Source organism: Actinia tenebrosa, unplaced genomic scaffold (genome assembly GCF_029948245.1).
Source record: "Actinia tenebrosa isolate PJP-AT-01 unplaced genomic scaffold, QUT_ActTen_1.0 PGA_scaffold0__85_contigs__length_37466705, whole genome shotgun sequence".
Classification (NCBI taxonomy): Eukaryota; Metazoa; Cnidaria; class Anthozoa; order Actiniaria; family Actiniidae; genus Actinia; species Actinia tenebrosa.
In genome coordinates this window covers 18,899,784-19,024,280 of record NW_028292569.1, presented here as the reverse complement: position 1 = coordinate 19,024,280, position 124,497 = coordinate 18,899,784, and the positions used below count along the sequence as shown (strand labels likewise).

General features: G+C 37.2%; 7 protein-coding genes, 5 long non-coding RNA genes and 1 pseudogene across 16 annotated transcripts; 6 read left to right on the top strand and 7 right to left on the bottom strand.

The window, feature by feature from the left end:
- Nucleotides 1–20,002: 20,002 nt before the first annotated feature.
- Nucleotides 20,003–20,296, bottom strand: LOC148913645 (chromodomain Y-like protein 2; the record flags this gene model as incomplete). Its single annotated transcript, XM_089037164.1, is given in 2 exon segments — nucleotides 20,003–20,155; nucleotides 20,228–20,296. Coding segments are annotated over 2 exon segments (222 nt in total), but the record flags the coding sequence as incomplete, so codon positions are not given.
- A 231-nt stretch (nucleotides 20,297–20,527) lies between these two features.
- Nucleotides 20,528–21,247, top strand: LOC148913644 (uncharacterized). The gene has a single exon (XM_089037125.1). The coding sequence runs from the start codon at nucleotides 20,528–20,530 to the stop codon at nucleotides 21,245–21,247; it is 720 nt and encodes a 239-aa protein (XP_088893251.1).
- Nucleotides 21,248–21,350: 103 nt separating this feature from the next.
- LOC148913643 (uncharacterized) lies at nucleotides 21,351–22,161 on the bottom strand. The gene is made up of 3 exons (XR_016120203.1): nucleotides 22,110–22,161; nucleotides 21,960–21,989; nucleotides 21,351–21,765 (listed from the first exon to the last, which is right to left on the bottom strand). It is a non-coding gene; the product is annotated as an uncharacterized LOC148913643 (long non-coding RNA).
- Nucleotides 22,162–26,845: 4,684 nt separating this feature from the next.
- Nucleotides 26,846–30,506, bottom strand: LOC148913642 (uncharacterized; annotated as a pseudogene).
- Nucleotides 30,507–37,236: 6,730 nt separating this feature from the next.
- On the top strand, nucleotides 37,237–53,655 carry LOC116299697 (uncharacterized). Of its 3 annotated transcripts, XR_016120552.1 has the most exons (5): nucleotides 37,237–37,312; nucleotides 37,400–37,450; nucleotides 46,243–46,494; nucleotides 49,100–49,287; nucleotides 51,800–53,655. It is a non-coding gene; the product is annotated as an uncharacterized LOC116299697 (long non-coding RNA). The 3 variants fall into 3 exon arrangements; XR_016120551.1 differs by lacking the exon at nucleotides 37,237–37,312 and having other exon boundaries at nucleotides 37,340–37,450; XR_004197498.2 differs by lacking the exons at nucleotides 37,237–37,312; nucleotides 37,400–37,450 and adding an exon at nucleotides 45,812–46,071.
- Nucleotides 53,656–56,397: 2,742 nt separating this feature from the next.
- On the top strand, nucleotides 56,398–80,232 carry LOC116299691 (uncharacterized). Its single transcript, XM_031708405.2, is given in 10 exon segments — nucleotides 56,398–56,493; nucleotides 56,707–56,809; nucleotides 57,761–59,820; nucleotides 69,725–69,898; nucleotides 71,631–71,742; nucleotides 72,993–73,039; nucleotides 73,490–73,639; nucleotides 74,389–76,055; nucleotides 76,869–77,124; nucleotides 77,126–80,232. Coding segments are annotated over 8 exon segments (4,716 nt in total). The 5' UTR covers nucleotides 56,398–56,493; nucleotides 56,707–56,809; nucleotides 57,761–57,774; the 3' UTR covers nucleotides 77,390–80,232.
- Nucleotides 80,233–80,361: 129 nt separating this feature from the next.
- Nucleotides 80,362–86,631, top strand: LOC148913641 (uncharacterized). The gene is made up of 2 exons (XM_089034530.1): nucleotides 80,362–80,625; nucleotides 80,921–86,631. Exons 1-2 carry the CDS (start codon nucleotides 80,459–80,461, stop codon nucleotides 82,698–82,700), a joined length of 1,947 nt encoding a protein of 648 aa, XP_088890656.1. The 5' UTR covers nucleotides 80,362–80,458; the 3' UTR covers nucleotides 82,701–86,631.
- On the bottom strand, nucleotides 83,509–85,146 carry LOC116305599 (uncharacterized). Its single transcript, XM_089034537.1, has one exon. It carries the CDS (start codon nucleotides 85,144–85,146, stop codon nucleotides 83,509–83,511), a length of 1,638 nt encoding a protein of 545 aa, XP_088890663.1.
- A 1,083-nt stretch (nucleotides 86,632–87,714) lies between the features above and the next one.
- LOC116299700 (uncharacterized) lies at nucleotides 87,715–92,673 on the top strand. The gene is made up of 3 exons (XR_004197503.1): nucleotides 87,715–87,775; nucleotides 91,643–91,717; nucleotides 92,574–92,673. It is a non-coding gene; the product is annotated as an uncharacterized LOC116299700 (long non-coding RNA).
- Nucleotides 92,674–92,861: 188 nt separating this feature from the next.
- Nucleotides 92,862–94,944, bottom strand: LOC116299699 (uncharacterized). 2 transcript variants are annotated; one of them, XR_004197501.2, is made up of 2 exons: nucleotides 94,281–94,944; nucleotides 92,862–93,937 (listed from the first exon to the last, which is right to left on the bottom strand). It is a non-coding gene; the product is annotated as an uncharacterized LOC116299699 (long non-coding RNA). The 2 variants fall into 2 exon arrangements; XR_004197502.2 differs by having other exon boundaries at nucleotides 94,757–94,944.
- A 52-nt stretch (nucleotides 94,945–94,996) lies between these two features.
- Nucleotides 94,997–98,600, bottom strand: LOC116299698 (uncharacterized). 2 transcript variants are annotated; one of them, XR_004197499.2, is made up of 3 exons: nucleotides 98,231–98,600; nucleotides 96,556–96,585; nucleotides 94,997–95,993 (listed from the first exon to the last, which is right to left on the bottom strand). It is a non-coding gene; the product is annotated as an uncharacterized LOC116299698 (long non-coding RNA). The 2 variants fall into 2 exon arrangements; XR_004197500.2 differs by lacking the exon at nucleotides 98,231–98,600 and adding an exon at nucleotides 98,134–98,205.
- Nucleotides 98,601–105,696: 7,096 nt separating this feature from the next.
- Nucleotides 105,697–116,026, bottom strand: LOC116299694 (cyclic AMP receptor-like protein A). Its single transcript, XM_031708412.2, has 14 exons — nucleotides 115,898–116,026; nucleotides 115,768–115,820; nucleotides 115,110–115,164; nucleotides 114,559–114,615; nucleotides 113,867–113,930; nucleotides 112,901–112,988; nucleotides 111,822–111,911; nucleotides 111,351–111,398; nucleotides 111,155–111,233; nucleotides 110,294–110,341; nucleotides 109,881–109,963; nucleotides 108,217–108,290; nucleotides 107,994–108,064; nucleotides 105,697–107,488 (listed from the first exon to the last, which is right to left on the bottom strand). The coding sequence occupies exons 1-14, from the start codon at nucleotides 115,940–115,942 to the stop codon at nucleotides 107,258–107,260; spliced, it is 1,086 nt and encodes a 361-aa protein (XP_031564272.2). The 5' UTR covers nucleotides 115,943–116,026; the 3' UTR covers nucleotides 105,697–107,257.
- A 210-nt stretch (nucleotides 116,027–116,236) lies between these two features.
- On the top strand, nucleotides 116,237–119,576 carry LOC116299693 (thiamine transporter 2). The gene is made up of 3 exons (XM_031708411.2): nucleotides 116,237–117,488; nucleotides 117,750–117,891; nucleotides 118,738–119,576. Exons 1-3 carry the CDS (start codon nucleotides 116,380–116,382, stop codon nucleotides 118,969–118,971), a joined length of 1,485 nt encoding a protein of 494 aa, XP_031564271.1. The 5' UTR covers nucleotides 116,237–116,379; the 3' UTR covers nucleotides 118,972–119,576.
- The last annotated feature ends 4,921 nt before the right edge of the window (nucleotides 119,577–124,497 follow it).

The window sequence follows — 124,497 nt, the reverse complement described above, 5'->3', positions numbered from 1 at the left end:
AGGAAAGATGAAATTTTCGAATGAGCATGTTTTTACTGAAATCGGAATTAATATACGATTGCTGTTAAGCGTTGGTACGTTTACTTCATTGCCTATTTTCTCCAATTTTTGACCTAGGTTCTTAAATTGCTTTTGAGATATTGGAGGATAAGTAATTTGCTCAAGGTACAGAAAATTTGAAGAAAATCTGTATGAGCATTTTCGAGAAATTTTATATTGAAGTTTTAAAGTATCAAATTAAAGTAATTTACCCAACTTCTAAACTCCAATTTGATGGTGAAATGAGGGCGACAGATTTTTTAGACACTGGATAAACAAGGATGATTTTTTAAACTTCTAGACGCTCAATATGGAAGTGATTGAAATCCATATTATATCTCAGTCGAAAGTGTCATGCAATATTTTGAATCTCTCTAGCTGTGACTGCATTACATTTTCACCTCCTGCACTTTTTACAAAATTAGCGAAAATGAAAAGAGAAATATTTTCATTGGTATACTATTATTAATTACTTATAGTATGGATCATGTTTTCTTCTGGTTTGACTTCGATTTCATATGAACTACGATGTAAGTTTTGGTGATTCAGTTTATTTTCCAAAATACGCTGTGTCCTTGCGTGACATAAAAATATAGATTTATATGCAATTGTTTTGAGCATCTTTAAGGAGGCTCTGGGTAGTTTTGGCCTGGCACACCTAGCCGCATTGAAATGGCCACAACTTCGTCTTGAATAACTCGATCTGCAAGCACTTTTCACACAATGTCAGGAAAGGATTGAAGGTTTCAAAAATGATAAATTAGTTTAAAGCGGCCTTTTCATTATGACGTAATGATGACATCATAGAAATCGTTTACCACTTCTGTATTTACTAGACCTAAACTTTCATAGCGACTTGCACCAGTCGATAGTATTCATCAAGGCACCCACGATATTGCAATATAAGAAAAATGCATGAGAGCGTTTTCCAAATATTACGCGATGAATATTTTCATGGGCTTTTACTAATTTTTCCAGCGTGTCAACTTTATACCCTTATAATGGGGACTTTGGTTTAGAAGAAACTAATTAGAAAACAAGTTCTAATTAAGTTTATCTATGAATGATTGCAATAATTGCGTCTTATACAATTCTTGGTATTTACATATATTTCATAATTAGGTCTATATATATTTTATAAGATTTTACAGGTTTTACATTTATTTATCCTTAATTTTTTATTTTTTTATTTTAACAAAAAGTAAGTAAAAGTAGATAGCTAGTTATTTAGTGGGCAACAGCTCTTTACTGACGCAGAAATAAAGTTATTATTATTGTTATTATTATGATGATGGTGATGATGATGATGATGATGGTGATGATGATGATGAAAGCGACGGATACTTAGTTACGATTGTTATCACTCAGTATACATTCCACAAAATACGCTTTTTTCGATAAGACATCTTTCTAAATCTTATGAGATTACTCAGCTCATAGTGTTTGAGAAAACCTATTTTCTCTTAATACTGGCATGGAATAATATACAGAATATAGTAAGACCAGTCATATGTCCCGTCACTTGATTTCTCCAATCCAGCTTAATTTATTTTCACCTAGTTACATGACACGCTATCAAATTCAACAAGTCATGATCATTGGAATATGTTCTTTATAAATAGCCTGGGGATTAAATGTCATGTACTGACATCTTTAGGGGAATCCCCTATCAGGAAACGATCCTATTGGTTAACACCCTGTCACATTATGGCACTTACCAGACTGTACACGAACGATATGCAAATCTGATCAACATTTACACATGAAGGAACAACAATCCTGTGAAGGTTGAGTAACAAGCTCAAAATGATAGATTTTAAGGTTACGTTTTCCAACTGGACACCGTGGAATCAAGCGAGATTATATACTCGGTTTAACTACTTGAAAGACTTTCAATCCACCTCGTAGCAATGGTACTCTATTTTCTGAGTCCTCGCGATCCATGTTTTGAATTGAAGAATGAAAATGTATGCGACTAGGTTTTGGAGGCAAGTCAACTTACTTATTCCAGAGAAACGGTTTGAAGGTAATATTTTGATAGTTAAATTATTCCTTGGCCGGCTTTAGTTGATTTATGCATTCTATTTTGTATGTCTTGCGGAATCGAGATGGAAGTGCGACTTGTGGGCAGAAATAGAGATAGATCAGAATATGCTCGCTTCTTGCACAAAAAATCCACTTTGTTGTCCTAACTGCTGTTCGTTCTGTACTTCCAAAAATATTTTCATTGGGATATTATTATTAATTAGTAATATCAATAGGTGTGTAGTGACCAGACTGAAATGAATCCTGCATGGATGTTGTTTTCTTCCGATTTGACTTCGACTTCATAAACTACAATGTGGGAGTTTTAATCATTCAGTTTAGATAATAGCTTAGCAGTAAAATTCTACATATACAATTTATGAAAGTACTAACTGCTTTGCATTAAAATTACAATCTGTCAAAATACAAATCCTTCAGACTAAAACTATTAAGATGTACGCCAACTGTTAAATCTACCAAACACATCTTATATGCATCGCTCGATCTCAATAGGTGACTTGAAAGAAGTGCATGCACAACCATGAATAGGTTTGTGAGCCAACAGAATAACTTCAAAAATAATATGCAGGTCCTATTTAGTAATGGTTAACTAGTGGAGTTGTTGAAGTACTCAGTGGTGTTATGTGCAAACATTTCATAGTTTTGAAGACCAATCTAGAAGTAGTGTTCTGAAGTCTTTGAATTTTGAGTAGTTCATAGTTGGGCAAGCATCGTCAGGAGTACGAATATAATCCCCTCTACACCTATAATACTTTGTTACTTCTACAGCTAGTTGTTGCTCTAATTTCTAATAGCCGTCTTCAGTCTGTAAATAAAACAAAAGTTCAAATATCAAAGTCAGAAAGTAGTATATAATTTAACAATAATAATAATGATGATGATAATGATGATGATGATGATAAAAAATTAATAATAATAAATTAATAAGAAAATTGATATAAACAATTTATATAGTTCAATGGCGCTTAGTACAGTATTCATGAAATATATTATTATATTAATATGTGTAAAGAATGTGAATATAGATACTTATTAGCATAAATTAAAAATAAAATATTATAAAGTGTTCAAAATAAATGAGTCTTAAGGTTCTTTTTAAAATGTTCCAAATTACTTTCCTTTCGCAGTAGTTTAGATTGTTCCACAACATATAACGACGTACTGAAAAGGCCCTATCGCCATACTATTTGGTGCCTGATAATAAAACTGTCCAATGGAAGAATGCTGCCTATATAACTATATCCGCAATATTCTGTTGAGCTAGTACTAAGAGAATATTCTCTTGACTAGTATATATACATAAAACGTTGAAATAAACGAATAAAAATGATGATAACAACTCGTTGTTAGAGCGCATTATAATGGATCTGAAGGAAATGTGTCGATGAAAGTTCTTTTAAAAAGTCCATGCGTGGATTAATCAAAGTTCAACCTTAATTTTAGGTCACGGTGCGGGCAAGCCTGACCGGGGAAAGGTACTGTCTATGTTTTTCTATCCAAAGAAAATCAAATAATATGTTGAACAATTCTAAGAATTCGACATTAAATATGAAACAAAACTGAATTAAAAGATTTGATGGCCGAAAACATATTTTTCTAAAAACTTTAAGGTTCCAAAAGAAAGTTAATAAAAATTATAAGCGGGACCCCTACCCGTTACAATCAAATTGGTTGACATCGTTGTGTGTTTAACTGATTGAACTATTATTACAGCGTATGGTAAAAAGATTGGTAACGGACTTCTCAATAAATAAATTCTTCATAATTTTTTTTTAAAGGAAACATTGAAGAATAAAACAATCGAGATATTGTGCTGTTATCATACACTGTTGTTTGGAGTTTCTTGTACCTTTTTATCAGTTTTTCCCCTCATCGTTTTCCACGGGTTCTTTTCTACGTGCAGGCCTCTCGTCTCTCATGTCAGTCTCTAAACGGTTTACGTGAATCAAGTATAAAATGCGGGCGATCATCTCAATTATCTCGTATATTCCTTCAATTAACTCCATGATTTAGGGAGAAGAATCTGGTTTTGAAACAAAAGCAAAGTGGACTTGGTGCTCGATCCTTATAGCTTGTGTCACAAGAATGAGCAACGAAATGGCAGGAATAGAAAGATACAGAGTTCTCTATTGTTATTGGGCCAATCGAAATGAAGAGAAAGACGCAACGTCAATTCCGGCTGTATAATTAAAGTACGAAATAACTGTTATTTCTAGATTGACACGGTTTTCTTTGTTATTCACAAGGCTTTATTTTTGTTATAACCCTCATTATAAATGCGAGGTCAATATATAGCTAGTTATTAACCCGGTTAATAACTAAATATAGACCTCGCATTTATAATGAGCAACATTTGATAGAAAACCTTTTCAATTGAGAAATAAAATACTTAATTACCGAGAACGTCGGCAATAAGCCTATACATCCCTCGGGTCTGCGGCCCTCGGGATGTATATGGCTTATTACCTCCGTTCTCGGTAATTAACTCTTACTTGCCATGAAATATAAGGATTTCCGGCTATTTTTGCCTATTTGTATATCGATGTAACGCAAACTCCATCAGCGTTAAATCTAATATTGCCTTTTATGGTCATCAATTAATAATAATAATAATAATAATAATAATAATAATATCTTTATTTACCCTGATTTAAAAAACCGATCAGCTGGACACGATAGAACAGCTGGTATGAACCTGTGATCAGCAATATAAAATCTATAAAAATCTAAATAAGATCTATACTAAAATCTGCGATTGAGAATCTAAAAGTATAAATATAAGAATAGAGAAAATTAAGTATAATATATAAACAGAAACACAAAAATCCCGCGTCCACAAAACATATATATCCATTGTATATACGAGGGCTCGAAAGAAAAAGAAAAAGAAAACAGAAACATTAGGCTACAAAAGATATATCGAAAAACGCGTGATTTTCGTGCCTCAGTGTAGACTATTGGTTAATAATTAAATAACGAAATAAATATATGAAGAAGAAGGAAAAAATCTATCGTACAGTACACTTATGCATGCTCTTTTTTAATCAAAATCAAAAAAAAAACTTAAAAAGCTTGTTTTTTAAATTGGAAAATAACTAAGTTCTCTCAAATCCTTAGGCACATCATTCCAATCCTTAGCCGCAGCAAACTTAAATGATAGTTGCCCCATTTTAGAAAATGTTTTTGGTATGTTCAGTAATGTCATATCTCTCAGCGATCTGTTATGCAAGTCCGATCTTTACACTAAACTAAACTAAAGAGAGAATCGCTGAACCAACTAGTTATGAACCAATCAGAGCTGTCGTAATTAATGAGGCGGGAAGTTTGAATTTCCGAAAGTTGAGTTCGGCTTGTTGTCGTATGACTAAGATTGGCACTGTGGGGAGGGGAGAGGATTGTTGTCAGACGACATAAATTACTCGTGGGTGGGAGGAACCTTACCTCATGATTTGAGTGATTCATAGATATAGTAAGAGTAAACTCATACTCGAATACGGCATCTTATAGTTTATTCTTTGCCAAGAAACTATCAACAATGCGAATGACACTCATGGTTCGAGTGATTCATAGATCTAGTAACAGTAAACTCATATTCAAATACGGCATCTTATAGTTTATTTGTGCCAAGAAGCTGTAAACAATTCAAACAACACTCATGGCTCTTCTGATTCATAGATCTAGTAAGAGTAGACTCATACTCGAATACGGCATCTTATAGTTTATTCGTTGCCAAGAAACTATAAACAATCCAAACAACACTCATGATTCCTCTGAATTATTGACTCATACTCAAAAAGAATATTAATAAGTCTAACTTGTTTCTCCGAACAAGTAATTATTGAAAGCCATTCAGTAAGGGAGAAGGACTGAAATGTTCCTTTCGAATATTCCAGGGTACTCCCCCTAGGTCTGGCTGAGATTGACTTAGTACGAAAGGCTTAGTAAGCTTTTGTATTCGCAGTTAAATTGACTTAGTACGGGTGGGTTAGTACGCTTTTGTAATCGCCGAATGAAATCCGAAACCCTAGCGATAATAATACGTAATCTTTCCGCAAACTGACGATCAGTGAAACCATGATCCGCATGTTTCCAACTATGCCACCGAACAATAGGCATATCACTAATACGGTGCGTGATTACTTCGAGGAATTACAGAGAACAATGTTAAATTCGTACTTTCAACTCTAAAAATGTAACATCGAAAAATAAAAGTAATACTGAACGATATTTTAGTTTTGACTTATTCTCACCTTTTAGCTGTCGATCTTATTAGGGTTTTTGCTTGAATGAATACAGTCCCGAAATAGTTTCCTCTTGTATGGAAAGTATGACATTGAATGATGCTAGAAACGTCATGGTGTGTCCTAGTAATGCCTTTAATAACAAATGTAACATCGGAAATTTGATGTACATTCACTGCCTTAAATGATTTTGCAATGGTTGGAAATGACGTTTATTCTTAAAGATAAGTGAACACTATTTAGTATCCATTTAGAAAGAAATGTATATCAATTCAATTAGAATAACTGAAACATATCACATATATTTAAACCCCAATCCGTCTGTCCTGGTGCCCGAGTCTCATTCCACTTCACTGGTTAAAGATATAAAAAAGCGGTACATTTTAATAAAAAAAACCCACACATTTAAAAGGTGTACGCGTTTGAATAAATTTGTTGTGAGATAAAATAGTGTTGGAAAGTTCTGAAAGAAAAATACACCTAAAATTTTCCAAAGTACCCCCTCCTCCCAAATAGCGGTACACAACAAAGATTAAGTGCTAAACAAGCTCCAGCATACTCGCACATTGGGTAGCCCAGTGCACGCTCCAAGAGCGTCTTGCTTAATAGTCTAAAACGAGTGTCTTTTCATTTTATCAGGATTGCAAACATTAACAAGTTGTTCGATTAATCGATGAACTTGTTAATGTGTGCAGCCCTAATGAAACTCAAATTATTCTCTTTACTTCTCGTTTCGTCAGAAATCCCATATTGCAATCTTTTTCAATCTCCAAATCTACTAGTCAACTTTCTGATTGCGTTTGTAATCTTGGTGTTACATTGGATAAGTATCCTGTCTTTTTCTCAGCACACTGGTAATATCTGTAGAAGGCTACCTCACATTTGCTAATATCTTTCTTCAAATAACCTCATTCAAACGTCTTGGGAATGCTTTGGTTATATCTGATCTGGATAATAGTAATGAACTTGTCTATACTCGTATGTAGTGGCTAGACTGAAATAAATCCTGCATACATGGATCTTGTTTTCATTTAAGTTGACTTCGACTTATACAATGTTATTTTTAATCGTTCAGTTTAAACAAAATCTTAGCACTAAAAATTCTACAGTTACAATATTTTGTACTAAAATTACAATCTGTCAAACTACAAATCCTTCAGACTAAAACTATCAAGATGTACGCCAACTGTTAAATCTACCAAACACATCTTATATACATCGATATCCATAGGTGACTTGAATAAAGTGCATAATAATTATTATTATTACTATTATTATCATTTTTACTATTACTATTATTATATATATTATCATCGTTATTGTCATCATTATTGTTATTACTATTATTACTATTATAACTATTATAACTATTATTACTATTAGTATTATTGTTATTACTATTATTACTATTATAACTATTATTACTATTATAACTATTATTACTATTATAACTATTATTACTATTATAACTATTATTAGTATTATTACTATTATTATTTTTTTTATTATTGTTATTATTATTATCATCATTGTTATACTGTCCAAGTTAAGAATTTTGTCTAGATAACTATATCAGCAATATTCTGTTGAACAAGTGTCAAGAGAATATTCTCTTGACTAGTATATATACATTAAACGTTGAAATAAACGAATAAAAATGATGATAACGACTTGTTGTTAGAGCGCATTATAATTGATCTGAAGGAAAAGATATGAAAGATTATACAGAATACAAGATTTCCTTGAAAGTTTTTGAAAAATATTTAGGTTACTGCGTGACATATATTGGAGTGTCGCAGCCCGTTTGGTAAAAAAAAACGAAACTCGGCCTTACATTCATTATTTGTTTTCTCTTCTAGATCAAATCTTTCGTAGTTCCAATAAGGAAATTCCTGATTTTTGGACTTGTTTAAATCGTATAAAAGCACAAACTCCCGGACATTGATAAGATTTTTTTGATAAGCGTATGCAATATAAGCTCTTGTTTCTCGGAAATTTGGCATTTTTTGTTTAATTGTTATGTTTTGTAACAAACAAACAAAACAATAAAATGGCGGGAAAATGAGACGCGTGCGCTCACAACGGCGTCGTGTCTCAAATGTGTATATTCTATTCGACGTCGTCGACGTCGACGTCGTCGACGTCGTCCCATCAGGTCACAATACATAACGTTGTCGTCACGGAAAACGTCTTCGATTCGTACGCTCTCTATTGTAAACGGACACAAATCTTGTGCTTACAAAAATTTATGGAACGAAAAATAAAAGAAATTCAATAGGTAAAAAACTGAACATACTTTGCTCCTGGCTTGTTGTAATTGGTATTCTAAGTGGTGTTTAGCCGTTTTAGAGCAGTGTTTTTCCCTTCGTGAATACCACAAATAAACAGTAATAATAAGCTCACCGGTCTTGAAATCAAAGGCGCATTATTATTTAAGTTTACTTGATCTTATTTAATATATTCCGATTCTTCTTTGCGGTGAGGTTCTTTATTTTTCCAGCACTTCTTCGAACTATCTCTAACTTCAGTCGCGGATCAGAAATTCTCATCCCAAACAGAAAAATCCCAGTTTTAGCTTCAAGTTTCTTGTACCTTTTTATTAGTCTTCCTCTTCATCATGTTCCACTGGTTCTTTTCCCCTTGTAGGCCTCTCTTCTCTCCAGTCAGTCTCCAAACGGTTCACGTGAATCAAGTATAAAATGCAGACGATCATCTCCATCATTTCGTGTATTCCTTCTAGTAAGTCCATGATGTAGGGAAAATGAAATTGTCCTGACACAAAGTTTAGAAACAAGGGGCATCTTCGCTACTACATTACCCGCGCTTCTCAACCAATGACTGATCGTCCTACCACCTACGTCACATAACGCAGTTTGGACTGACTAAAACTAGGCTATCAGCACACAACGTTTCCGGTACCCGGCGTAAACTCTAGTTATTTTGCTTTAAGATGACATAAACAGAATGTAATATTATTCAACGTGACGCTCTAATGTTTTTTTGTTGTATAATTTACTAATCTTATTCCGTAAAAATTCACCTGCGAGTTTAGAGTTGTGTGACAATGTTCTAATGTCGTAAGGAGAGTATATGGAGGTTAATTTTTTTTCTACCAAGGGGACCCCCGTGAAGCTCAAATGTAACATTACAGCGCTTCTCAATCACACGCGTAAAATCGTATAATTTGCCTTTGTCACGAAGTAGGTTTTGTTGGTAGACGTTCTATAGGCACGTGCCCTTAAAAGGTTTGGGCTTTCCAACAATGTTTACGAAACACTTTTATTGGTGTCCAAGAAAACTCCATTTTGTCTCGACAGAAAGTTTACGATTTCGCGCGTGATTGAGAAGCGCTATATTAAAAATGCTATTCATAAAACCTTATTCGATTATATTAGGCTGCAATTATTGAGAGAACCGCTTTTCTGTCGTTTTCGGATGGAAGAATAATATACGGGAATATAGCAAGCGATCAGAGCTTCACACCACGACACTTGTTTTCTCCAATAGGCCATTTGCATTATGGCGTCATTTTACTACCACTACCAAAATGCTTCGTGAATTTTCTTTCTTATTCAAATTTGTAGTTCCTCATGGGAATAGTGAGACAATTGGTGCTAATTAACATAACAAAAGACAGTGTGCAATGGAGTCTGGTAGTAGTAGTAAATGACGCCATAATGCAAATGGCCAATTCAGTTGAATTTGCATTCACATAGCCTGGGGCTAATTATCATATACTGACATCTTAGGGAAAACCCCTAATCAGGAAACGACTCTATTGGTTAACATCCTGTCACATCATCGCACTTGTCAGGCAGAGTACACAAACGATATGCAAATCTGATCAACGTTTACACAAGGAACAAACATTGGTTTATGATAGTCGAATAACAACCTCAAAATGATGGATTTTCGGGTTAAGTTTCTAAACTGAACACCTTGGAATCAAGCGAGTCGGTTAACTACTTGACAGACTTTCAATCCACCTAGACTGCGAACTAAGTGCCTCTTTTCCCCTTGTCACTGTCAACGGATACTAAGCTGAGCTAGTATCAAGCTCTCCTCAGGCCCCTAACCTCTCCCCAGGAACTCTGTATGCCTCTCCCTGTAAGCCGGTTGAGATACAGAACATTTGACCACAATAAAAAGAGCGAAGAGCACTAAGGTGACAATGTTCATCGATCATTAAATCTCACAAGAACTATGCTTTTCCCGACGAGACATCTTTCTAACCGACTTTATGAGTTTCCTCAGCTTATAGTGTTTGAGAGAACCGCTTTTCTGTTATCCTGGCATATAATATACAGAATATAGCAAGATCACATTCACAATACGCTATCATATTCAACAAGTCATGATCATGGTCTATGTTCTTTGTAAAGAGCCTGGGGCTAATATCATTAATACAGACATATTTAGGGGATTCCCCTAATCAGGAAACGACCCTATTGGTTATCATCCTGTCACGTTCCACTTGTCACGCAGTGCATGTATGATATGCAAATCTGATCATTTAAACAGGGGAATATAAGTTGTTGTCTGCGATGGTTGAATAACATGATCAAAATGATGGAATTTTGTCCGTGCTAAGTTTCCTAACTGAACACCATGGAATCAAACGAAATGATATAGTCGGCTAACTACTTGACAACCTTTCAATCCACCTGAGTCCTCGCGATCCATCTTGTGTATCTTGTGAGGAAATGAAAATTTATGCGACTACGTTTTTGATGCAAGGCATTGCTTCCAAACAAACCCTCTGAAGGTAATATTTTGATCTAAGTCATTCCCTGGCTTTACTCGATTTATGAATTCTTGATCTTGTATATCGTGCGAAATCGAGATGAAAGTGTAACTTGTGGACAGAAATCGAGACTGAAAAGATTTGCTCGCTTCCTGCACAAAAACTTACATTCTTAACCCATATAATATTGCTATATAATACTGTTCGTTCTGTTCTTGCAGGGCTTTCTCTGGGTACTCAGGTTTTCCTCCCTCCATACAACACAACTTCTAAACTCCAGTCGGATGGTGAAATGTAGACCTCAGATTTGTTAGACACTCGTAAAACAGGACGAGTTTTGGAATCGTTTCGAATTTAGAACTAAACGGAATCATAGTTGCCAAAGGTGCCATCCAATATCTTGAATCTCTTTTTTGAGGGTTATTTTCATCCAGATATCATAGCAGTTTGTGTACTTTTCTTGTTTTTATTACACGAACATCCTGTATTTCTGGCAAAATTTGCAAAAACGTAACTACACACAAATAATCTCTTTCATTATGGGATATGTTTTCTTCTTCTCATGAATTCGACTTCGAACTACAATGTTAATTAAAGTGATTAATTTGATTTTTTTTAAATATGCTGTGTCCTTATGTGACAAAAAGAGACAATTTCAATCATACGAGAAAACAGCGTTTAACGCTATTAAAATATTAATAGCTATTAAAATAGATAAGCACTGAAAGCTCTAAAATTACAATGTAAAAATACTACAGGTTTGCGTTACTAAACATACAATATATCAAAATACAAATCCTGAAGGATAAATCTATCAAGAGTAACGCCAACCGTTACATCTAATACTTTATTCAACGTTTTCACACTTCTAGTGTATTTCCAACGGATGTCAGGCCCATATATACTTGTTTCTATATGCTGTGTACATCGTCTGGTTATTGCTCTAATATCTAGCGGTGGCTTGCTGTTCTCGGTCTGCAAAGAAATCAAAAGTTCAAAAATAGAATAGTAGTAAGAAGGGACCGGTCACTAATTTGGCCAATTAGAATTGACTTTTTTGACCGGCTTTGTAGGGTGATATCAAACTGACGGTCGCGAAAACGTGCATTTGTTTCAATATTCATCCAAAGGTTTTACGATTTCACTTCCTAAAGTAAAATCCTAATAAACAAAGAACAATACATTACATTCACGACAAATATTAGCGAGCGAACAATGAAAAGCTTACCAATAGATGAACGCACATAAACACGTCGTACCCATCAAACACAATAACATACACGTGCACACAGGAGACATCGATATTAGCAGGTTAGCGGACTCGCACGACACGGCGGGAAAACACATAAAAAACTAGCTTGTTGAGGCCTGTTTCCTATCTGTTATATTTACACAGAACAATACGTGGTTAGTCTACCACACAGCCGCTATAAGTTTCGTTCCGCAATGCTTACTACCCTTTCTACTCAGGTGAGAAAGTGTTGCGTGACGACTCTGGAAGGGGCTGTGTGGAAGACTATATCATCGTTGGTTAATTTCTTATAGCGCAGTTGTGATATCAATATAACCAATAAGAAATCTAAAATTTTAAAGAAATTAAAAAGTTTACTTATGAAATATGTCGTAATTCACTACTATATAAAAACGCGTTCTTTTAATTTTGAATTATTTTTCATTTCTCGGGCATTTATCTTAATCGTTTATGGGTTTTCCCTTCACTTTATATCTTCAGTGTGGCGAGCAGTTCATCACAAGTTGCGCACTGAAAGCTGTATAGTAGCAGGTTCAGTTGAATAAAATATTATTTACTGGAATTATTGATGGGTGTATATAATGTTATTTTCCTTACCCGTATCTTAAATGTTTTCTTCATTTTCTTCAGGTACTTTCTCATTACCCTCGTCTCTTTCCTGTACTTGGTTCCACAGCAGCAGTTGTATGATGTCGTACACCATTCTAAACAACTCGTACAAGGCTCTCAGTAGGTTCATTGTACAATAACAGCTTCGTTTGGATCACTCATCGTGTCCAGTGCTGCAATGTAGTACTTGAATACTGTATGTACGTTGAAAATCTTGAAATGAGAAAATCTCAAAGCTCTCTGCTGTGTTTCCCCCCCAGACTATTTAAATACCGCATATAAGTGGTGCTCCTATTGGTTTATATCAAAGTCAACTATGTGTTTTTTCCAAGTTTATCCGATTTAAAAGCTAAAGACCACGTTGAAGTTGGACAACTTACAAAGTGGTCTCCCTCCGAGTTCCTCGAATGATATAAACCATTCATACTTTTACAAGGACTTTTATACAGGTGGGCGTCTCTACGAAGCAATGGATCTTACTGATTTCCGATTCGTTTTCCAGTACCGAGTATGGTGAATCACTGCTATTCTGGGAAAGTCCCGAAGACCGCTTCGCTATTCGATATCTCTTCGGGATAATTTATTCTGATATCATTATTTGGATCTGTAATGATTGACGTCATAGGTTTTTTTTGAACCAATCGGATGCTTTGTGATTTGTTATGTTGACAGATGTTGCGAGGTTTTAACCGTTCGTGTTTGATGAACTTGATCGGACCTTACGCTTAAACAAGAACATGATATTTGTTGCTGTGTCACTCTTCAAAGGAAGTTGATCAAGTCGCGTGGAGCATTGTGGGTTAAAAGTTTCATTATACCAGTCGTCTCTTCGAGATTATTAGCCATCACTTACCGCAAGTACGCTGCTATGCAGACGACACTCAAATCTACCTTGCATTTAAATTAGATAATAACACCTCTCAAGATCTGGATGTAACGTGACACGCTCACGCTTCACAACGGCCGTTTGAACACTGACCATCGATCACACACTTTAGAAGAAATCAAATATTCGCTGTGGATATATAAATAAAATAAATCGAGTCCCTTGAGGTAAAGTTTGAAAACAACTAAGGTAATGTGTTCAAAGTCGTCGTGCGCAAAGAAGTCGATCAGCTACCAAAAGATACCGTTGAGGAAACAAAAGCCCATCGTTGGAAAAGGATAACGATGCAAATATTTCCTCGTATTTGAATGTGGACGACTTGCCAAAGGATGTCAAATTTTCAATTATTTTGCCAAAGAACGTTTAAATTTTCAAGTAAAAGTTGTTGTGCGAAACACTAGTAAATATGGCAATGTTGTCGTTAGAATTCCTCGAGATAAAGAGAGTAAAACTCTCGTAAAGCACATTGCCTACACGAATTGGAATGCGGCTTCCGAAGGTATTCTTCGACACTCTGGAATGCAAGACGATTCGAATACTTTGAAACGAAAACCGCCATTGGATTTAAATAAATCTAAATTTGAACTCTTCAGTGTCGTCCGTCTTATCGCGGGACAGAACTGATGGCAAGTCCAAACCATCGATATATGATTGATTGCTGTCCATCAAAGATATTTAAGCAGAGCCAATTAGCAGCCTTCATTCTCCCTCGAACGATAACAAGGGATGCTGGCAGGCGCTCCCTTATCGAATCATAATATAAGACATCAGAGAAAAAAAATAACGCCAAATTTATTTCAATGAGGTCAGCCATGTAGAAGTGTAGCGTTTAAAATTCTTTGAAGCATTTTCCTTAATGCTTTTCCTGTCGAGTTAGAACAGTCTTGGTGCTGAAATGTCATTATTAGCATGAATATCACTTTGAGTATCAATGACTGCCTACTTTTGGAAATTGATTTAAACTTTTTTTTAAACTTCGATTTTCCCAATTGAAACTGATTTAATGCTGATTCTAAATCTGGAAAGAAAAATAGGGTGTCCCGAGCTCGTTTTCGAGATAATCAGCATTTAATAAAAGCCTATGCACGAGCTTTTGGAGTAAAAATTACACAACCGGAAGTGATTAGAAAAAAATTAAGATCCATAAGATAATAGTCATTTGCAGACTATATGATTGCACGAATGAAGGCTAGTCAATCATTCTACAATAATACATGGATATTTTCGATAAAAATACAAAGAGACACTGATTTATCATATTTTGTAGTTTCGGTGCTCTTAGAAAATCTCATAAAGTCGAGCAAAAATCCCTACAAAAGTCAATTTTTTCATGTGTTACGGATTTAAACTTTTTCTAAAATGTTGATATAACCTAGAATTTTAGGAGTTTTTTGGAATGTGCTATTAAAAAATATAGAGTCCCGTACAAAATTTGAGGGTTTTGCCCTGTTGAAGCCAGAAACGCGTATGGTTCTTCAATAAAATCTTGTGATTTTTCAGCGGTTTTTGAGCGCGCGCTCATTGTGGGCTCAATTCGAACGTTCAAAAGTAGGCAGCCACCTTAACCACATGTTTATGTTAGTTATGCATAGTTTATGCTGCATTCTTTTCTCAGAAAAAAAACCTAGAAATAATTTGAATCCATTTTTCTCGCCTTTCTCTTTGTGGGCTTCCTTTGTGCTGTGATATATTATGATTCGATTGTAGTCCCTGTGCATTCAAAATGGCGCCAAAATAACACGAGTTGAACTGACCTTTTTTTCAAAAGCAAACATAAATTTGCTGATTGGTCTTCCTTTGGTACATAATTAAATTAATTGGTCTTCCTGTGGTATGGACGATTATGCGGTTACTTATGATATTCTTAATAAATTAGAATGGGAAAACCTAGAAGAAAGACGGTTTAAGCACAAATCATGTTTGGTGTATAATATTCTAAAAGATGGAGCTCCGTCGTATTTAAGAGCTGATTATAATGTATTGGGAGATTCTGTCAGTTATAATTTGAGAAGAGGTAATTTCATATTAACTCTTCCTAAACCGAAGACAAATTCCCTTAAAAGAAGATTTAGTTCCAAAGTGCTACGATTTGGAACAGCTTGCCGCTATCTGCTAAATCTGCAAAGTCTTTCAAATAATTTAAAGGAAAATTGTAATTACTTTTCATATTATACTTTTCTGGTTTATAATTTTTTAGAGTAATTCAATGATGTAATATATTTCTAATTTATATATATATATCACGGTTTCCATGGAAAGCAATTTTATTTATAAGTTGATGGAATTACCGTGGCTAAATAAAGGTGATTCATTCATTCATTCATTCATTTTTAACTAGGTTTATTCTAAACTCGTTCCCAGTCCTCACCTCGTTTCTAAAGTGGGCAATATAATCTTGATATGTAAATTGTCAATCAGAATTCTATTGGACAATCAAATATTACGGCCACCTTAAGGCAATCCAAACCTTTTATATGGTTAGTTTTCCTTTTTCAGCTGAAGCAAAGACGTGCACAAGTTCAAGCTGCTCCTTCAACAATGTTATCCTTCGAGAACTTTACTACGACTCTAGTTCTAGTTACTCATTTGGTGTCACTGGCGATGCCATGCCAAGACGTTTGCTTTAAATCTCTAGCTTTAATTCATTCCTGCATCAGATCTTTCTATCTTTCCAATGTCAAAAAATGTCGCACTACGAAATGTCGATAGGGGTAAGATGAAAACTTGGATTCGCCTTTGTTTTTGGTCTGATAATGGGATTTTATGCACTGGGAATGGGATTCACATACATTCCAAAAAATATAGAGAGAGACAGAGAGTGAGACAGACAGAGAGACAGAGAGACAGAGAGAGACAGAGATAGAGAGAGAGAGAGAGAGAGAGAGAGAAACAATCAGAAATTGGTATTGAGATTTGAGCAAAACATAGCTGGGACTATGGGATCAGTGGTCAAAATGGGGGCGCTGGTAAATGGGATTAGTAACCCTCTTCAGGACCCTCGTTAGGCTTACGTGCCTTAACGACCATAACCGCAACCCGTTTGGCTCAGTTGGTTAAGCACCAGACTGTTATGCAGGAGGGGTCGTGGGTTTAAGCCTTGTGTGACGCTTTAGGATATCCATACCGTTATCCTCCGCGAGTATCCTACCTTCCTTCCGAGAAAAACTATGCACAACAACGAATAACAATACACTAATGACAACATTTATTTAGAAACTTAATTAAGGATAAATTCGTAAAGTTATAGATTATATATAAACTGCAACTAGACTCAATAAAGGAATTACTATGATATAAATGTTTATGCTGAAAGTTCAGTGTTCAAATATCTTTCAACCAACCTTACTTGCTTGCACCTTTCTTGACTTGCTCTAAGAAGCTTTCGTCCAATCCCTTCCCACGTAGCGCTACAGATTAACCCACTCGCTCCTTCTTTGAATAGTTGGAGAGGTTCTCAGGTTTCCTACTTCGGTAATGATTCATCTCGTTGCTTCTTTCGATGACTTACTGAACTAACTACTTTGTCGACTTACAATGTGATAGCGTCCTATACTTTCCTATACTGCAGTATAATCTTAGGACGTTCATGTGTATTGTTCGCGCGCATCCTTTCTACGCAGGAATTTAGTGAGCGCGTTCATCGTGATGACGTCATTCAAAATCTCATAAAAACGTCATTTGATCTCTTTAAGCTCTAAAACTAAGTTTTTTGTTGAAAGTACTCGGTAATACCTAACTTTAGAGGAAAAACTTGAAAAATCTGACGATGGGTTCAAATTAAAATTACAGTTCTGTGTTTAATTGGAAAAGAATTTCACATAACGCGAATGCTTCGAGTCCATAATTGTAGCACAACAACATTTTATATTTCTACCTTTTTACACACATTTCAAATGCTAGTTAAATGTTAGTTCAAACTAGTTATTTGGTTATTTTCTAGTCTTCTGTGAAAAATGGGGACTACAAATATATTTTTTCAGTAAAATATCACATATTTTTGACAGCTTTCCATGTTTACGTTGTTCGCGTTTTTTTACCATAAAAAAGGGTGAGCTTCCATGAATTCTGACGACTAAACGAAGTCTGGGACCCCGATTTTTTATTTGCTTATTTTACTTTTGGTAGGATGTTCTTTCATCATACTTTTAAAAAAATCTGATGATTGGTAATTTTGATAATGAACGTCCTTAACAATAGATCAACACAATCCCTCTAGGGGCAACAATAGCACTGTAATTAGTTTTTGCTCGAGGGAATTTAATTATTTCGTCATATATTGGCAGCCGGAACAACACTCGGGGTCTTAATGAACTGAAAAGAAATTGCTGCCTAGTCTCCTCCGCAGGCGTCTCTTTGCTCTTTGCTCTTTTCTCTCTTCCCTCTCTCTTTTGCTATACTGGGCTTCCTGTGTTGGCTGATAGTTGACCGACCTCGCTTTCACCACAGGATACCCAACCCTCTCGAACAGCAACAAAACCCATACCAACAAAAACCTTTGCGAGTAGCCTGCGGAGGAGGCTAAGTGCTGCCTTTGTACTTAAGTAATTACATCTACGAATGGCTAGATTTTCAGTTGGCTCGGCGATAACCACTTAATGGCGTTTTGATTGGAATAGGCGCTACTAAGCCATAAGTTATTTCCTACTAGTATCGAAAAGTGCTGGCTCGGAAAACCAAAACATTAGATTTAACTCTAATAGACCTATCCTGAATTCGCTTGACTGACCCCGAAACAATGATTTGAAGTCGAGATTGAACTTGATATGATGATTTTTAATCTTTTATTCATAAAGTTCAACCTCGAATTAAAACCATTGCCTCTTGACCAGTCAAGCGAATTCGGGATAGGTCTATTCAAAACGTATTTGCATTTATCATATTTTTTGACCGACTAGTTGGATTTGACTAACAATTAGTCCACTTGCCCTCATGTCCTATGAGTCAATAGCCCATTTGGGTTGTATGTATACATATATTACTGAAATATATATGATATATTACATATATTACTGAAGATGGGATTAGAGAACTCCTAACCAAGCTTAACCCATACAAGGCTCCTGGACCAGATAATTTACATCCCCGAGCACTAAAAGAGCTGCGTTCATCGATTGCTTCAATTTTACACAGAATCTTCAAGGTCTCAATAGAATCTGGTGTTATCCCATTGGATTGGAAGTACATTAATTTTTTTAAAAGGGTCAAAACAGATGGCTGAGAATTACAGGCCTGTATCGTTAACCTGTATTTGCTGTAAAATCATGGAACATATAATAGTATCTAACATAAGAAAACACTTTGAACAACAACGGATAATATCTAATTTACAACACGGATTCCGTGAGGGGCACTCATGTGAAACTCAGTTGATTGCATTTATTGATGATTTGTTCAAGGAAATGCAAAATGGTGGACAAACTGATGTAATAGTAATGGATTTCTCAAAGGCATTCGATAAAGTGCCACATTAGGAACTGCTCTATAATCTTTTAAATTATGGAGTCGACAATGTTACTCTAATGTGGATAAAACTAAGGCTTTTTTGTTAGACAGAAAGCAACGTGTGGTTATTGAAGGCACCATGTCAACTCAAGTTCCAGTAGAGTCGGGAGTCCCACAGAGCTCTGTGCTCGGTCCTACCTTATTTTTGGCCTTTATTAATGGCCTTCGAAAAACTTATTGAAAATGTATGGCGATTATACTTTGTGCTTATAATAACTGCTGGCAAAATAGAATTCGCAAGGCACCTTGCCTTCAGTCTAAATAACATCTTAGTAAGCTTCGTTTTAGTGACGATATTGGTTCGCTAGAGCAAAAAATCGGTTCGGTTTTCGAAAATCTAGCTAGAGAACTCTTTATGCTGTTTATGACAGGAAGGATATAGCAGAATGTCGACATTGGCTACATTAACATAAGATTTTATAGCACATAATAGCATTGCCAAACTTTACCTTGCCTCTATCTCCAAAGAGGAAGACTTGCTTCGTAAATTCACCCCATTTTTTGCTTATTTGAAATTGTTTTTGGCTCGGTTTTGAACTTCCACTTCCATGTTAAATGAGGTTTCATTGTGAGGCCAATGGAGCGTACGCGGGCTATAGAAAGCTGATAAGAAAACCGATTTCTTCGTATATTTTTGCTCTGAGCAGCCATTTCTTCTACAATGTTTAACCAGGCGTTAAAAACTAGTTGAAAGAGACTAAAAACGAGTACCAGGGTACATGTTTTAAAATTTCCGCGCGAAATTCACGTATACACTCGAAAGTTATTTCTTCCTACTCTTGCCACGTTGCTTCATATGGGGAGAAACCTTTCCACAGGACAAGATACTCGGTTTTCTGTAGAAAATATTTAAACAAATTGAAATATAGCGCTCGATTCTAGGCATTGTCAAAGTTAACAAAACTTACCCCGTCTTTAGTCCTACGCGAGGAGATCAGTCTTTTCACCTCCCACATACGACTTCCTTTAACCCTGCTTTAAGGATTTTTTGGGGGGACCAAAAAGTCCGCCGTGGAAATAGAATTAAGTAATTTATAATATCCTTTTTCTCTTCCTCGCTTCGCAGACGCCATATTTGTTTTTTGCATACTAATAAGTTCACCAATTGGTAGTGACCAATTAGAAAAGCAATAGCACAATTGATATGATTGACAGCATAATACTTTGCATTAATAAGCTCCTCCCATTTTTATTCGGAATTTCTCGCAATGGAATCAGATTGGAAAAGGGAGTTTAATACCTCAAGGTGTAACGTTATAAGAGTTACGAGAAGGCTGAATCCAGACGTATTTGATTATAAATTTAGAGGGAAAGCCTTGGATTCTGTAAGTTTTACTAAGTATCTTGGTGTTCATCTGGCTGAGGATCTTCGTTGGAACGAACACACCAGAAATATCTCAAAAAAAGCCAATAAAACACTTGGCTTTCTTAAGCGTAACTTAAGACATTGTCCATCCAGTACCAAGGAAACAGCATACAAGGCTTTAGAACGTCCTATTTTGGAATATTGCTCATCTGTCTGGGACCCTTATACAGTAAAAAATATTCGCATGGTTGAAATGGTTCCGAGGAGAGCTGCACGCTGGGTCCTGAAACACTTTGATCGTAAGGACAGTGTAACTGAAATGCTTTCAGTACTGAAGTGGAAGACGCTAGAAAACAGACCAAGGATAGCACAAATATCTATGATTTACAAGATACGAAATAAGCTGGTTTGTCAAGACGATGTTAGAATTAAGCCACTTGGTCATTCCTATTCTACCCGTTTCAACAAGAAGTACGTGTATACTCAGCCTATGGCCACAAAGGATTATTACAAGTACTCATTCTACCCAAGAATACTTTCAGAATGGAACCAACTCCCAAAGAAAGCAACACTAGCAACCTCACTTGCAGCATTTAAGAATGCAGTTGCAGATGTTTATTAACTTTTTGGACAATTACTATTTATTATTATTTATTCTATTTATAAAATTATAATTAATAAAATTAATTATTTGATCCTTTTAACAATTATTTAGCGTGGTCTAAAATACTCAGTATTGAACGAATGACCTAACTGGTAAATGTAAATGTAAAATATTTGACTAGTTGGATTTGACTAACAATTAGTCCTCTTGCTCTAATGCCCTATGAGTCAATATTAGTCAATAACCAATCCTCGAGCCTTCTGCCTCATGAGATATTAACTCATAGCCCATTAGGGCTCAATGACATATATTGCTAAATAGACGGGGAAAAGACAAACGGGTTTTAAGACCCGTCCGAATACTAAACTGAGTCTCTTTTTGACTCGTTTTTAACCTTACCTAATCTAAGCTACTTTAAATTATCACTGAAAAAATGTTGCGGCCCTGTGATTAAATTGAAGGCAGTATCATCAGAAGCGCAAAGCACACCATGAAAAATACTACAATCTTCTGGCACTCTAATTTCGTTGCAGCGCCTGATATTGAAAAAAAAAAAGGTAAACAAATCTATGTAAGTAAATTATGGAAATTATGTTGAGTGAAACAGGTGTAGTCCCTGAAAAGCAGCCCGTTCCCTAGAGGCGAACTGAGCTGTTCTCTTGATTAAGGTCTGCTTAAGAAAGAAATGTATAATTTGATTTCTATTATTATAAGAAGAGAGCATACTTACTGTTGGGTTTTGTAGTGACCGTCGTTGGTCCTGTAATGAAGATTACAAGTTTGTTAGTCAGCTTTGTCTATGGTCATAACACTTACTTATCGGTGCAGAAAGCAACACGACACGACACAGTCTGTTATTATAAGTGAATAGTATACTTACTGTTGGTTTTTGAGGTGACCGTCGTTGATTTTGGTGTGTTTACCGTCACTTGCCCTGATAATACGATGTAAGTTAGTTAGTCACTTACTTAGCCTCTCATTATAAGCAGCACAGCACAGCACAGCACAGCACAGCACAGCACAGCACAGCACAGCACAGCACAGCACAGCACAGCACAGCACAGCACAGCACAGCACAGCACAGCACAGCACAGCACAGCACAGCACAGCACAGCACAGCACAGCACAGCCATACTTACTTGGCAATACTATGAGCTCTTGTATTACACGATCCTCATTTTCGTACTTTCCTTCAAGACAAACAGCAGTGTAGTAGATCTTTTTGTCATTCAAGGATATGTTTCGCAAAACCGTGGCCGATTTTCCTTGCTCTAGGTTTTCTTTTGTTGGGAATTTCAGACGAGAAAGGAAAGGTTTGCATATAGCGCTTTCATCATACGGCTTATGCAGTACTTCTGTATCGTTAATAGCTATGACAACGCATGGAATCCAATTGCTACTATTCAACCAAACACCGAATACAAAACGACGTATCCTCTCGTTTACGTTGTTGAGCTTACTGAATATAGCGTTGTCGCCTTCGGTATAAGTAAGTGAACTTGGAACTGCGTAGCCTGCAAAAATAGATAAAAGAAATCCAAATTTTGAATAACTTGGGCAGGTACACAACATACAAAGACAGCACCATAGTTAACGGATTAACTATGACAGCACAAATTCAAACTGGGATCCAACCTAGAAGGGATAACATCAAAGGAAAATGAAAGCCCACCAGAATAGTCTAAAGAACAAAGGAAAAGCCTTAACAGATAATCTGCAAGTAGAACTACGAACAAGATTTAAACTTAAACCTCTGCATGGCCAATATAAAAGACAAACAAGTAAATCGGATGTCGATAAACAAACAAACAAACAAAAACACACACAAGTGGCTGCGCGGAACAGATCTAAAGTCTGAATCGGAGGGACTCATAATTGCCGCACAACACCGAGTGCCTCCTGCGAGATACTATGAAAAACACATCCTTAGTAAATATGATGATACTATGTATGTAGAATGTGTAACGAGTATGACAAAACCATTCATCATATTGTTGCTGGGTGCCCAGTACCGAAGTGAATTCATAGAAAAGGACACGGCAGACGTGGCAACTTCATCCACTGAAAACTCTGTAAGCACTATGAATTTCAAGTTTCGAACAGTTAGTATGAACACCAACCAGAGCCGGAAAGTAATGGACAGTGGTAATCTTATGGGATCTGCAAGACGACAACGGCAAACAGACCAGTATATAATTGTTAAGGAGAAGATCATAGACAAATTTTCTTTCTTTGTTAATATGTCAATTTCATCAGAAAAGAATGTGAGCTTCAAACAAATTGGAAAACTGTTTAAGTATATAAGGATCTTGAGATCGAAGTTGGTGAGAAAAATGTGGGGAATGGAAACGAATGCTATACCGGGCATCGTTATTGGGGCACTAGGCCTCACAAATCAGTGCTTAGGTAGGAATGTCAAACAACTACCAGGAAACATAGAAATCGCCAAACTGTGAAACTTCGCACTACATGAAACTGCGCATATCATTTGAAAAATCTTAAAGAATCCTAGTCAACTACGATGCTGACTGCGCTCCTGTGTTATTGTTTACATCGTTCTCCTGCAACGTTCTCAAAGCTCGATCTTCCATACACCGTTGGATTAAACTTCTGCACTAGTGTCCTCAATTTCCCAAAGTTTCCTTCCTTGTTCATTCCACAGCAAGTAGGTTGAATTTTTCAGAATGACTCTCTTTGTGAAATTATGATTTTTTGGTCGTCCAACAGTTAGACAACCCTCTTTTGAAATCTACCTTAGATTCGTTGCCAAAATTTCTTAATCTTTAAGTGACTATGTATCATCATATTGTGACGTACGGTCAAAACACGTCTAGCATCTATCTAATCAGCTTTTAATAGAAGCCTACGCACTAGCTTTTAGAGTAAAAATTGCGCCACCGGAAGTGATTAGAAAAACATTAAGATACATAAGATAATAGTTATTTGCAGACTATATGATTGCACGAACGAAGGCTAGTTAATCCTTCTACAATAATACATGGAAATGTTTGACAAAAAGACAAAAAAATACATTGATTTGTCGTATTTTGTAGTTTCGGTGCTCTTAAAAAATCTCATAAAGTCGAACAAAAATCCCTACAAAAATCTATTTTTTCATGTGTTCCTGATTTCAACTTTTCCTAAAATGTTAATATCACCTAGATTTTTAAGAGTTTTTTCGAATGAGCTATAAAAAATATAGAGTCCCGTACAAAATTTGAGGGTTTTGCCCCGTTGAAGCTCAAAACGCGTATAGTTCTTCAATAAAATCTTGTAGATTTTTCAGCGGTTTTTGAGCGCGTGCACATCGTGGGCTCAAATCTCAAGATTGTTTAGTTATGTTTCAATAGTAATGTCTTATAAGTTATATCGTAAGTTGCCAGATAGCCGAAGTCGCTATGTTTGTAAATAGGTAATTTAGGATGGTCAAACACCAGTCTAAGCTAATCCTAGTTGTAGTGTCGGGATCCCTGTGTATAGCGAAATATTATGGTCTAGATAGACACGTGGCGTGACCATGTTGGATTTTTAGGACTTTACATTTATACGATCAAGTTCCCAGTCAATTATGTCCTAAATAAACCAAGAAATGATTAAGTCAGAACTTTACGATTGGCGACGAGGATGATAAACATTCAATTGGGATTTTTAAAAAAAAAAGGCATCTTCAAGTCTAGAAATTGGTGGATTAAAACCGTTTGTGTACACAGTGACCCGAATAGTTTGGCGCTGGAATGGAAGCGATGGCTTCGAAGTTTTCAACTTTATGCAGATGGAAAAGGGCTGATTATCGCTCCAGATAAAGATGACAACAAGATACAACGTAGGGCTTTACTTCTTCATTCAGCAGGACCGGCTGTCAAGATATTTTTTACGTTTTACCAGATACCGGAAGACCGAAGGATTACGCGAAGGCAGAGAAAGCCCTGAGCGACTACTTTGTGACTCAGGTAAATATTCCTTACGAGCGACACCAGTTTCGGGAAATGACCCAGAAAGAAGAAGAAACCATCGACCAGTATGTAGTACGATTAAAGCGTAAGGCAGAAGCATGTAACTACGCCGACCAGACCAATGACCAGATCAGAGATCAAATAATTTCAACTTGCCGTTCGAACGAGCTTCGACGCAAACTTCTTGAGAAGGGACAGGCCTTCACTCTGAAGGAATTACAAGATACAGCAAGAACATTTGAGGCCGTAAAACGACAGGCAAGGAATATGTGCAACCCTTCAGACCAAGGCCCAAGCCATGTAAATTGGATTGGTAAGAAACCATTCAAAGGAAGGGGAACAGGACAACAACCACCCAGGTCAAAAGAGAAGAAAGAGGAAGAGAAACCGAGTAAAGGTTCGTGCTACAGATGTGGAAAACAAGGTATGCAATAAATGTAAGCAAACGGGACATTTTGCAAACTGTTGCAAGACCAAGTCAAAGGAAGGTACTTCCAATCAAGGAGGTAAAGGAGTTCGTCAAGTAACTGAGCAGCCAGATTATCCATTTGCAGTCACTACAGCAGACAAGGAGATACCAAATTAAAGATTGACATTGTCATTGGGGGAATTCAACTTGAAGCAGTATTATTGGATTCTGGATCTACATGTAATGTTATTGACAGACAAACATGGGAGAAACTCAAGAGTGAAGGAATTGTTTGCAAGGCAAAGAAGCCTGATAGAAAGCTGTTTTCTTATGGTTCAGAAAAACCCCTCAGTACTGTTGGTGAGTTTGAAGCTGAACTTTGTTACAAGGATAAGACAATAACTGTTTGTTTTGTTGTAGTTAAAGAGAGAGCAATTCCAATATTGAGTAGAGAAACCTGTGAAAAGCTGGAAGTCCTAAAGATTGTTATAAATAGTGTTGATGAGCAGTCCTCTATATTTACTGAGTTCAAGGAGTGCTTTGAGGGAGTTGGAAAACTCAGAGATTTCAAGGCCAAACTCCACATAGATGATAGTGTTAAACCAGTAGCCCAGCGGCAGAGACCAGTACCTTTTGGTGTAAGACTGAAAGTGGAAAAGAAACTCAAGGAACTTGTGGATGCTGATATTATTGAACCAGTTACAGGTCCAACACCATGGGTAAATCCAGTTGTAGAAGTGCCAAAGAAAGGGGATGACATTTGACTTTGTGTAGACATGAGAAAGGCGAACGAGGCTATTGTAAGGGAACGTCACCCTATACCTTCAGTAGATGAAATTCTATACAACCTAAATGGCAGTAAAGTGTTTAGCAAGCTAGACCTGAAGTGGGGCTTCCAGGGATATCACCCCCTTCGTTACACACAAGGGACTGTACCGCTATAAGATGTCGTGACAGATCACACACAATATTTTGTTGTTTTCTCGATTTATTTGATACACATACTCTCCTCTCTCCGCGTTGCATCCGACTCTCCTCACAACACTCACACACCCCTCAAATCTCCTCTCAAGTTTCGATACTCTCAGATCACATAATGATTACATAACTCGCTACTGACACTCACGACACTCTCCCCCTATTTGATCCTGAAAGGAACAAATATAACGTTAATTAACAATATCTTGTAAAATTAATATAAATGGTCAAATGCTAAATGTTCAAGAGAATTATAAGTTCAATGTCCAAGTTCGATTATAAGTTTTGTTCTTCTGCTTGCACGATTTCCTTGACTCGTTGTCTTGCGGCTTGAGCTGCCATTCTTGGGCGAAACTCTCTAGCTATAGGGTTCAACCGCAATGGAGTGCTTGGTTGTCTATCACAAGACAACTCCATGGGGCACAGCTGCTGAGGCGCTCGCTCGAGGTACGATTTTCCCGCTCTCAGCCTCACCGCTCTTACTACTCCATCTCTACCCTTGATCAGCTTCTCAACGATACCTATGCTCCACCTGCCCCGATTCCGCTCGTCCCCTTGGATGAACACCACGTCTCCGATCTTTAGTCGTAGCTCCTTGGAATTGTGCTTGAGATTATGTCGTTCCCTTAAACATCGTACGTACTCCTTGGTCCAGCGTGACCACAGAACATCCTTGCATCGGCGTAGGTACTTTGCTCGTTTTCTTAAATCTATGCTTTCGACTGACTCAGCTTCCACCTCTGGGATGAAGTTAGGCTGCCCACATATCATCAAGTTTGGTGTTAATACAGGCAGCTGCACGTCATCTTCGACGTACGCAAGGGGCCGGTTGTTGATCGCTATCTCTACATCTAACATCACTTCTTCCATCTCTTTCCACTTAAGGACTGCTCTTCCCACTGCCTTATACGATGCTTGTTTAACGATGCCCACTAACCTCTCAAACTGCCCACCCCACCATGGGGCTCTACTTAGGTTGAACTGCCACACTATGGATTGATGTGCTAGGTAGTTTTGGGCCTTCTCATCTTCCATGATCTTTCGCAGCCACCGCTCCGCTCCGACAAAACTCCTCCCATTATCTGAGTATATCTTGCAGGGTCTTCCTCGACGAGCTATGAACCGCTTCAAAGCTGTGATGAATCCCTCTGTACTCTGGTCGGACAGCAACTCGATATGTACGGCTCTTGTTAGACTGCAGGTGAAAAGAAGGATATACGCCTTACCCTCCCTCTTAGTTGTCATCTTGTACATTATGGGTCCAGCGTAGTCCACGCCCACCGTTTGGAATGGAACTGATCCCTCTGTTCGGTCTGTTGGTAGGTTTCCAGGTGGGGGCCTCTGGAATGCTGTTGTGTGGAACCTTTTACAACCATAGCACTTGGTTACTACTCCTTTTGTCAGGTACCTCAGCTGTGGAATCCAGTAAGTTTGTCTAACAAATGACATAGTTAGACCCACTCCCCCGTGCAGGGTCAGGAGATGGGCATCTTGGACCATCCTTTCTGCCAACAATGTCCTTGGGGGAATGTATATTGGATAGCTTCCCTGGATTCTTCCTCGGCATACGTAGACCCCGTCCGGGTTCTTTTGTAGGTTGAGCCGAAATTGGTCTTCCTTGAACCTTTCCGTTTGGCTGTACCTTTCTTGTTCTCTCCTTATCCACCATTTGACTTGAAACTGTGTTTCTTTAGCTTTCAGAGGCCCAGACACTCGCTCGGTTCTTCTCAGACGACTGTTCTTCGCGAACCGCCGAATCCAAGTGGTTATACGGACAGCCTTCCAATAGGAATGTTTCTTTAACAGTTCGTCCATCTCGTCCTCGGTGACGACAGCTGCTCCAAACACTTCTCTCGTCTGCTTTGACTCAGTCTCAGTCTCCTCGCTTGGTTCTAGAGTTTTGTCCTCAGGCCACTGATCTTTCTGAGTTAACCAGTCTGGTCCCTTCTTCCACGTTGGGTCAAGTCTTTCAGGACTGCATCCACGGCTTCCAATATCGGCTGGGTTGTCTTCGGTACCAACATGTCTCCAAGTGATGTAGCACTTAGCGCTTATCTTGTTGACTCTGTTAGTGACAAACTGCTTGTAGGAACCTTTGCCCTTGATCCAGTATAGAGCGACTACTGTCAAGCCATCCGTAAACTGACTTTACTGGAAGATCTTCTAGAGCTGTTCTCACATTGTCCACCAGGTTGGCTGCCATGTGTGCGGAAACAAGTTCCAACCTCGGGATTGTAAGACTCTTCTTTGCTAGACGGGCTTTCCCGCATACCATTCCACTGAAGGTACCAGAGTTCTGAGAAACAACTGCATACACCACCGCTGATGTACCTTGTCCACTTGTGTCTCCAAAAACGTGGAGGTCAATCGACTGGATAGGCTCTTGAAAGACTGCTAAGCTGCGAGGTGTCTCAGCTCTCTCTGGCAGGTTGCTAGCGAATTTGAGCCATCGCTTCACCATTTCACTGGATAGTTTCTCGTCCCATGCCTTCCGTTGATCACACACCTCTCGGTAGATAAGTTTGCCCACAAGGGTTACTGGTGCTACCACACCCAAGGGGTCATAGATCGAGGCAAGGAACCTCAACATCTCTCTTTTAGTCGTGTCTTGAGGTCTCTCTGGGAACGTCACTGCGATGATGTCCCTTTCCTTGTTCCAATCCAATCCTAAGACCTTGGTCTCTCCTTGTTTTACTCCCAGCTGCTGCTTTGCAAAGCTCTGACTTTCGCCTTTCTGATGGCCATCTTCCTCTTCCAGCATTGGATCGTTAGAGTGCCACTTGTGCAGCTCAAAACCCGCTTCGCCCAAGATGGATTTCGTGGTCTCTTTCAACTCTGCGACTTCGTGCGAGGTTTCTCCCCCTGTAATTATGTCGTCTACATAAAGACTTCTCTTGATTTCTTGTACTTCCCTGGGATACTTGTCTTCGAGGCTATCAAGATGCCGCTGTAGTGTACCTGCAAGAAGAAAGGGAGACTGCACAAGACCAAACATTGCTCTCGTAAATCTCAGAACGGTGACGGCGTCAGGATTTCCGTCTTTGATCCAGTGGAATCGCAGAACGTCTCTGTCTTCGTGGCGTATGCGAACTTGCAGAAAGGCTTGCTTGATGTCCCCGGCTAATGCAACGGGCTTGAACCGACTTCTCACGAGGACGTTCCACAGTAAATTCTGGAGAGGGGGACCGGTCTCTAAGCACTCGTTTAACGAGGGACTGCTTTCGGTTTCTTTGGCTGATGCGTCATAGACTACCCTCACTTTCGTAGTCTCGGCTGTTTCTCTCACTACCGGCTTATGTGGAATATAGAATTCCTTTGCCGCTGGAGTTTCAGGAACCGCTTCTACAATTCCTTGACGTAGCTGATCTTGGATCACGTCATCATACTTCTCCATCAGATCTGGATTCTTCTGAAGTTTCTTTAGCAGGTTTTGAAGACGCTTTATGCTTCCTTTCTCGTTGCTTGGAAGGGTGTCGTGGTTCTGTTTCCATAGCAACCCTGTTTCATACCACCCTTCTTGGTTGCGGCTCAGTTGCTCCTTGAACTCTTCGTAAACTAAGCTCTGATCACCTTCTGGTCTGTCTTCAAGTCCCAAGACGTCGATATTACAAAGCTGCTCGTAGTCTGCTAGAGATGTACGTGCAAAAAGCATGTTTCCGAGGGCCATTTCTTTACCCGGTGACATAATTGTCCATCCTAGAGCGGTACGCTCAGCAACTGGCTCTCCGGAACGTCCCAGCCTTGGCTTTTCTTCGGTTTTAATGCGTGAGTACTCGCTTGCACCAAGAATCAGGTGTACAGGCAACTCGCTCTTTGTGTCGTCATCCTCCATGATGACCCCTTTCAGGTGGCTGTAGCTTTTGATAATCTCAGCGTACCTTGGGTTTGGTAGCATAAGAAGGGCTCCCTTGTCAACTTTACTCACAAGTGTTGACATCTCGAACTTTCCATCGATGCTTTGCACCTTCGCGTTGTAAACATCTATACGTTGAGTTGTTGAGTGCATCATCATATCAATTCTCTTGTATTCACTACGCAAAGGCCGTTTGTTAAGGCGCTCGAGCAGTGCAGCTGACGCGTACGAGCTGCCTGCCCCAGTGTCTAGTAGCGCTCTGCATTTTATGCCATCTACAAGGACCACGACTACAGGATAAGTCACGCTACCCTCCCCAGCCGCTATCATCATGTTCGATCCGGGCTGTTTGTCGCAGATAGACGTGTGATGCTTGCCCTCACACCTTTGGCACTTGTGCTTGCTGCGACAATCTGCCGCTCTATGCTTTGCGCCAGTACAATTGAAGCACAGCTTCTTTGCAGCTAAGGATTTCTTTCTCTCTTGGACACCTTTCACCTGATCACAATCTACAGACTTGTGTTGACCCGACTCACAATAGACACATGCGATAATCTTGCTCGTTTCTTCCTTAGTTTGAAATACCCTTTCTCGCTTTTGAGGTGACTTCCGTAAACCGTGCTCAGGTGTAGGGATAGGCGCCTTACGGTCGAGGGTTATAGGGTTGCGCTCACACCACTTGTGCAAGGATTCTACTAGTTGAGGAAAACCCCACTCTTGCCAGTTATCATCTAATCTTACTAAATCTGCTCTAATGCCTGGAAGTTTATCCAGTGTACGCCTCACATATCCGTTTATCTCCTTAAGTTTACCCATAGTCTCCAGTACTTGAACATGAGCAACCAAATTCTCATAGAACTCATGGATTTTGGAGGGCCCATTCCCTGGAATAACCGGCAATGAAATGATACACTGCATGTGCGCATTTGATACCTCACTTGGTTTCCCATATTTGGATTTCAGCACGCTCTTGGCCCGTTCATACCCCTCTGTTGTGTAAGGGAGACCGTCTATCAAGCCCCTGACCTTGGGAATAATTAACTCTTTGAGATATGAAAACTTAGTGACTTGGCTAACCTCTGACTTGTCGATTTCTGTTTCAAATTGACTCCAAAACCGCATCCAGTCGAGATGAGTTCCCTGGAAAGGCGTTATGACCAGCTTAGGTAGCTTGGCACGGCTAAAACTCCCTGGCTTAGACGAGGAATCTGTAGCCTCTTTGTATTGTTTCTCCATCTCGAACTGACGCTGTAATTTGACCTCCTGTAGCTTCAATTCATCTTCGAAAACACGCTGGCGTTTTTCTTGCTCAATTTTCTCCTTTTCTTTGCTCTCTACTTCGGTCACTTCGTTCTTGATAGTTTTAAATTCCTTCTCATACTTACTAAGCTTAGCTTCGAGCTCCTCCGACCACTTTCTAACCTCGTTTGGCTCCCAATCACCTTCGATCTTTATCTCTTGTATTTGGAGTTTAATTTCGTGAATTTTGTCTATGCTCCTCTCCAATGCTTTCGCTTGCCTATCCATCGCTTTCACATCCCCTTCTTGAACAATTCTTGCTGTTTCTTCGGAGGTGAAAGCTAACAGCTTCAATTTGCCTTCTATGAATTTATCCAACTTCGCCAATGTCTCCATGTTTGTTTACTCCCGGGATTTACTTGATTAATCCTTGGCTTGATTCGGCTCAAAACTCACGATCTCTGACATCCGTTGGCTTGCTTAACTCGCAGTCACCTAAGTCCGGGTCCTGGCAGGGTCGCCACTTTGTGTCGTGACAGATCACACACAATATTTTGTTGTTTTCTCGATTTATTTGATACACATACTCTCCTCTCTCCGCGTTGCATCCGACTCTCCTCACAACATTCACACACCCCTCAAATCTCCTCTCAAGTTTCGATACTCTCAGATTACATAATGATTACATAACTCGCTACTGACACTCACGACAAAGAGACTTATGTTCGGTATCAGCTCTGCACCAGAATTATGCAATCACATAATTAGACAAGTCCTAGCTGGCTCTGAAGGTGCTGATAACATTTATGATGATATAATTGTGTATGGGAGCTCAGTTGAAGAACATCACAAAAGGCTACGAGAGACACTGAACTGCATCAGGGACAAGGGGCTGACCCTTAACAGAGAAAAGTGCGAATTCAGGATGTCAGAACTTACCTTTATGGGGTATTTGCTTTCTGGAAAAGGAATTGGCCCAACAGAGTCCAGGAATGAAGCAATAGTTAATGCTCGAGAGCCACAAGATGCTAAAGAAGTACGCAGCTTCCTAGGATTAGTGAACTTTAGTGCTAGATTTATCCCAGACCTTGCAACGGTTGCTGAGCCACTCCGGAGTCTAACAAAGAAAGGAGTAACCTTCAAGTGGGGTAAAGCTCAACAAGTGGCATTCAATGCTCTTAAAGAGGCTTTAGCTGGCTCAAACACACTAGCATATTTTGATAGAGATGCAGAAGAAACCAAGCTGATCACAGATGCCAGCCCAGTAGGACTTGGGGCTGTACTCACCCAAGTTAAGAGTGGAACAGAGCGTGTTGTAGCTTATGCCAGCCGCAGCCTAACAGATGTAGAACAAAGATACTTGCAAACGGAAAAGGAGGCTCTTGGCATTGTTTGGGGCTGTGAGAGATTCCACATGTATCTCTATGGAGTTGAGTTTACACTCTTGACAGACCACAAACCCCTGGAGATAATCTACTCAGCCAGGACAACAGCAGCACCAGCAAGGATTGAAAGATGGGTTCTTAGGCTCCAGCCTTATAAGTTCACAGTAAGGTATATTCCAGGGAAGCAAAACATTGCTGACACTCAGTTGAGATTGACAAACATTAAGGGACACTGCATTGATAAAGATGCAGAGGAATACATTCGTCACGTTGTTACTATGGCAACACCAGTTGCTATGAGCCTCAAAGAAATCGAGGAAGAGTGTGCATCAGACCCTGAGATGTCACAGTTGAGAAGATTTGTACTCACAGGTGAGTGGGATGACGTCCCCTCTCAATACAAAGCAGTAAGATATGAACTGTCTACCTTGGGTAAGCTTATACTAAGGGGGACGAGGTTAGTAATACCAAAGGATTTGAGAAAGAGAGTCCTCAGTCTTGCACATGAAGGACACCAGGGTGTAGTAAAGACAAAGCAAAGACTCCGTACCAAGGTGTGGTGGGCAGGAATGGACAAGGAGGTTGAAGACAAGTGTAAAGTATGTCAAGGATGCCAACTAGTTGCTCAACCATCCCCACCAGAACCCTTGAAGTCAACACCCTTTCCAAACGAACCTTGGCAGGACCTGGCAGCAGACTTGATGGGTCCTCTCCCTGCAGGTGAATATGTTTTTGTCGTTGTTGACTACTTCAGCAGATATTTTGAAGTGGACATATTGAAGTCTACTACAGCAACGAAGATCATCGAAAGTCTAGATAAAATTTTCTGTACTCATGGTCTACCCATGACCTTAAGGACAGACAATGGTTCACAATTCGTGTCGGAACAGTTTACATCATATCTAGCTGAGAATGTGGTAGTCCACAAAACATCAACACCTTTGTGGCCCCAAGCCAACGGTGAGGTAGAGAGACAGAATAGAAGTCTACTTAAAGTACTTAAGATTGCACATGCAGAAGGGAAGAACATGCATTCTGAGCTAAGAAAGTTTCTCATGGCCTACAGGATAACACTTCACAGCAGTACGGGTAGTACACCAGCCAAGCTACTCTTTAATAGGGAAATGAGATCAAAGTTACCAGAGTTAAAAGAAACACTACCAGCCTACAGTGAAGCAAGAGACAAGGACACAGAAAACAAGCAAAAGAGAGCTGATTATGCTGATACCAGAAGAGGAGCTCAAGAAAGCAACATTGTACCAGGTGATACAGTTTTGTTAAAACAAAGAAAAGAGAACAAACTGTCTACAACTTTTGGAAAGATTCCATATGAAGTTACCAGCAAGAGCGGCAGTGAGGTGGTAGTAACCAATCCTGAAAGAGGAAGTTACAGGAGGAATGTCACAGAGATAAAGAGGTTCTTCAAAGATGGTGATAGTGAAGACCCAGTCCACGTTCAGCCTAGTTTTGGGAGCATCGGGACCCAACAGGAGAACTATGGTACAGGGACTAGTGCGGAGATTGTTTTACAGCCGCAAGGCACGAAACAGGAGGTTCCTAGTACTCCAGCAAGACCCAAGAGAGAGAGAAGGTCACCAGAATATTTGAAAGACTACCATTTATATAAGTGACACTTTTCAACTAAAGTCTAGTAGTTCAATCAGACATTTCACATTTTGTTGTTTATTGATATAGTTTAATCTTTTCTAAGGAAGGAGGGATTGTAGTGTCGGGATCCCTGTGTATAGTGAAATATTATGGTCTAGATAGACACGTGGCGTGACCGTGTTGGATTTTTAGGACTTTACATTTATACGATCAAGTTCCCAGTTAATTATGTCCTAAATAAACCAAGAAATTATTAAGTCAGAACTTTACACTAGTTGCAGTGTATTTAGTGTAAGATTACAGAAATACTTATAGTCAATTGAAAAACAACATTGTATAATTACACATGTGTAATTAATAAATATTTCTATTGATTACTTATCGTAGTTCTCGCCGTTTCGTTGTGGTAATAAACTGAGTTACAGAAAAGACGAAACTCGTACGTGTTGTTTACTTGGTCATAAAAGTAATAATTATGGACTTAATATAGACTTTCTCGAGCTGTGATTGGTTGAGCGAACAGTGATTCTTAAACGATAGTCACCGCTGGAGCGGCGATTATGCGGTTTTCCAAGTTTTCCAGATCACAAGTTATACTAAAATAATAGTCAAATAAAACTATGAAAATAATAGTAATCAGTATAATTTTGGACTTGAATATAGCGTTTCTCGAGTTGTGACTGGTCGAGCGACCAGTGACTCGGAGACCATAATCACCGCTTCTATGGTGATCATGCGGTTTTCCAGATTCCAAGTTTACCAAATCAGAAGTAATACTAAAAGTTTTTTTTCCTGAATAATTTTTTTCATTAAATCCTCTCAATGTGTAGCAAGCCAATTGGAACCATTATATCCAAATCCAGCTTTTACTAGATTTTATACACCTTATTGAAAAAAACGTTGTCGGGTTTAAACATAGTTAATTGACTATGGTTTAAAACAAGGTTATATCACTAAAGCTAAGACCGAAGGGGAGCATGGGAAGACAAACAATTATGCTAATTTCACGCTTGCAGTTTTCCTTTTCTGTGCACATTTTATACACCATGGCTTTGGCATGTTGTTAATCTAGGTCGGCCGACTTTGCTCTACTGTGCATGTTTACATGTCTATATGCAAATATAATACACATTTAGGAGTACCCAAAATCCTTTTCGGTCTTAGCTTCGATGATATGACCTTCTCAAACCCAACTTCGTTTTTTCAATTAGGTGTAGACCCCTTTCATAATTTACGAGGCCTTCAGGTAAAAAAGCGTTACATCTTTTGTGGTATTTTCCAAACAGCCTCGCACCTAGCATAATGCTGAAATTGCATATTATATTTACTCACAAGGAGGATGAACTGACACTCAATCTATCCCTTCCCTGAATCCCCCCTTGCGAGTTTCAAACAAAGATTTGACGGAAATGTTTAGTTCTTGAGGTTACTTCCCATTGCGCGTATGTCAACTTATGCAAATGAATATGCTTGTTTAAATATAGGAACCGAAGTGTGACGGCACGAATACCAAAATTTTGCTTTTAACGATTTTTGATCCTCAATTTCGATAGAACATCAAGAAAGACGTTAACAAGCCAATTTCAAGAATATCGGTTAAAAACGAACACGGAGATATGGCCGTTTGGATATATAATATCCTCATACAAATCACTGTATTTTCGCCCTAAACAAAAATACATAGATTTGTATGTGGAAATTACATATAGCTATTCAACCATTTCTCCTAAAATTTGTCGTGTTATAGCGTCTTTCTTGATTTCCTGCATCGAAATCGAGGATCGAAATTATGATACAGTGAAAATAATATTTCGTGACGTCATCACTTCGGTACTCTATTAAAGTCGTTGCATGGTACTATTATTCTTTCCAAAAATGGAAGTGATTGGTTCCACAGAACTACCCAACAGGAACTAATCATTGTACCCAATGAAGTGAGACCATTTTAGAAATATTATTATTTTCGCAAATAATAATAATGAATAATATATAATTTATAAAGCGCTCAAGTTATTAAAATATTCTAAAGCGCTTTACATCCATGGCTAGAAAATAAAGAAAACAAAATCCTGTTATGGAAATGATATAGAATGAAAAAAGCTATTAATGCAGTAAGAAAGAAAAAAATTACTCGAAATCAATTAGAAAAATTTACATAAATGTAACCATGATTTTTAGTATCATTGCTTCACTGAGTGCGGCTTTATTAGGACTTTGAAATTTTTAGAATATTTTTAGTTGGCAATATTCTGATGATCGACTCGTGCCATATGAAGTTATATAATGCTTATAATGCATATAATGCTTATAGCCTTTATTAAGAGTTTCAGAATTGGTGCTCAAGATAAGTTACGTGCAGTACTTTGGTTCACTCATACTAAAACCCAGCTATTATGAAATAATAATGTTTTTAAATTTTCTAAAACAATACTGTGACAATGAGCTTTTGAATTCGCGTTTGATTGAAAGAAATCAGTGGATTTTCCTCAGCCACCTGCTATCCAATCCGCAAACACTAGCATAAAAAATCATTCCTAGATGTTTTTTCTCCCAATGCGGTTCTTGCGCTAAACAAGGGAAAAAAACGTTTGTTTTTGGAAAGAAGTTTCTGGGACTTATACACAAATTCGTTCCGTATCATTAAATTTATAACGTCAAGTAAGTCTAGCATATAATTTTTTTTTGATAAAAACTACTGAACATGAAAACTTAGTTCTCCATATCATCTGCTTCTTGAAAGAACAGAAAGAACTTGGGAGTAGCGAAGACCTCTGGTCCCGAAGAGACGACAGGCAGGTGAAATACAGCTTTTAGCTCAAATTTTTCGTTGTAATCATAAAAGCTCGAAAGAAACATATGTAGCCTTGCCATGGATTGCTTACTGATTCAAGAAAATTCTCTCGTCAATTGAATCGAAGCGACAATGCGAGGAGTTTGCTTAGTAAAAATCCTTGTCGTGAATTAAAACTTAAGTTCTCAACGTAACATCAATGTAAGTGATAGCTAACGCTGTACGCCATCAGGTTCAAAATTTATCAAAGTTAAGAAAAATTAATTTTGGGAAAAATCTTGCTTCCCCCTCTTTTGTAGTTATTTGTAATAATATTGTTTGACTGTCAGCTAGAAATATTTGTAGATATGGTAATCGATGAGTGATTTGAAAAGAAAGACTTGAAAAACTGAATACTTCAAAAGAAGTTTGAAGAAAGTTTATAAGACCTATTTTTCAAAATGGCTGTTTTCCGTGGATGGCATAAATGGTATTGATTAAAAAAGCACGGTTACATAAGAAGATATTTTACAATAACTTAGAAATTTCTCGCGCGCTGATTGGCTATTTTTTATCATCAATAAGAGGACAGACAGATAAAGCTGACGTCAACGAGCGCGCGCTCTTTCCGTTGGTTGTTTTAATTGCTAAAAATGAGAAGTTTTGATCGTTTTTGTTATTGTAAAAAACAAATTGACATCAGATTTTTATGTGTCTGTCCTCTTATTGACAATAAATTGCGTCATCACATTGTCAAAGTAGTATGCGGATCCACTCGGCTACGCCTCGTGAATCCACACTACTTTGACAATGTGATGACGCAATTTATTATCAATAAGAGGACAGACACATAAAAATCTGATGTCAATTTGTTAATTAGACATTTTCTTTAAATTTGGTGTCTTCTGAAACTCATAATTCATCGGAAAGCCGAAATGGAATATATTGACGCTTTATTTAAACTAGGTCAGTCATGCATTTAAGTTTGAATTAAAAACAAGAGTTATGAAACCTATTGTTATATGTCAAAACAAAGACAGATAACAATAGGTTTCCTAACCATTCCCCTCTTTTAACTACGATATAAAGCAGTACATATCAATACTTCTGGCTTGATACGATTTATAATAGAAAATGTATAGATTGAACAACATCTTCATCCTTTTTTACTTATAACTGATGGAATCGAGCTCGTTATTATTTCTGATCCTCAGTTTTACTCTCTTGTTTTTAAATCAAACTTAAATGCATGACTGACCTAGTTTAAATAAAGCGTCAATATATTCCATTTCGGCTTTCCGATGAAATATGAGTTTCAGAATATGTTTATATGCGTTACATATTTCTGCAGGTTTTTAGTGGAGTGCTCCAAAATTCAATTTCTGATTACAAAGATTGCAACTTACCGGCAAGTAACAACACGTAATATTTACGTCCAATCGAATTACGTTCAAAACAGCCACTTATTTTACACTTTTCTGGTTATTTTCCAGCACAAAAATGTGACCTTGGATTTAATATTTACTTTGAAGTACTGTTTTTAAGATACCGCTGAAGTTTATTTGATGATCATGAAATAAGACCCATGCCAGTACGCATCCAAAAGCTATATAGTGTTTGACCATAGTTAGGAAGACTACAAAATACTTTGTATTTCAAAGATATCCATCAAAATGTAGTGATCTCTCGAATATTTGTAGTAAGTTTCTTAGCAAATTATCCGAAGCTTGACCCGAGAGTCTCGTTATGATGCTACGTTCATCACGATACCGCTGGTTTGTTGGGGGTCGCGTGCTCAACTCAGTTATGAAACGTCACTCAAAACCGGTCTTTGCCCATGGTGAACATGGGGAATCAAACTACCGATTATTGGTCGTTTCTCACCATCACGTAGGGAGACCAACAGACTAGAAGTTTTTGAAACTACAAAAACAAAATGACGGACGGCCTTCGAGAAAGAATCGGTGTTTAAGTTTAGGCGAGTTCGCCACCATAAAAATTCCCCACTACTTCTAAACTTATAGCAGAGTTTCATTGGCTTGTTGTCTCCCCAATATGGCGAAAATTCGAATACGTACCGTCAAGGAACCGCGTGCAATGAAGAGTTTCAAGACGGACTAGCAAAAAAAAACCGTAAAGGAGACTTTGCTAGCAGTGACAGGTTTCCTAAAATTATCCATTTCATTTTTTATTTATTGTAGCTATCTTTGAGCGCTAGTATGCTTCAAATAAAAGTTTATAAGATTTTAAACCTTACTACTAGTATTGCAGTTGCATAAATTTATACACCTTAACCTCACCTATAAGTAATTCTATTTATTAAATCGATCGTCGTCTATTTGAAGTAGAAATATCAAAGGTAAATTATATCTGGATACGGGTCTAACCTAAATTCCGGTTATATTTTTTTGTGGTATTTTTATAATTTCAACTTCAGCTAAACGATCTACAAATGTAAGCTTATATGCAAAACAGATTATTTCACTGTTCTGAAGGTAAACATTGACATTCACGTGATAAGTGACATTTAGAGTGCTTCGTAGAACTAATTTACATTCCTGCAAAACAGATTATCGCACATACTGTTTTAAAGTTTGATATATTGACATTATTTCTGGGAGTAGCTTCACAATAACCCGCTTTGAAATGCATCCTATCGTTCCTCTAATTCCTGAGAGGCTTCATTGCTATGTGGCTACAATACGATCCATGTACCCTCTACTCATACCCTATAGACTCGATGCAAAGGCTAAAATAATAAACAACCCCTACTCCAACCCACCCCTTGTGGTAGTCGACAGTGGAGAAAACGAATTATTAGTGTAACCATTAGCTGGTATTTTAAAGTAATACCCATTTTTGTCTTTATTTACTTAAACAGATCTTTCCATGTGATTTAGTGACATTCTCTTGTTCATCCTCTGATATTACAGTCAACTGAAGTCAGCATTGTTACGCTTTACATCATACTCAGATCACCCTTGACAATTCCTAGACACTCCTTCCTGGTCAAACGAGCAAGGTCGGATAGGACTCAAAACAGGTGTACATGCACCATCTCACTTCCACCCACAAATTCAAAATCATTTTGCAATCCTGGTCAACTAAAGTCAACACTAAACTCACTTCATCATACTCGGATCAGTTATGACATTTTCCTAGACACTCCTTTCTGGTCAACCCATCGTGGTGGGATAAGACTCAAAACAGGTGCACATGCACCATCTCACTTCCACCCATCAATTCAAATTCATTTTGAAATGCTGATCAACTGAAGTCAACACTATACCCAATGCATCATACTCAGATCGGTATTAACAATTCATAGACACACCTTCCTGGTCAACTGAGCATGGTGGGATAGGACCCAAAACAGGTGCACATGCACCATCTCACTTCCACCCACAAACTCAAAATCATTTCAAAATACTGGTCAACTGAAGTCAAAACTATACCCAATGCATCATACTCAGATCAGTATTGACAATTCCTAGACACTTCTTCCTGGTCAACTGAGAATGTTGGGATAGGACTCAAAACAGGTGCACATGCACCAGCTCACTTTATCCCATCAATTCAAAATCATTTCCAAATACTGGTCAACTGAAGTCAACACTATACCACAGGCATCATACTCAGATCAGCAATGAAAATTCCTAGACACTCCTTCCTTGTCAACCGAGCATGTTGGGATAGGACTCAAAACAGGTGCACGTGCACCATCTCACTTCCACCCACAAATGCAAATTAATTTCGAAATCCAGGTCAACTGAAGTCAACACTATACCCATTGCATCATACTCAGATAAGCACTGACTATTCCTAGACACACCTTCCTGGTCAACTGAGCAAAACAGGTGCACATGCACCATAAATGTAAAACATCTTTCTATCATTCACTTCTCTCAAGTGCATGGCAGCCAATAAATTTCTCTTTCCTGGAAGGTATAGCAAACCATAATCTTAGATATACCATACTCCTGACAAAACGAAAAACAAGGATGATTTTATTTGGTGCATGGTTGGTTGTGCAAAAAGCAATGGGTGTAGTTTGACTTCAGTTGAAATGATTTTGAATTTATGGGTGGAGTTTGAGATGGTGCATGTGCACCTGTTTTGAGTCCTATCCCACCATGCTCGATTGACCAGGAAGGAGTGTCTATGAATTGTTAATACCGATCTGAGTATGATGCATTGGGTATAGTGTTGACTTCAGTTGATCAGTATTTCAAAATGGATTTGAATTTGTGGGTGAAAGTGAGATGGTGCATGTGCACCTGTCTTGAGTCCCATCCCACCGTGCTCAGTTGACCAGGAAGGAGTGTCTAGGAATAGTCAGTACCGATCTGAGTATGATGCCTGTGGTATAGTGTTGACTTCAGCTGACCAGTATTTTGAAATGATTTTGAATTTATGGGTGGGAGTGAGATGGTGCATGTGCACCTGTTTTGAGTCCTATCCCACCATGCTCGGCTGACCAGGAAGGTGTGTCTAGGAATAGTCATAACTGATCCGAGTATGATGCAGTGAATTTAGTGATGACTTTAGTTGACCAGGATTGCAAAATGATTTTGCGTTTGTGGGTGGAAGTAAGATGGTGCATGTGCACGTGTCTTGTGTCCTGTCCCACCAGGCTCGGTTGACCAGGAAGGAGTGTCTATGAATTGTTAATACCAATCTGAGTATGATGCATTGGGTATAGTTTTGACTTCAGTTGACGAGTATTTTGAAATGATTTTGAATTTATGGGTGGAAGTGAGATAATGGTGCACGTGCACCTGTTTTGAGTCTTATCCCAACATGCTCGGCTGACCAGGAAGGTGTGTCTAGGAATAGTCATAACTGATCCGAGTATGATGCAGTGAATTTAGTGTTGACTTTAGTTGACCAGGATTGCAAAATGATTTTGCGTTTGTGGGTGGAAGTGAGATGGTGCATGTACACCTGTTTTGAGTCCTATCCGACCTTGCTCGTTTGACCAGGAAGGAGTGTCTAGGAATTGTCAAGGGTGATCTGAGTATGATGCAAAGCGTAACAATGATGACTTCAGTCGACTGTAATATCAGAGGATGAGCAAGAGAATGTCACTAAATCACATGGAAAGATCTGTTTAAGTAAATAAAGACAAAAATGGGTATTACTTTAAAATACCAGCTAATGGTTACACTAATAATTCGTTTTCTCCACTGTCGACTACCACAAGGGGTGGGTTGGAGTAGGGGTTGTTTATTATTTTAGCCTTTGCATCGAGTCTATAGGGTATGAGTAGAGGGTACATGGATTGTATTGTAGCCACATAGCAATGAAGCCTCTCAGGAATTAGAGGAACGATAGGATGCATTTCAAAGCGGGTTATTGTGAAGCTACTCCCAGAAATAATGTCAATATATCAAACTTTAAAACAGTATGTGCGATAATCTGTTTTGCAGGAATGTAAATTAGTTCTACGAAGCACTCTAAATGTCACTTATCACGTGAAAATAAATGGTTTTGAAAATTAAAAGAAGGTAGTCACAGAAATAATGTCAATGTTTACCTTCAGAACAGTGAAATAATCTGTTTTGCATATAAGCTTACATTTGTAGATCGTTTAGCTGAAGTTGAAATTATAAAAATACCACAAAAAAATATAACCGGAATTTAGGTTAGACCCGTATCCAGATATAATTTACCTTTGATATTTCTACTTCAAATAGACGACGATCGATTTAATAAATAGAATTACTTATAGGTGAGGTTAAGGTGTATAAATTTATGCAACTACAATACTAGTAGTAAGGTTTAAAATCTTATAAACTTTTATTTGAAGCATACTAGCGCTCAAAGATAGCTACAATAAATAAAAAATGAAATGGATAATTTTAGGAAACCTGTCACTGCTAGCAAAGTTTCCTTTTCGTTTTTTTTTTTTTTTTTTTTTGCTAGTCCGTCTTGAATAATAATAATAATAATAATAATAATAATAATTACATGTTTTACCAGGGTAAGCTCGTCAGCAAACAGCTGTTATCAAGGAGCGCCCTGGGGGCAACAAAAATTAGCAACAAAATGATAAGATAATTAAATATATATATACTGTCAAATACTAAAATGTTAAGTTATATGAAACTCTTCCTTGCCCGAGGTTCCTTGACGGTACGTATTCGAATTTTCGCCATATTGGGGAGCCAACAAGCCAATGAAACTCTGCTATAAGTTTAGAAGTAGTGGGGAATTTTTATGGTGGCGAACTCGCCTAAACTCAAACACCGATTCTTCCTCGAAGGCCGTCCGTCATTTTGTTTTTGTAGTTTCAAAAACTAGTCTGTTGGTCTTACTGTGTGATGGTGAGAAACGACCAATAATCGGTAGTTTGATTCCCCATGTTCACCATGGGCAAAGACCGGTTTTGAGTGACGTTCTCAACTACGATAAGAGCTAGTCGAAGATATAGAAGTAAGTTATAGTGCTTGGGAACGAGGTTATTCCGGGCGAAAGCCCTTGGAATTAAATTCGGAAAAATTAATTTCCGACCTCGCTGGGATAAGAGCTGATTGGCGATGGGTAATCAAGATGGCCGCCGAAAAAAGCGAGCGCCGAAAGCGAGGGAGATGACGGAGGCGCTGAGAACGTAACCCGACCAAAATTGCACAACCAAATGTTCTACATTCTTAAAATTTGACCAAATTATATTTAGTTTTGACTAATTCAAGATTTCGAAACTTTAATTTGACTGTATAATGCGAATTTACTGTTTTGAAATACGGGATGATGTCACCGTTGAATCAGTTCATAGTTAATTGATAACTATGATCAGTTGTGGCGTCCATTAGACGTAATACTACAAACATTACTACTGATTGGAATTAAGAATTAAAAATACTTTTATCCTTGATTTTCTCCTTTGACTTATGCCCACGGAAATCAGTACACATGCTCGTAAAGTTTCAGCGACTGATTTTCGTCGTCCCAAGGAGCGCTTGAAACACGAGGTAAATTCGTGTCTAATCATGATAAGTTAGAGTGGCAAGAATATATAAAAGAATATAGACCAAGCTGTGCTTGATAAGTACTTGTAATATACTTACATCCACTGTTAATCCAGAGGAAGATATTCAGAAAAACCATTGTATGCTCCATCATCTTGAGTCTCGGAAGTGAATGGAGTGTCTTTACTAATACTAAGATGTGCATGCGGATGCATCAGCCAATAAAATGCCGTCTTGCGTAGTCATGTGACTTTGAACAATTTTAGGAAATTTGACATACTTCGGCTCACGTGACTAACATAATTTTGCAAGTAAAACTCAGTCTTAAGTTAGTCTATTTTTATATCCTAAAATGTGGTATTTGGCATACTTCACAGGTTGCCTGAATCAAAAGACTTGCATGAAACATTACGTATTTTTAACAAGGAACATCACTATAGTAGCTAGAATTACCAAATTTGTAGTAAGCTCGTTGTTTTATCATGGTAATTAACTTGTTTCTTCAGTTGACTCATGTGTAGGTGTTACAAAGAGCAACAAATAAGGAGCCGGTCATTAAGAATTAGAGATCATGAGATATAGTTCAAATTTGGAGGGAGTTACCGATTAGTCATTATTGTCATTATTTCATTACTGTCATGCAAACTCAAAGGAGAGTCACAAAAATGTGTACAAGCTTTAGAAGGAGTTACTATTTTTTGTGCAATGTCTGAATATTTAATATCGAAACAGAAAAAAACATTGAAAAGTCAGTGTCAGCATGCAGGGCCACACCATACTTCTAGCATATATGGCATAATCGATTATTTTGATCGTGATTTTCTTATTATTTTCTCTCTCAATTTGAAACAGCATCAGTGTCAGTATGACATAGTTAATGTACTGTCTCCTTCGCTTCCATTATCACTGCTTAGCACTTTTTTTCACTGTGGAGTTCATCCTTGAACAATTTATACACTAATATGGCCTGCAAACCTTCCAAAATTATAGGAATTCATTTCCTTTATAGCAGACTGTGCTGCCTTAGTTTGTTTGACAGTTAAATTAAATTGGCATTTCTTTGGAGGGATGCCGACATGTTAGACCTAGTCTAGTTTTGTCTTCAAGTTTATTCTACAAATCGTTATTTATTAGCACTCGTAACTTTCTATGCCTTTTCCGTTGCTGCATGTGTTGAACATTGCTATTGTTTTTTATTATTATTGCTTTATAAAGGTAGCGATTTCATTCTCAGAAATGGTTGTCATATATAGCTTTTAGTATAAGTACTAATTCTTCAGTCCGATAAATGTTGTTGTTATACATTTCTGTCCAGAACTGTGCTTACTGTAAGACCTCAGCTCACCCTAAACATAGTTAGTCTTTTTTTAAATGTTATTGCTGTCTATCTTAAGACTCTTTTAATGCTTTCATACTTTTCTATTAAAGTAAAATCTCTAAGTTTTTCGGTGTTTTTATTAAGATACATGTTTATCCAATAAGAAAATTCTAAAGTTTTAAAAGAAAGAACAAATTATCCCCTCACCTCCCTAGTGAGTGATGAGCACGCAAAGGCTCAAGGGATTTCCCGCCATAGTCCAGTCTGAGCAATCTAGGATTTTAAGACACTGAGGTCCATAAAAACCTTCATCTTTCATCCAAATATATCCACTAAAAGTCCTCAATTCACTCCAAGATAGGTCAATAAGATATATACTTAACTCTAGCAGCTTGAAAAATGGGATTTAATTCCAAGAAGTTTGTGAATTCATGTGATGAAAATATATAATATATGCGAGCAAATCGAGAATAGAGTTGAATATCTCGTCTCAAAAATCACTAAATGTACTCTATTTTTACTATATTCCTAGCCATGGTGTCTTCCAAGACCCTGCGAGTTTGAAAAATGGGCATACTGACAGTCTGCAGTTATAAGCTAGTGTATTGAACTGTGGCTGAAGACGAGCAAGAATTTTCCTTTGGATAAAACTCTGATCACTGACAGCTTGGTTCGTAACTTGACTGTTTATAACATCGTGAATAATCTTTACGTCTACTGTTTGCTCAAGATGAGAAGAATGAGGATAATGGTGAATCAAAAGCAAAGAAAAGAAAAAAAACTTGTAAGTAAGTCTTTCTTTTTCAGTTTGTTTTAAGAGGATTCAATCTAATTCTTAACTGCTAGGTTTGGGGAGGGGGGGGGGGGGGGGGGGTATTTGTATTGTGATTCAATCTAATGGTCTAAAGTGCAGATAATCCCTGATTTAATATTCCCAGTATCAATTCTACATAGAGTGAATAGTTCAATGATAAAAAATTTCTTAAGTTAAGTGCTTGAGCTAGTGTAGTTAATACTAAATGAATAATACTAAATGCTGGACATTAATAGAAACAAAATTGCGACAACCTTCATGTAAACCGTGATTAAAATATTTTTAAAATGCTGTTTGCATTAACCAGTTAAATCTTGGTATGTTTTAATAAGCCTCAAATGAGGTCACCTCTGGGTTTTAGGAGTTCATGTTTACACTTTTGACCTTGATAGAATTTGAATTTGAATTTTGCAAGTTGAAAATATTTAGGTAGGTAACAATAGAACCATGAAAAAACCCTCCAAGCACAGGAGAGAACTTCTCATAGGATGGACAGTCCAGGAATCAAACCCCCCTAATTGGCCTCACATTTATTTATATTTACCAAAATACAAGCATCCCTCTCTTCGAGGCATAAGTGCTTGGGTAGGCCAATCTCAAAGTCATGGTTTTAATTTACAGACCCCACTTTTAAATGCATTAACATTTTGGGCTGTGACTAACTCAGATTGTTCCATTGCTTTGTCCATGGTAGAAAGCTGTATTGTATGTGATGTTTTTTTTCTTGAGAGGAATTTTAAAGGATCTGTTGTGATTATTTCTGGAGTTTCTTGTCAGGGGTATAAGTTCATTACAGACATGTATCTAAGTATATATTTTAAGTATAAATTGTAGTACAAGGGGAAATAGCCCCTGCCTTCTAGGTGAGGTGTAGCTTATTGGTATCATAAGACAGTACTGATAGAGAGAACTACATGTACAGTACTGTTTCCATGGCTACTATTCTTGTAACTGACAGGAAACTGTCTCAGTTTTGATTCCTGGTCTCGGCATCACATGTGTGTTGAAGTGGTTACATACAGTATGCCCCTTTACTCAAGGATTTTTCTGCATGTTCTTCTGACTTGAGGTTTCCGGGTTCCATCTGTAAGTGGTAGCATACATGTATGCATGCCCTGACTTTGATCAGCCCAGAAGTTGTTTCATTGCTCAACACTAATGCTGGTCCACTAGTCTGGGACTATATATGGGTGGCATGGTTGGTGTAGTGGTTTACCGCTCGCCTCTCACCACTGTGGTCCGGGTTCGAGCCCCAGCTCAGACTGGATCATATGTGAGTTGAGTTTGTTTGTTGTGTTGTTCTCTCCCTAATTGCCACGAGGGTTTTCTCCAGAATCTCCGGTTTCCTCCCTCCATAAAAAGCAACATGTGAGTTGAGTGTTGTATGTTGTAAATATAGAATGTAGTGGTAGTGCGTGTAGAGGGAACCTCACGGAAGAGCCCCGCATGGGGAGTGGTGGTTGTAAAACATAAGTTTATTATTATTATTTTTTATAGCAAATCTTTCCTCTGGGCTAGTGAAAATTGTTACTAGAGTTTTTGGATTACTAATTATCTGGACAAATCAGATTATTCTGCTGGACTCCTGGATTCCTAGGCTTAATAGCCCATTGCCAAGCGAAACAGCACACAGGATTTCTTGTGCTGACCCCCAGCGTCATTGTATGCTTATATATAATAGACTGTGATTGGCTGTATGCTAATTAATTCTTACAGCACACTTGTTGTTATTGGTCTGTGAGCTCGCATCTGGCTTGAATCACCTTTTGTCTTTTTGCCAAGGTTTGAATGCACTACTCTTGTATACACTGTATAGTCACTCTGTCAACTGTAAAAAAATAGACAACAATTTATTATTCAAATCGATTTCATGATAAACTTGGACTTTCCTTCAACAAGATACCGATTATGATACTTTGATATATCATGAAAGCACTGAATACTTAATTATTATCATGATTATAGTAGTAATAGAACAAGAAATAAGGTCAAGAAATAAATCTGAGTACCTGACATAATAATATACATAGATCAGCCCAGAGGTTGTTTCAGGGTTCCATCTGTGAGTTAGCTGTGCCCTGACGTAGATCATCCCTGAGGTGTTTCAGGGTTCCATCTCTGAGTTAGCTGTGCCCTGACTTAGATCAGCCCAGAGGTTGTTTCAGGATTCAATCTGTGATTTAGCCCTGCCCTGATTTAGATCAGCCCAGAGGTTGTTTCAAGGTTCCATCAGTGAGTTAGCAATGCCCTGACTTAGATCAGCCCAGAGGTTGTTTCTGGGTTCAATCTGTGAGTTAGCCGTGCCCTGACTTAGATCAGCCCAGAGGTTGTTTCAGGATTCAATCTGTGAGTTAGCCCTGTCCTGACTTAGATCAGCACAGAGGTTGTTTCAGGGTTCAATCTGTCAGTTAGCCGTGCCCTGACTAAGAGGCCCAGAGGTTGTTTTAGAAATTGAACACTGGGGTTTGGTTCACATGTAGCTAAACAGAATAACAGAATAACAATATATTGATGTTTATAGCTGTAGTTACATTTCTTTTATTCACATTATTATTCTTATTTATGATTTGTATAGATGAGGGAGTCACAAAAGATGTATGTGATGACTTGAACCACAAGCTGCAATAGCTTAAAAAATGCTAAGAGGTTTGTGCTTTCTACCAAGTACGATGTTCTCATGCAAACTGTATAGGCATGATGCAGAGAAGACATTACATGGCCTAATAGGATTTATACAAATCATGAAACAAGCAAGTTACAAAGGTACAGTATTATGAGAAATTTGTTCAATTCCAATTTTTTTATTTTTGTACAATTATTATTACAATTACTGTAATTATATTTATAAAAAATGAACTATTATTACATTAATCATATCCTTTTTGTAATCACTACCAAATCCTGCAATCGAATTTTTTTTAAACAATAAAATAAAACAAAATAAAACAAAAAATCAACCAAAAAATTTTTTTAGATGTTTTTTGCATTTAGTTCTTGTACTAAATTAAATTGATTATTCTGCACTCTTTCTTGTGTCTTTTTCTTTTGTATGATCACAAAAAGGATATGATTAAGTGCATGGTAACTGAACTTTGTTGGGTGCAATTTTGGTCTGAAATCAAACTTGCAATAATTCCAAATCGCACGACAGCTACGCGGTTGTGCCATTTTGTAATCAGGTGTTTGATTTCAGTCCAAATTGCACTCCACTCAATTACCATCATAAATTACATAAAATTTTAAAGTTTAATAAATTTTACGATGCATGTAAATTATGCCTAGAACCTAAATAAACTGGGAAGTTATCTAGTTAGGCTCTAGCCATTTGAAGATACTTTTTGGTAATCAGGCCACGACAAAGTAATTCAGTAGGTATATAATTGCATAGAAAATATAAGGATGGGATTGTAACAAACAATGAAAACAAAGAAAAGATGAAAATGAAATTAGTATAGGAAATCGCATGATCTTCTCGTACAATTTGGAAATTAATAGACACGAGTAATGTTTTGAAAGTTCTTGTAATTGCGCGAGCCTTTAGGGGAGTGCAATTAAAGAACTTTCAAAACATTATGAGTGTCTATTAATTCCAAATTGTACGAGAAGATCGTGCAATTTTTTGCTTATAGTTCACTCAACAAAATTTCAGTAAAAAATGCGAAGCGATGCTTTTCATCTTTGTCAATTTGGCAACTGTTTTTCAGTCCATCACGCAATTGAAATGCCTAAAAAAGATTAATTCTTACGGCTTTAAAATTTTATTCAAAATGATAGAAAATAATTGCTTTGACGTTGTTTTGGCTGTGTTGTCATAGTGACTTAATTTGGTACTCCTACGAAGTACAATTAACTCTATAATTGTACTCCCCTTGACCAATCAGAGTCGAGTAATTTTGTTGAGTGTACTATAAGGACATAAATAGATAAGTTAAGGAAATACATATTACAGTGTTAAGAAAAGAAGGAAAAAATAAATACTTTTATGAGGAATTAAAATTCATGTTCATTGGTCTCTCAAAAGATGGTTTTTAACTTTTTTTAAAAAATAAAGGTTTTTTAAGTGGTTAGGAATATCTTTCCTTAATTCTGTTGCTATATAACAAACTGTTTTCTTTCCAGTATTTATTTTAACTTTTGGTTTATGTGAATATTGTTTTGATGCATATCTAGTGTTATAGGGAGGTACATCGATAAAAAAAAAAAAAATAGAAACAAAGTTTTCAAAGTTTTTTTATTTCCCAGAATAAGAATTTTATACTTTACATCACTATTAAGAAATTTAACTGGGAGGAGCAGAAGAAAACAAACCAAAAGGGTTAAGAGAATAATTCTGCATCTTAAAACTATATAATACTTTCAAATAAGAACTTATGAGGGGGAAAGTAGCAAACTAAAATAGATTCAATACACATAAAAAGTTATAATAAAGTGAAGTTTGAAGTAAATTAAAGCAGGAAATAAAGATTTTCCCAAGCCAGTCATGAGTGAATGTAAGAATATGGAGTTTATAGATATTTTGAAGGATAAGAATGTCTAATAGATTTTAATACTTTTTAATAGATTTTAATAGATTTTACTCTTACACGTAAAGGTCTGCACATCCACCCCTCCTTTTTTGTTTCTGCTATCTTTTGGTTACCTTTATTATTATTATTTGTTTTGGTTCTGCTTTCTTAAAAGAAACAATCAATGGTCCGATTATATTCAATGTGCACCCTCCCTGTAAAAGTTCTGGTTACAGCCCTGTTAATCTGTGGTCGTTTTCTTTCTCACTGTGTTTGCAGTGCAGACACTCTAACTAGGACCACTTTTACAAAGTTAACCAATCACTTCATAGAGTGATAAATGTAGCCAATCAGGCAGGAGATCCTAAGTTGACCTCAGCCATTCACAATCTTTCATTCCCTAATTTTTTCAAGTATTTTCTAAGATATAGAATTCAAATCTCGGCATTTTTGCTTGTTCATATTTTGTAAAATGAATCACAGTTCGTCTGTCCTTAAATGAAATTAATTTCTGAATTGTTTTGATAAGTATATAAATATAGAAATAAATCCCCCTTTTCTTTTGAAATTTCTTTTTAAAACATGCATTGTACTCAGTAAGTTGCCTCTGACTGGCTAAGATCAAATAGTCAATCATCAATAGCGTGTGAACTTGACATAATAAATGTATTATCTGTAGATTTTTTATCAATCTGAATTACTAATAATATTTTAAAGTTAAAACTTATTTTATTCATTTTTGACGATTATTGTTCATCGTTGTTTCTCAGAAAACTTTTAAAGATCAACTTGGCAGTGCCAATAGTTACACATGGACAATTCCTGACTACCCTTCTTCATGCAAGAAGTATACCTATGCCTCAAGCTTCCAAAGCCCTTTTTTCTGGTTATGTGGTTACAGACTTAGATTATCAGTATCCCCTAATGAAGATAAGAGAGAAACAAGTCGTTCATTCCTCTCTTTATACCTAAAATTATATGAAGACCATCTACTGACATCTGGTGGTGTTCATGCGGTATCCAGCAGTGGAGCCACTATAAGTTTCAGGTAGTGCCACACACCCACCAGTATCCAAACCTGCCTTTTAATGTGGGGCATGAGATATACCAGCTTCTCAGCAGACAATGTCTGTCCAACATTGGTCAAATGCCTCTTTTAGACTGGACACACCAATGAGTCAGATGTGGCCACTCATTATGCATGGCCTAGTCAAAGGTCGAACCCTGAAAAAACCTCTGGACAAATCTAAGTCAGGGCACAGCCAACTCAAAGATTCAACCATAAAACAACCTCTGGGCTGATCAAAGTCAGGGCATGGCTAATAAACTCACAAATTGAACCCTGAAACAATCTCTGTGCTGATCTAAGTCATGGCACAGTCAACTCATTGAATTTGAATTTTCATGTCTAGGTTTATAAAGAGGTAGTAAAAAACTGAGAATCCAGAGGAAACCCAATCAACCTGCATTAGTTATATTGTCTATAAATATCAAAAGCTAAAAAAATATACACCAGCTTCTCAGCAGACAATGTCTGTCTGTCCAACATTGGCACTTATCTGGCCAAATGCCTCTTTTAGACTTGACACACCAATGAGTGACATGTGGACATTCTTATGGATGGCTTAGTCAAAGGTTGAAGCCTGAAACAGACGTCACTGGGTGGATCCAAGCGGGCATAGCCAACTGACAGATGGAACACTGAAACAATCTCTGGGTTGATGTGAGTCAGGGCATGGCTAACTCCCAGATAAAACCCTGAAACAACCTTTTGGCTAATGTCTTTAGGTGCAATAATTATACAATGATACATAAAGTTAAAGATATTTACCTAGTTAAAAACGCAAGCTAACTACACCTCGATGCCACAGGAAGACCAATCAACAAATTTATTTCTGCCGTGCTCCCTTGAGTTAGCGACGTACATTTATTTTTATCGGTTGGTACTTCATTTAAGACTTAATGAAGAGTGGCACCATTCGATTATTAATTATTGATCATCGCTAATACGTCGTCTCATCCGCCATATATATTTACAGTATACGTGTCTATACCACAGGAAGACCAATAAATAATTTATTGCGCCGTGCCCCCTTGTCCCAGCTATCTTCCTCAAATTCGTACCGAGCCCACGTTCCTCTTGGTCAGCACCAAGAAATGTTCGTTCTCTTGTTTTTCGGTACTGACCAAAGGAAGGTGGGCTCTGGGTACGAGATTGCTATCTCACTCTGACATGAGTTAAAAACGTCTGCGCGTATTATCTAAATCAGTATGCAAATTAGTCAAAACGCTCATGTAAAAATATGTTGTAAAACTTTGATTTTCAGGAATACAAAAAATACCAAAACTTAGTGTGATACTTGAAACTTAATAAGGCCAATTCTTTCATAATGTGTCTGTTAAGACAGTATCTTATATTAGTGTTTGGTCTCACAAAAGTAACACTCGTTAAATTTTTTGTACACTTGGAGAAAACAAACATTTCTTTTGTCTCACTGAAAACAAACATTTTAGCCAATCAGAGTTATCAAGAAAATTCCCAATTTGCAAAGCCGGCTGAGGTGTCGTGTAACCCACGTGAATAAAAACATTCCCGCCTTTGAAATAAAAATATAAAACTCATGAATTCACGCGGCGAGTAACTTTGCTAATACGTGTTTAATTGAGTATTCAGTGACACGATATGTATTTTTTCATTTGGTGGCCTGGAACATGGCCAAAAATCGAGGACAGTATGGCCGCCGAGCATGCGTCGTAATCGAATCTCTACAAGATTCAATATGGCGGCGCTATAAAGAAATTTGTGGGCTAAATAACAAAATTTACTTTAATTTAACAAAGGTTACTTGGATCTGAATAAGTTTTCCCTTGGTCTGCACGTCTAGATGTGCGTATCAACATGATTTCTACATCGTGATGTAAAGTTTATGTTGCTGGAAGCGATAACCATTCTGCAAAACTCCTCCAAAAAAGACAACTTTGAAGTCTTATAATGCTCTGTTAATGCTCATGAATATTGAAGGTCATCTAATATATTTTCCAAAAGTTATATTTTCTGTTAAAAGAAGGTCAGCGTCTGCACGTCCAGCTTCAGAGTTCGATAGATCACCAATAATTCCATACATTTTAGATAGAAAAAAGCATTAAACTCGGTCTGCAAAACCTTATTAAAGTTCATGTACTTTAAGCAAGTATCACTTGATATTTTGGCCATGTTTGGGTTCTAAATGTGCCCCAAAAGTCGTCCATTTCCCTTGATTTCTTTCCATGTTTTTCAGCTTGCCTTGTCCGCCATCTTGCTTTGTGTTACCGTGAAAGACTGGCTCTAGCATAGATTATTTTATTGAATATACGTGGCTATTGGCTCTACTCTTAGACCAATTTGAGGAATTTTAATTTTCCAAAAATACTTCCTTCCATTCCTACTCTTCAAACAGTTCTACTCGCATCATCTTAATCAAAAGAAGAGTTTTTTTGGTCTAAAAAAGTGACATTTAATATATGAATAGGTGAAATTCTTCAACCATTTGCATGGGTTCCCTTTGCCAATTTGTCTTGTAATTTTGGGCTACCTGTGGTTGTGAGTAAAATTCCCTGACAATATTTAACTTCAATAAATTCTGCAATTATGTCGGATGTAACAATGTTTTCTTCGAAATTGAAAGATAAGTTAAGTATTGAATCTCCATCATTGAGCTATGCTGCCAAAGCAGTTACAAGGAGTATTATTAGACTAGAAGTTATGCGCCCGCGTATACATCCGCTGAACTGTCCTCGATTCTTGGCCATGCTCATACCATTTCGAGAGCAAAAGTGACACCTCAAATCCTCACCCCAAAACCAACCTTCCTCGACCAATCGACACGGACAGACAGACGGACAGCGAACAAGGGAAATAGAGGAACTTAGCTCGCAGTCTAGATTCTGATTGGCCAACTATTTTTTTCAGATCAGCTATTACAAGTAGATTAGCTGGTGACGCGTAATAGCCGGAAAGAAATGAGGCTACCTGGTATGTAATGCCCATGCCTCGAAATCCTGGCTTTTCAAATTCTAACCAATCATAGACTGCGTTGAATTCGGAAATTTTGTGTCAGATTGACGATTTCGGATGCCACGCAGATTAACCAATCACAGCTCTTGAAACTGGATTTCTCGTTGAATGACATGGTATGTGAATGCTACCGTTTAGGGTAAACAAAACATAGAAAAACTTGCCCGGAACCAAATACAGTAAAACAAATAGCTAATAGAAAACTCAAAGCGCAATCAAGGCCTTGTTCGACTTTATTGAATAATTCCTTAGAAGATTAAAAATACGCAAATACACAAACACAGAGCTTGGGTTACCTGTGGTAAAAGAATATATTACGCTTGATCATCAGCATCATTCATCTACGTCATCATCTTTGCAGTATTTTGAATATTACTATTCTTCCGTGACTAGCTGTGTATATAATTTTGTCGGAAAATAATTATTAGCTTTGATCACACGCTTTGTAGTAAGCGAACATCTCTAAGCGAATGAAAATACTTGAATATTTGAGTTAATCCTATAAGTAGTTATATTCATTTTTGGTGGTGTAGCCGAATTTAAATGAAATCCATTACTAGATATATGTTTCAAAATATGGTTACTATGAATTACAATCAGCCTGGAAAATTTTTTTACGATATCATCTGCTTCGCTTTAATTTATTAATAACAATTTACGAGAAAATTAATGAGTCTGAGTAGTTTATATTAAAAAAAATTCTCACTTAAAAATTAAGAATTATTTACTGCTTTACCACATATAAGACTCCAATAGATAATGCTTGAAGAACGCTGAATAAATTATTCTTATTATAAATACGTTAAATTGCCATATTCAAAATCCTCTAACATAGTTTTGAATCAGCTAAAAAAAATGAAAATTTTTGTGCTCCGATATTCCAAAATTTTTAAATATATACATTTTCAAATTACAAATAAACAGTGTATATTAAAAGCTCGGCAGCTGTTTTCGAATAATTTTAAAGTTAGGGTCATAATTTATGCTATTACAATACTTTCGGCACCTCTATCTTCAATGAAAGCGAAACGAAACGACAAACAAACCTCCCAAGGCCCAACCGGTAGTACACGCAATTTTGAATAAGAACAAATCAGTGAAAAATATTTTATTTTGGGATAGAATTGACCAAAAAAAGATAACGCGTTGTGGATATGTGTTTTTAAATCTTAATTATAGTGTAAATTTGACGGGATATTTCCTTGTAAGCTGAATTCTGATTGGTTGAGGACAGTTCAGTAAACAGGGGTCCACAGTGGTGACTCTATTGAATCTCTCGACCAATCACAACCTTCGATCTGTTTTGCTCACATATGCAACTCGTACTCATTCAGTCTATAAAATTTATTGTCGCTGTAGGATTACCGTAGGGTTTACAACTCCACTATAAAAAAACTACCGATCTCTACGGTAAGGATATTTAAGACTAGTTTTGATGTTTGGGATATGAAACGGCTGGTTAAAATGTGGTAAATTGTGCGGTTTTGATGTCGTCGGACGGCGTTGTCTTTTATAGTTTCGGCGTTTGGATTTCGTTTCGTCTTGAATACGTTCAAACTTGTTTATCGCCTTTAACCTCAACACAAAACACGCTTTTTAGCTCTTTATCTATTCCGCTTCTAGGGATGGGACTGAACAAGAACTACGAAGGATAATTCAGTGATCGGAGCTGCTGGCGAGCGACAATTTCTTCTCAAAGTTTCCTTCACTATCAACAAGACCACGGGCAAGTCTAGACCTATTTTTACTATTGTTTTGTAAGCCAAAAGAAAATTTTTCTTTCTGAACCATTCGTCCGTAGAATTTTCAAGCATATGACTTTTCATGAATCCAGTCAACACTTTTTCATCAATCGGTGGAATTTCTTCAAGTTGGTAGTAAAATCGGGGATATTTTCAGTTCAAAATCCGTAGGAAATTTTCATTCCTGAGTTATTTACAATCATGTCAGCTGGCAATGGCTTGGCTTTACGGATTTTAGCCATCGATTTATCGAGCTAAATCGTCCCAACAAGGTTAGATCTTCCTCGATCTGAATATTGATTGTTTGTTGGTATGTTTAGGGCGATTTTATAGGTTGTTTCGAGGTGGGTTGTTGTTCCCGATTGACTCCATATTGCTGATGCTATCCTGTACGACCGATTTTCGTTTTGCTAAGAGTTTATCGTTTTGAGTTCATGTATTATGCATTCTACTCGGACCCATCTCGATCATTATTTAGAATTTATACGGCTAAATCTTCATCTATTCTAGAAACAGATCTAAATCTGTCCTTCCCCTACAAAGCGAAAAAATATTCTCGTTCATCGATCGCTTCGCTTTCAGGTGTATTTTTGGCGAACAAGAAAAATTCTCACCGCTGTTGTCAACATTCTGGGTCACCGGACATAAATTTCTTTTCTTGTTCGTAATTAGAAGTGACTCAATTCTTAATACTAGAAAATCTAGGTATTCAATTACGTTCATGTCGACGGACAGAATTCTAGTTTTCTGGGTTTAAATCCTACAAAAATTCCCATCGTCTTGAGTTTTAGAGATGTGGAATTCATAGCTTGATGGCAACCATTTCAAATACTACTACCATTTGTAAATATATATTTGTGGAGTTTTTCGTTTTCTTTTTCGGAATTTTTTTTTTTGCTCAGATTTTTAAAAGCTGTCTTTGTTTTGGATTTTAGGACTAAATTTAAGCATGAATAGACGAACTGGATCAAGAATTAGACGGGTTACGAGTAAAGCTGTTGATTTAAAAACCACTTCAAGTCAACAACAACAACAACAGAAAGACAACGAACTTGAAGAAGAAGAGAAGAAAAGTTCTAACGACCGAGCCATACCAGTCAACCACCTTCAAAGAAACTCAGTTCAAAAAACTACGAACGATCGACCTGAAGAAAACACAAAAACACACTCTCGAAGTAGTGATAATAAATGTTCAAGTAAGGAGCTATTTTTGCCTCCTTTGTCTACAACTGGTTCCGCACACACTAATAACGACTTGAAATCTTCGCCAAGAAATGATGGAGGGAGAAGAAAAGTTGGGCTCAGCAATACAGGATCCATGGCTAAAAAGACTGGAGTAAATACAGATGTAAATAAATCTTTGAATAACAGGAGTCTACTTTCGCCAACACTGGCTAAAAGGCAGGGAGTTGCTAGGCAGTTAGCTTTTCAAGAATCCTTCGATGGCAAGACAAAATTCAATGAGGATGAAAATACAGATAGCGCAATATCAGATGAGGAGATTGAAGGAGCAAGTGAGTTGTATTCTCAGAATAGAACTGGTATGAACAATAGTCAGCGGTCTTGGAGAGCTTCTCCTTCAAAAGCATCTCACACTGAATTAGTTTCTCGGACCCCAACTCCTACCCAACAGAAGTATAAGAAAGGGGACATAGTCCAAATGCCGAATGGCATCCGAAAGAAGTTCAATGGAAAACAATGGAGACGGCTGTGTTCTCGGGACAATTGCAACAAGGAGTCACAACGAAGAGGATACTGCTCTCGGCACCTGTCTTTGAAGGGAAAATCAATAAAAAGTTTAAGTTCTATTCCTGGTCGCAAGAAAGGAACGATGCATGGGAGAGAACTGGACTGGGAGTCAGGAGACAGCGAAGGCAGTGTTGAGGGAGAGGTTAATGCAACAAATGACGAGCGGAATCTAGATGACAAAGAGCAAGAAGCAGCAGCCATGTTAGTTTCGTTAAGTAACTCAAGATGCGCAACACCCTTTTCAAACCCAGCAACACCATTACCAGTTTCACCAGCTTTTGGAGGGTCATTTTCACCATCGTTTAACTTTCAAGTCACACCTGGCACACATAAACCCAACATGAAGGCAAGCAAGTCTGGTCGATCATCAAGCACTGAATTATTATCTCCCTTCTTCAATGGCTCTGGATCTACCAATACTATTAGTCCAGATTCTGGCATCCATTGTCGAGAGGATGTACATAGTGCTACACCTTCTATTACTTCTCCATCACCATTATTTTCACCAAACACTCCTACAAAGAGAACATTTTCACCCATCTCACCACCTGCAGGGGGAGGAACTTCACCAGTTCCACCAACCCCACCAGCTATATCTTCAAAGAGGACCTTCTCTGTGTCACCGATTCCTGCTCCGTCTGCCATCACTCCACCAAAAGCTAAAGTCGCACGAGTCATGTATTCACCCATACCTCCTCAGTCGCTCCCTGTAACATCTAGTAGTACATTTGTTCCTGTCACTCAAACGCAACCAAGACATGAGACTTGTAACTTAGATAAAGGACCTCTTCCGCCTGAAGTAAAGCCGACAGATTCTGAAAATTCTATTAAGGAATCATTTTTAACTTCAAAAACAATTTTAAAAACACAAGAGGCAGCTAAAGTGGTTGAACATGTCCCTACAGTGCAGATTCCAAGTACTCAAGTTAATATCATCCAAGTTGCAATCCACCCATGGGTTACTTTAATTCCTCATCTGTCATATACCGTATCAAATGAAAAACAGGACCAAGCTTGTTTAGCTGGAACTATGTCTTCAGAAAATGAAAGTGAAACTGTGAAGCTACAAACTGGTATCATCAACTCTTTGCTTGTTCATGATGACTCCCAAGGTGAAGATGAAGAAATGCGGACTTCAGTATTACCTGATGAAAGCGGTATGCAACGGGATAATGATGCTGTTGGGACAGGACCTTCAAGGAAGCGTACTCGATCAGAAGGCAAAGACGAGGGCAAGGACTCCAAGGTAAGTTACAGTATAATGAAAATAATAATTGACATGAGAAACAATTGTCAGACTAGTAATACAAGATCCTTGCAAAATATAATGTAAGATAATACTTTTTAATCAAATTAGGAATTAAACCTAAACGAATTATTATATTTTATTGCATTAACCTTTTAGAAATAGATCCAGATGAACTGGATCTTTGTAATAAATAGTATGTACAAACTAGCTGCTTATTGACCTATATGACATCAAGTAGCTGCAGCTTAACTCAAACATATTAGCTTAATGCTGTTTCTAAGCCAGGTTGTAAAGTACTCCTAGTCCTCCAATTATCTATTTTTATCTATTTATTAACAAATATATAGCAATTTCCTTTTCTATCATAATTGATGTTTAGTTATTAATAGATATACAGCTAATATACTACTATGGTAGTGGTTAGTTATAGCTATCTATACAAATATGCAATAACATGGATAAATGATATGCAGAAACCTCTTAGAAATCATTCCATAGATTCATATCCCTGGCATAACACTTTACTTGAAATATGCAATGCCTAGTTTATTTGATAATCCCATTAAGCAATCATCTTAATTCTCGTCAAAATTTATGTAAAATTAATAGTAATTACATTTGGCTCAAGAAATTGGAAATACGCACACATAAAATGAAAAATGTCAAGATTTAAAAAAATATATAATGATACATAAATGAATAAATATATAATACAATGCTCTTGGCAGCATCTTATGTGGTAAAGAGAATTAATATATAAGCATAGGTGGCAGAGGTGAGAACGTTTGCCTCAAACCATTTTGACCAGGGTTTGCTTCCCAAAATCAATGTCATATAGGTGAGTAGTTTGTTCTGCTTTTATGAAAGGTTTTCTCCGATTTTCCTAGCTCAGCAAAAATCAACATTCCTAAATTCCAATTTGTGAGCAGATATTCTCAATAGCGTAAACCTCTTATATCTCCTTTGTTGCTTCGTGGATCCGCACTACTTTATTGACAATGTGAATTTGTACTATAATGTGAATACATTATATTTGGTATAGCCCAAAGCATTATATTATTCAAATATATGTGCCAAAGAGATCTGTCAATTATACTCTTGGATTTTAGCTCAACTGGGTATCAATATGTCGCCAGAAACAGTAATCTATATAATAGCCCAAGGTGGAATGAATATTTAAAAGATTCATTAAAAAAACACTTGTCAGAACAAATACAGGAAATTGTTTTTTTCAAAGTTATAGATTTTATGCATTGATTTGTTTCTTGAATAAAATTTTTAGAGTGTACATATATCATACATATATTTATATTATATGTACATTATATATCTATCCATATTACAGCCCAAGGTGGAATGAATACTTAAAAGATTCATAAAGCACTTGTCAGAACAAATGCAGGAAATTGGTTTTCTCGACATTATATATTTTATGCATTGATTTGCTTCTTGAAAAAAATGTTTAGAGTGTACATATATCATACATATATTTATATATATACACCTATTTAATAAAACATTGTCGGTCGGAGATCTGAAATCTGAGACCGAAAGGAATTGTGGGCTGTAAGCTGTAAATTGTTTGTGGTTTTAATTAGTAGTTAGCAAAAAGTTAATATCTTGATAAACTAACTTTGGGCAATGTCAGACCTGCACTGGCAAACTATCTGGGTAAGTGTATATGGAATTTTGAATGAGAGAACACTCAGTCCCCCATAATTCCAATTGCTCTCAGATTTCTGATTTAAGTTATCCAACCAACAATGTTTTTTGAAATAGGTGTATACAATATATATCTATCTATAAATAACAGCCCAAGGTGGAATGAATACTTAAAATATTCATGAAGTACTTGTCAGAACAAATGCAGGAAATTGGTTTTTTCAAAGTTATAGATTTAATGCATTGATTTGTTTCTTGAATAAAATTTCCATAGTGTACATACGTCATACATATATTTATATGCATGATATGGAGTATAAATATACGAAATATGTGTGTGTATGAATTAAAGATATATTAATTACTAAGATATATAAAGGAAATTGGTAAGCAACGATTAAGTAGGTAAAATTTCACTTGCCATTTTATTTTCTATTTCATGGTACTCTAATTTTAATTTTCCCTGCTATTTGTAATACTAATGCTTGTCCTGCATATATTATAGTCATTGGCATCAAGCTATTTTGGACCCTGGTAGAATATTCTGGTTGTTTGAACAACTGATTTACAGAAATAATATATATATTTTAAATATGATCTTATGTATTTTATAATGTACGTGTAATATTATATTTCATATGGTAGTTAAACGAACTCGACTCATTCTGACTGATGAAGTATACCAGTCTATGATATCAGTGTCTCAAACAATGACACGAAATTACAAATGAAAATGCTCAATGCATGTGGATATTGTAGCTTTAGAGTTAATAAAACTAGCTTACTTAACTTAACTTGCAAAATTTAGTTAGTATTGAGTTAAGCAGTGCTTTGACTTTGATCAGCCCAGAGGTTGTTTCAGGGTTTGATCTAGGAGTAGTCATGCCCTGACTGTAATTGTGAGACACAAAACTAGTACGGCATTTCGTGACTAAGTCTTTATGTAAATATTAGAGTGTGTGACGAAATGTTCATGTAACCAGATAGTAGTTTTGTAACCAGAGATATATATAGGGATATATTCTTACACACATGTACTGAGCATAGATCTCAAAGAAAGAAGCAGTAAATATAAGTTCCAGCAAAAACGTGTCAACTATTGGTTCGAACGGGATCAAAAGTACCGTGTGTAACATTTTGGCGACCCTGCCAGGACCGCTAATCGAGGAATTTCTCGTAAAAAGGCGGTTCTCTAGACCTGGAAGACGATTGACCTCGTGGTCAAAGAAGTTGATGTTGTGTTGGACGCACATGGATACGAAATTAGCGTTCCTTTGAATGCTTTCATCGCAAATAAGTCAAGCATTCCCTTCGTATGGTACTGAAGACTTGATGTACGTGGCCTAAGAGGAATTAATGTCCGTTTGGACGCCAGAAAACTTTAGAGAACGTGGTTTTGCAAGATTTGGGGGTGTGGTGTAATAACAGACCAAGCCGGCTACGATGGATTTTGATTTAGAGGCTCAGCAGTTGAGATTGGAGCAAGAAATTTTAAATTTGTCGCTAGAACGCTTGCAGGAGTTAGCAGAGCACCTCAAGGTGCCTTGTGAAGATGAAGGAAAACTAAAGTTATCGAGGAAAATACGGAGGACAGTCGAAGAAGTAATAGAGAGCGCAGAGGACAAACAGTTAGTCATTGAAGACATCGGCAAATTCACCAAGAAGAGCAACACAGCGCAGAAGGATGCTGAATACGACAAAGCGAAGAAAGAACTAGAGAAGATGCAAGAGAACTTCAAGAAGATGATGGAGGATTACCAGAAGCAAATCAACGAAGCAAACGAAAAGTTGGTATCTCTACAACCAGGTAACAAATCATCAAAACAGGAAGCAATCGAACCGGTATGTACTCTTAGTGACGTAGGCGTCGTAGATGTACGAAATGCACTCAGGCGCGATTTTCGTATCATTGGTATGATTGGAGGAGATACGCACAAAGACCGCTTGTCTCTCGTAAGTCTCTTGAGGCAAATCGAGGTTGGTCTTAAGAACAAATACAGCGAGACAGAAGTAATCGAAGGCGTGATCAGAGCGATTAGTCCATCACTTAAATTAAGATCTTATTTAGAAATGATGCCAGCGCTAACGATAGGAAAACTTGAGCAGATTCTAAAAGCACATTATAAACAGAAATCTAGTACAGAGCTTTACCAAGAATTGACAACGGCATGTCAGGCTGCGAAGGAGTCTCCGCAAGATTTTCTAATTAGAGTCATGGATTTGCGCCAACAAGTTCTCTTTGCATCGCAAACGAACGAAGGAACTGTTAAGTATGACTCTGCGTTAGTAAATGGTTTATTTCGCCACGTGATCGAGACCGGCCTGCAGTCGGAATCCATACGCACAAAGCTTCGGCCACATCTGTTAAACGCTGACGCTAGTGACGAAGAGCTAATGGAGAAATTAAATGCTGCGGCGTCGGAAGAGTCTGAGCGCATGAGTAAACTGAGTCCTGGGTCACGCAAAGCGCTCGTTAATCAAATTCACGCTCCTGTCGAACAAAACGATAGAAAAATACCAGCGCCAAAGAACCATGGCAGTGGGAAAGCACAGAGTGAAGATAGCTACATGGCAACGCTCAAGGCTCTTCAGGCTGAAGTGGCTGCAATTCGATCGGATTTAAATAAACCGCGCGAAAGAAGGAAGGAAGAGAGGAATGTTCGCCGTTGCACTAAATGTGAAGAAAACAACGCTGAAAGTTGTAGTCATTGTTTTAAATGTGGATCGGGTGAACACTTCGCGCGGGGTTGCAAAACAAAGTCGGGAAACTCCCGACGGCTACGCCCGGGGGACAGGGAGTAGTCCGGGAAAACAAAGAGTCCCATGTGTGCGTGTCGTGCGGAGTACAAGGGAAACAAGAAACAGTCATACTTTGTTCGGGATGCGAAAGTGTTAATTACTGTTCAAGTGCGTGTAAGTTTGCACATTGGAATGAGCACAAAACACTTTGCAATGCAATAGGCTATCTCACCCAGCAAGAGAATGAAGAGATGAGAGAACAAGGATTTTACCGCACACACCTCACGCCAGGACAACTCACCAAAGTTGTTAATTTGGTGGGGAAGAAATGCATGATAACTTGTTTGTTAAATGGTCGCAAAACTGATGCATTATGGGATACTGGGGCTCAGGTTTCTATCCTCCCCAAAGACTGGATTGACAAACAAATGGATGGGACTACCGTGCGTAAAATAGGGGAACTTTTAGATGGGCAAAATCTAAACCTGACAGCGGCCAACGGTACCCCTTTCCCATTTGAGGGTTGGGTCGAAATAGACTTTGAGCTTTTGTCAGGAGGAGAGGGAGCTAAAGTCAAAGTTCCTTTCTTGGTTTCACGAGACCAATTAGACACACCTATTATTGGGTACAATGTTATCGCAGAACTTGTTAAACGTGAAGGGGAAACAAAGGACGAAATAGTAGACAGTATGGCGGCGACAATGACTCATCTGAAAAGAAGCGACGTAGAAGGGCTAGTGAGTACGCTGCGCGCGGTTGATCCATACTGCGAACTTGCCGAAATTAAAACTTGCAAGCGAGACATTGTAATACCCAAAAAGCAAGCAACAATTATAAAGTGCTCAGCAAAGGTTGGTCCGACTGAGGGTAAGATTCCAGTTTTGTTTGAACCAGACCCCCAAGCCTCGTGGCCGAGTGAAATAAATGTACCAGAATTAGAAGCAGTTCCTCCTACAGAACCGGAAGGCAGACCAGTCCGCGAGAGACGCCGTCCACAGACGCTAACCTACAACACTCTTGGGACACCAATGACTAACTGGTACCATGCAAATGGTATCGCAGCTTACCCTTATTACGGAGGGACGTATCACTACCCCGCTCCTGCACACGGAGGGACCTTCATCAACCCACCAGTCTTGTCTAGACAGGGACAAGTTCAACAACCTTACAACCAACCTGTATACCCATGGACAGTGTATCGCCAACAGTTTAATGGCTACAACACTTACAACCCGCAGTACTAACAGATATATTTTTAGCATATTATTCTTATAGTTTATCAAAAAAAAAAAAAAAACTGGAACGGGACTGTGTCAAATACACAATGATTAGTCAGGGACTACACACGTCCTACTACACGAAACATTAGAGAGACGACGTGCCCAGCGCCGGCGGACAAGAGAAGTCATATGGACTATAGAAAACGAGACAGCAATGAACTGATTGGGCCTGATCAACCCAATTCACTTGAACTCTATAATCTGTAGATAGTCTTTGAATAGTGTACACGTCTGATTTATGTTTAGTGTTTTGTCATGTCCAGGAGGACATCATTTTAAGTGGGGGAGTATGTGAGACACAAAACTAGTACGGCATTTCGTGACTAAGTCTTTATGTAAATATTAGAGTGTGTGACGAAATGTTCATGTAACCAGATAGTAGTTTTGTAACCAGAGATATAGATAGGGATATATTCTTACACACATGTACTGAGCATAGATCTCAAAGAAAGAAGCAGTAAATATAAGTTCCAGCAAAAACGTGTCAACTATTGGTTCGAACGGGATCAAAAGTACCGTGTGTAACATGATCAGTCCAGAAATTGTTTCAGGGTTGGATCTATAAGTTAGCCTTGCCCTAGGGTTTGATCTGTGAGTTAGTCATGCCTTGACAAGATCAGCCTAGATGTGATTTTAGAATTACTGTGGGTAATAAATACAATATGTTGTTTAGATACAGTGCAGCTACTAAGCTATAGAATATAAATTTAAACTAGATGCTTTGAATTTACAGTCATATGAATGCGGAATATTTTAGTTTATTGAAATGTTGAAATAAAACAAGCATTGCCCTTTTTAATAACAGGTGCATATTTAGGAGCGCTAAACAAAAACTTGGAAAAAATGAGATTCGATGAGTGTTGATATATTGTACAGGAAACAATTTTTTTTTGTGTGATTTTATTTTAGTTGTTTTTTTAATAACTGTTTATAAGACTATCCAAAATTTGGAATTTGTGATTTATTTTCTTAAGAATAGGATAAATTTGATACTGTATATATTTTCCAAAATTTATCTTCAGAATAAAAATCTTGAATCTTTAGTGTAAATCAATTCAGGTTGGCTGACGTATTACATGCTAACCTACAGTGTATATATAGCTAATTTGTTGGTAGAGATTTACTATTACATTGTACATATATACTGCATATTAAAAGAATTTCGACTACCATAATTCTCAAATTAAATCTCATTTCTGAAGAACATATAATTATTTCATAATTAAAAAGGAATGACTATATACTATCTTATTATTCCATTATTCTCAAAATTATTCTTTAATTTATTTATTAATTTGTAATTTTGAATTTATTATGGTGGTTTTATATTACAGATGTTATTTCCCTTATTTAAGACTGCACAAGTTGTAGAAAAATATTGTTTGGAGTTTATAGTTGATTGATTTCACTATGACATCATTCGGCCTCAAGAGAGACAAAATAATGCTCAAATGCTCAGCATTAAATTAAAAATGTCAAACGTACATACTTTAACTTGCTTTAATCACTCGTCTTGTACATTCAAGCACATCATTGATAATTAAGTTCTTGTACATTCTTTACTCTAAAGTTGGTTAATAATTTGTTTTGTTTTGTTTTGTTTTTGATGCAGAAATGACGAGTAACACAGAGTCAATGAGTCTGTTATCAAGGAATGCAACAGTATTTTATTTAAAGAAAAGATCTATTTGTTATTCCTTTGGTGCCACTGTTCCTAGTTTCAAAAGGGTTTTAGATCTACTTTTTAAACATTGTAATAAGCTACGGTAGCTACAATGACAAATAACTGAGGCTGACTATGTCAATGAAATTATCCTTTTTCTTCTTGAAATTACATTTTAGATTCTTATAAACTTATCATAAACTTATTTAGTTAATAATTATAAATTGTCTAGGATTACTAATGAAGTCTTAATGTTAAGGTCACTGTAATATCATGTTTATTCTTGCATAATCATGTATATTAACTCGGAAGATATCAACACATGATATAAATTTTGCATAATGTGTTAAACTTTGTAAGGTTGATAAGATTCTGACAAAAATTGGATTATTGATATTCTAGTTTTTTTTTCTTTTTATATACAAGAGCTGTGATATATTTAAAAAATAAATTAAATATTAATTTTATAATTCAATAATAATAATCCTAAGATGTCATATATAATAGCTAGCTTGTAGCTCTTTCCTCTAAAATCTCTTTCTCTCTCTTTCTTTAATTATTGCTTAATATCACTTTCTGAATTAATGACATTCTTAGACTGGAAATTCAAAGTAATTGAATTCGATTTTTTATCTCAAAGTTTGAATTCAATTAACCGTTTTAATTTATTTTCCAATTTCATTTTTAAAATTCAGGCTTGACATTTTGAGCTTATTTTTTTGTTTCCATTTTATGTTCCCTTTATATATACATGTATATTAATGTTTACCCTAGAGATTTCTTGCTTAGAAAGTAGAACACCTTAATTTAATCAATTAGAAAATGTGTAAAGAGTACAGTGCTTTCAGAAATTATGTTGTGAAGTGCGTGGTCATCATAAGTCTGAAGAAGCTGCATGGCTGTGATCCAATAGATTAATGATATATTCTTTTTATGGAAAGAAAAACTTTATAGCTGGCATTAAACTAAAGCAACTGCCCAAACTCTAACAGCCTCTGGCCTATTGTAAAAGCCGTGAATTTGCACCATTCTTTATATCTTTAGTGTCTCTGAAATTTTTTCCTGCAGTTACAGCATTTTATTCTGAAATAAAAAAATCAGGCGTGAAATGGCATTCTTAATAACATTTCGTACGGAGTTTTAAATCTTTCTGATTTTTTCTTTGCAATTCTTTTCTGAGCTTAAAAACGAGTGAAATGATATTGTTCATTTTACAGTATAAGTAATTTTGTATGTTCTGTTTTTGTCTTTGTTTTGTATTTCCTTTCTGAATTAAAATTTGAAATGTCTGAAAGTTGATGCTAATCTTCATTTCTTTATTAATTTTACAAATAAAGTTTCCATAATTTCATATTTGTATTTTTCAAGGTATCAGACATCCTACAATTTCAAGTTTGACATATTTGCCTCTTTCGTTTATACTTCTATTGTTATGACGGCCTCAAAAGTAGCAAAGCACTACAATTCGTATAGCTATGTACAACACTGCTTAGACTAATGTTCCTTTTAAAAACACGTTTCTGCAATTCTGATTTCACTTTCCATTGCATTCTCTACTCTTGCACATCTGCACAACACCTAAACTACATTAAAAAGATTGAAATTTGTGGCTTCGTTTGTCAACTAAAAGTGTGACATTAACAATTAGAATAATAATTTTCCCGAAGTGTTAGGCAGATAAATAGCTTGTCATCGACAGATAAGATGTCAGCAATGTGTTTTTGGGATTATCTTATCACTGTATATATTTTTTGCTTTTTAATAATGAATGAAATAGAAAAAGATAGGCAATTTCTTTTTTTAATCTTTTCAAATGAATTGAACATTTTATAAAAATCTATGCATAATAAATATCGTTTCCGAACAGTTTGATTGTAGATAATGAAAACATGCAATGTTGGATAAGTTTTTTTTAAATTTGAGACAAATGTTTTTGGTGATGCATAATTAATTCGCCGACAACCTTCGTTTAAAACAAGGTCATTTTTGTTTGCTCAATATAATATTATTTGTAGTTTGTTGTAGAGACTGATTTTATTGCGTTATGTATATGATTTTATTTATTTAGCATTTACCTCACATCAAATCATAGTTAAAAAAAAAAAAAAGAAAAAGAAAAATATAAACAAATTACAAGCAGATGAGAGGTAAGGGATACCGTCACAGGTTTCCCCAATTACGACGGTCCCTTGAATAAAATGACATTTTGCTAATGAGCTTCATTTGATGCAGACAGTCTATTGCAGTCATCAGTGTTGTAGGTTTCTTGTAGAGCCGTATACAAACACAGCGTTCAAGTAGATTTGTCTTTTACATTTTATAATTTATTCGTGAAATGAACTAATTCACCTATTACTCCCATCCATCTTTCTATTCATCAGACCTGTGTATCCATCCCGTTTGTCATCACCAATTCATACTTCCCATCCATCCATCCATCCATCCTATTCATACTTCCCATCCATCCATCCATCCTATTCATACTTTCCGTCCATCCATCTCCTCCATCGGTTCCTTCTATCCCATCTCACCATTCATATATTTCATTATATTGTAGGACTACGTCAGACGTCCCATGAACGCTTTCATGATCTTCAGTAAGCGTCACCGTGGTTTGGTCCACCAGCAGAACCCGCATCAGGACAACAGGACAGTTAGCAAGATACTGGGCGAATGGTGGTATGCCCTTGGACCGGACAAAAAACAGGAGTACAACCATCTTGCTGCGCAGGTTTGTGTGACCAAAATCCTCTTTGAATACGGGTAGCATGGGTCGCGTATGCTGCTAATGCGTCGTCTTTCACCGCCAGTATGAGCCCAACGGGTCTGGTTGCTTCTTCGAGCCCTAGGGTATCCACACGTGAATCGAGTTTTTGTTCCTGTGCCTCGAGGGTTTTCTCTGGGTTCCAGATGCGGGTTTCCTCCCTCCGTAAAAATCAACATGTGAGTCGAGTGTTGTGTGCATAAATAATAAATGTAGTGGTAGCGAGCGTGATGGAAAGCAGACCCACGTCAGCGTAAGCTGCCAAAATAATCAGTCTGCTCTAACGAATAAAAGATTGATACCTTTAGTTATGCAAATGGTGTTTGGGAATCAAGCGTGGTGTAGCAGAAGTATACTCATCTCTCACATCTGGGGTCTCGGGGGTTTTATTCCTGGAGTCGGCATTTGTTGTCGGAGTCGGTTTCATCTGTGTGTTAATTAGCCGTGCCCTGACTTTGATCACCCAAAAAGTTATTTCAGGGTTCGATCTATGAGTTTGCCGTGCCCAAACTTACGGAGGTTGTTTCAGGGTTCGATCTGTGAGTTAGCCGTGCCCTGACTTATATATCAGCCTAGAGGTTGTTTCAGGGTTCAATCTCATCAATGAGAAGACAACCGTCATCGTTAGAACCAACATCATCGACATCACCATCAGCAGCTATACCACTACCACTTTAATTCTTTTCTAATATGTATGAAGCATAATTTTAGACTTGAATAAAGAGTTTCTCGCGCTGTGATTGGTTGAGCGGCCAGTGATTTTGAGACAATAATCACTGCTCTTGAGGTGAATATGAGGTTTTCCAAAGATTTCCAAAGCGGAAGTAATACTACAAGGTCTTTTTATCCTGAATTTCGACTTTTCTCTTATATTCAAGTCTAAGCTTATACTAAAACAATTATTCCCCTCGGGCTCAGTGACTATGGAGAATAGTTACATCGTCGCGCGAAGACTCGCCGCTCGGTAAACATTCCACCGATAATGACTTCGCCTTGGAAAATAATCGTTAAATATCGTATTTACTCGTTTGAGCACCGCCCCCGATTAAACGCCGCCTCAACAAAGCGCCGCATTTCAAAATTATTACGAATAAGCGCCGCCTTCGAATAAGCGCTGCCCCCGAATTAACGCCGCATATGAAACCGAAAAAATAGACAAGCGCCGTGGCGCTTTAAGTGGTTTTCAAAAGCTATTTTCATAAACATACGAACTCGCTAGTTGCGAGCTGCACGCTGAAATTTGGTTTTTCGTTGCCGTCAATCAAAACAAATCAGTCGGTACCTTTTTATTTGTATATCTTAAACAATTGTATTCAATTGTATTAAATCGTTGATTACATATTGCGTATATAATAAACACATTTTGTTAATAAAAGCGCCGCCCTCTAATAAACGCCGTCCCCGAATTAACGCCGCGTATGAAACCCCAAAAATTTAATAAGCGTCGCCCTGCTTAATCGAGTAAATACGGTATAGAGGGTTTGAACCGTCAAGTGCCCAAGCCCATAATACAGCTTGGGCTGCCTGTGGTTAGATGGCAGTAAAATCCCTTTGCTCTTGGGAATTGAGTTCTTTCTTATGTAAAACAATTTTATTGTTTCTGCCATCTAACATGGCTGCCGTCACGTGGTGGTGCAAAACCTTTATTCAACCATGAGTGTATGTATCTGAACCAGGCTACCTCATTCTTGGTCAACAGGTCAAAGAAGCCCATTACAAAGCGCATCCTGACTGGAAATGGTGTTCCAAGGACAGAAAGAAGTCTCCCAGGAAGACATCAGAACGAGCGGACTCGATAGACTCGGCTTCAGGTAACGACAACAGACACTTAAAGTGTATATGACACGAAAACATTTCATCGTTTAAAATGTATAGTTTGTTAGTAATAATAAATATATCGTAATAAAATTTGTTTCAAAAGCTTATTTCTTGAGATATGTGAGAAAATTAAGCCCAATTTGTGACGTCATTTTGTTGACACGTACTCTAGATTGGGTAGTAATGTACTAAATATAAATTGTAATTCGTATAAAATAACAACAAAAGGCATATTCTATTCAGCTTCATTTGATAGCTTACGTAGCACTCTCCAAATGTTGGGAAACTGAAAAGTGTACTACCTGAAATTAAGATTCTACATTCAAACATATTTCGTGTATTTGCAACTAAATCTGGAGACTTGTAAACAAAATGACGTCACAACTTGTGCTAAATTTTCTTGAATTTCTAGAGAAATACGTTCTTGAAACAAATTTAACCGTGATATTCTTATTAATGCCAATAAAATACACATTTTTAACATCAAACGTTTTTCGTGTCATATGCACTTTAATGATTTATATATAACCAGGGAAAAAAGGGCTTTGATTTTGCAAACCTCTGCTATCTTGATTTTGCGTGTTCCCGCTCAAAATGATAACACATTAAATTTAAAATTTTTATTTTTATTCCGGCCATTGTTCCCCTTCCTCGGTTACATCTGTTTCAAATTCTCTATAGCGAGCTAAATTACTGCTCATCCAATCGAAATGCTTAGAGCAGTTCTCGCGTGACTGAAAAGCTCTGCCGTAAGCGTGCCGTGCCGTGACCGTGATACTTTCTAGAATTTTAATTGACTGATTTTTTTCCTCGCGGAATGTGATTGGTGTGACAGCGCCGTTACACTGGCGTGACCTTGTCTGCGCCGTGTTTATGCCGTGTTCAGAGTATTTTATACTTTGATTGGCTTGGTGTACTTAGAAAGTCCTACGACCTTGGTGTGACCCAGTCCGCATGTGTTTCAAGTATTATTTTGATTGGATAGAGAGTAAATTCTCGTGCAGTGTGATTCGTCTGGCTTATCCCTTGCCGTGTGACGAGTGTGTGTCATGCCGTGAGCTTTTCACAGTCACGAAAATTATGGTTACGGCTCGACATGTATGTACGTACCGATAGTTCTCTTTCACTATCTATACGAAATTGTTTATCTCACAATCCACCCTCATTTTGCTCTTTTATGATTTTTAACATTTCAACAAGATCTTTATAACCGGTTGAACAAGTTTTGGTGTTTTGTTTTTAGGTTCGGGTTTACCGAGTGGTTCTTTGGATTATGTTGAAGACGTGAAGGTAAATATCTCACTCGCTTGTTATAAACATGACGTGCATGCGCTGATACGGCGCTGTCTCTCACCGCTGTATAGTTCACGCCTGAGGTCGTGGGCTCAATCTCGACTTAAACGTGTTGGGTTTCGATGTGTTGTGCTTTGCTACGAGGGTTTTTCTCCAGGTTCTCTGGTTTTCCTCCCTCAGCAAAATAAGAAAAATGTGAGTTGAGCATTTTGTGTCGTACATAATAGTGAGTGTAGTGTTAGTACGTGTGGAGCAAACGTCTAAAATATAAGTTTTTTCCTGTCGGTCGTCTTTCCTTCCCTACTCTTATTTCCATCATTTAATTGTCTTTTTTTTTTCAATTTTTCCACCTCCCCCTCCTTTCCTTTCCCTTCTCTTCACTTCTATTAACATTTATCATTTCCCATCCTTTTACTATTCTAAATAAATTAAACCCTATGTTAGCAGAGCATGGACGATATCAAACCAAAGATGCGGTGTAAGCGTTCACAGAGCACGCCTATCTACCAGGGGGAGTCCCATGAGTCTGTCCAAAGATCCTTCACCCCACAACCCAGGGGACTAGATTCGCCTCAGGCGCTAGTAGAACTGGCACAGGTAAAGTGTGTTTCTTCCAAGTCACGTGAATAAACCATGTAACTTTTTCTCTTCGCCACGAGATGGCCAAGCTCACTTCACGAAATTTGATTTTACAATAACTTACAAATTTCTCGCGCGCTGATTGGTTATTTTTTATCATCAATAAGAGGACAGACAGATGAAGCTGACGTCAACGAGCGCGCGCTCTTTCCGTTGGTTGTTTTGATCGCTAAAAATAAGGAGGAACTACGTGGAGGAAAATCTATTCTTCCAGTCAACATGACTGCCGTGTGAGAAAGGACCATTGCTTGAGAATCGTTCGGGGTGAAATAAGGGCTTTGCGCTATCACTTGACGGCAGCCATATTAGATGGCAGGAACATTACAATCGTTTTAAATGAGAAAGAATTCAATTCCCGAATGCAAAAGGATTTTATTGTTCTGCCATCGCGGAAAAAGAAACGAAAATGCCTTGAGGTGGACGGCGTAGCCACCTAACTTATTTTCTTTTTACTAATTAGCAAATCAGACCGGGAGAATAGTTTTGCATTTACACGTTAACTCAATCAGCATGACCGCAAAATATAAAATTATTTCGTACTTTCGTACACTGGACACTTTCGTAAAAAGTCGCTTGATTGATGGAAACACTTGGCGGAAGGATTTAACGTTATTAGTAAAAAAATAAGTTGGGTGGCCACGATTAGGCGCGTCCCACTGTAGTGAGCGAGATGATTATCTTCATGTTAATTTTTTTTCCATTTACAGATGTGTTCCACACGATTAGCTGAACGAGAACAAAAACTTGATATAAATAAGCAAGAAACTCGGTCAGAAGTGCCTTGTTCTTCGTCCACGAATCCTGACGAGCATGCGCAGGACAGCGACGATGAAGGATCCGTCGAGTTGGAATGTCGCGAGAATCTGGACGCAAACGAAGGAGCCTTTGACTCGTCCGACGATGAGGACATTGAAAGTCGAGTGTTTCCACAACAACGATTTTCTCCAGCTGTTACTGCGGGGTTTAACCAACGTAGTTTGACCCCTGACGTTAGTAAAGCTAAGTATTCTCCGATACCTTTCACGAGACGAGCAAGAACACCTGACGTATTGTCCAAAGCTGGTTCAAACGGCACCACTGTCCGATCCAAAACACCATCACGAGAGCATGACTCCAGGAAGCAAACCCATAGAGTTGTCGAGCCAACGTTCAGAAGACAGCTTTCGGGGGATTCCGAGAAAAGTGCAGACTGTGACACCTTTGTACGACCAACGACTGCGCCGTCAACGAAGTCATCTTCCCCTGGATTGACAATCAGCGGGAATTTTAAACCCAAGGGATCGGTATTTAGGCCCAAGTCATCACGCCACCAGATCTTAGCAAGAGGACCTGGTGTTCTCTCGAATGGTGGTTTCAGTAAAGCGGGGTCTAGTGGAGTCTTGAATTCTTCCGCGGTCCATTCTACTGCCCAGCCTCGAGGGGTTCCAGACAACGACCAAGGTTCTGTTAGCAACGCCGGCAGTTCTATGTTACCCATCCGGCCAAATGTACAGTCCGATAAGACACACTCGCAGTCCTTCAGCAATAATCTTCAACATCAAGCCACAAACAAAAGCCCTCTGTCCTCCCCCACTAGAAAAACCCAGCTCAAACCCATTGCTCCTCTCCCTGGTGGAGTTTCAAGTACATCCACTGCAATAACAAACTTCTTGAAAACTGCAAAGCCAAAAGGGACATCAAGGATTATTCCTCTGGGAACTAAACCGTTTGGTGCTTCTGCGGCATTGCAAGGAATGGTCCAAAATTTACCCATTAACTATTCCCAAGATGGATGGCCCGTTGTGCTCCCTAGAGTAGGGACTAACTCAAGTGAGGGCTCCGTGGCAACATCGTCAGTAGTTCCAGTGGGGACACAGGGACAAACACAGATAAGACCCTTGCAAATTGTCCCATCAGTGCAAGGGCAGTCCTACTCAGGTACCGTTTTTCAGAGTATGGCCCCGCAGATGTTTAAACCATTGATGTCCCCTACTCTAGGGGTGACAAGAAGTACGTTTCACTTCTCTTCGCCTGTCATTTCTACAGGGGTCGAGAAGTCTTCTACCCTTGACACGCAAGTCAACGTTTCCCGCTCTGACTCTTCGAGACAACTTTCCAGCCCCAACTCAGGTCTTGACGCCACAGGAATAGCTCAAAACCCGAACCATCTTGCCTCAACTGGAACTGAGACTACAGTAGAAGGAGTCGGCGGCAACTCTAGCAAAAGCATGAGTACTCATGTAGACGCTCAGCCCGACGTTGACTCGCCAAAGCAGATCAAAGAGACTGGGACAGCTTTGCTAGAAACAGGAGCTGGACAAGGCCATGACAGAACCGAGACAAGCTCTCAACAGAAGACCATTCTCAAGAGATTCGTAAATGATGGAATGGAGGAGTAAGTTAATTTAAGATGTTTTTGTTAGTTTCTGCGTGAGCGCGTTCGTTTGTTCGCCCTTGCGTAGTTCTTGGTTAAGCGCGCTTGTTCATTTTTCACGACTTTTGACTGAAACGCGTGGGAGGTTGGGCACTTATTTCTAACGCAGGGACTGGGTAAAGCGATTGGGAAGACAGTACTTATAGAAGTACATGCAAGATTTTCGTAAGGAAAAACTTAGAAAGTGGAAAGGCATCTTAAGATCTTGAATTGAAATCTATGAAAATTAAAATGATAAATCGTATCTGAAAAATTCCAAACCAATGTCATACACTGCAGACATGTGCAGTAGCTAAAGGTGCGGACATACGGTGCAACATTGCACGCAAAAAGTTACAAATTCACATTTCAACGAAATCACGCAACATCGCTTGTGTCAGCCTGCTATTCTAAGGTATTTGGTCAGGAGTTATAAATTTGGTGCTAGCTGATTGGCTGGAAATTTCAAAATGTTGCACGCAGTGTTGCAGCCCTGTTCACACGATGAAGTTTGTTGCGCGCAATGTTGCAAGAGAAGAGCGCAATTCAATTTCAGATTTGCTGCATGCAGCTTTGCGTGCAACAAGTTTTAGGGGTAGACACACGGTGCAACAGTCCTGTTGCGTTTGCCCGTGTGTCCGTACCTTAAGGTGCCGTATGCACTTCAGACCTCGGCTATCCTGACATCCACTGGGGGAGGGGTAAGTTAATCTTATCGTCACGATTAACTTGCTGTCTCCACAGGGGGAGGTGGTGAGTAAGTCTTGTCATCACGATAGTTCTCTGTGTTTACAGAGTTCTCGCCGACGTGGATTTCACGAGGCAATTTGCTGACCTTCCTGAATACAATCCCAGGAACCCTAAAGATCAACCAACCAAGCTTTCACCAAACGTTCCCAAACCACCACTACACAAGACTCGATACTCGTCTAGACACGCCAAGGCGGCCGATGGACAGATAGATGAACCACAGGGTGATGGAGAAAGGGCCTCCTCAAGTGCATCTAATCATTCAAGTCTAGACGCACTTGCCGAGGCTGCTGCGCTCCAAGGAAGCGGGCCCAAAGGAACACAGTGCATCAGAAACGAAGAACGATGCCACTGAAAGCTCTTCGCGGAAGAACCAAGACCAGAGACGAACGCTGGTCATGGAACTCTTAACTCAAACTGGGTACTTTCCACCAGACAGTGTAACTTCAGAGTTCCAGCAAGATCATTCTGAGCTCTTCCCGAACAAGAACAGTCTGCAACTAAAAATCCGAGAGGTGAGACAGAAGTGCTTGAGCACGCAGATGAACAGTAAGTTAAGTACGTAGTAACCAGGTAACGAGATCTCTAGTGGAGGGGAGGGAAGGGAATGTGAAGGGAAAGAAGAATGGCAAAGTATTGATGGTAGTGTATAGTAAGATATTGATAGTGTAGTTAAATTCTTTCTTATTGGTGTATTTCAAATTTAAATATTACAGTGTTTGTTGGGTTACTAATAGATATCTGCCGATTGCTTTAATGCCGGGTTCTTTTTTGGTCACAAATTCCATATTTGGTTATAAAAACTATCCTTATTTGGTCATGAAGATATTTCCTTTTTTGGTGTGCCGTTTCGTTATTTGGTCATGCATTCCATATTTGGTAATAACTGTTGCATTGATTTAGATTTTAGTTTTTTTTACATTTTTTTCTTCAACTAAGTTTTTCACTGACTCTTTTTAAACGCAAAATATCAAACTCATATTCTCTAGTTTTGACTTGAAGTCATACAGAATGGTAGCCATAGAAATCGTTTTAATTTGATTTGAAAAGTTCATAAAAAATGCAACGGCTTTCTTGGCGTTTGCTCATATTCACGCTAAAATGAATCGGATTTTCTTTTTCGGCATTTATCTGTATTCCAGGTAAAAACCAATTAAAATTTAGCTCTAGAATTAATTCAAAATACCTTTTCGCTTTAATTATTTGCTCGAACTATATTTTTAATATTCGAATAAGCTGCTTGCTTGAAAAGCGTCCTTTTGAAAAAAAACTTTTGCTTTGCAAAATTTATTTCGTTTCCTTACTCAGAAATTGTCGCATTTTGCCGAGCATTTTCCCCCTCAGCCTGTGTCTATTCATAAAGCTAACCTTCAAATTAAAACCTTATGTTAAGTTTTTTCTTCGGATTTAATTTTGATATTCATGGCTGTAGCATTTGTACAACGCATTTTGAACATTTTCCAAAAAAAAAAATCATTCCTAAATATTCAACTCACTATAATTTTCGGGATGCCTTTGGTACATTTTCCCGCTCAAACTCACACGACCTTTTTCCCCGGAATTCAAACTCATTTTGAGTACTGATTGGTCGCCAGTAAGTACGTTAGCTGGAAGTACATTTTTCTATATCAAGGGTACGTAGTTGTAGTGGCGACATTTTCAAGGCATTCTTTGCAGTAATGCAAAATTTCTTCCATGAATTTGGAAGAAACTGTTAATGCATTTTTTGTAATTAAAAATTATACGTTTTTGTCTATGTTGGTGGCCGCCGTATTGGAAACTACTCTCCTCAAATCCTTCTCCTCAAAACTAATATCCGAGAATTTATTGTGCTGGATTTTAAAGAAATTCTTCGATGTAATGTCGTAAACGTTGAAGTATTTCGGCAAAAAAGCCAAGATTTCAATAAATTTGAAAACGTAGTAGGTTTTGAGTGTGCAATTCAATATGGCCGTCGACCTTGCCGCCTTTTTATCAACCCGCAAACCATTATGGTCAAGTCACATGTATTACTCTTGATCAGTGTCGCCAAAGTTTTCCTTAACTAACAAGACTGAATATTAACGGATAATTAAATGCGTCAGAGTTGATTTCTAAATGTATTCAAAATGGCGTCCAATTCGCAAGCCACAATAGATTTGTCTTTATAGTTGAACAAATATAAAAAGTAGTTGATAAATCCGCCTGCAGGAACACTTACTCTTTTCTATCCAACCCAATGCTTACTATGAAATAACTCGCCATTTGTATATTCCATATAATCTTAAAATATTTATATACCTAGACTAGGGGTTCCATTCAAGTCGTATTCGCGTTCACTTTTTGCAGGATTTGTGTGAGTGGGAAACCTGTGTTACATGATTGGTTCTTTGGTTTAATCATGCTTTTTGATTGGTTAAGGCGAGATGCCATATGAGTGTAAGTGCGCCTCTGGTTACTGCTCACACGAATTCTGCTCCGCCAATTTTCAGGCGCTGTAAATAATAAAGTACGAAAATATGATTTTATTTCTAAATGTAACTACATCATTCGTAAAATATCCGAGTCTGGCGATTGTAAAGTTTGTGCGTTGTTTCAAGATCGAGTGAAAAAGTACGAACAAATGCAAGCATTCCTGTTTTACCTGTTTTCTTGACAGAACGTACTAAATGTTTTTATCTCGTAAAACCGGTTTTTCATTCAGAATAAACAGGAAAAGCTGGCTTGCTTCTGTTTAGCGTAGAACGTAGTATTAGTGTTTTCATCCATTCATCACAAATCGATAAATATTCATTACATTAATCGTTATTTAATTTAACTTGTAGAAAAAGACATATTCATTAATTCTTTAGTTTTATTACTTTCGTTTTGTAATTGAATAAGGGTACCCAAAATGATTTTTTTAATTTTAAGATTTAAACAGCACATTATGTCGCATCCCAAAGTTTTTGTTCTATTTTACTACTCATCTCAACCGAGTCGTATAGACGAAAAGTCGCTTGCGATTTACTTTTTTCTCGCGACAAATCGAAAAAAGAGGACAGACAAAACCACTGCAAGCAACGTAAAGATTAAAAGGACAATTTTTTGTTCCTTCTCCTACTTTCTACTCGCTTCTAGTAGAAATTTATTCAATTTATTCTGCATTTAGTGGTCAGAATATTGTAGTTCTACTACCTGTTTACGGCTAACGATTTTGAGCGAGATAATGTGCTGTTTAGTGAAAGCTTTTGTTTTTATACATTTTAAACCCTGTAAATTCAACCATACCATGTTTAGTTCAGTTTTATAAAAAGTTAGTTAAATTTAATAGATCGAAATACTGAAAAATACTCCTAAAACCCATGCCTACGCTTTGTTTAAAAAGAGGGGACCTAGTAACTAGTGGGTGATTCGAAAATTTTGAATAAATTTTTCTATCCGTGGTAAACTGAGAGGTGTGAAATTCATTCGTGTTTAGATAGATTGTTTCGGGTGTATTTTTCAGTGACAGAGTAAAATTAAAGAGAAAAAAGAAATACGGACATACACGCTTTGCAAAACGAAAATGTAAACGAGGAGCCTGGAAACGAGTTTGCACGAAAGCGAGGTCGGTCAGCCCTTGTTTGGGACTGCGGCGGCTTTTCCCTGGAAGGAAGCTCGCGTTTTGATATAAAATGAGCTCTGATTCAAACAATCCAAAGCTTTTAGAAACAGATATCCCCGGATCGTCACTTGGTGGAAGAGCTCCAGCTAATCTGAAAGTAGAGGAACTCAAATTCTGGCTAAAATGTAGAGGAGATCCCGCTAAAGGTCTGAAGACGAAAGCCCAGCTAGTCAAACGGTAAGACAACAACAACTCAACCTACGTTTAATTGAAACAAGCTTGTATTATTGGCAGCGAAAGAAAGAAAATAGACAAATCGTGAATGACATAACAGATCTAAATAAATATTGAATTCAAATTGAAAATTTAAGAAATATCTGGAGTTAATTTGACTCGTTTGACTCAATTCGATTGAAAGTGAGATATCTCACCTATAGTTGTGTTCGATAGGCGGCCGCTGTCGACTTTTACATGAAATGACACTTTTCATTGATATAAGACTTAATATAAAAACCCTCCGTTTATTTTTAAGGGTGGAAGAGTACATCAAAGCAGGAAAAGACAAAAATATTGTAGATCCGGACGAAAACAAAGTGTATACGAAACGTAAACAAAGACAGAACAAGTTGAATTCGATTCAAACTCCATCTCAACACAGCCCTAAGAAAGCCAAGTTTCCAGATGATGGTTGGTCATCTAGTTTAAAGCGGATGCCACCTTTTAACCGTGCAGAAATGGATGCACATATTACAAAATCTGGCAAAATTATCGATCCTCAAAGTAAAGGGCATTCTCTTCCAACTGGGCTTACAAAAGCGAAAACGTTTTTGGCGGACGAGTATCTGAAAGAGATAAAGGCTGCAAGCGACAATGGGTACTTTTATTTTAAATCGCTATGTCATCATAGCTTTAGAAAAAATGAACCTCCACACAAATTGAAAATAGCTCTTGATCTTATAACCGCTGAAGTCATAGAAGCATGTTGCACTTGTGTAGCTGGCAAAGTGGGAATTTGTAATCATGTTTTAGCTCTGATGCTTAAGCTTTGTAAATTTTCATTATGTGCATGCAATGATATTAAGGATCTGGACTCAGAGGATGATGTGAATCCTCATGTTGCCTGCACCTCCAATCTTCAAGTATGGCACAAAACGGGACGAGGTGATAAGATAACACCAAAGCCAATCATGGAAGTCATGGTTAAGAAACCCAAATTAGATGATTCCACAGCAAATAGACCAGGGTTGAAATGTCTTTTATATGAGGCCCGAGGTAACCTAAAATCTCAGTTGAAAGACGAAAAGAATTTAAAAGCTGACCTGATGGCCATTAACCCTAACATGCCTTTAGCTCAAATCCTGGATACAACTGCAACCCCTGAATTGAAAGAAACAAAATTTGGCAAAAGTCCCTCTGGTTCCATTGCAAGCTACCAACTTCAATTCACAGAGTCAAATTTTAAAGTGTTTTGTGATTTGGAATCCATACCAACCATTATACATGAAGATATGAGAGATCTTCCTACAGAATACCCTAAATTCCCACTTAACCCAACTGAGCCATACAAATTACCAGACCACCTTGAACAAAAGGAAGTCAACTTACTTACTTACCTCTTGGTTGATGCAGATAAATTAAATGACATTGAGAAAAAAACTCGTAGCCAATCCACATCAAATGAATGGAAAAATGAGCGAAGATTTAGATTTACTGCATCTAATTTCAAGAAAATCTACATTAGACAAAGAAATCATGAGTCACTTGTAAACAGTTTGATCAATCCCACCCCAATTCATTCATATTACCTTGAACATGGTAAAAGATATGAGCCTATTGCTTTAAGGCAATATCAAAGATATATGTACTCAATTAGAAGACCTGTGGTGTTATTCAAATCAGGCCTAGTTGTAGATATGGATGCACCTTATCTTGGGGCTTCTCCGGATGGCAAAGTAATTGAAGTAACTTGTGGAGATCAGCATGGTTTAGTAGAGATCAAGTGCCCCCACACAAAATTCCATGTGACTCCCCTGGAGGCATGTTCAGACAAAACTTTCTGTTGTGAGGAAGTTGATGGGAAGCCAAGGCTCAAGGAGAACCATGAATATCATTACCAGGTGCAAGGACAAATGGGAGTAAGCAAGGTGAAGTGGTGTGACTTTGTCATATATACTAATGTAGGAATGAGCATTCAAAGAATCCCATTCAATGATCAGTTCTGGGACACAGTTAAAGACAAAATGACAGGGTACTTTTTTAACAAGTTTATTAAAACAGCAGCTGAAGAATTTTGCAAATTAAGAAATGATTAGGACTGTAATTGGACATTTCAGTATTGTTCAAATATTTAAAATCAATTTAACATTTCAAGGGCTTTCATATTGTCAATGGTTTATTACTCCAATTATGAATTAGTTTTACTTCAAGTTTAATTTACTGTTCAAATTATGATACTTGAAGAATAGCCCAAATGGGGGCCAAAGAAATGAAAGGAAATGCAAAGGAATGAAAGAAACTAGGATGCTGTAATCCCAACAATATGCAACTGTAATAGCATGACTGTTTTGTATTCTATGAACTTACATGGGATACAATAAGTATCAATACCTCATAATTACAATATTTCATTGTAAGTTCATTATAGTAATTTGTTTGTTTCTTTTTGCATCTGGACTTTAATAAAGTATCACAATTAGTAGTTATTATCGTCATCATTTCTATTTAGCTAAATAAAATGAAAGACTAGTTTACTTGACATTGGTACACTCACTGGTGTCATTGGCAAAAATGAATAGTTATCTCATGATTTTGTGTTGATTACCTACCAGATCAGTACATTTAAAGTGATATCTATTTCACACATATTGTGACTGACACTATTGGCTAAAATATTTTTGTATTATAATCAATGTTATTACACTTTAGGCCTACAGTAGTTTATACATCAAATATCAATTATAATAATATATTATAATATAATATATATCATATATCAAGTGTAATTACCACCAAAGAAGACAACCTATCATCAGTTTGTGATGCATTTGGCACATATGTCTACATTGGAAATTTGATGTATAAACTATACCCTACTCTTTCTTGATTATGAAACACAGTCTACTAGACTGAAATAAGAGGATTACGGGCATTACACAGGAATGCACACACAGTCCACATTTGATTAACCAGTCCTATTAAACTCAGTGGTACTTCGCCATCCCAAATGTGGTAGTTCTTGATCAAGTTAATTGCCCTCTCTATATGGATGCGCACACTAGCAATTTGCTGGGTTTCAATTACATCTTCCTTTGACATTTGAGCCTCTTCTCCAAGAAATGGGGGGTAGTTAATGGTCACTCCTAAGGGAAGAATATCACCAATAGTGAAACCCTTATCTGCCATCACTGAATCTCCATCATCAAACTTTAAATCCAAAAGCCCACTTCTTGTAACAATCTCTCGATCTGATATGCTTCCTGTGTAAAGTTGACTGATGAACGTGATGGCACCATTTGGCGCAATACCAATCAGAGCTTTGAAGGTAACATGATTCTTGTAAGAGCTAAATAGTTCAGAGTTAAGCAGCAGTCCACTTGGCATTTGACAACGGATTTCAGTACAGTCAATGATGACCCTTGTCTTAGGGTACTTCTCCTTAAAGATTTCTGGCATTTGTTTATTTACAATTTCCCTGGATGGCCAAATATTAATTTGTGCAAACTTTAAATACATATAATTTATATATGTTCCAAACAATCTACTGACTGTTGACTGGGAGACTCCAAAAAGGTGAGCTAAATGCAGCTCAGCAAATCCCCTTCTCAGTCTACATAGTGCAAGGAAAAATTCATCAATGACTGTCAGTTTTCTCGGTCTGCCAGATTTTGTTTTCGTAGTGTTTTCAGATAACTCATCCTCCTCTTCATCTTCCTGGTTTTCATAGAAGTCAGCAGTAGCATCCTTGTTCTTAGTTGAGTAATACCTCACATTTTCCCCTTTGTCTCCAGTGTTCAAAAACTTAAATATTGACAAGAATGTCTTATAGTTAGGTAAACCTGTATAAAAAGCTATGTTTTCATCTGACTTGAAATTATCTAGCTTAAAAAGCTTGGTTTCTGCATCACTTAACTTGTTCTCGAGCAGCTGGCATTTCTTTTCCAGTTCCTCTTTCTCAGCTTCACGGTAAAACACAGTCTCCAGAGCATCACCACGCTCTGACTGGAGTTCAGCCATTATCTTCTTGTTGGTTTCTAGCAGTCGGCGATTTTCGATTTGAAGTTCGATAAACTGACTTTGGATGTCCGATAATTGCTTTTCTAATTTTTCTTTGTCTATTTTGGCTTCAATAAGCAATTCTTCTACTGTGGGCTCACAAATATGATCCACAGACTCTCTAGTCGAAGCTTCTAGATCTGGTTCGATGGCTGTTGAGGGATGTGGAGGTGTTTGACGATTAGTTGGCGACTTTCTCTTTCGTGGAGACTGAACAGACCACGCAAATTTTGATGGAATGCTTCCTGGCTTTAGTTTAACAATTCCATTAAGCGATTTCTTCATGTCCGTGGTTTTAAAATGTCTTGAACAGACTTTAGTGCGACTAGTCAGTTGAAAATCCTTTCCTGGGACTCTTCGTATCAAGTGAATCCATTTCTTACGTAAAATTGCATCCTTTGGAAAGTTGAAGAAAGAAATTTTATTTCCTTCTGCATCCCGGTGGCCCTTGAAAGTGCACTCAGGCACACAGCAGTGCGAAGGCATTGAAAACCACAAAAAAATAAGCAAAAATGCTGGCGAAATATTACAAGAACACAGTGCTTCGAGCTCTTGCTGTAAACAAACGAGGGCTGACCGACCTCGCTTTCGTGCAAACTCGTGTCCAGGCTCCTCGTTTACATTTTCGTTTTGCAAAGCGTGTATAAGATATGGATATTTTCATTAGCCAAATTTATTGCTTATAGTAAAAATTATCGAAATTGGGATTCCTGTGGCTAATATTAACCGCGGATGTTAAACCACAGAAAGCCCGCGCAGTTTGGTGTGTGTGGTGTGGCTTCGCTTATTTTTTATAAGACGAATGTTTTCACTGAGCTGGCACATGGAAAATTTAAAGAAATCAATTTGCTGATTATTTGCTTTATTGATGTTGCTTTGTGGCATAACAGTGAAAGTTTTATTGATATGTTGGTGCCTTTTTGACTAAGGTTGTATGGTTTTTACCTCATTTTGTCTATCTGTCTGCCTTATGTCTCTCTTTCGTTGCCATGGGTTTTGACCAAACAAGTCACTGTGATAAACTTAAAGTGCCTATCACCTTTCTGAACATTCACAGTATTGTTTCTACTTGGGGTAAGATGTTGGATAACCCAGAAAAATATTATAGTTTGAGTGCGACTTCTTGAAGTTATAAAGGTTTTTTCCTATGCCATAAAACTCAAAACTGAAATTGTATCGGGCTATTCCACATCTTACCCCATGTAGAATCAGTACTGAGAATATTGTCAGAAGGGTGATAGGCACTGTTAGCTTTAGAAACTGGTTTTTTTTCTCTCTCTTTTAAAAATTAACGAAATAGTTGACTGTTGTTTACGATAAATTTCGCTAATGCCATAAAGTACTTCAAAATTTATATCAAATCACTTTAGTTTGATAAAACCAGTAAATATAATCTAGCGTTCGACTTATAGCTTAACCCCATCTATCTTTCCCATGATGCCTTGCATTCAGTTTTGACGTAAGCGCTGCTTACAATTTCTGTATCATTTCGGTATTATATTCACCATTTTCCATACATCGTTTCACTGGTCAAACACAAAGCATTCAAGCGAGGCGCCAAGGTACTTTCAAAGGATTATTCAAATTTGAACCTTGCAACCCTGACTGAATGCTCTGTGTTTGGCCAGTGAAGTCTGGAAAATGGTGAATACTTTTACCTTTACTTTAACTAGTTTCCAAAATAATAATATTTAGAAATCTGTCTTTTGGATAGAATAATCTTTTAATATTTATAGTTTTTTATTAGACTTCGAACACCAAATTATGTTTACCTGAACTTCAAGAAAAAAAATATATGCATAAAATACAGAAAGAAAAAAAAGATAAATTTGCACTAGTAAACAAGCAAGCAAAGTTATTATTTATTCAAGTTTTCTCGAAAAGAGAGGAACTATAACCAAGATTAACTCATTCTTGATGTGAAGTTTGATGAAACGATGAAATAAACGCTTCCCTATCTTGGGATAGAAACTCTTGTCTGATTTTATTTTTGGTTTGAGGGATTTGGGCACACACACACAAAAAACGTTTTTTTTGGTCCTTTGAAAAGGCACAGCTGAGGCAATTTTTGTAGACCACTTGCACTGAGTCCCTCGAGGAATTGTTCTGGGGGACAAAACAACGGATTTTTTTTGTTTTTTTGCATAAGAAAAGACGGCCTATTGTTTTGTCTCCCAGAACAATTCCTCTAGGAAATCGATGAAAGGGGTCTATAGGTTATGATACACTCAACCAAAATTACTCGATTCTGATTGAATAAGAGGAGTACAAATAAGTCCCAAATTGTACTATGTAGAGTCCCAAGTGAGTGGCTCCATTTTGTTGAGTGTATTATATGATGGTAAATGAACTGAGTGGAGTGCAATTTGGTTTGAAATCAAACGCGCGATTTGTAATTGCAAGTTTGATTTCAGACCAAAATTGCGCGACACAAAGTTCAATTACCATTTAATCATATCCTTTTTGTAATCATACACAAGAAAAGGATTCCGACGTTCTGCAACGTGTCTATTCATACCATACCACTAAAAGTCCGTGGGAATTCAAAAGTTTATTTTTCAAATTGCACATTCTTTACATACAGTTGACTTGCTAAATGATTTACTATTAAGCGATGCTAATCTCGTACAAATGAGCCCTTTTAAAAGTCATATAACACAGCGGTGTTTATCGAATGAGGACTACACACCGAATCAAAATGTCGAAATAAATTTTGTTCTGGATTGACTAGATTCTCACGCATGTACGCTTTTATATTTCCACGAGAACACGAGGCCAGTCAGTCCAGAACAATAGTTGTTCAAATTGGTCGCCATTATTATGACCAGTAATCCAATACTTAATTATTGGTTAATATTCTGGTACCCAGAGCTCCTCGGCTTCGTTTCTACCCGTCGGAGGAGCTCTGGCTGAGAATTATTTGTTACCTTCAATCGGCAATGCGCAGGCGTCTCATTCAGACACGCTTATTGGATTCTCACGTGAATCGTGCACACGAAACTTAACGAAAGCATGCGAGGTCACTGAACTGTGCTATTGCTGGTGTACTGTACGCGGATCGGAAGGTCTTACACAAGAGTCTATCCAGAAACATCCAGGTTTAAAAGCATTTAAAGTAAGTATTCCATAATCTGTTTTCTATAATACTTTCTGCTTTCCTTAAAGTATTTGGGAATATAGGATTAAAGTTGTAATTGCAATCAAAAGGGTAATGGGCCTTTATAATGTTAATCGAGTAAACAGATGTCGAATAAAGACTTTGCACCCATCACGCGATGGCAGCCATGACAGGAGGCAGGAACACTTGAATCTGGTCTAAATTAATTTACATTCTCGACTTTCACATCCCCATAATGCCTTGCGTTTTGGGGGGGTAACCAATCAAAAAACTGTCCCAAATTGAAAGGTTTCTTAATTGCATTTATAATATACCTGCTTATGTCTGTAAAATACTGATTATGAGTTTATACCAAGTTATTTTTGCGTGTACAGATCATCAAGAGTTTTGGTCTTACAGAAAATGCATTGACTTACGAAAAAATGTTTAAAATTTACCTTAAACGTCTTCAAGCTTCTATCTTTTTCTGTTTTTTACTTCTTCATTTTATCTTTGGATACCAAACAAGGTATTTTCAACATTGTCTGATCAGCCTTCAGCAAAATAAGTGAGATTTTTACCCTCTGATTACCCCCCAAAGACGCAAAGGATTATGGGGTTGTGAAAGTCGAGAATTGAAAAGAATCCAGTTTCCCAGGGAAAAACGACAATTATTGTGCCTCCAGTCAATAATGCCATCTCGGTGATGGCCATGGCGCAAAACCTCTATAAATATTTTTTTCAGTATAAAGAGTGATACATAGCTAAAGGTCTGAAGTCTTTAGAATAGTTCAGTGCGCATGTGATTTTATTTAACTAAAAAGAAAAGAAGGTTTATACAAAAGAAGGTGTCAAATTTGTGATAAAATCGGAAGCGCACTGAAAAACATATTTCTCCCTGCGGCATTTCTAATGGCGACCAGGTTGAGTTTTTGTCATGTCTTCATGGTTTCTGTTCAGATAATGAAAATATTTGTATGACCAGCCATGTGTCAGCAAGAAAGAGCAAAAGTAATCTGCTTAAAATACTGCCAAAGAGAAGGATGTTAAATATAGCATGTCTTACTTAAAGATGAGTTGCTTTTTCTTCTTTTTTTCTTTCCTTCATTCCTTCCTTCTTTCTTTTCTTCTTTTTTTAAGTTCTTCATTCCGTGCATAGTTAAGTTCATTCAATACATTCATTTGAATTATCAATCATGCGCACTCACTGCGCAAACCGTAGTGCGCGTGCGCGTCAAACTAATAACCGCGGGAAACTTCGAACCTTTCTTCCTTCGTTTCTCCCTTCTATCCTATCTTCCTTACTTCCATACTACCTTCCTTCCTGCCATTTTTCAATCCTTTCTTCCTTCAATCCTCGCTTACATCATTTTTAAAGTATGTCTTTTATGGATTATATTTCACTTCCGGAAAATTGCGCATGGCGCCAAAAAATGGATTATGCCATAGCCCTTGTTCTTCGCCGAAGGCCAGAAAAAACGCAGGCTTTGGATACGAGATTGAAGAACATATGCCTCGTGCGCACTGGCCACTGCGCAAACCGTAGTGCGCGTGTGCTTCGATCCAAAAGCCGCGGAAGACTTTGAACCGGAAGTAAAAAATTTCCAATCCTTGATCTGCCATTCAATGTTAACAACTATCATAAAGGAAACGAATCGGGTTCAAATTTCTTTACCTTGAAAAGCGGGCATGCCACGCACGTGGAACAAAAAAAATCTAAATTCTGGCTCCTTTTACCAAAACAAATTATTTAGACTGCTTAACATAAGCTAAAGTGACCATCCTTATCTTGCACAAAAGAGTCAACTTGCTATCTTCAAATCTAAATCAATCGCTTATCGTAGGGCTTTGTATTCTATCTTGAAAGCCAGACAACAATACCTCGGGCCGGGTTCGTTTGGAATGGAAATTAAAAATTGATAATTTTGATACGTCGATAGCTCTCCCAGCGAGACCAGCCTTACCCTTAGTTATTTCGTCAAAACTTTTTTTCGCTGAGAAACGATAAGCCCATAATCAGTTGACCGTAGCTTTCGATGTAAAACGAATCAGAGCAAGATCGAGTGCTAAAGAACAAAGGCTAGTTAGCCAGAGTTTACAGAACTTATATGAGAAGGGCTAGGGTCGTACTTTTAGGCCTAGTGTTTTAGTAGGCCAGACAGAAAAGGAACCGACGGAACTGAACTACTCCTTCTTTAGTCTCATTCACATCCATGTGTTTACAGCTTGAAATTGTAGAATTTTGAAATGGGTAATATTTTCCAGCGACTTCTCAAGTCTTGCAATCCCAAGCAGAAATTAAGCCAAATTGAAGCGGCTAGCTCTCAGCAATATATACTACAGTAAAAACCCGCGTGTAAGAACCTAGCGGTTGTATTCACTCAGTGTTGTTTTTCCATTTTTTTAATATTTGCTTTTCAATATGTTCGAATTCGCATAAAAGTAGGTTAAAAATATGAAAAAACAAACGTGTCTATATTTTTATGACGGGAGGTACGACGGGAGGTACAGAGAGAAGTCAAATAATTCAAGAAAGCTATTCCAGTTCCTTTGCTGAAACTGTCCTGTAAATTAAATTCTACTTATCAGACTAAAATACAGCATCTTAAAATTATCCTGCATGTCAATTGTGGCTCAATAAGTTTCCATTCTCCAGGAATATATTTGTCTAGAATCCAGAAAATACAATTTCTGCAAATTGGAAGAGTTTGTTGTCATTAAGACAGGCAGTTGTGTCAAATCATTGCGGCTATACTGACAACTTGGTGTAATCATAATAGAAAACTTTGTTCTAAAATATCTTCAAGTTTTCAAGTTTCATTGTTGATTTATGATTGTTTTTCCGAGGGGAATACAAATTGATCATATTAAGTCTTTAAAATGCTGAAAATCCTAGGCGAATTGGTTTACTGGTTATTTGACATCAGCCGTTTAGATTATTTCCAAAATCACTACTTTTCCCCCTGAGTATAGCTTAATAAAAACAGTTCGCATTGGATTGTTTTTGGCGAGTTTTAGCCATAAATATCGTTAACAGTTCAAGCAAAACAGAGTTAGGCTTGTGTTAAAGGTTTTTCATACTGTATTCCTAAAAAGACAATTACCTGAAGCGAAAACAGTGCTAGAAAATTCCAATCTTTTGATTTGAAGTTGATACTCATTATTCACGCCTAAAAATCCAACTCATAATTTTCCAGTCAAACCAGAAAACGTTTAAACAATAAAGTTATTTAGATAATTGGTTTATCAATAAGATAATTTGAACTAGAATTTTTGTGATCTGTACACCACCGGAACGAAATTGAAATCCTCCATCTTGTTTTCTTTCTTTAAAGAAAAACTTCAAAGTCGAATTTGCACAGTGCGTAAAATAAACTCCAGGAAAATTTAAGAACACGTATGATCATTTTAAAGATGCTATATACTTGTTTGAACAGATTTTTTCTGAGACTTATTTGCTAATTTTGGACCAATTCAGTGCCATGACTTGTCTGACTTGGCTTGATCCGAGAGGCTATAAGCGACTTTTACCATTATTCTTATACATGCATTAAACGAGTTGCTCTTAAACTACCGCACATAGACGCTTCTGAAATGCAAATACCCTCTTTATCGAACTATCTAGAAGTTTTTTCGTGTATTATTTTTCTGATTTGCTGGGCTTTGGAATTACAGCTTTAAGTTAGCAACCAAGTTGAGAAATATTGGCAGTTTTCTTAGGACAATTCAGTCATAAAACAGCAAGATTCAGTCCTTGAACTCCTATTTTCTATTTGCTAGACAGCATGAATTAAATAATCCAACTTCGGTTTATATCTGATGAAGTTAGAAAAATTAAAGAAAATAAAGTAATTATTTTAAAGTATTTGTATACCTTTCCTCTAGTGGTAACAAACTTGTGTTTCAAGCAAAGATGGCGGTTTGGAAGACGTTGCCAAACAAGAGGTAACTTTGTCGAAGGTACAAAATTTTTGAATGAAAATTCTACTGCAATTTGTATACAATATCTTTTTATATTTTCTTTTCGCATGTGAAGCTCGCCTTTTTATCATCATAAGCAATAAATTCTCTTAAAAGTGAAAATATTCCAGAGTTCAAAATAGCATTCATGACTCGCGCCGACATGACGACAAACTAAGCCGGTGCCTTACAGCTTCAAACATCACGATTTCACAGGATAAAGTGATAAAAAAAGAGATATATAAAAGAATGAATAAAATACTTCAATATTGAAGAAAAAGTTTCCTCCACAATGTAGTAGACTATAAATTTATCCAACCATTTTTGGTATTTTCTTTGCAGCTAGTACTATGTTTCGTTTCCTAGTTTTCCTCTTTATTAAGTCACAAATATTAAACCTACTCTAAGAAAAACTAGTACCCCATTCACAACAAGGCTTAAACATGTTGTAAAGAGGTTTAACTAAACAGGTTTGGAAAACTATCTACGAACACTGCACAATCTTTGGTAAAATAAGGCATGTAAATCTTGCTCTGACAATATTTCAGAAAGTTTCATTATATTGTAGGTTTCTAGTTTCTCATTTTTTCCTAATGAAAACATGGTTTAACTAAACATGTTTAGGTGTGAATGAGGTTTTTTGGTAAAAGCTATATAACATGCTAGTTATATTTTATCAAACATCTTGATTCGCCTCTAGTGGAGATGTGATGTGGTGAGGTGCCCTCACACGACTGCTTTGATGTGTTCAATATTGTTTGCTATCTTCTCACTCTCCAATGTCAAAATCAATGTCAATATTACGAATTGACTGTAAAAACCGTAAAAATATGTTTTATCCTTTATATAATGGTAGGAGTTTAAAACTTTGAAACAGAAACTGGACCTTTAAAAGCCAGAGAAGCTAAAGAAAACTGTCCATGGAGTCTTGAGATCAAGAGGTGCAAAGATGTGACCTGGACGACTAATGTTGTAATTAAATGATTTCTGCAATACTTTAGAAAATAGAAATAGTTCTGTATCTTAAAAAAAGTAAGTCCATATTTGCTTCAACTCTGTTTAAATTCAATAAATAGAAACGAAAAATCTGTAAACAGAGACTGAAACTTTCCCAATTGGGCGAAGAAATAACACCACTGCAGAATTTACCAGTTATAAACGTCTTTATTTTCTTATCATTCCAAAGTATTAATTTAAACAAATACATTAATATTATTAGTTAAGCTTGTTCTTTTCCTTCCTCATTCTTCAGCAATTATGCATGATTATTTTCAATTAGTATTACAATCCTCATAAACACAAAATAAACATCAATCTTTATAGTGTACGAAATTAAAATTTTAAGAGAAATTATTCATTACTCTTATTAACTTCTAACTAACACTGTTTTACTTAAAACATTATACCACTATCTCTAAACTTAGTTGCCAAAGGACGTTTAGTAAAATATGCTTCTTGTAAAATAAAAACATAAGTCCTGAAGTTAGGCGAAGAAAATTTAGTTGTCTAAAGTGAACACTTAGTTGAGTCCCGGAACCAAAAAAGAAATATTCAAATATTATTGTGAGTTAACTTTTCTTGGCTCTTCTTATCTTCTTTAAAGTAAATAAATTAAAGGATGTACTTAGTTGAATAAAAAGTTGGTTTGAAAGTTTCTTTACATCATGGACGTTGTGCTAGCTCCCATTCAGGGATTCACCTTCAAGAAATACAGGCCTCCGTAAAATTAACAATTTAGAAAACATATCACAAAGAAAGTATTTCAAAAACCAAAAGAAGTAGCATCAATATTACTTTGATTTTTACAACAAATATTTTCAATGAGTTAAGATTTCTTCTAAGTCGAGGCAGTGGAGAAGAAAGAGCTGAGCTTCATTTGGCGACCCAAGACATGATCTAGCAGATATATCAAGATCCTTCACCTGACGATACAAGAATTCCTTTACTTATTAAAAAGTTAAGGATTTCTTGTGTGTCAAGTAAAAGCATTTGAAAGTCATGTTTGGGTGTTCCTTGTCATGATTGCGTTGTTTCTTGTTCCGTAGATCAAAACTTGGGGAGATAGACAACCACAAGTTCGGATCTACGGGTCGAAAAACAGTGCTATTACACGAGGCCCATGTCTGCCGAGGAATGGGCGTCTGTTTCTTGTGTGCATTATCCCATGCGCTCAAAACAATGCAAGAATGGACTGTTTCTCTGTCTTTTTCCTCAGGCTTTCTGAAACATAATAATGGATTAACTTTTATTTAAGTACTATACAATTTTTCAGGGTTCTTATTTCAGGCTAAAACAGAAGATTGGCGCTGATGTAGTTACATAGTTGCAGTGAGTGCATTGTATTCGCTGAAGGAGTTGCAAAATAGACGACTCAAACACAATAAAACGATCAAGAAGGCACTAACAATTGTTTGGCATACCAATTAAAAATGAATGTTAAAAGTAAATCAGCTTTGAAATGATCTAAAGTCAAGATTTAGGTGGTTCAATTGTCTTTGTTTAGCACCAACTCTAAGCTTTTTACGAAGTTCAGAAAACTCAAAGGAAATTTGTACCCTCTTACCGCGAAGAATGGCCATCAGACAACCAGTAGATCTCGAGCTCGTGTAAAGTTTGTCATTTCAAATTGAAAAACAAATTTCCGTTTCACGGTAGGAATTATTAGTCTTGTAAGTCGTACTGAAATTGTGTTTGTACTGTACGAGTGAGTAATAAGTCGGTTGTAATCAAGCCAGGTACCTGCTTAGACCTAGATACAAAATACGACAAACAAACCAACATTTATCACGGAGTCAAAAACTCTTCACGAATTTGACACAGGCGCCGTGAGCTTTAGAAGACTGTACACTGGATCGGCACCGAGAAGTATTCCTTCTTGTGGCCAAGTATTCAGTTCGCGAAACGAAACAGTTTGAAACCAAAGTTCGTAGTGTGTCCCAGAACAGACCGCTTTCCTTGGCAAAATGTATCGCTTTTGCAGCCGGTTCTTTGACTCTAGATTCCCAAGAAAATACAATCAAAAAAAGTTCTCTAAAATACCTGAAGAAGAAAAGAGAGTTCCTTGGTACGAATCGAAGCTGATCATTCGTGATCGCCGGCAAACGCGTGGAAAGGACGCTCTCAGAGCACTTCGTCTGGCTTTTCTACAATCTGTCATGTGACCTTTATTATCTAATGACGTCAGACCTCTTAACTATTGTCTGGAATAAAATCAACGCCTAGTTTAATCCCCCTCCTTTCCCCCCTCAAATATTTTTACTCTTTCAAATATGGTCTACATTAAGCAATTAAATGTGCTTTTTAATTATTATTTCAATGTCAAATTCAATTCTTCAGTATTTAAGTTTCAACTTCTTTGAGATTTGTTAACATAGGTAAAAATATTTCAATATGGTATTTCGTACAAAAGCCTGACTGCTAAAAAAGGGATGTTTTTACTCATAGTTCTAAGTAAATCAACATATGCTTTGTATTTTCTCTCTCTCTCTCTCTCTCTCTCTCTCTCTCTCTCTCTCTCTCTCTCTTTCTCTCTCTTTCTTTCTCTCTCTTTCTCTCTCTTTCTCTCTCTAAGAAAGTCACAATTTTCACATTTACAGACTTACAACATGGTATAATTGAAAATAATTCGAATACAGTCGAATCATTGTCATTCTTAATATTCACCATTCTTCAGTTATGTTCATGGCTTTAATTCGATCGCTGAGCATTAACAATATCAGTTCAACTTCAAAAAGGTCTTAAGCTTTTCTAAGCTATATTAAAAACTGATGAAGGAAAATTCAACTTATGATGAGCAATATTTTTGATATTATATTTGAATTAATTTGTAAAATGATAGATTTTCACCACAATTTATACCTCAATCTTTAGTGAAAACAGTTGTAAGACTGTAAAAGTCAATAGTTATATATCAAAATTGTCTCAAAGCAAACAACCCTGAGTTAAGATCAAATGATGAATATCGAAGAACGAAAAATGGCCAAAGCTGAAAAATTTTAAACTCTGATTCAGACTTTGACTATCAGTCTCGTATTTAGTGGGAGCTCAAACTCATTTTAGCTTAATGGTAAAAAAATATATTTAAAGGTAGCTTTGATGTATCTTTAATGCATCTATAAGATATTAGATGTTTTATTAAGACTTTGGTAGCTTAGTTTTTGAGTCAGTTTATATGCAATTCATTAATGAAGTCGGCAAAAGCTTCAGAACTGCACGTCTTCTTCCGAAAGGATGTGAAGGAGCCAAAACCAGACACAACACACTGTATAAACGGTTCCTAAAGTATAATGATAATAAAACATTTTGTCGTTAGTGTTTTGAAAGCCATGGAAATTTTTTTCCTTAAACGAAACTATTATCTTAGCTTTAATGACCACTAATTCATTTGGTGCTAGACACTTTGAACAGTTGTTCACACGCGAAAATCGAGTTTGAAAAGACAGAAATCTTTTGTGGGGCAAAACATCCATTGAAAACGAATAATTTTCCTATAAACATACATAAGCAAGTTTTCAATTTTGCGTTTACCTTCATGGAACTATTGTACGTATAATTTTTTCTTGCAAAGTTTAAGATTTTCCCATGTTACGAGTGAAAGTCTCTTAAGAAATTATAGCATCTTGCTTAGAACTTTCTTCATTAAAAAATCATATTCAGTCAGTTTTAAAATTTTGTTACCAACATATCCTTCAAACTTACGATCACAACCTATAGCTAGTAAATCTAGTTAGAGCTAAGAAATTGTTAGAGTATAAGAGAAGGATGTTTTTCAGGCCACGTTTTTGGAGGGAATGTAGTATAGAAACAATATGATCCAGTTCTGCAATTCATGGACTGACCTTGATTCTCAGCTTGTAAAACTTGCACTCCTTTTAGAGCAGAAAAACTTATATTAGCTTTAACACTCAATATCTAGAATGGCTACACCATACTAGGTTAATTCGCTTGCAGTTAATTGCTTCTTTAAGCCATGTTTTCTTCCTTAGATTAGAGTTTTGACTTCAAACGTTCTCCACTGGTTGCATCCCTGTCAGTGCATTTGCAACACATGGACTGATCTCAGTCAGAAAAAGACTTCAGCTGAAATATTACTTGGTGTTAAAGTCAGTTCATTTGTTGTACATATTCTTAAGTTTATAGAGCCTGGAAAATTGATGCAGTGCAATACAATTTGGAAGTTATATTTGTTCAAGAAATCGCCCATGCTTGTTCTTCCTTGAGTCTACTAAAGTAGGTTTAGAATGTGGTTTGTTTTGTTCAATATTCTAAGGCTTTCATCCAATAAACCTTTCACTTTTTAAATACGGTTTTGAATATGATATTTCCCTCTTCAAATACGAGAAAATTTGAGGAACATTTTCACCCATAAGAAGCCAAGCCATTATATAATACTGCACTCACACATGCAAAACTGGCCTAGAAAACTGACTTGAAGAATTGTGTAGAATTTTCTCTTTCAAAATAATCATTAAATAAAAGAGTTACCTGTTTTTTATTCTTAGATAAATGTGTAGATTAAAACAAAGCCCTAGAATTTTTAGCGAGTTTATAATTTTTTTCAGTTAAATCCGCAATCAGTATCTCTATTGATGGAAAGTTCAACTCGGTCCAACATTCAGTTTAACATGGTTACTTTGCTGATTAACTTTCGGTAAGCTTTTAAAGATATTCCTTAGAAACGACACTTTTTAACGCTTAGTTAAGAAGAAATTATAAAGTTAAGAACTAGACTTTTCAAAAAGATATTTTTGGAGGGTTGATAAAGAATGTAAAGGACCAAGAAAACATGAACTGAGCTCGAAGGATTAAAATTCAACTGTATAAGCTGGCAGGCTTAACAGTAAGACATGAGCATTTTAGCCCATTTTCCTTTAATCTGAAGGTCCATTTTCTTAGATATGAAGATATAAAGAAGATATATGAAGATATGAAGATATTTACAGCTATAGTATCGCATAAAAATCTAAAAGCATGTGATTCAAAAGCCAGTTTTTCAGACCTCAAATGTTTAGAAGTTTATAGCTACTTGCAAAAGGAAAGTCAGTCAACTTTTGTGGTGTAATTCAAATTATGTTGCATGTTAAGTTATAATCTAGTAGGATTTCTGGACAACACTTAATACATTAGTTTTTACCTCGAAAGATTTTAAAATCCTTTTGCTGCTAGTTAAGATCTTGAGCAATCAAATAGCAAAGCTAAGTACAGATTGCATACAAGCCATTGGTACGAGTCTTCTTCATTCAACGTGTAAACTTTAGATATAGCCTTCAAACAAAACGTTTAAACGGATCGCTCTTCCAACATTAACTCATGGGGATATTACTTTTTTATTTTTTAAAATATGGAGACTAAATTAATTCTTTTTCTACGCTTTTAGTCCAATTATTTCAGTATATATACAAACTTTTTTTACAAACCTTGTTCAAACGCTGGCTGTATTCAAATACTCGTGGCCCTATCGTACTAACGGTTACGGACTGGGAACTATAGACCACTCCCTATATTAAGTCTTACCTCCAAATTCAAATTGCATCAGCGAGAGAATTTTGAGATGGAAATTTTATGAGAAACATCGCGTCGATAGCTTGCCTCGATCCTCTTTCATGCTGATGGCTTCACAGTCTGCAGGCTTCTTTTGACCTTTGCCACTATCTTCGACAGTTTCGATGCAATTTAATTCCACGGTCTGTCTGTTTTAGTGTCGGGGTTCTGTCTTTGTAATTTCCAATTCAGTCTAATGGAGAGGGGGGAAAACGAAGCAATATATAAAGGAAGACTTTATTTCTTTTTTCGACCTCAATCAGACTAAAAGCAATTTAGCCTGATGCCTTTGTATAACCGGTTGCAAATATAAAACAGTACCCAGTCGTACAGTAGTTAGTCTTATTTTTTTCAGAATTTTTTTTTTATGTGCGAATGAAATTTTTTATAAGGAGTTAATATTGGGCCATAATTGGCCAATTTGCTCAAAAGGCAAATACCGACTTCTAGCTCAAACGAAATTTTTGGATATTTCACATAGATTCTTGAAACAAATAGATAATTTTTCCTTACAGTTTATATAGGTAGAGATCTGCCCGTCAAAAATGATCGCTGTAGCAATTCAGCTCATGTCAGACAAACTACAAATATACACACACAAAATCAAATCCCTTTTAATTTGCGTCCAAGTTGCTTTTTTCAATGCCTTTTTTTCACATAATATTCTACTGTTTCCAAAGGTTTTTTAAAGTTGGACGAACTTAGCTTCTTAAACTAAATCCAAGAATCATTTTGAATTTTTGTTTTCTTCAGAGCGATTAAAATGTAACACAGTACATTGTGAATGAAGTTGCTCAGATCATCGCGAAAATGTGTCTTCAAAATATGTCTTTCAGAGAAAAAGTTGTCAGAACTAACGAAGGATTTATTCAGAGGGTATCGTGATATACGGAAATAATATTCTGAAGGCTTAACAGCTCCCCACGGAGAGTTTGAAAGGATCTTATATTAATCACGCCATCTTTACGACTCTGGTGTCAAATTCAAAAGCTCTTTGCATAAAAACTAGACACTCGACAGACACCAGCGCAAACACCACAAACCTAAAACACCTCTCTTGCAGTTCCAATTTTCTTTAAAACCTAAAAAGATTGGAATTCTATGCTATATAACCTTCAAACCACTTCAATAAACCCTAAAACATGATTTTGAGGTCCAGAAATTTTAAATTTTTGTCTGACTTCGCAATCTTATCAATATCATCCAATTGTACAAAACAAAGCCTGGCTTTCATATTACTAATTCGAACTTAAAAACACAATTTTAAACCACTGGCTCAAAATGTACTTAGCTGGCTTATGCTTATATTTAGAATTTTCTAATATTTTTAAAGGACTTTATTTAAGTCGAGAAATGAAGAAGAAAAATTCATTTTACAAACTGACCAAGCCACATGTAAGGTCTTCAGCACGCGTGGGTAAGAAGACACTTATTGCCGGCACAACTCTATACGTTAAGACACTACAAATTATTCATTGCTGTATTTCAACGCTAATATGTCTAAATCTACGCGCGACGACACATACCTTTTAGAAGAGCAGTTCCAGTCTCGTTATCAGCTCTTTTTATACTCCACATGTTGCGAACATGAAAAACATTGTACTTTGAATAACCAGCCGCCACAGTTGTTTATTCATTGTACATGAAGTACAAATGAAGTACAACTTAAGCAAAGCCATTTATAAGCCTAGATTTTGTGCACTAAATAACATAGACTACTGCCTTTGCAGCTGGTAAAAAAATTCTATGACTTGGAAGAAGAAAAGCTCTAAAACTGAGATCCGGCAGCTCTCATTCCAGCACTAATAAATGTCTGAACGAGCTGCTTAAACTGCCATTCTAGCTCATGGTGTAGCACTGTTGAAATATTTTCAAAGGTAAAAATAAGTTCTGTTTGCTAGCAAAATAATCTTCCCTCTAGCTCGTACAAAACAAAATAGAATTTTTAGAATTATAGAGAAATCATTGTGGTTAGTTAAGACTTTGGTGACAGCTCTGTTAGGAAGATAAAAGAGTTCACAGACTGTTAAAGCTAATCTGAAGAACAAACATGTCGGTTTTAGTGTAAAAAAAAATATTGAAAAGAGCTAACGAAATCGCTTCATAATGGTTCTCTGTGTCTTATCGGTAGTAGCCATCAAATAAAAGCAAAAACTTACCAGTTTGACAAAGGGTTGAAAATCTAGATGTAGGCTCCACAGCTAACAGCTAGCAAGGAAGCTGCCAGAACTCTCCTGTCATAAAATATGTTCAGTATTACCGAATTGAGTCACAATCCGTTAACTTTTTGGTTCCCGACAGATCCATGTCCATGTTAAAATCTTGGAGCAAAAGAAATTTCTCGCTTGTAATCAGATACGATTTTCTTCCTCTGTCTGGGATCTTGACCGCGCTCTGCAAGCTATAAATATATATGTATATATTTATGTATACTGTAGGTACATATTGACAGGTCTTGCAAACAGAGCACTATACTCTACGTATGTCTCGCAACCTTTGAAATATTGCTTTCATAGCTTATCAACTGTATTTTTGTCCATCGAGATTTCTTTGTACATGTTTTATTATGGTCTGATGTCTATACAAAGATTCGTGTCGTGGTCACATGACCTCATAATATGCAAATGAAGAAATCGATTCAACATCAGTCCCTTGGCCAAAACATTCTGCAGAAAAGCCATTAAACTTGAAGGAGTTTTTGATATTTTCGTGCTTTTTACTGCACGCATGGTATAACATGGTAACTTTTCGAGTGCCCAGATAAGAAATCGGATATCGTGATCTAACTTACCTAATTGACCTTAAGTCTATTGTACTGCAGAAAATGATAAATGAATTATGATATCACCTCAATAATTTACAATGAGCCGCAACCCTTCAGCTAAAAGAATTTTTAAATCAACAACAAAATGGCAACCTACTCCTAACAAGACCAAACTTTAGAAGTAAGAATTATGGTTGCCGTGCATTCTGTATATGTGGGCCTATTCTGTGGAATGATCTTCCGCTATATATAAGGAATGAACCATCCAGTGACAGTTTTAAAGAGAAACTTAATGACAGTCTTATTTAATTCATAAGTTAGGTCTTTCTGACGCCTTTTATTACTACTGATATAGAGTTACATTCATATATACATATCCATTTCTCATTATCCATATAGTCTAAGGTTTATGTTAAAGAGCTCATCCCCCCCCCCCCCCCCAGCTTAGTTTGTCTAGTTATTTGAAATATTTATTCTTTGTGTTCTACTCTCCCACTGTTATTGCTGTATTTTATAATTGTATGTATATATATATATATATTTATATTTATGTTGGTGGGGAGCAGCTACATAGTAATAATAATAATAATAATAATAATAATAATAATGATAATAATAATAATGATGAACACTTTATTGGGTTTTTGCCAAATACAATCGTAAATCTCGCTACTTATAGGTAATTTACAATTGGCTACTTAATAATGATAATAATAATAATAACAATAATAATAATAATAATAATAATAATAATAATAAACAATTACGTAACCAAGCCCTGCAAAGCGCCTGTTGGCAATCTTTGGTCCTCTAATTCGGCTATTTGAGTTTAACATTTTTCTTCATAGTCATGGAATATTTCATTAATGTTTTTGTTTGTCTTTAATGTCACGCTAGACGTGCAAACTCCCTATCCTATGATCTGAGAATGATTGACAGGTATATGACCATAATTTGGTTTCCAGTCATAATCCTATGATTATTCTAACTAATTGATCCGATTGTAGGTCCATATCTCATAATATAATGAGGCACACTCTTGTTACGAGTGGCCGATTACTTCAGGATTATATTCTCTTTAGTCACGTGACGAGATAAGTATATAAGGGGTCGTGCACGCTTATTTGTCAGACTTTCGCGCACTCTAATCCATAATGCTTTTCTTATAAATTGGGATGCCTGTGGAAAAATACCACAGGGTGCCCAAGCGAACGGGTAAGCTACACAGAAAACTTCTTATCGCTTTATTTATATTTATGTTTGTAATTTTGTATTTGGATTTGTGCCGATTGCATCTATTGGCCACTGTAGATATGTTTATAGACAAACAACCTAAACATGAATGGTGTTTCAAATCTATGTGACTTCATTATGACGTCACATAAAAACAACCTTTTGTTTTAACGAAGAGCCATGGTCGTGGCAGAGGGACAAATCAGCAACAACACGAAAAAAAAAAATACTTTTAATAATATTATATACAGGATTTACACCGTTTTATACTGAAAATGTTTGAAAATCAGACATACCAGAGTCATATCTTGAGAGTATGCAAAGTTAGTTCAAATTCTTGGGGTTTTTTTTCATACTATCTGTCCCCTTAGGAACAAGCTGTGACGTCATAGTGAAAACGGGTATTTCTGAACTAGAACAGTTATGGGGGAGAGGTGGGTGAAATTATGAAATTATTATAATATGTGTTTTTCTCAATCTGTTAGTCAAGTTAGATCACCCTCTGATGCTACTACCACAGGCAACCCATAGATAAAATAAATTATTTTAATTTTAAAATATTTTTCATGATGTCACTTATAATAGTCCCCTTCACGGTTCCCTGCGCCATTTTGAAGGCCGCCTCGCCTTTGCATAGAAGCGAGACAAACGGTGAGCTTGAAATTAAAAGAGACAGTGTGAATAATTGTAGAAGGTGTAAAAAAGTTCTCTATCATTTCAAGCTTACCTTTCGTCTCGCTGCGATGCAAAGGCACGGCTACCTTTCCAGATGGCGGAGGGAACTGTGAAGGGAATATTGTTGTATTGGACTTCAATTGCGTACCTACAGCCCACGTTCGAGAAACGTCGTTTCTCGATGCTGACCAAGAGGAGCGTGAGCTCTGGGTACGAGATTGATTCGACTCCAAAAAAGTTTTGAAAAAAATTGCCATTTTAACCATTATTTGCACAATGACGTCATTTGACTCTCATTGCCAAGATGCTTTGTGAATTTTCTTTCTTATTTGAATTTGTATTCCCTCATGAGAATAGTGAGACAATTGGTGCTAATTAACTGAACAAAAGAAAGTGTGCAAGGGAGTCTGGTAGTAGAGGTCAATAACGCCATAGTGCAAATTAAGGTCAAACCTCAGAAATAATTAGATTTTTTTTCTAATTTTACCTTTTTTTTTCAGTATCGGTCATCCAGCAAAACCTGACAACCAAAGATTGCCATGACGACGTAAGGGAATATTTTCTCACTGACAGATAGAACAACCTTATTTGAAAATAACTTATTGAATTAAAAATAAACGACATTTCACAAATAAAAGCAGAAACTAAGCAAAATTCAAGAAAAATATTTTAATTACTGGGTTGCCTGTGGTAGCCCAGTCTTGAAATGCGCTGCCTGTCTCAGTATTTTCCCGGGTCAGAAATGCCAAAATTGCGCAATAGTACCCAGGGGTCTTCACAGCACTACCCGAGTCCTTTGTGGACATATGATACAGAGATCCCTTGTAAAGTGTCATATATATTCAAGTGCCAATCAGCCAATGCAGGATTAGGAATTACTGGGGTGTATAAACTGACCAAGAAAGTTCAAGATGCGCCGTGTAAAGATCTTTCTATTATTTGTCTACTCAAATTTTGTAATCCAGCTTAGAACTCAAAGCAGTACTCTATACAGAACGAGTCTAAGTTTAAGCTATTTTGATAACGTATCTATTTCACGAAGGACTAGCGTACGAAACGTCAATAAGTTTTTCATCTTTTCACGGTGTATAATTTACCTTTTCATCATTACTGTTTCATTAGAAACACCGACGCAGCTCACACTAGTTTTTAGCTAGTTATCTCAGCTTAATCTCTAGGAAAATAAAGCTTCAAATCTTTCCGTGAGTAAACAAATGCTATGTTTAATTAATAAAGTTGTGGTAGATTGCCTTTACCTCGTTTTAAGTCACTTTTACTTTAGATTTTTAAAAAGATATGCAACTGCCGGCCATTTATTGTTTTGAAATTCTTGACCGACTGCTTGTCAATGAGACCGCTTCTATATGAAAATACTAAATGGCCACCAGTTTAACTAGTCTTTTTTTCTGGGGATTTTCCTCTGCTAAATTTGAACTTGACGGATTTGGGTAGACAGAAATAGGTTACTCAAAAATAGAAAAGCTTCACTATTCTATATTCTATTATTTTCAAAATCAAAAAAGAAAAACGAAAAAAAGGACCAAAAGCGAGAGTAGGTATAATGTTTAGGTCACCCATCCAAGTGCTAACCCTCCTCAGACGAGCTTGACTTGAATCTCGAACGACAACGATTTATCCACTGGACCACGGTTCCAGGTGAATCAGCATAACAATAGCCGTGAAAACAAATGCACCGAATAGACTAGACTTTTTAACATTAGTTTTTCAACCGATTCCGTGCGTGGCAGAGATGCAAGGGATTAGCCGATATGGTCTGGGGGCCGGCTGGTCTCTCCCCTGATGCTTCGGCTAGAACATTTTCTTGCGTAATTCGTACAACCCAAGGGCAGAAGGATTTAATCGCCGTCAGGTCCGAAGTCCATACGCCGCCTCAGCTCTGCGGATGTCTCGGGGGTATGGCAAAGTGGAATCGATTTTTTGAATTTCTTTTGCTGGGTTCGAATCTCATCTTATCCACACAAGATTTTTTCTTTTTTTTTTCTTAATCTATTTTTTAGTAGATTTAAATCTTCAATTAGTGAAGAAAGATTTTTATTTCTATAGTCTGTTGCTTATAACCTAACCCTGTATAAGTTCGATCAGACGTTATCATATCAATCCGAGAGTAAAGCTATGCTTTCCTATCTTTCCTGGGAATATTTGCTGACAAGAAAATTTCCTCCACTTGGATGCCCGCAAAGGACTAGTGGGTGGTGCTGTGAAGACTTCTGGGTACTATTGCGCAATTTCTGCATTTTCTGACATGGAAAATAAACAGCCACCCCAGTAAATAATACAATAACAAAAGGTTGTAAAAAGATAAGAATAGTAATTGGTGATTCTGACTGAGAACATTGGGATATTCATCTTGTTGCGTGATGGCGCAAGATCAAATTCACAAGTAGTGTGACATGCATAACGCGAAACTATTTATTTTATAGCCTACAAAAGGGCAGAACCTGCAATTATTTTAATATTATTCAGAGAACGCCTTCAGGGAGATTCCCTTAAACGAGTTGAATCATTCTTTTTCTGTGAAACATTCCATTATCTTTCGGCAAACTTTGCAAACTTCTTCAGCTGTACAAGGTCCCTGTGCATGATACAGGCAACCCAGTGAACGCCTATAGGGCGTCTTGTTTACATAAAATTTTATCCTCTCCCCCCCCCCCCCCCCCCCCCCAAACTAAAGACTAATTCAATTACGTCATCATGCGGAGGTCATTACGAAATATGTCGACTTCAATCAGAAATCATATGAGGTAGGTTTCATTTCTAACTTGCTTAGCTTTTTATTAGTTTTTAATTCGAATTTAAGGTTGTCGAAACGTCAGTCACATCAAACAGTCCTTCTCAGGACTACATTCACCCGGATGATCATAATACTTCGATTAAAAGTTTTTAATTCAATAATATTTGTTTATCTTGTTTTAGTGGTGTGCACGAATAAGTAGAGGTGAGGATATGGGCGGAATTCAATGAAGCGTGCAATGACGTAATGTATTACGGGACGCACCAATCAACGATAACTTTGGCGATGGATGAATAAAGGCCCTGTTACACGTTGAAACTTTTGGGTGAAACGTGTGTGCAACAGCGTTGCGAGACAAGTTTCAGAAGCAATTGAAGCGTGTAACACCCCAGCTTTGTGAAACTTTCGTCGCGAGAAAGTTTCACGAAAAGTAGAACTGCTTTCTACTTCTGCAACCGAAACTTGTGTCGCGAACAAGTTTCAGGACGAAATTGCGCCGTGTAGCACCCCTGTAAAACTTGTCTCCCAATGCCGCTGCACACAAGTTTCACATAAAAGTTTCAACGTGTAACAGGGCCTTAACTCTCTAGTTAATGCAAGAAACTTTCATTATTCACGGCGCTCGTGTTTGTATTAGGAAAATATCGCTTTATGAACAGGGCAGGATTTGTGTGTCTTGAACCTATGGTACGTTGATTCGCAAATGGTTAATTTCTACTCTGAAAAAACAGTGCTGTCAGTGCTGCCATTGACATCCAAAACTATAGCATCACACGACAATACTACATATTGTATCAAATGTAAATATCAGGCACTAGGATAACAATGTGCGCATGCGCTCCTTTCAGCACGTTTTCTAAGAATTTAAAAGAGTTTTAGTGAGAAAATGAATGTTCGTTTTCTCCAAGTATACGTTAAGTTTTGAGCACTGGCTCTAGGTTTTGGCATTTTGTAAAGTCCATTTGTCAGACATGTTTGAAAGTCAAATATACATATTTCTACGATAGCTCGAAGACGTTTTGATATTTCTACGATAGCTCGAAGACTGATTTGCATACGGACTTGGAGCATGCGCAGACGTTTTTCATTCGTGACAAGTTCACATGCGAATCCATCTCGTATCCAGAGCCTGCGTTTCTTCTGGTCTGCGGCGAAGAACGATGACTTTGGCATAATACAAATTTTGGCGCATATGCAATTTTAGAAAATATATATACTGTATTAAATCAAAGTAAAATTCAAAGTAAAAATCAAAGTAAAAATCAGAAATCGGGAAGATATTTTTTAACTTTTGGCAAGTCTTTGAACGCATACGCTGGTCTCAAAAAAAAAAAGGATTATGCCAGAGCCCTCGTTCTTCGCCGCAGGCCAGAAGAAATGCAGGCTCTGGATACGAGATTGCATGCGAACCGGAATGAATATGCTATGCGCATGCTCAGAAAGCATTGGCATTATTTGTTAATATTGCGCTGATGGAGAGAATTGTGTGGCGACAAGAAGCTATGACGTCATTATTAACTATATGTTACATCAGCACTCTGAAACAACTGACAAAGTGTTCTCCCCCTCCCCTCCCTCAGTCTTTCTTATTAGCTTCAATGTTACTTGTAGAAACTTGTGTAGATGCTGCCTGATCTCCTGAAGGTAAATCTGTCCCCTGTGGGGTGGCGGTACGGACTGCCTGTCCTCCATCAGTTGACGAGGATGACCATGAGGAGTCGTCGTTTGGTCGCACTTCGGTTGTGTCGCCAACGAGGTATTCCCTGACTAGCGGTTTTCTTGCTCTAGAGTGTTGTGCAAGCGCGACCTTGGGCAAAAAAAAAAAAAAAAAAAAAAAAAAAAAAAAAAAGAAGCAAAAAATGATTTAAAGTGCCTATAATATATGATACAATACTTTCAGTTTTGATTCTACATGAAGTGAATAGTTGATGGTGAGAAATATTTCTTTATTGTGCATTCAAGTTACGAAGGTTTATACTTCAATATGTTAATGAACCTGAAGACACTAACTCAATGAAAATATCAGGGGTTATAGCCACTTTACAGGCAATAAAATCAATTGGAATGGGGTATTTTGATTGGTACAAAGCCTTGCGTTATAAGAAAGTATATTAGTTAATGACGTCATAAGTATACAACGTACTTTATTTTATGACGTCACTTGTATATTCAATATTCATATTAAAACTCAAATAAATTATCAGTCGGTCGGAGTGTCGGTCGGTCCGTTCGTTCATTGATCGGTCGGTCAATTAGGTCAATAAGTCAGTCGGTCACAATCGGTCAGTCGTTTTATCGTTCAGCTTTCTTACCCTCATTTGCGGTAAGTTGAGTCGGCTAAATGTTTCCTTGTCCATACCAAACACGATAGCATTAAGGGCGCCTGAAACGACACTTTTGTTACCATGACTACGTACTAAAAACTCATCAAAATCAGGAAGATCTTTACATCATACAGAATGTCGCCTCGAAGCAGATACCGATGCACTAAATTTATTTCAGCATCATTTTCAGTTTATTTCCAGGACTACTTACCAACGATAGGGTTGGAAATGACATGAAGAAGAAGAAGCGGAAAATTTGGTGTGCTGTGGGAAGCGTTATAGATCCTGCAAAAAGAGATATTCAAAGAGTTCTGTATGAGTCAGCGAAAAGATTATCATATAAAACATTCGAGGTAATAAGGCTTTTTTACGCGCCCCACAAATAATTAGTAAAATATAAAATTTATCTAAAAAATATATCCTGTTTTAATAGGGGGCACGTTGAAGGAAATGCAGGTTGGAAAGGAGTCATACATTGTTTTAACTTACAATTCACAAAATCCCCCCCCCCCCTCCCCCATGTGCGTAGAAATGAACGGCCCCTTATGTAACTATATTTTTTACGACACAAGTAATCAGCTCGTAGCGTTGCCGAAACCATTGAAGATGGCAGAGTAGTCAATGTGCCAAACACGAAACTCTATCACAAATAATGATGGTTAACCGAGTACTACACTAATAGTGGCTGCGTAGAAGACTACATTTTCTGTGGAAAGGTAAGTGTTTCAAAAGACGAAAATAGCAGAGTAATTTCCCCCTGAATAGTTCCTTTGATTTCCCTGTTCCATTTTTGCAATACTCGGTTTTCCAGAGCGCTTTGTGGTTTTTGATGCACATTGTGAAAATTAACGTTTCACGCCGAACGCTGCCTGCGTTGAGAGTAAATAATAACAATTAAAAAAAAAAACACGTCCTGAAATTCGAAATAAACTATTTCAGTGATTCTGCAGGTTTGATTTTAAAAATTAATTTGGATGAGCAAGGGTTGCTTACCATTTACCAGAAAAACCGGAAATATAGGTTGGAAAAACAAATGGTGAATATCATTCAGGTCAAAAAATTTCGAGAAACTCGGTCTTATGATCGAGGTACTGAACTTTTCCCGCTCTTTTCGGTTCTTCTGGTAGACGCGCGTACCATCTTTCGGAAGCCAAAATTTCCCGCCCTTTTTCAAACCGTATTAGCAAACGAATTTCCAACTTGATGGATTGTTTATATAATATGGTAAGCACTCAAAATTGTCTTCGATTACTGAGGTATTTTGCGCTACTTCTGTTATATGAGTTAACAATTATTCGCCGAAGGCCAAGTGATTATCGATGAAGATTTACGGAGCCAGGAGTCTTCGAGCAGCGAAGTAAATATTCCTCATAATCACTGAGCCTAAATAATAGTAATCACGTACTGATTAATTCACTGAGAGCAAATGAATAAACATCTTGATTCCCATGGGTGAAATATACTGGTGAGCAAACAAAATTTCTACAACCTGTTTCGAGAGATCGTAATAAAAAATTGCATTTCGTAACACACTGGTTGCACATCGTTTCATTCAGTTCTTCACAAATAGCTAAAAAGAATCACCAATTTAAGATAAAATAAAAGATTTTGCTCACGAGTACAGACACGTGACCGTTAACTGCAAAGGGCCTATTGTTTTATTATGATTTTAGGCTTGAATATCAGACAAAAGTCGAAATTCAGGATAAAAAAGCGTTTTAGTATTATTATCGCACTGGCAAGCTTTTGAAAACCTCGTAACAACGGCTCGAGCAGTGATTATCGTCTCAGAATCACTGGTCGCTCGACCAATCACCGCATTGCGAAAACTCTATACATTTAAGCCTAAAAATTATACTAAAAAATGATCTTTACCTGTGTATTAGAGGGAATATGGATGTGACCAGATAGATGCATGGATATGCCATCAATGGTTTTACGTTTTCCATCAACAAGGCCTTTGGAGATCAATAAAGACAAGGATAATTGGTCTGTGATGTTAACTTATATACTGTTTTATTGATTGTCATTCAAATATAGTGGAACATTGTCATAATCATCAACATAATTTTCATTTTCATCACCACCAACAGCACTGATAAAATCATCACCACTATCACTATTAGGCACTTCGGAATGCAGCTCAATTTGAAGAAAAAACAGCAAAACAATAGGTTTCCAATTCTCAGGAGATTTAAATTCATTTGTTTTGTCCTCCAAATTGAGCCTCTTTAACGTCACGTGTTAGGCGTGTGTTATTCACGATGAGGAAGTCTTTCACCACTTACTCTGTTTCTCTCTTCTTCGGCGTTATACGTCCCAGCCCAAGCTTTAGACTACAGAAGGAAAAAGATACACAGAAATATGTTGTAAGAGGAACTATAAACCTACTGCTACTCCCTAATAAGAATAATAGGCTCGCTTTTGCAACAACAGGTCACCCGACCCTACCCCCCACCCCCCCCCCCCCCCCCAACCCGTAAAAAGAAATGATAAGTTGAAATGAACACCAGAAATCGAAAGAGCACCTCAATATTATTAAGAAGGCAAAGTTTTAGTTTATGATGTTGACTATAGGAGAAATGGCATTGAATATATAATCAAATATTTTATAAGGATTTGCATGGGAAAATGTGCTGGATGGCAAGCTTTGCCATATACACTTATTTCGAAAATCGTTGTTGCACCAAGATCCTCCAGTAACCAGCCAAGGTTCCAGAGAACGTCGATACTTTTAATTATAATTGATTTATTCATGGTTCATTCAAGTGGTTATAGCTCTCCATTTGAAGCAGCCTTGCTTGGAGCAATTTGTGAAGTCAATAAATGAAAATGCACCATGAATAAACTAATTACAGCTAAAAGTACCGGCGTTCTCTGCGGTATTGGCTTGTTGCTTAAGGCTTTTGGTGCGACAACGATTTCTGAAATAGGTGTATATATATATTTAAAGCCGTTTCTCCTGTGTTACATGTTATAAGCTGAAACCTAGCCTTCTTACTAATGTCGAGGTGCTCTTTTGATTTCTGGTGTTCATTCTTACACAACGTCTCTTTTTATGGGGGGTAGGGTCATGTGCCCTGTTGTTGCCAAAGGCCTATTGGGGAAACACGTCAATGCTCTTAGACAGGTAGAGGGATAAAACTAACCTGCCTTCTGTAGACGATGAAGATGTAAGCATAGACTGCGTATAAGGCAATGACGATGACAAACAATGGCACATACCAACTGAGCGAAAATACGAAAAATATTTAGCTTGTGTTGATTTTTTTTCGAAACCAAACTGGTTTTATCTCATTCCAAGTTCATTGGTCTGATGAAAGAATGTCGTTTTTCAGTACTTACGTCATAAACCGCCATACAACACTATTGGGACTGTTCTCTTTGATCCAGCTTTGATTAAGAAATGCGAATAAACAGTCATAATTAGCATCATTTTCATCACCAGTACTGACATCTTCTTTATCATCATCATTAACATCATCATCTTCATCACCATCATGAACACCATTATCATCATCATCATCTTCATCACCATTATCACCATTTTAATCTTCAATAATCACTATCTTCAACATCATCTTCATTATCATCATCGTCACCATCATCAGCATTATCACCATCATTATCATCAACACCACACTCAGCAACGTTATCACTAGCATCAGCATCAGCATCAGCAGGCAGCACCTATTCCAAAACCACCACAACCATCACCATCAGCATCTTTATCATCACCATCAACATCATTTATACTTATGTTGACACCCATAAACCATTACCTCATAATATCTAAATAATCATTTAGATACTCACCACCATGCCCCAGCTGGTCCATAATGATTATTAATGAACGGAAGACAAGACATTACTAATGCTATCCCCCATGAACACAGATGGTACCACCTAAAAAGAAAGAACATCTTACCTTTAAACATATACCATGGAGAAACCTTAGTGTTGCAATACCATTAACATGGTTGGTGTGGAATGTGATTGTCTGGGTTTTGTGTAGTCTTGAGAAAGACTATTGTTGGTAGTGACTGTCTTTCTCAAGACTATGCTCACCCGGACAGTCACATTTCACAACAAACTTCAACACCTGGGTTCAACCATTTACTCTTATACTATTAACAAGGTTGGAGAGAAGAACATAGAGGTTCTGATGGTTGGGCCCCTTTTTTCATCATTGATATTACAGGTAATGGCCAATTTTCAAGGAGAAGTTATTGTAATAAAGAAATGAGGGGCTGTACAGACCTTTCTACCTTGGGCAACTCAAGTGTTTTCTCATTGCAGACCATGTGTTGTCATTCCCTAGAGTAGCACTTTTTTGCTTAACGGTTGTGCATGGTTAAACACAAATATGGATACAACTCAAACAAAGAATGTGTAGTTCCAGAAATCATCCATACCCACCCAACAGAGGAATTTGGAATTTCTGAAGAGTAGGGGGGGTCAGAGAAAGAACAAAAATTACAGAGTTTGTATGGAAGAAAATTGGAATTTCCGGGGGGTAGGGGGGTGTCTTAAAAAAATTACTCTGTGAGGGGTGTATGGGTAATTTTTGGAACTACACAATCAATTCTCAAGAGAATGACACAAGGTCTGAAATAGGAAAATATTATGCACAAGCTAAGGAGGTCTATGATATGAATCAGATTAAAATCCCATCACATACTACCAAAATTAATCCTAGCAAAACATACACAGCAAGGCAGCAGGTTGATGTATATCGAAGAATTGATAGCGCTATCTGATGGATAAATCTTATCCAGCTGTGGATAAATTTACTGGATTGTAACATCGACTTATCCATTGGATATCCACTCTTCGTACAACCGGGCTAAGATCTTTATTTGATCTTCTGAGACCGAGACAAATGCATGGCTTACTTCTCAAATTTTTCAGTTCTGGTTTTCTTGATGGCATTCCAGTACAAGTTGAATGTGATGCAGGTCACCCAGATTAGCATAGAGAACTCTGTAATGGGTAAGGTAAGAATAGAAATGGTTTTACAATAATAATCTTTGAAAACAATACATTTCTAAGAGGTTTGACAATACGGTAGGTGAGGTTATAATTATTATTATCATATGACCCGTACGGCCCTGCTCACGCGCTCTAATAAAACCATTAGAAAAAGTCACGTGATGGGGACCGCACGGGTTGACGTAAGCGGGACGGAAAAACCCATCCGGCCCTGCTCGAATCCGCGCAATTTCTTTTTCTTAATTATTTTTATTTTCGTGAGGGTCATATGATAAAATGCTTATTGACTGAGTTAGGTCGGGCCGTACGGGAAAATATTTGGCTCTTGGTCATTTGTATGACATGACCTCGAGCCAAATATTTTCCCGTACGGCCCTCCCACTCAGTCAATAAGTACATAGAATTAGGGGTTACAGCTAAGTACAGTGGCTGTGAGCTTACAAAGTCATTTTGTAATATGGTCCTAAACAATCTTGGCCCCACTTTAGTAAGAGGTTCGTATCTAAAGAACATTGTCTTTCCTCTGCCATATAAGTTATTGTATCAATGGTGTTGTTATTTTTATAATGTCATGATGCTTTTGGCACTGCTCCTAAAGTTCATATTATAAAGCATACTATATTTTATAATAACTTACAAATTTCTCGCGCACTAATTGGTTATTTTTTATCATCAATAAGAGGACAGACAGATAAAGCTGACGTCAACGAGCGCGCGCTCTTTCCGTTGGTTGTTTTGATCACTAAAAATGGGAAGTTCTTATTACACCTTGTGGATCCACACTACTTTAACAATTAATGTGATGACGCAATTTATTGTCAATAAGAGGACAGACACATAAAAAACTGATGTCTATTTGTTAATTATACCAAAAAATGAGAGCCACCATGCTTGGAATGTACAAGCTGTTCCTTCCTCGGGGTGCAACTCTCCCTGAAAGAAATGTAAAAAAAATGCAATGAAGAATGGCAATGTGATGATACATGATCATGGGTGGTGGTTGTAGTAGTGATGATGATGATGATAATATGACAATGATAATATGCGATAGTTATCATATGACCCGTCTCTGCTGGGGCGCATGCTCTTAAAAAACCTTCAGGAAAATGACATGAGCAGGGCTGTACAGCTTTGAGTGAGCAGGGCGGTACGAATCCGTATGGCCCTGCTCACAGAAACCTGCAACAGTATTGACATAATTTGCAACTTTTAAAAATAATATCTTTTTTATTTAGGGTCATATGATAAAATGCTTATTGACTGAGTTAGGTCGGACCGTACGGGAAAATATTTGGCTCTCGGTCATTTGTACGGACCTCGCTGCGCTCGGTCCGTATGGCATCACCTCGAGCCAAATATTTTCCTGTACAGCCCTCCCACTCAGCCAATAAGTACATATTATACTGTATATAGCAACATGCATGGCGATAGTTATGCACATGGCAACAGTCATAATGACTGCCATGCACAATGATGATTATGATGACTTGAGTAGAGATAGTGATGATGATTATGACAGTGATGAACAGATATAATGATACTTATGATGACATCTACTCACCATCATGTAAGCAATAGAGTCAAGAAATGCTGCTACACTCAATGCCAATATAAGTCTCTACAACAATATCATTATTTTAATAAGTAACACAGTTACATCATTCATCAACAGCTACAAGATGTGACAAGCAAGGATCATTAGCAACCTTAAGTTTACAAAATCTACGATGGCAACGTCAACTGGAAGTGTAAATAATTGCTCTTTGAGGTTCTGTTCATTGGAGATTTTGTTCAAAATTGTCAGTAAGATCAACTCATCCACAGGGAAGACTGACTTTGAGGGCGCAAAACCCTAAAGTGAAGTTACTTACACTTCGGGTCATTGTAGATTTTGAAAAGCTTAAGATTGCTATTAATGACTCTATTTGGGTCCTTCTGCATGTACCACAAACCTATTGATTCTTCGTTAACCTGGTTCTACATGTATTGTAAAGCTTGGGGTCTTTTGTTGTTTTTATCGAATTATGTAAACTGTGTCATTTACCCAAAGAAGGAGCCCTCTATTTCAGGGCAAATGATGATTAATGTTCCAAAAATATTCCCTAGACTCACCTGTACAAAATATTTGTACTTTTTGAACAGCCAAATAATGAAGATGATAAACAAGCTGTAAAATAAAAATACACGATAATTGTAACTTCATGAATGTTAGAATACAGTATTATTAATAACATAAATAAACTTTCACAATGTATTTTTAATGGTTTATAGGTTAAGTTATGAATAAATATTTAGGGGTATGGCTTTCTAGGTTTTGATGATAATCTTTAAGCATCAGAATTTGGAGTATAGTTTTTACCACAAGAAAGATTTTGGTTTTTGATCTGATGTGGTTTTGCCTCAAACATTGTGCAGATTGACAAAAGCAGCTTACTGTACTGTTCTTAATTTCACAACTTTACACTAAAAAATTACTAAATATGAAAATAAAACACGCATTAAAGTTAAAGGAAACTAGAATTTTGAATTATTTTGATTTTATCTTTGATTAAAAAGTCGGAATTTAAGTCAGAAGACATCTTTATGAGTTTACAGTATGCATTAGTGAGATCTTTCTCGTCTTTAGAAAAACGTTAGAAAAACTAATATTTTGCTGGTTTTGAGTCGCTATGGTCTTAATCTATAGAATGCTAAGGCTTGTAGGATTTTCTGAGTTATTTTAAAGGAGAAAAACGAAAAGAAAACAGAGAGAAAATGTCAAAATGCCTACCAGCCAACCATCGAAAGAGCAGCTACAAGTCGCTTTAGAACGACAATCGTCGTCTGTCAAAAAGAAAATATATACATTTGAGTTTAATCTTAAAAGAGACATTAAAGAAGGCCTTTGTGGATGTACTTACACAGTAATCGGGGTTATCGGGGAAGATTGAACAAGTTTTTGCCATCTTTGGTCGAGAAAAACAAGCTCTTGTCGATCGAAGCAAAACATTCAGAATAACAGACTAGTGACAATACAATACTCACGGGGGAGGGGAAAGACTTTTTGTATGATATAAAAAAACATATTCAAAAACTCAACAATGAACATTTGTTATCTTTAAAAAGGCTAAATAAGGTTTATTTAGTTTATTATATCTCCTAGTAATTATTTTGATGTATCTCCATATATTAATTAGAAAAAAGAATTTGGAATGATTTGTCCTCTACCCCCAAGGGAGTTAACCGGAAGAATCAAGGGCTCATAATCATTCCAACATGGCGGACAAAAGGAAAAGAAAAAAGACGTAAAAGGTCAACAAAAAAAACCACAAAAATCCAAACAAGTTTAACTTGAATAGTCCTCTAGAGTCACATGAGTCACATGATTTAGAATACTGAAAGCATGGCGCCTCGTCTGGAGTTCTGGCAAAAAGCAACTCTTCTTCTCTGTCTTTATGGATTCTTCAAAGAGATGAAGCCCTCTGAGCCATTCTTGACTCCTTATCTCAAAGCACCTCCGAAAAACTTCACCGACAAACAGCTCGAAAACGAGGTTTATCCCGTGTGGACGTACTCCTATCTCGTAGCTCTATTCTTGGTTTTTCTTTTCACTGATGTTTTAAGGTACAAGCCTGTCATCGTTGTCGAAGGTTTGGCGTATTTGACAACGAGGGTTTTATTAATATGGGCGACAAGTGTGCGTGCAATGCAGTTCATGCAGTTTGCTTATGGTGTAGCTACAGGAGCAGAGGTTGCTTATTACTCGTATATATACGCAGTTGTAGAGGCAGAGCATTATCTTCGAGTTACTGGCTTTACGAGAGCAGCAGTGCTGGCTGGTAGGATGATGTCTGGGGTGGTAGGTCAACTGCTCATCTCACTCAGTGTTACAGATTACCTCACATTGAACTATATTTCCATGACAAGTGTTTGTATTGCACTGGTTATTACCTTCATCTTGCCATCAGCAAGCGGAAACGTGTTCGGTATTGTCAAACCTGGAGAAAATCAAAGTGAAGTGCAAGTTTATGGAGCTACCAATCACAGTGATGATAGTTCCATAGCAACCGAAAATGCTGCCAACTGCTTCCTTAAATGTTTCAGTTCCTGGAAATTATCATTACGCTTGATGTGGCGTGATTTCAAGGAGTGTTATTCCAAAAACGAGCTGTTAAAATGGTCTCTATGGTGGGCCTTTGGCACATGTGGTGAATTCATGGTCGAAAATTATGTCCAAAATCTCTGGGACGACATTTATTCCGCACGCAAGCACAAGAAGATTTACAATGGTGGTGTCACTGCCTTATCTAACGTTTTTGGTGCTTCTGTTGCTCTTCTGTTAGGCTACCTCAAGGTAAACTGGTCAGTGTTTGGTGAGCTGGTTCTTGGCGTGGTCAGTGTCGCAGATGCATTCTTTCTGTACATCAGTGCTCATACTTCTAGCATATGGTTGGCATACTTGATGTACATTCTCTTTAGAATGGCATACACATTTTTGGTTACCATTGCAAGGTAGGTCACTTTATTTATAGGAAGGGTAGATTTTTTTATCATGGGTGTACTCATCAATGCTCCATATTGTAAGGTGTCCATTTAACTAGGTTCATTTAGAAGGCAGACTTATATCTGCTGCAAATTCCCCAATTCTCTGCCTGCAGTGAAAAAAAACATTCCTACTCCCAGCTTCTGAGCTATTGTTATCCCCTAGATTATATTTTTCCTCTGCCACAGGTATCCCAGTCATACATTTTTAGAAATGACTTTTTCTTCTAGTTTCCAGATCGCAAAGAATGTTGGTATGGACAGGTATGCACTTGTGTTTGGGTGCAACATGTTTGTCGCTCTACTATTACAGACTATTCTCACTGTTATAGTGGTGGATGAGAGAGGACTGTCACTAGATATAATAACACAGGTAACCCAGTAGTATAACATATATTTAGTCAGTAGTGACATGCAGTCATACAGTACATGATGAGAGCAGTTTTCGCATGACTGTGAAGAGATTGGTGCCATATGCATTCCTTGTGGTGACCATGGTGTTTTCTAAAATTTTGATTTTTTTCTCGCACACTTTGATTGGTTTGGTGTACTTAGACAGTGCTGTGACCTTGGTGTGACCCAGTCTGCACGTGTTTCAAGTATTTGATCAGATGGAGAGTGAATTCATGCTCAATATATGATTAGTTTGGCATATGCATTGCCACGTTATGACCGAGCTAGTTCGAAAACTGCTCGGCATGTAATTCAAGCATGTACATTAGTTGAAATGACTTATGCTGATTGGCTTAGCAACCTTCTCACTTGGTAACCTACACAACCCAAGCGAACCTACCAATCATTTAGCTTACGTATATCCAGTTCTGGATGGACTTGGGAGGTTGCTTAAGCACTCAAGAAGTGTACGATGAGTCACAAAAGTGCAGCTCTAGCTTCTTGAGTGTTTAAGCAACCTCCCAAGTCCATCCAGAACTTGATATACACACAACTAAGCATTGAACATTGCTTTTATAACAAAGCAAAACTGAAAAAAAAAAAATGATCAAAAAAAATTGAAATTTTGTTCTGATGAAATCTTCATTACATAGCAATCCAGCTACTCAATCCAGCCTCACTCAATAAATCAATGGCACAGCCAGCCCACTCAATCACAGTACCAACTTGTTGATTGAATTAGTCGGCCTTCCAACCATTTCAGACCCATAAAAACATTACTGACTGTTTGAACTACAACCCTAAGATTAATGTTTAATTTTTGTAGTTTGTAGTATATGGCAGTTTCTTCTTCATCCTCGGAGCAGTATTCTTGGGTAAAGCAATGTACACCATGACAAGAATAGGATGGAGGACATGTTGGAACCAACGATATGTGACAGACGATAGGCAAGAGTTGATTGAACAGTCTCATGGGAATGATGGAGACACAGAAAGTAATACAGACCATCATGGTGTCAGTACTGACCCTGGCCATGAAAGTCAGAATGCTGTTGTGTAAATACTCTGTTGAACTATTTTTAGATGCTAGCAAGCTATAGTAGAGAAGGCATAAGGTCGAGATGGAGGAATGGTGAGCTTATAAAATACAATGTAATCACATGGAAGTCCATCTGTCCTAAGTGCTGCTCACCACGTGATATCCTCTCCAAAAAACGTTGCTGCTTCTAATTTAATTAGTCTGTATCCAGTCTACTTCAAAGAACAATGAAAAACAATGAACTTTAATGAACTACTAATAATTATGATTACAAAATCCTAGATCTACTACTGATATTCTTATCTTAAACTGCCACTTAATTTAGAATTACTTAAGATATAATCGATGAATAGATCGGACTACTTTTTGCCATACTCTTAGCCTTTAAATTAGCTACTATCATCTAAGTATAATTGGTAAATCTTCACTCGCTTTTTTCACTTAGAGTTTATCATTATTCGTATTTTGTTGTTGTTATTATGATTTAAATTTTTGTTAGGGTGCACTTAATTTGGAGCCAAGCTCTGTTGTGCTTACCCCTTCCATGATAGCTTAGGAACTTAGATGATTGTCATGAATAAAGTTATGCAAATAATTAAATGCAATGCATATATGAAGAAATGAAAGCACTTGTTTCTATGGTGATATGTAACACGTTGCGCTTGTTTCTGTGGTAACATGTAACACGTTCCGCTTGTTTCTATGGTGACATATAACACGTTGCGCTTGTTTCTATGGTGACATGTAACACGTTGCGTTTGTTTCTATGGTGACATGAAACACGTTGCGCTTGTTTCTATGGTGACATGTAACACGTTGCGTGTTTCTATGGTGACATGTAACATGTTGCGCTTGTTTCTATGGTGATGTGTAACATGTTGAGGTTGTTTCTATGGTGATATGTAACATGTTGAGGTTGTTTCTATGGTGATGTATAACATGTTGAGGTTGTTTCTATGGTGATATGTAACATGTTGAGGTTGTTTCTATGGTGATATGTAACATGTTGAGGTTGTTTCTATGGTGATGTGTAACATGTTGAGGTTGTTTCTATGGTGACATGTAACATGTTGCGCTTGTTTCTATAGTGATGTGTAACATGTTGAGGTTGTTTCTATGGTGATATGTAACATGTTGAGGTTGTTTCTATGGTGATATGTAACATGTTGAGGTTGTTTCTATGGTGATGTGTAACATGTTGAGGTTGTTTCTATGGTGACATGTAACATGTTGCGCTTATTTCTGTAGTGATGTGTAACATCATGCGCTTATTTCTATCGTGACAATGCCCGATTCTATGGTGATGTTAAACACACTGGGTAGATGGAGCATAGTATGCGTGGCAAGCAAAACGACACCCTCCCCTGCCGCCCAACCCCAAAACAACCTTTTTTTACACCTTTAAAATAATATATAATTTTATTACAAATTAAAAATATTTTAAATTGAGATAACTTAGCATAATGCCCGTATCAGTTTAATAATGGAGTGAAGTCACTAAACCCGTGAAATAGATATTACACTAATACACATTATTAGACCCTAATCAAAAACTCATAAAGGGGTTGGCACGTGTAACGCTATACAGCTATTTGCATTAGAGTATGCACCATTCACTTTTTTCGTCTTTGGTTGTGGGGCGACAATGCTGTGTTTCTAACATCTGAACAACAGGTTTCCAAGAAAAAATCTTGACGTTTTTAGGGGCAACCGTTACATTTTTGGCGGCTTGACTTTACATTCCTGAAGTCCCGTGCATACATTCTTGGCGTATGGCGGCTAATTAGCTTTGAACATAGTTAATCGATTAAGGCCCTGGCTAAAAACGAGAAAACATGTTTCCAGAAACATGTTTTCTTAAATGTTTCCAAAGGTGGCAAAACTGTCATGAAACATCGGAAACATGTTTGCCGCCCTACGTCAGGAATGTATGCACGGGACTTCAGGAATGTAAAGATGCAACGGTTGCCTTACAGCTGCCAAATTTACCCGCAAGAACCTGATGTTTAGACCGCGTTAGAAACTCACGGTCGCGCCATAAACAAAGACGAAAAAAGTGTACGGTGCATACCCTAATGCAAATTGCCATGCTCCGGAATCTGAGATGGCGGCTAATTAGCTTTGAACATAGTTAATCGATTAGGATTTTTTAGGAAATTAGGAGTTTTGACACCATATTTGGAATTCCTGGCTTGATTCAAGATGGCCGCTTCTATTACACCATATCAAACTTTTCGGTGAATTTCCTGACTTTCCGAGCACATTTACTGAATCTTTCGATCAAACATTCGGGATATCTGTCTTTAATTTAGTTTAGGGAATTTTTAAAGCAAGAGGAAGTGATTTACTGGGAAGAAATTTGTCAAGAAACAATGTCGATATCCGGAGCATCGTACTAAAGTAAAGTATGGCTGTTACGCGTTTCAACTTCTTTACGAGTTTCTGCCCTAATTCCATTGTATTCTTTTGTGTCTATTTGTATCGTACACGTTGACTGACATTTAATTCACGGGTTAATTGCCTTTACTCTAGCTTTTTTTATCCTATGTTAACGATAATTTTGTAATTTTTAGATAAATTTAAATTTACACTAAAAAAGTACTGCGCGGCATTCTTCATTCTAGTATTTTGTGCAATGATAAAAACCTTTAAAAATGTCATATATACATAACTAAAAAAAATAAAAATGTTTCCTTGCTTTAAAAAGTTGTACTGAACAGGGCCGTAGCCACCGGTACGGTTGATCCGGTTTCAACCGAACCAACTTTCGGGGGAAATTTTTTTTTTTAAATTTAAGAAAAATAAAAAGATTAAAAGAAAAAAAAGGAAAAAAAAGAAAGAGAAAAATCATTGAAAAAAAGATTTTAAAAAAATAATTAGAACGAGAACGAGAACGAGTCAAAAAAAAGTACTTTCGCAACATTCAAAAACTGAGTACTTTGGGATGGTTTTCAAAAGATATTAAGGTAGCTCCATATAGTTAAAAGGCTTTTGAGGTACATGTTACATATTGCTGTATTAAAAAAAAAAACAAAGTATGTTTTGACCCTTTTTTGCGCATTGTACTAATATTAGTAAATCAAGGTTTCAGTTTTTACAAAAAAATATCACATGACGGGTCGCCATAGCAACGTAACGTTAGTCTTAATTGAGGCTTTTTTGTAATAAAAAAAATTAAAGCTCGAGTTTTTCGCGGTGAATTTTTTTCTAAATTTGTTAAGTGAAATCATACTACTTATTTCATCATTTGACACCGCGACTTAAGTATCCCAACGACAGAACCTTAGATTTAACGCAATTTCTGTCTTTTCACAATTAAAAACATTCTGTCGTTAGAACTCGCTAAATATTTTGCAAGCTAATTGCTTTTGATATCGAAAAAACACTGTAAAAATTTGAAGACATTTTACCGCCAAATTTCCGAAATTTTTAATTTCAAAAATCGCGCACAAAAATTAGTCAATCACGTCATCAAAATAAAATTTCTACAAGATCCGTATTTGCGCATGTGCGAAACTGAGCGAGCGAGGTAAACATTTGTGCCAGCCAATACAAACCCAACGACCATCCATAATATTGCTGAATTTCTCGCGGAATTACCACTCGCAGGCTCATCGACAATGCACGAAATATTAAAATTTAACTTGTTTTGAGCTTCACTTGAGTCGTTAAAAGGCACTGATGTAATTGTTTGGAAATTTTTTTGGATTATTTGCAGTGTTCTTTTATTCCAGCATGTTTTGAAAAGTAATTTTACGACATTTTTTGAAACTGCTTGGCGCACCGCCATCTTTATTTTGTTTTTCGTGGCTTTAAAAGCTCGCGCCATCATAAAACTCGTTCCCATTTCCCTCGCGGTAAAAATTAACTATATGGAGCTACCTTAAGTGTAGGTTTTCCCTATACTTTTCCTTGCTCCTCTCCACCTACCCCCTACCCCTCCCTTGAAAACCGAACCAATCAAAAGTTGGTGGCTACGGCCCTGCTGAATGGTAGAATACTGAATGTTAATTTTCTAAAAAAAATATTTGCTTGTAGTGATATAAACTACATCCCTCCTACAGCATTACGACCGTTTCTGTTGTAAAAATGTTTTAACAATAAAAAATATAGAAGTAAAAGTCTTCGAACACATGCGCTGTTATACCGGAAGTCCAAGAAACCCTAAAAAATGGATTATGCCAGAGCCCTCGTTCTTCGCCGCAGGCCAGAAGAAACGCAGGCTCTGGGTACGAGATTACAGCTGAGTGGCATCGTTGCACATGTTAGCCGGCTCCTTTTGTGCCCAGGTATCTGTTGCTTCTAAACAGAAGGGATTAAATGAATTTCCTTTCATATTTTCTTCTATCTCGTACTACCTTATGTATTTGGTAGGTTCTTCACCACTGCCCGAATTGCTGAAACAAGCTGTAAATAACAGTGATAATGATTAGTATAGGAAATCGCACGATTTCGAGTACAATTTGAAAATTAATAGACACGATTAATGTTTTGAAAGTTCTTATAATTGCACGAGCCTTTAGGCTATTGATTCCAAATTGTACGAGAAGATCGTGCGATTTTTTGTTTATAGTTCACTCAACAAAATTTCAGTAAAAAATGCGAAGCGACGCCGTTCATCTTTGTCTATTTGGCGGCCGATTTTCAGTCCATCGCGCAACTGAAATGCATAAAAAAGTTCAGTTTAGTTCTTATTAGTTTTTACGGCTTTTTTTTTTTTTTTTTTTTTTGCCGATGTTGACATTGTTTTGGCCGTGTTTCCATAGCGCTATTAACGCTATAATTGTACTCCTCTCGACCAATCAGAGTAGAGTAATTTTGTTGAGTGTACTATAAATCTAATAATCGATAAATGAATGAATGAATAAACAAAGAAAATTACACTTTTATCATCACCATCAGTTTCATCAACACAATTAACAAAATACTGTTATTTTGTATCACTATTTCAACATTCATATTCAATCAATCATATTCCACGTCATCCCTTTAGTGTTTTCAACATCAACATCATCATCATCTTCATCACCATCATCATTATTTACATCATCATCACCAGTGTCATCATCATCATCATCATCATCACCAACATTACCATTCACAAATATTATTATCGTCATCAACAACATCATCATCACCAGAGTGTCATCATCAATATCAACATCATCATCACCAATGGTATTCTGGTTTTACACTAGCAACTGATTTCACTTACAGTGCTTCTAAATCACACACGTGAAATCGTACAATTTTCTGTCGCGACAAAATAGAGTATTGGTGGACGTCAATCAAAGTGTTTCCATAACAATGTCGGAAATAACAATGCTTTCAAGAGCACATGCTATGAAATGTCATGGAAAAGCCTTGATATTTAGTCACCAAAAGCTACTTCGTTGCTAAGACAAATCGTACGATTTTGCGCCTGGAAAACCTCAAATCAGGAGCGCTTACCACTTACCCGGAAAAACCCGAAATTCCGGTTGGAAAACAAATGGAATGCATCATTCCGATTGGAAAGTTCCGGAAAACTCGGTCTTCCGATTGAGA

What these genes read in the sequence shown, in the direction of transcription:
- LOC148913644 (XM_089037125.1), top strand. Translation starts at nt 20,528, where the DNA reads ATGGAATCAGATTGGAAAAGGGAGTTTAATACCTCAAGGTGTAACGTT.
- LOC148913641 (XM_089034530.1), top strand. Translation starts at nt 80,459, where the DNA reads ATGAGCTCTGATTCAAACAATCCAAAGCTTTTAGAAACAGATATCCCC. An exon ending in AAAGCCCAGCTAGTCAAACG is followed by an intron (nt 80,626 to 80,920) that starts GTAAGACAACAA and finishes TTTATTTTTAAG; the next exon opens with GGTGGAAGAGTACATCAAAG.
- LOC116299693 (XM_031708411.2), top strand. Translation starts at nt 116,380, where the DNA reads ATGGCGCCTCGTCTGGAGTTCTGGCAAAAAGCAACTCTTCTTCTCTGT. An exon ending in TTTTTGGTTACCATTGCAAG is followed by an intron (nt 117,489 to 117,749) that starts GTAGGTCACTTT and finishes TTTTTCTTCTAG; the next exon opens with TTTCCAGATCGCAAAGAATG. An exon ending in CACTAGATATAATAACACAG is followed by an intron (nt 117,892 to 118,737) that starts GTAACCCAGTAG and finishes TAATTTTTGTAG; the next exon opens with TTTGTAGTATATGGCAGTTT.
- LOC116305599 (XM_089034537.1), bottom strand. Translation starts at nt 85,146, where the DNA reads ATGCCTTCGCACTGCTGTGTGCCTGAGTGCACTTTCAAGGGCCACCGG.
- LOC116299694 (XM_031708412.2), bottom strand. Translation starts at nt 115,942, where the DNA reads ATGGCAAAAACTTGTTCAATCTTCCCCGATAACCCCGATTACTGT. An exon ending in AGTACAAATATTTTGTACAG is followed by an intron (nt 114,616 to 115,109) that starts GTGAGTCTAGGG and finishes ATATTGTTGTAG; the next exon opens with AGACTTATATTGGCATTGAG. An exon ending in AGAACTGAAAAATTTGAGAA is followed by an intron (nt 111,912 to 112,900) that starts GTAAGCCATGCA and finishes CTTTCTTTTTAG; the next exon opens with GTGGTACCATCTGTGTTCAT.